The sequence below is a fragment of the Erinaceus europaeus genome, chromosome 19, assembly GCF_950295315.1.
Source record: "Erinaceus europaeus chromosome 19, mEriEur2.1, whole genome shotgun sequence".
In the NCBI taxonomy this organism is placed as follows: domain Eukaryota; kingdom Metazoa; phylum Chordata; class Mammalia; order Eulipotyphla; family Erinaceidae; genus Erinaceus; species Erinaceus europaeus.
Window position 1 is genome coordinate 24,211,387 of NC_080180.1, and position 143,258 is coordinate 24,354,644.

The 143,258-nt window shown below is 46.2% G+C and overlaps 3 protein-coding genes and 3 long non-coding RNA genes across 12 annotated transcripts in view; 2 read left to right on the top strand and 4 right to left on the bottom strand.

Annotated features, from left to right (window-relative positions):
* KLHDC8A (kelch domain containing 8A) overlaps nt 1–5,096 on the bottom strand; it is an 8,413-nt gene extending 3,317 nt beyond the window's left edge. The window contains exons 1-4 of one of the 4 annotated variants that reach the window (XM_060178704.1): nt 4,947–5,096; nt 4,063–4,621; nt 1,125–1,289; nt 745–960 (exon numbers count right to left, since the gene is read on the bottom strand). In XM_060178704.1, coding sequence (XP_060034687.1) covers nt 745–960; nt 1,125–1,289; nt 4,063–4,438 — 757 coding nt within the window. In that variant the 5' untranslated portion in view covers nt 4,439–4,621; nt 4,947–5,096. Of the gene's footprint in view, nt 1–744; nt 961–1,124; nt 1,290–4,062; nt 4,906–4,946 lie in introns of those variants that run through there. The other 3 variants (XM_060178705.1, XM_007523134.3, XM_060178706.1) reach the window with 3 other exon arrangements.
* Nucleotides 5,097–12,962: 7,866 nt separating this feature from the next.
* Nucleotides 12,963–21,108, top strand: LOC132534730 (uncharacterized). The gene is made up of 3 exons (XR_009546439.1): nt 12,963–13,144; nt 20,428–20,475; nt 21,079–21,108. It is a non-coding gene; the product is annotated as an uncharacterized LOC132534730 (long non-coding RNA).
* Nucleotides 21,109–41,131: 20,023 nt separating this feature from the next.
* LEMD1 (LEM domain containing 1) lies at nt 41,132–87,921 on the bottom strand. Its single transcript, XM_060178707.1, has 7 exons — nt 87,829–87,921; nt 86,157–86,275; nt 83,100–83,222; nt 79,286–79,356; nt 69,482–69,556; nt 42,809–42,867; nt 41,132–41,773 (listed from the first exon to the last, which is right to left on the bottom strand). Exons 2-7 carry the CDS (start codon nt 86,236–86,238, stop codon nt 41,596–41,598), a joined length of 588 nt encoding a protein of 195 aa, XP_060034690.1. The 5' UTR covers nt 86,239–86,275; nt 87,829–87,921; the 3' UTR covers nt 41,132–41,595.
* Nucleotides 68,500–71,992, top strand: LOC132534615 (uncharacterized). Its single transcript, XR_009546333.1, has 3 exons — nt 68,500–68,614; nt 69,924–70,068; nt 71,216–71,992. It is a non-coding gene; the product is annotated as an uncharacterized LOC132534615 (long non-coding RNA).
* Nucleotides 87,922–109,451: 21,530 nt separating the features above from the next.
* Nucleotides 109,452–122,847, bottom strand: BLACAT1 (BLACAT1 overlapping LEMD1 locus). Of its 4 annotated transcripts, none has more exons than XM_060178712.1 (2): nt 122,284–122,847; nt 109,452–110,523 (listed from the first exon to the last, which is right to left on the bottom strand). In XM_060178712.1, the coding sequence occupies exon 2, from the start codon at nt 110,485–110,487 to the stop codon at nt 110,386–110,388; it is 102 nt and encodes a 33-aa protein (XP_060034695.1). In that variant the 5' UTR covers nt 110,488–110,523; nt 122,284–122,847; the 3' UTR covers nt 109,452–110,385. The 4 variants fall into 4 exon arrangements, with proteins under 4 accessions (XP_060034695.1, XP_060034694.1, XP_060034693.1 ...); XM_060178711.1 differs by lacking the exon at nt 122,284–122,847 and adding an exon at nt 114,072–114,700; XM_060178710.1 differs by lacking the exon at nt 122,284–122,847 and adding an exon at nt 113,883–114,005.
* Nucleotides 122,848–142,536: 19,689 nt separating this feature from the next.
* The window catches only part of LOC132534617 (uncharacterized), a 37,510-nt gene continuing 36,788 nt past the window's right edge, over nt 142,537–143,258 (bottom strand). The window contains exons 2-3 of the long non-coding RNA XR_009546335.1: nt 142,915–143,258; nt 142,537–142,829 (exon numbers count right to left, since the gene is read on the bottom strand). The exon at nt 142,915–143,258 is cut by the window's right edge and continues 402 nt beyond it. This is a non-coding gene — a long non-coding RNA (uncharacterized LOC132534617). The remainder of the gene's footprint in view (nt 142,830–142,914) is intronic.

Below are 143,258 nucleotides of genomic sequence, written 5' to 3' on the forward strand. Positions count from 1 at the left end.
TTGTTTTGCCTGAAAGATTCCCCACCCATTCCTTTGACCTATCATCTTTCTACCTTGAGACCCGCCCTGTCTGCAGGGTAATATTAATCCCACCAGTTAAAATCATCACAACAGTTGCTAAGGAAGTTCCCAGCGTGCCTTTTTCCTTTCTCCACCCCCTTTCCTAGCCATTTCTGTTTCCAACTTGCCACTTCTAGTTTTACCCTATAAAAGTCACTTCTGTTTCTGGTTTCTCTCTCTTTCCATGTCCCAACCTGGAGGAGGGCAGGTGTGCAGATGCCGGGCATTGCGGTTTGGTGCCACGCGGCTTAACCCGCTGTGCTCACACCTGACTTTGGTGCTCCCGTATGAATAAAGAATTGTATTACCATGCCGCCATGAGTTTCTGGTCTCTCTCCCGCGATGCTAACCCAGCAAAAAAAGCCTTAGAGTGGTCAGGAGATGGCACAATGTATAAAGCATTGGACTCTCAAGCATGAGGTCCTGAGTTCAATCCCTGACAGCACATGTACCAGAGTGATATCTAGTTCTTTCTCTCTCCTCCTATCTTTCTCATTAATTAATAAATAAAATATTAAAAAAGAAAAGCCTTAGAAACAAACAAATGCCCAGAGATGGAGAATTTGATCCTAAAAGCAGCAGTGTTCAGGCCTCTGGAAGGCTCCTCCACCTGGGCTGGTGGTCCTGAAAGGGTAGATAGGATGGAAAGGATAGGAGGTCAGAGGCTTGCCCTGACCAGCTCACCCTGTTCCATGTCAAACACATCCATGGTCCGCAGGAACTTGGGCTGCCGGTAGAGGCGTCCTTGGAGGAGGCCCCCGAGACTGTACAGGCGCTCATCTAGGGTCACGAAGCTGGAGAAGGCCCGCTTGCAGGGGATGTTGGGGAACTTGGTCCAGGAGCGAGTCTCAGTGTCAAAGACCTCGAAGGCATTAACTGCATACTTGCACTGGCGTCCCCCTGGAGGTCAAAGGGGGTCGGGTAGAAGAAGTCCCCCAGGACAGAGGCTGGACACCCACCCCTCCCAAACAGATGAGGGGCTTCCTGAAGGGTGGGGTGCTGTGATCATCCCTCAGAATCCAGTACCTGGGAAAGGGGCAGGTGTGGGCAGGAGACATCCTTACCCAGCACATAGATCTTGGACCCTCGGAGGAAGGAGGTGGCAGCATATCTTGGGGTGGGCATGGGTGCCAATGACACCCACATGTCCTTGAGCATGTCGTAGTGCTGAAGGTGGTTGTGTGGATGGAGGTCCAGGCCCATGCCGCCGGCTGCATACACCCGGTAATCTAAGGTAGGAAGGCACCATGATTCAGCTCAGGACATAGCGAGGAGGGCCGTGGAGACTCAACACTAACCTTGGCTAGGCTCTGCTGAACTCCAGAAGCAAGGCCAGGCAGGTCCCCATAGATATGGCAGTGGGGCTGATGGCACTACTAAAAGTCCCTGCTAGGCTGGGGAGATTTTTGTATCTGAGACTCAAAGTGCCAGGTTCAATCCCAGTCCCAACCATAAGCCAGAGCTGAGCATTGCTCCAATCAAAAAAAAAAAAAAAAAAAAACAATTCCTGCCATTGTCAAGCTTTGGTGCCTAGCCCTTGGCAAAACCCCAAACGTGACATCTCTTGCACAATAGACTGTGGTGAAGTTAAGCCTGGACACCCCTTGCAATCTTGTGCCTGGGCAGCTGGGGTGGGGAGGGGCAGAGAGAAGGGTGGTCCAGTGGTGGTCTGCTCTCCCAGGAGCTCCTAGCCTGGAACAATCCAGGCCTAGTAGGAGCTTCTGGGAGTGAGGTCAGGCCTGCTGTCACTGGCGTACTGGCCTGCTGCTGGCTCCCTCTGCCGCTATACCATGGGGGATTGCCATACTTTCACACACTGCAGGTGCCCTGTACCACATGTGTTAGGACTCCAGTGCATGAGGGGAGTCTTGGCAGAGGGAGTTTGCTTTGGAGAAACTGCCCTGACAGGGAGCTGAGCACTGATGATGGAAGTGAGTGCTCTCCCATGCTCTCATCCTGGCACCCCCTGCCAGGTGTCAGGGACACACAAGCCCTGTTTGCCCTCTTTCCCCCAGGGACTCTTTCCTGCCTGGGACTCTGTTTCCTTGTTCCCTGCTCTCTCTGTTCTTGACTTAAATAGGCCTTTATTTCTCAATGGTGTTGTACTTCTACTGTTTTCCTTTCCAATACTACCAAAAGAAGAACACCCCATTCCCCTCCCCCTACATACACCAGCCCTAGTTCAAGGGCAGCAGATGGGGTTTGCGAAGGAGTAATTCACTTTCCCCAGGTTCTCAGCCCTGTGTCGCCTGGTATATGACAGGTCCAGGGTCTTCTCATCCACTTCATGCTATCTTGCCTGTGTTAAGTCCTTTCTCACTCATTTTCAGAGTCACCTGAATCCCAAGGATGGACAGAGAGAAATGGCTCAGTGCTTTCACCTGCCATGTCATTACACCTGTCTTAGCACAGCTGTGCCAACAGGGCTGTCTCATCACTCCTGCCTCACATACCTGTGACGAAGCACCCGTATTGCTGTACATTACTAAAAGCCTTTTTGTATCTCCTCACAGACTGTCCCTAGGAATTTGTCTATCTGCAGGACCAGCATTAGGCACAAAGTCTGTACATGGGACATCACTGCCTACTCCCCTAACTGGAGCGCCCATCCAGCATCAGAGTTAAGTGTCTAGATCTGACCATCACTTACTTGCTGTGTAACCTCAGGCACATTATTCAACCTCTCTGAGCTTCCCACCTCTGTTCTCTAAAATGAGAACAGTAGCACTTGTTTCCTCCTCAGGCTGTGAGGATCAAAGGGGCCACTAAAGATAGAGCACCTATGGCCAGGAATCAGTAAGAGCTGGGCCCTAATCTTTCAGCACGTTGTCTGAAGGTCTGAGGTCTGGGAGCTAAGGAATGCTTTCCACCTTTTTTCATCACAAGCTCACCACTGGCAATTCTACCCGCATGGGATGCAGGACTAAAATCTCTCTGGTATCTGGAGAAATCGTTTGATAGCAAGGACACGTGCCTTCCCATGCACATGGCCCAGGTCCAAGCCCCCATGCTGCATGGAAGATGCTATGGCACTGGAAGTAACTCTGGTGCTGTGGTATTCCTCCCACTCTGTCTATCTAGGGAAAAAAAATGGCCCAGAGTGATGAAATTTTACTTACACAAGGCCTTGGCTCCACAAAAACAAAAATAAAGTTTCCTTCTGGTCACCTTCACTGGTCAAAGGATCCTGAAAGTGGTGGGCAAAGTGATGGCTAGGGACAGAACACACTGCCCTGATCTGCTGCCACCTGAAAGGCAGCTGGGATGGTTTTGCAAAGGAAGCAGAATTAAGGTTGCAGCCCACTCTGACCAACTGAACCTGGGGCCTTCCCCACAGGACCCTGCAAGCTTTATTCAGCAATATGGCATTCAGTGCCCTGGCCTGTTTCAGGCTGGAATAGAAGGGATTGAGGGACTTGAAGGAAGTGATATGAAAATCACAAAACCATGAGCCCAGCACACACATGCCCTGAGAATTCAGTGATCCTGGGTGAGAGGCTGCAGGCGCTCAGCCCTAGGGAACCATGGGCTCCCAATCATGAGTGTCACTGGCAACAGGAGACAGAGGAGAGGCAGGGGGGCAAGGACAGGACCCAAAACCTCCTCAGTGTGACCTGGAGATGGTACAGGGACAGGACAGGGTGACCACTTGAGGTGACCAAGTTTGAGTCTGGAGATTACGGCATCTGTAAGACAGATTTCAGGGGGAGGGACCATTCTGTTCAATGAAGGGGCCTGCCACCATGGCCTTGGCCTCCTCCTTGACCTCCAGCCTGTCCAGCTATGGGGGGAGCCTAGTAGAGTGGTGTCCGGCCTCATAGCAATTATTAGGCACTTCACCTGCTGAGTCTGTTTCCCATCTGGAAGGTAAGGCCAGTGGCTCCAGTTTTTGAATCAACCGAAACCCACAATGTGATAGGGACCACCACTCAGTACTGGCTTTGGTCCCTTTGCTGTTCACCTACCTACCACCCCACCCCCGCCCCGCCCTGACCCACTCACCTTTGGCCGTGACAGATATGCCCATGGCGGCCTCGCGCAGCACGCTCCTCTTCTTCCACTTGCCCTCGTCGATGTTGTACATCTCCACGACCTTCAGGGGCAGCTGGCTGGCGCCCACGCCCCCGATCACCATGATCCGCTTGCCCAGCGCAGTGGCCGCCACCCCGGCCCGCGCAGTGGGCAGCGGCGGCAGCGGGGTCCACTGGTCGGCCTCGGGGGAGTAGACCTCAAAGCAGTCCATGGGGACGCCATTGTCGTCACAGCCCCCGATGGCATAGACCTGTCCCCCGCTCTCCAGCAAGGAGCAGTAGACTCGGCGGCTAGGCAGTGGCGCCAGGCGCTTCCACTGGAAGTCCTTGACGTCGGGCACCTCCATGGCCAACCGGAGGGCCCGCCGCCCGCGCCCCGGGAGCAGCAGGACGGCGCGAGCCCGGGGGTCCGCCCGCTACTCCGCGCGCGCTCTCGCCGCCGCCATCGCGCTCAGCTGCCGGGGCCCCGACGCCGGCCAGCGCGGCCCCGTCCGGCGAGACTCGGCGGCCCGCGGCGTCCTCGCCCGGCTCTGCAGGGAGGAGCGGGGCGGGTCAAGGACAGCCGGACCCGCGCCCCCCGCCCCTGCCGCGGACGGCCTCGGCCCCTCGCAACTTTACCCTCAGGACGCGCAGCCGGGGGCACCACCCCGCGGGCACAGACCCGCGTCTTTGTCCTGACCCCTCCCCGCCCGCGGATCGCGAGCCCGCCGAGCACACGGGGTGGGGGGCTCTGGGGCTGGGGGGCTCTGGGGCTGGGGTAGAGGGTCGGCGGTGGACGCCAGGAACCGCCTTGGGGCGCCAACACCTCCTCGCCCCGCCTCCCACAATCTCCCGCCCACGCCCAGCGCCACTCACCCAGCCAGGCCCGGGGAGCGCGGCGGCCGGGCGCACGCAGCAGCGCATTCCGGGGCGCCGGCGCTGGGAGCCCGCCCCAGGCGGACTGGCGGGCGGGGCGGGAGCATTGAGTCGCTGGGAGGAGGAGGCACGGCGGCTACCGCGCACCCGCCACAGGCGCTTCACCTGCGGGCCCCGCTGCCACCGGTTGGGGACGGAAGCGGGGCGCCCGGTACCTCCCGGCGGGGCGGAGAGAGCGCGCCCCCCGCAACCCGGCACCCAGAGACGCAGCCCAGACTCCGTCCTGGCCTGTCTAGGGTGGGCGGTTTATATTTGTTTGGGGTGAGGAGCGGGGTGGGGGGGGTAGAGGGGGGAGGGAGCCTGGCTAACTGGTCTACCGCCAGCGCCCAGCGTCCAGCTCCTGGCGGGCGGGCTCCGCAGGAAGCTCGGCTTGGCTGAGGTATACAATGGCTTCACCTGCCTGAAGCGCCGAGTGTCACAGCAGCCCCGCGACAGGTGCAGCAGACACACGGTGGACCCCGGCCTGCGCATGTACGCGTCACTGATACATCACTCAACACACCCTCCCCCCAGACATCCCCGGAAACAGGCAAATACCCAGATAAATACGGACACCCAATGAGACACCAACACGAACTAGCAGTTTCAATACTGCTTCGCAACACACACACACACACACACACACACACACACACACACACACACGAAGCCACGACAGTAGTCCCCAATAACAAAGGTGACCTCACGCCAGTGAACCCTCTTCTGGACCACCAGGTCTGCGAGGCTTCCCACTACCGTTGAGTTTAAAGTCTTCCAAGAAATGTACTTATTTATTTGGGGGGGGGGGGCGGGAAGCGGTGGCATACGTGGTTGACTTAACACATTACCTTGTAAAAGGACCCAGGTTCAAGCCCCCAGTTCCCACCTGCAGGGTTAAGCACGGCTGCAGGTGTCTGTCATTCTCTCTCTCTCTTTTCTCCTTCCTGCTTCCCCTCTCAATTTCTCTCTGTCCTACCAAGGAAAGAAAGAAAGAAAGAAAGAAAGAAAGAAAGAAAGAAAGAAAGAAAGAAAGAAAGAAAGAAAGAAGGAATAAGAAAAGAAAAGAAAAGAAAACTGCAGGCACCTGGGAAACAAACACACAAAACAAAAATAAGGGGTTTGGAAGTGTGTGGCACTCTGTGGTTTGAATTCTGACCTTAGAATTATTAACTGACTTTGAGCTTCAGTTTCCAAATCGAACTTTTCATTTCAAGATCAATTATATACTCATGTGTAGTTATAAAAAATAACTTTTGCTCTGTTCCTCTCAATGGCAACATCTTAGAATAATATTACAGGGATATTGATCCCTCAAACTTCAGAGTATGTTCATCTCCACAAGGAGTGTGTGTGTGTGTGTGTGTGTGTGTGTGTGTGTGTGTGTGTGTGTGTGTGTGTGTGTGTGTGTATTTTGCTGGGAAACAAATCCATGGTTTTTCAAACATGTATGAGACCACTAAGTTGATTCCCTAGTCCACTTTTCACTCTATATTTTGAGGAGGATAGAGATGCCACCACTCCACCATCCATGGTGTTCCATTTTTTTCCTTGGTGCTATTCTTGGTGCTCTTATGCCGTTCCAGGGTTCAAATTTGGGGCCTCATACACATGTTCTATGCACTGAGCCTCCACATCTGGCAGCTGCAGGGCTTTTCATGTTGTCCCTGTATGTCTGCACTGCTGCCCTACTGCCTCTTAATCCTGGCAATACTACTTAGTCACCATTTTGTCAGTTCAAGAATGGTATATAAACAGAATTGTACAATTTGAATTTTCCCTTCCCCACTCCCACGAATTCATGAAGATTCATCCAGGTCTCTGAATTGATATATTTATCAAAAGTTCATTCCCTTTTATTTATGAGTAGTATTTCACAGTATGGGTATATATTTGTAATTTTTTGTGAGATAATACTTGTAAAGTATTTAGCTTTTATTATTATTATTTTTTATTGCCCACTGGGGCTCATGACTATATGATTCCACTGCTCCTGGCAGACATTTTTTTCCCTTTTAGTTTCAGACAGTGAGATAGAGAAAGGAGACAGCACAGCACTACTCCCACACTTTATAAAATTACACTAGATGTTTTGCATAGTGCTCCTATATTGTGGCTAGGGGTTCGAACTTGGGCCCTTGAACATGGAAAATTGTGCACACTACCAGGTCTGCCATCTCCAAGCTTCTCATCTCAGGTAGATGGACCTGGTAAATTTTTTAAATTGAAGTTTCAGGTATGCATGGTTATAAACCAGCATCTGAATATACAACATCAAGTTCACCACTGAAAGTCCAGTTGTGTGTTCACCACAAGGTTGAATACTTTCATCCAGTTTACTACCTCCTCCCATCTAGTAATCCTTACCTTATGGAAAGCACTATTCATACCATTATTACTACAACTGCTGTTGACAAAACTGAGACACAAGAAGACAGAACCAACACAATTATTGGGCCCCTCACTTAGAAATGTGGGAAACAGCCATCACAGACCACAATAGGCCCATCTTGCTATCTTATCTTAAAAAGTTGATTGCTGGAGGCTGGGTGGTGGTGCACCAGGTTAAGCACACATAATGCTAAGCACAAGGACCAGCACAAGGATCCTGGTTAAAGCCCTGGCTCCACACCTGCAGGGAGGTTGTTTTACAGGCAGTGAAGCAGGTCTGCAGGTTGCTGTTTTCCTCTCCCCCTGTCTTGCCCTCTTTTCTCAATTTCTCTGTGTCCTATCTAACAACAACAATAACAGCAGCAACAACACAATGGAAAAGGTATGGCCTCCAGGAACAATGGATTCATAGTGCAGGCACCGAGCCCCAGTGATAACTCTGGAGGCAAAAAAAATAAAAAAATAAAAAATCATTGCCACATACCTGTGAGAATGTCATACATCTGAAAGGAAACAAACAATAAGTGCTGGTAAAGATGGGGGAGGTGGAGGGGACACTTCTACATGCTGATGGGAATGCAAACTATTTCAACCTCTGTGGAAGACAGTCTGGAGTTACCTTTCAACATTAGAAATGAACCTACCAAAAAAAAGACAAAAAGACAAAAGAATCTACCCTATGACCTGGCAATCCCTCTCCTAGCGATCTGCTCCAAGAAATAGAAAATACCTATCCAATGAGATCTGTGTATACTTATGGTCACAGCAGCACTATTTGTAATATCCCAAACCTGGAAGCAACCCAGATGTCCAACATCAGATGAGTAGTTAAGAAATTTGTGGTACTTATATATACAATGAAATACTTCTCAGCTATTAAAAAAAATGATGAAATCATCTTTGTCTCATTTTGGATGGATCTTGAAGGGATCATAGTAAATAAGATTAACCAGAAGGTGACTTCACTTACAAGTGAAACTTTAGAAACATGGAAGTAAAGGTAAAATATGTAATAAAACTTGGACTAGACCTGGTCTGCTGAAGGAAGGCCAAGGATGTGAGGTGAAGTTGGAGAAGGGAGTTGAGTGGGCACTGAGACCCAATTCACAGTGGTATGCAAGAACCTAAGTTGTCAATGGATTTTCAGTGCACAGACACTGACATGGAAGCATGAGAAATTGTACCCATAATCTTATAGATTATTTTCCTAATAAAACATTGAAAAAAAGTTTCGTTTATGTATTCTGTCACAATCCTAAAACAACCCAAGGAAAATTTGCTAGTAGGTGCGGGCGTCATTGTTTACAGAGGAGAACTCCAAGACTTAGAAAAACAAGGTGGCTCATTCATGTCCATGCAAAGTGAGTAGGGTGAATCTAGTTTGTGAATCCAGGCTCAGTGTTCTTCCACTTTGTCACAGTAAAGTCACAAATGAAAGGCCGCATTAGTAAGGATTCAAACTTCTCCACTTCATCTGGCTTCTGGTTTTGTGTCCAGGTACACAGAAGAATCTCAGATATTCAAAGAGTTCAAGTGGCTATCCTGTCCCCATTGCCACAGGCAGAAGAGGGGGACAGGGCTGGAAGCCCCAGAACGGGCCCCCACTCAGTCAGATGCTCAGTTTCGCAAGCACCACCCGCTTGGAAGACCTCTTGTGGGATTCAGACCGTTGGACAAGTACAAGCACAGAAGGCCTTCCAGGCCATGCCTACATGCTAGTTTTGGAAGCCCTGGCCTCCTTCCATCTCCCTCACTCATTCCCCAAGACCTCGGCTTCCCAGCTGGGTGACATCCTTTAGTCCTCTGACTGAGTGCACTTTGAAGAAGCCTGTAATTTAGCAACTGCCACTTAAGATTCCATGACCTCTGACTCTCCATTGCTCTCTGCATCAGGAAAATTGTGCTTGTGCCAACTGAAACCCTTTAAGACCATCACACCAGGTCTGCATCTATCTCTCTTTTCTCTTGAAAAACACTTGACTTTTTGCTTCAGTTATAAGGTGACCTGGGGGGTGTTGGGGTGGGAGAAGGGAGTGCTTGGGAAGCTTCCAGAGATAGAGCATTTGGTGCTGTAGTTTAGTGACTGTGATAGCCATGTTTCAGAGAACAATAAAGGGGTGCTAGTCCCAGAAAAAAATCACTCTTTGGGTTTCCCACCATCTTACTTGCACACAATAAAATGACCAGTTCTTGGGCCAGGTGGTAGCACACCCAGTAGAGCACACATGTTGCAACATACCCTGTGTTCAAGCCCCTGGTCCCTTTGGTACTCCCTTCTCACTCAATTTATCTAAATTAAGTGAATGAATTAAAAAAATTTTAAATGCCCAGTTCACTCAGTAGTGGCTGAATTTATTAGGTATTTTGCACAGACTGTTTCCTCCAGCCCCTGTGGTAGGAGACAGAGAAGCTGAGGGTAGGGGTGGGGAGGACAGTTTCTTCCCAGTAATCCTGGCAGGCTATGGATGGAGTGAATGTATGGAGTCTTTTTTAATTAGTCTTTATTTATTTATTGTTTGGCTAGAATCAGAAATTAAGAGGTGCAAGGGAGATAGAGACGGGGAGAGACAGAGAAACATCTGCAGCACTGCATCACCATTTATGAAGCTTCCCCCTGCAGGTGGGGACCAGAGACAGGGTCCTTATACATTAACATGTGTGCTTAGCCAAACGTGCCACTACCCTGCCTCTGGAGTGAATGCATGTAGTCTTAAGGGATGGGTGGTATTCCAGCTGGAGGACACATTTGGGGGGACTTGGTGGGGGGGGATTATTTAGTTATTAGATGCTGTGGCAGCTTCTTATAAATACAACTCATCTTCCTGTCAGTGAATTTTGCTGGAACACTGGGGTGCCATGCTGACTAGAGGGACATAAGGGGAGCCTTCCATCCCATGCCAGATCAACTCCTCCTTGTGATTCTTTCTACAGATGTCACATAGGCCACAGGGTAGTGGGAGAGTGTGTGGATTATGTGCCTGAATCCTGGCTCGGTCACCTCTGGCTATGAGAACTTGAATAAGTCACCTATGTCCCAAGAATCTGTTTCCTCGTGTGGAAAAGGGGTGAAAAGTCTACTAACTGGAATGTGTGGGAGGGATCAGTAGGCATTGTTCCCAGGCATTGTGTCAACTCAGCAGAGGGCAATTTTCTGTCCTCCCTTTGTGGCATTGAGTCACTGTGCACTTAGTATCTTTAGGCCAGTGGACCCCAACCACAGTGCCTGTTTCACAGGGTAGACCCCTCATCTGTGTCCAGCCACCTCTGGGCCTGCTTCCTGGACAGGGTGTTTTTCCTCCACAATCAGTGTAATCTCTGCTCCAGCCTCACTGTACTCTAATCAGAACAGCTGTGCCCTTCTGTAGATAATCACCTTCTTAGTCCTCCCCATGGCCTGGGCTGTGCTCTGGGGTGGAGAGATGATTATTCATTGGCTAGGCTGCCAGCAGACCCAGAGAGAAGCAGATTCCTCCCCTGGCATGGGGTCTCCTTAGGGCCTCCTCCTAAGATTTAGGGCTCAGGTGGGCCCCACAGAAGACAACATAACTCAGAGCCAGCAGTGGACTATAATCTGCATCTGACCATGTGGTGTTGCTTCCTTCATGGTGGTGGTCTGGGATCCTTCAAATAACTTCAGATACTAGGGCTTCCCTCCACTTGCCCACATGGACAGCCTTGATCTCTATAGAACTGATTTCTACTACCCACCGGCCCCTTCCTCTTCCAGAGTCCAGCCTGGTACCTGCATCCTGGAGGGGTTGAAATACATCAGCCCAGCAGAGCACACATTGCCATGTGCAGGGACCCAGGTTTGAGCCTCAGCTCCCCACCTGCAGGCAAGATACTTTACAAGTGGTGAAACATGTCTTCAGATGTCTCTCTTTTTGTCTCCCAGTCTATCTCCCCCCCCAATTTCACTCTGTCTTATCAAATAAAAACAATAGAAAAAAAGGAAAAAGAGGCCACCAGGAACTGTGGACTCATAGTGCTGGCATCAAGCGCCAGAGATAACCCTAGTGGCAATAAAAGGAAGGGAAGGAGACAGGAAGGAAGGAAGGAGGAAAGGAGATGGATTCTAGGGGGCTGGGTGGTGGCACATCTGTTTGAATACACATATTACTATGCACAAGGACTGGAGTTCAAACCCTTGATCCCCACCTGTGCCTGGATGTGAGGGAAGAGGGTTGGGGCTGAGGGGAGAAGTTTCATGAGCAGTAAAGCAATGCTGCAGGTATCTCTTTTGCTCTTTCCCTCTCTATCTCTCTCTTGCCTCTCAATTTCTCTCTTTCCTACCAAATAAAAGAAAAAAAAGTTGATTCCAAAAATGGGTGGCAGAGGTAGAGGGCTTTCAGGCTTGGGAGCCACACAGTTTAGAGAGGAAAGGAATGGAAAGAGGCACATTCCTCTGCCAGTTCAGGTGCAGAATAATGAGGATGTCAGGAAGGGAAGCTGCCTCTGGGCAACCTTGGCTGCTCCTGTGTCTGCTGAGGAAGTGAGAAGAGGAAATGGGACTTGTAATAAAACCTGCAGACCTGGGTTCTAAACAAGGAAGAATTTCCTGTTCACGAGGATTCAGCCCCTTAACACAGCAGCCTGGGCTCAAGCGTTGGTGTCACTCCCCTGGGAGTCTAGAAATAGGAAAGGCATGGGCAAGGTGTCATGAGACCTTGATTTTATCAAAACTGGACTGTGCATTTCTGGCAAACTGTTTCTACTCTGACATCTGGAAAAGGAGGGAAGATGAAGACACCCACTTAAGGTCTCTCTCAGTTGGGGTCTTCTCCATCACAAGGTCCACCTTAGGGAAGGAACTGTTGTTATTATTATTGCCACCCTTCTATTGTATTTTGTCAGACAGAGAAACTGAGAGGGAAGGGGAAGATAGAAAAGGAGAGAGAAAAATAGACACTTAAAGACCTGCTTTACTGCTCTTGAAGTGTCTCCCCTGCAGGAAGGGAGCAGGGCTTTGAACCAGTTCTTGGAACCTGGGTCCTTGCACATGGCCACCACCATCCCTCAAGGGAAGGAACATTTTAAACATGGTGACAAAGCAGATTCCTGGACAGACAACCCCACCTTCTTCTGCTAGTGCAAACTCACATGGCTGGGAAACTGTTGGCTCTCCTAGGCACTGCCAGTTACCTGGGACCCCATCATCAGGAGGGTCTTTATGCTGCCCCTCTCCTACTCCCTGAAGCTGCCCCTACCCTCATTTCTCACAGCTAGTCCTCATGGAGCTTGTTACTAATAAATCAACTCCTTCCTGGCACTCTCCTAGTCACGCTTCCTTTTGGGTCAACTTTTGACTTTTCTGGGGTGCCTGTTGCTCTCCACCTTCTGCCAGGCTAGTACAAACTAGCCAGAATTCAGTCCTCTCTGTAAAGCTTAAAATGTGTCCTTTTGAACCAAGTCACCAGACTGGGCTTGTCAGGGCACTGGGGCCATGGGGTGGGAGTGGAGACTGTCCTCCACCCTTGTCCTGAAGACAACAGCAGCGCTTTCCTGAGGGGGGTTGGGGGGGGGAGGGTGGTGGATGAGGTGGAGAAGACCCTGTAGGTGTACCCAATAATGGGGTGCAGGCTGGGGAAGGCCACCACAGACCACTCTAACACGGCTCTTTAAATATCCATTAATTAGTTAATATTGCCATTCCCAGAGCTAGCAGTAGCCTCTATTCTTCATAATTAAAAAGAGTTGGAGGTCTGGCAGAGCGAAGGAGGCCCTGCGTGATTTACACAGCAGCCCTGCGGCTCCAGCTGGGAAACCCGAAGGTGAGACTGGCAGATGGGTGCGGAGGCTGAGTGTGTGTTGGGGGGGGGGGCGGAGGGGGGGTTGCTGGCAAGGATGGGGGGTGCTCTGGGCTGTGACTAGAGACCTCCTAGGATCCGGGCTCTGACCCACAGCCCAGGCCCCCAGAGCTCTGCAGGCTTAGCCAGAGGCTCTTTTGCTCACCTCCTGCTGGAGTTCAGCATCCTAGCTGGAGCAAAGCTGTATTACCGGGCGCAGGTTCAGGGCTGTGCTGCTCCACCAGGAGAGAAGGGACCACTCCCTAGGGAGCCCTCCTACTTGCTCTCTGAGTAAGTAACAATCACTGGCTTCTCTTTGATTGTTGCTGCCTGCTTTTTAGGAGACGTGCCCCATGCTATTTCCTTGCCTCTGCCTAATTTTGTCTGAACCTGAGGTTCAGTGGGATCCCAGGCTCTGGCCTGTGTAGCTAGAAAGGGGGACAGGGGACCCACACACTGAAATGGCAAGAGATGCCACTCAGCAAGAGTCTCTACAGCCAGGGAGCAGGGTGGTCACCTCCCTCTGCCTCACCCTTCTTCCCAAACCTGGAGGATCCTAACAGCAGCCTTGCTTCTCACCTGTGCCTGCTCCTTCAGCCTCCCTCCTGGGAAATGGATGGGAAGGGGCAATGAGGCAGCTGTAGCTCACCTGCACTGGAAGGGGTGTCCCCTACAGTGGCAGGACCTCTACAGAGGTACCTAGTGCCTTTGCTCTGCCTCTGGCTCCCTGTATCCCGCCCCCATGCTCATGTGCACACACATCCTCATAGGCATGTGCAAGCATGCATACCCTCCTTCCCTGAGGTTCTGGAGAGGGGACAGGCAGGGGACTGGGCAAGAAGGGGGTCGGGACTGCAGTGCCCTGCTCCTGCCCACTCCTCCCACAGGGCACGGGCAATCTGCCAAGGCAGCAAGTTTGCCATCTGGAGCTGTGACCTGCGTTCTCTCTGTGCTGGGGGGTGGGGAGACTTACTGGGCTGTGCATGTGCTCAAGCATAGAAGTGAGAGCCCATGAGAGGGGAGACCCAGGCCAGACCTTGAGTGAGTTAGAGAGTGGAATGCCCTCATCAGCAGGCACCCCAGGTGAGGAGGCCCGCAGAGCTTAGAGAGGCTGCACTGCTTTCCCAGCTGAGGAGAGAGTGAGAAGCCAGGCCTTAGCCTGCCACCAGGACATGGCTGACCCTGCTTAGTGCCCAGGAGGCTCTGATCCTTTCTTGGGCATCACTGGACAAGAAGTAGAATGACACCTCTCTCTCCTTCCTGGTGATTGACATCCCAGCTGAGGCCATGGCCAGAGGTCCTATGTGTCCTTTTGTCCTTGCAGTTAAGATCTGGAAAAGGGTATTTTCTTCCACCAGTGGCATTCATATCCCTGACCACAGCCTCAGGAGTTATGTTCCAAGGCTCCTTGGAATGCCCAGGTCATAGGCAAACAGGGACCTGCTGGGACCAAATGCTGCTCTCACTCCTGCTTGCCTGACCTGTGAGCTAAGAATAGTTTTCCTCACCAGAGAAAACTATCGAAAGGAAAAGGCTTTGTGGCTGGTGACATAGCGCACTTGGATAGTGAGTGCAGTGCTATGCCATGTGCGCGACCCAGGTTTCAGCCAGGCCCCTACCTGACTGAAAGAAGTTGTGGTGTTGTGGTCTCTTTTTCTCTGTCTCTCTATCTCTATCCAAAAGAAGAAAAATAAAGTTTGTGACACGTAAAAATCACATGAAATTCACATTTTGGTGTCTAGAAATCAAGTTCTGGAGACCAGCCACACTCACTCATTTATGTGTTGTCTGTGGCCACTTTCCTGCTGTTTGGAGCAGAGTCGCTTTAAGACTGTGTGATCCATTCACCACCGGGCCATGTTTGTGTACCTCTCAACCTGCTTTGATCACCTGTTGCCTCCTCTTCTGGACATGTTGAGGTGGCACAGCAAGATCTAGAGGCAGTGGACAGCGGCTAACATTAATTTATTGAGCACTTTCTGTATACATGGCCCATTTATAGTATGTCCTTTATAACAATCCTTGGAAAGCACTAATAGCCACTTCCATTATGATAGCACAGAGGCTAGTAAAGACTAGGGGACTCGCCCACACTCATATTGCCATTTAGCAGAGGAATCTGGATTCCAACCCAGGTCTGCTTGACTGCTAAGCCCAGATTCTCTCCAGGCCACCATGACTCTAAGGTGACTGCTAGCTATCCAATGAGGACTCACCAGGAGCAGAGAAGGGGATGGAGACTGGGACTTCAGGCACCCAGCCCTCACCTGCTTCTTCAGCCTCTGAGCCTGACTTTAGGTAGGGGACAGTGGGTTACAGGCGGCAAGTCAGCAACATGGCAACAGTGATCCCTCCACCCAGTTCCACCTCCCTCCTCCTGCCTGTTGCCTCAGCAGGGCAAATGGTGCTGGCTATCTATTTTCATCACCTATTAGTTTTCCATCAGGAAGATTCCATTTGCATTTAAATAGAAAACCTCCAGCATGGCTCTGATAGAATGCTAAGGTGTTAATTACACATCCCTTCCTTTTAAAACATGAAGGCACTTTGTTTCAGCTCAGGAAAAGTGCCTTGGTTTCTTTAGCAAAGAATATTGAACTGTTCACTGCACAGCTTCCCACCAGCAGAGGGCAGAGAGGAAGTGCTTTCAGTTCTTTTAGGATTGGGGGCTGGAGGCTAGTGTGTGTTTGGGAAGCCTAAAATCAACTAAAAATGTCCAACAGCAGGAAGACTGTCAGTGGGGTGCAAATTGCTGGCATAGGGGGGACAGGGATCCCTTAGGGTACCCATTCCCTGAATTGCTTTTGAGTGTTTGGGAAAAGCTATTTGTCTTACACTCTTCCCATTCCCCAGCCTAGTGCCAGGCAGGCACTGGGGACTCCAGCAGTTGTTGAATGAATGAATGAGTCAGACAATCAGTCTGTTCTGGGGGAGATCATTCCTTCATGCACTACGATGAGTCAGGCATGCTGGAGGATTTTCATCTGAGCCTTGTGAAATGATGTATTCCCTCTCTTTCCCCTGGAGCCTACTCTAGTTCTCTTTTATCTTGAAGAACAGTACTTTGCATTTTACATACTGATTTGTAACTACGAATTCATATGCCATTGCTAACAATTACAGTAGACTATAAGATAAATCAAGCTTTATCACTCCCCTTAAAAGCAGGAAGACAGGGTCAGGAAAGTGGCACTATAGAATATACATGTGCAAAGACCTGGGTTCAAGCCCCTGGTCCCCACCTGCAGGGTGGAAGTTTCATGAGCAGTGCTGCAGATCTCAATCTCTCTCATCTCTCTCACCCTTTCTTCTCAATTCCTCTCTGTCTCTATAGAAAATAAAATAAAGTAAAATAAAAATTAATTAAAAATGGGAAGACAACCTGAGAAGTGAGGAGAGGGGCCTCAGAGTCCTCAGTCAGTTTGAACATCAGGGAAGACATGGCCCCAAATCTTGAGTCTCCCGCTTGGGGTCCCATTCACACCACCTCTCCTCAAAGTGCTGGGCTGATGACTACAATAATTACAGTATGATACCCTAAACTTGGCCCATGCCCCCCAAAGTCCAGCCTAGCCTCTCAGCCAGGCCACTGCCTGGGCTCCAGCCACATTGTTTTAAGCTGACACCAGCAGCCTTTCCTTTCCCAAGTTCACACCTTGAGACAGAGCCTGCTTGTTCTCTACTGCTCAGCCTCAGTGCCACCTCTTCTGAGAGCCTCAGACCCAAGAGCAACCTCTCCCTTGTTTCCAGGGAACTTTATCTGTAGGTGTTTACATTAAGGATGGCCTTGCATGATAACAACCATGACCGGTATTCAGAATCCTGTGCCGGGATGTTCATATGCTTTATATAGTCTGAATGTCATATAAATTTAATAATCATAAACATATAGTAATTATTTCTGATCATGAGCTGCTGGAAGTTTGGTAGGTTTCTATCATCTTGTCAAGATTGTCCATTTGCAGATGAAGAAGCTGAGACTTAAACAAGTGACATGTCTATGACCCAGAGCCAGAACAGGGTGTGAAATCCAGCTTACCAGGCCCTGAAGTCTGAATACCCAGATACTAAGCACAGGTCCCTGTACATAGCTGACATTCAGTGAGTTGAACTGAATTCAGACCTGGATCCAGAAGTTCTGGATAGTAACTGGAAGCTGGCCAGTCTGAGCCCTAGCAGTGACCTTTGAAGTTGAGCTGGATTACATACTGATGGAAGGAGCCTTGGCCTATAGGGCCAAGAGGCTGGGCTGAGGAGGCAAGGTGCTTAGAGACCTTCAGCTCCCCAGCCCCATGCTGGCCTGTATGTGCTTGGGGACACCACTGCCCATCACCCCAGAAGCATAGGCCCTGCAGAGATGGACTGAAGTAAAACTCACCTGGCCAGGGAGGAAAGAAGGAATCAAGTGTTATCAGCAGCAACAGAGGAGAGTGGGAGCTGAAGAGCCTGGGCACGGGTCATCTGGAAAGCTCTTCCTGGGAGCAGGCTGGGAACAGTGAAGGCAGGGTCCCAGGGCCCTGAGGGCTTCCCCCAGTGCTGAGAGAGACCACTGCAGTTGTCTCTGACCTAGGAATTGGGGTGCAGCAAGCCCCCATGCAAAAGGGCACACCCTGAATGTGAGAATCCTGGGGGACTCCAGAGCCCTAGGAAGCATGACCCCCATCAAGAGGACTTCAGCTGACTCACTGTGTTTTGTCACCTCTCGCTCCACAGTCTTAGCTACAGGGTCACTCTGTAAGGAGAGAGACTGAAGGGATGAGAGAGAGAGAGAGAGCGCGTGCACACACACACACACACACACACACACACACACACACACGGCCATGGAAACTAGCCAACAAAAGGATTTAGGGAGACATAGAAGAAAGAGGGAAAGGGGCTCTCGAATGCAGCACAGCACAGGTGTTTATGTAAAGGGCAAATATCCACTGAAGCCCTCACCCAACAACTGAAGCCTCTCCTGCCCTGTGGAGTTATGGGTAAAGGCAGAGGAGTGGTCTGACCATCTTGTTTCAGTTTCTCAGCTAGCCACCTCAGGAGTTTGCCTTCTAACACTCAGAGAAAGGGGCAGCACCCTCAGAGATGCCCAACCCTGGTGGCAAAGCCTGGTTTGTTTAGTTGGATCAAACTGACCCTCTGAGGCAATTTGGGCCACTTTGCTCGAAGGAGTTCATGAAAGTTTCTCAGATGAAAAGGCCATCGTTTCACTGCTTTTATTTATTTATTTTTTATATTACAGAATTACATGTCCACAGGGGTTTGAATCCATACCATTCCCACCACCAGAGTTCTGAATCTTCACTCTCCCCACTGCAATTCACCACAGTTCCCTTGAGGTTGTAGACATGGGCCAGCCATCTTATCTACAACTATCTGTCCATTTATACATAGTTGCCCCCCCTTTTTTTCTTATTCAATACTTTCTTCCTCTCCAAGGCACTCATGACATCATAACTACCTCTATAAGTCCCTCTTCTTTTCCTTCTCTCTCTCTCTGGGTGCTGATGGAGCTAAATTCAGAGTCCTCTTATCTTTATCCTATCACTTCTTCCCCACTAGGGGTATGGATCAAGGTTGTTTTTGGGGTGCAGAAGGCAGGAGTTCTGGCTTCTGTAATTGTTTCTCCGCTGAACATGGGCATTAACAGGTCAATTGATACTCCCAGCCTGTTTCTATCTCTCCCTAGTGGACCAGAGCTCTGGAGATGCAAGGGTCCAGGACACATTGGTGAGGTCATCTGTCCAGAGAAGTCGGTATGGAGTCATGGTAGCATCTGTAACTTGGTGTCTGGACTGCTTTTTTTTTAAGTATATCTTTTTCTGTCTGTGACATCAGAGCAAGACAGACTTTGGGAGTTTAAGGGGGGCAGAATGTGACTTCTTTCTGTGCCTCTGAGCTGTGATTCTAGTGGAATATCTCTTTGGAGTAAAGAAAATTTAACTTCTAATGTGTGTGTGTGTGTGTGTGTGTGTGTACTATGTATATATCATCTTTCCTTCTCTATTTTCTTTATTTTTCTTTATTTTTTTGTTGTTGTTGCTGGAGCTTCACTGCTCCAGGCTGATTTTTTTTTTTTTTCGGTTAGAAAGAGAGAGTCGAGATAGAGATAGGGACTGACAGAGAAGGGGAAGGACATCACAGCACTGAAGCTTCCTCCAGTACACTGGAGGCCAGGCTTGAGCCTGGGTTACATAGATGGCAAAGTGTGCACAAAGTGGACTGTCTTACTTTCCTTTCCTATATACAGTCTTTAGGCCATCGCTATCTCAATACAAACTAAAAGAAGGTGGCACAGTGGACAAAGTGTTAGATCTCAAGTCTGAGGTCCCAAGTTCATTCCCTGGCTCCACATATGCCAGAGTAGTGCTCTGTCTCTTTCAGTCTTCCCACTTCTCTTATAAATAAACAAATTAGAAAAACTAATAAACAGGGGCCAGGCGGTGGCACACCTGGTTAAGAGCACATATTACAGTGTACAAGGACACAGGTTCAAGCCCCTGGTCCCCACCTGCAGGGGATAGCTTCACAAGTGGTGAAGTAGGGCTGCAGGTGTCTCTCTTCCTATCTCCTCCTCCCCTCTCAATTTCTGTCTCTACTCAGTAATAAATAAAAATATTTTTTTTAAGAAAGAAAAACTAATAAACAAAGAAGAAAAGTATACATGAAAAGAAAGAAAATCAAACTAGGCAGGTGGGGCGGGCACAGCAGGTTAAGCGCCCAACCAAAAAGATATGTGTACACCTATGTTCATAGCAGCACAATTCATAATAGCTAAAACCTGGAAGCAACCCAGGTGCCCAACAGCAGATGAGTGGCTGAGAAAGCTGTTGTATATATACACAATGGAATACTATGCAGCTATTAAGAACAATGAACCCACCTTCTCTGACCCATCTTGGATGGAGCTAGAAGGAATTATGTTAAGTGAGCTAAGTCAGAAAGATAAAGATGAGTATGGGATGATCCCACTCATCAACAGAAGTTGAGAAAGAAGAACAGAAAGGGAAACTAAAAGCAGGATTTGACTAAATCTAGAGTAGGGCACCAAAGTAAAATCCCTGTGGTGAGGGGAAGGGTGGAGGCTTCCCAGGGAGACAGGGGTGGGGTTGGTGGGTGGGTGGGATGGGACACAGTCTTTTTGTGGCGGGAATGGCATTTATGTACACTCCTATTAAACTGTAGTCATATAAATCAATATTTAATTAATATGAGAGGGGAAAAATTTTAATACATAGGCTGAGTCTTTGATATGTTGACTCTCTCAAAAGCCTAGACCAGGGAGAACAGAAGCAACCGGTGGCACAGCAAGATGTTGGGTATTGTACAGCAAATCCTAACAAAGGGATTTTTCAAAGTTAACCCAATTAACAAATAATGTGATGATAACAATAACTATCCACTGTCTTCTTGAACCCTAAGATAGCAGAAACCTCACGTTTCCACTATAGAGCCTATATTTTCCCCAGTCCTGGAACTTTAGGGTGGGGCACACTTTCCTGCATGCTTCTCTCAATTCATATCAAATAATATTGCATCCGCTGATCACAATCTAATCAACACAACGAGTGCCACTTTAGTGTGCTTTACTTCAGACTGTGCCCAGAGACCTCAGGTGTGGAATGACAACCCTTCAGCTTCATTGCTCAGCTGAGACCTCTCCTTTCATAGTATTCTCTAGTTCCATTCCAGGTGGTTCACTTCCTAACAAAGTCCCAAAACCTAGATATAGACCAGGTCCCCTGAGATGGAGCATATGTTCACACGTATCCATAAACTAGGGCAAAATATATACCTGAAAGCAAAAGTACACAATAGTCTGCAGTGAGTACCCCCCCAACACTTCATCTGCACTATTCCAGCCTTTAGATCCATAACTGTTCAACACTTTGTTTGGCTTTGTATGTTAACTCTCTTTTCAGCCACCAGGTTCCAGATGCCAGCATGATGCCGACCAGACTTCCTTGGACAGGCAGCCCCACCTATGTGTCCTGGAGCTCCGCTTCCCCAGAAACCCACCCTACTAGGGAAAGAGAGAGGCAGACTGGGAGTATGGACCAACCAGTCAACGCCCATGTTCAGCAGGGAAGCAATTACAGAAGCCAGACCTTCCACCTTCTGCATCCCACAGTGACCTTGGGTCCATACTCCCAGAGAGATAGAGAATGGGAAAGCTATCAGGGGAGGGGATGAGATATAGAGATCTGGTGGTGGGAATTGTGTGGAGTTATACCCCTTCTATACAACGGTTTTGTTAATGTCTCCTTTTATAAATAAATAAATAAATAATCCCAATTTGAGCCCCTGGCTCCCCACCTGCAGGGGAGTCACTTCGCAAGTGGTGAAGCAGGTCTGCAGACATCTATCTTTTTCCCCCCTCTCTGTCTTCCCCTTCTCTCTCCATTTCTCTCTGTCCTATCCAACAACAATGACACCAATAACAACAATAATAACCACAACAATGATAAAAAAAAAAACAAGGGCAAGAAAAGGGAAAATAGCCTCCAGGAGCTGTGGATTCGTGGTGAAGGCACTGAGCCCCAGCAATAACCCTGGAGGCAAAAAAGAAAAAAAATCAAACTAGAAAAAAAATGTTTAATTCCCTGAGAAGACACTCTTGGAGTAAGAATGTAAATTGAGACCCAGTAACCCCATGTCAAGTATTTAACTGTGTGATCTTGGGCAAGTCTGTTCATCTGTAAAATGGGCCTTGGAGAGGTTCAGAGAGGAGGAGATGAGGTCATCGTTGTCCAGGGCTTAGAACAGAGTCTCTGCCCTGTAGCGTTCGCCTTTCTTATTGCTGTCTTCCTGCTTCTTCATTTCTGCATCTATAAAAGGGAACCATAGCCCCAGTGTAGGTCAGACAGATTTAATGTGAGGGTTCCTTTATGAGGTTATAAAGACAGGGTTGTGATTATCCATCTGTCAAAACCACCCACCTTTACATCTTATGGTAGGTCGTTTATACCTGATTGTTATGCAAATTTATGCAGTCAGTCAAGCAGTCATGAAGGTCTGGAACATAGGAGATGTTCTTTTTGCTCTTATTCCCTGACCCTCTCCCCAGGCAGAGAGGAAGGGAATGAGAACTCTAGAAGCAGCAGAGGAGGGCTGTGTGGGGAGGAGGTGTCTGCACATAGGCCCTATTGATTTTGTTGGTAATGAGCCTCCAGCTATGCTGATGTTTCCGGAAACTCAGACAGCAGGCTTTGAGCTGCAGAGGCAACACCTGGATGAGCGGTTGCCTTTGTTCACCAGCTCTTGCTCCCATGGCCAGTGGGCCCTATGAGCTGTCTCATCCACCATCTCTCTGCCATAGTTGTCCCTGTGAGTCCCAGGTTCTCTGCACAGCTGCCCTTCAGTCCTGAGCAGGGTGCCCTGATGACCACTGGCTGATGAACTGACACCTAATGAATACTGGCCCTAGGAGACAGCTGTCTTGTCAGAGAGGAGAGCATGAGCTGAGCACACATTGAAAATGCTGGTGAGAGGATGCTACAGCCCAATTAAGGAGGAATGTGTGAGTGTGTGAAGGGACTGGAGGGGGTTGGGAGTAGAATATAATTAAGAATCAAGTAAATCTGATCTCTGGAGACAGATTACAGGCCACTAGCAAGCAGCTCACTGAAGTGACAGATGCCTGGGTGATTGCTGGATGTGAGCCAATAGCCCTAGACCAAAGGACATCGCGCTTGTCTCTGTTTGTCCTGGGGGGCAGGGAGAGTGATGCCTACATGTAAATAGCCCATCCCCCAATGAAGGTTAATTTAAAACTCACTTTGTAGACTATCTGCTCTAAGCAAATATTTGGGGGCAGGGCTGCTGGCTTCCCTCTCTTCTTTGTCATATTAAGAGTTAAAGACCGAGGAACAGACAAATGCGGAGAAGCAGATAGGATGAAGTCATTTCAAGTCTCCAGTCCTTTCAGCATCGTTTCCCACATCTCTGCAGAGATATTCACATCTCAGAGCCAGGAGAGAGCAACGAGGATGTGTTGAGATTATGGCAACTAAGCAAGCCATCAGGGCGATGGCAGCTCTAAATTATAGTTCTGAACGTGAAAGCCTGGTGATAAGAAGGTCATGTATTCATCCCAGATTCTTTCTCTGGTGAAAATGAGCTTGGGCTTTGTCAGCTGTGGTCTAATTCTAGGTGATGAAATAAAGACAGCGTGTCCCTGTCAAAATTAGCAGGCTGGGGTCCAGGATTAAAGCAAACAAAGGCAGGCAGCCCAGAATAACCTGGCGTTTTAGGACAGAGCTAAGTCACAAGGCTGCACTTACCTGCAGGTGTCAAGACTGATTGGCCCTATTTCCTAGGGTCTATTTCCAAGGCTCTTCTCCTCCCCTTGAAATAAGTAAATAAACAAATAGCCCCACACTGAATATAAAAAGGTACTGGCCCTGAAATCCTGCCTAATTTAAGCTCTGCTCACAAAGGAGGCAGAGCACTCAGGAAGGGTGGAAATCAAGTAAGTAAATGTCAGCACAGGAGCTGGGCAGAGGCCATTAGCTAGGAGAATCTCCAATTAGCAGCCTTTGAATGAGAGCAATGAGAGAGCAGCCTGACACGTGAGGTCACTGTGGAGAAGGACAGTGTTCATGGGCATGAAGGCTCGTGGCTGCAGTCGATAGAGGATTACAGACAGATGTGCAGATGCCAGCCCAGTGACAGGGGTCCCAGCCCAGAATGCCTCTTCAAAATGCCTTTTTCCCATTCCTCCCATACCCCAGACTCTGCCTCAAGGAGCCCAGCCATTTCATGATTTATCTGGAGAGACTGTCTCTCTTTGGCTTGAACCCAGAGACCAAACGGGCAGCTCACAGCCAAGTCCAGAGTTAGTTGGAGCAGACAAAGAAGGACAGCAAAGTCCTTGGTAAACAGTGCCTGGGAGAGCATATATTCCCTCTTTCCAGCGCAGGCCTACTTAAACAAGGGAGCTTCATTGACCATAGAGTCTGGAGTTAGCACCAGTCCCAGACAACTCAGCCCAGGTTTGAACTCTAGCACCACACACAAAGCAGGTGCTATGGAATGGGGGGAGGCTCTGGTGCTGTCTTGTCTGTCTCAATCTGAAAGGCGCTATTGGGTAGTTGGAAAAGTCATGATGCATTTTTGCATAGAAAAACAAAAATACATCATGATTTTCCCAACAACCTAATAGAAAGTACCTGTCTGCCTGTTTATGAAGGAAAGAGAACCTTGTTTGCACAGAGATATTTTCATTTAATGCTACAATCATGTTATATATATATATATATATATTAACTCATGATTGCCAGTCCTGAGCACTTTTACTTTCTTTTTCATAAGTAATCATTTCTTCATCCAGAAGAGGAAAAAGATAAGTATTTCTCTTCCATTTCCTCTAAATTGGAAGCTCTCAGATTAAGCCTCTTCAAAGCCACGTATATTGGTGATTCCCATGTCCTGTCAGTTCGAGAAGTTAGGTGGGAGTGGAAATGAGGTTGAAAATGAGAACAGAGAGACATTCTGAGTTAGAACAGTTGAGTCTTATTGTTTTTATTTATCAGGCAGCTAGCAGGTACCTCCTGAGTGCCTGTGAGCTCTGGAAGTTTCCAGAGTCTACAGTGGGGGTAAGATGCAGAGTCAAGGGAAAACTGGGTATGTCTGCTTTTTGCTCCTGGGCGGTGAAGTGGAGGAAGAAAGCACAACTATCTGAGGTTACCAGTGAAGGTTTTGGGAGGGGGGATGTTTAAGCAGGGTCTTCAAAGGGCTGTGAGATCTGGACAGAGAGGAATGGAAGGTTTTCCAAGTAGGGAAAAACTAGACCCAGTATAGTGGAGAACAATCAAAAGATTTCCAGATAGGACACACTATCCTGTTAAATGTGAGCACTTCTGATCTACTTACATGAAAAAACGCTCATTGATTTGAAATTCAGATTTAACTGAGGGACGTGTATTTTTACTTACTAGATCTGATTACATTGTGTTAGGAGCAACTAGAGTCCTGGTAATATTCCAGGTACTTAAATGGGTTAGATGTAACCCATGGCAACCACTTCTGCAAAGTGAGTCTAGCCAGCCCATTTCACAGGGGAGGAAACTAAGGCTCATGGCAGTGAAGCAACTAATGATTCTGATCCAAGCAATTAACGGGTGGCAGTGACAGAATTTCACCCTGGGCTGGACCAACTCCAAAGATGCCTTGTGAGCTGTGATAGGTCAGAAGGGATAGGGGAACCAGGGACAACCCTTACTTGGGTGCAGGGCTAAGGAGCTAGGATTCTTGAAGGCAATAGGAGGGCTTACAGGTTTCTGAGCAAGGCAGTGAGAGGATTAGTGCTGTGTGTGGAAGATTCAACCGGCAGCAGACTGGGAAAGGGAAGATGACTTCAGGCCGAAGAAAACCATGCTGTTTTTACACAGTGGCTTCTGGAACACCTACAAGGTCCCAGGCAGAAAGGCAGGATGGAAAAAAAAAGGTATAGCTTCTGCCTTGGTGGAGCGTGTAGCCTGATATTAACTGGCAACTCATTTCAGCAAAGGGTAGTGAGTTTTATGGGGGAGGAACTTGCCCTACTTAGATCATCAGAATAGCTTACTGGCTGGAGAGGAGGACCTAAATTAGGGCTATGGAAATGGGAACATATGGTCTTTTGTGGGCTAGGCTTCTAGAATATTTGCAAGACATCACCAGATGAATTTTTTCTTTTCTTTTTCTTTTTTAACTTTATTTAATTTGGTAGGACAGAGAGAAATTGAGAGAGGAGAGGAGATGGAGATAGAGAGGGAAACAGGAAAAAGAGACAGCTGTAGACCTGCTTCGCAGCTTGTGAAACATCCTCCCTGCAAATGGGGATTAGGGGCTAAAACCCCAGGTCTTTGCAATTAGTAATGTGTGCACTTAACTCGGTGTACCACAATTCAACTATCCCCACCCCATAGTGATTTTATTCTTAAAGAGGAAATACATGAAGCCGGAGAAACATAGATCATTACAATCCAGCGCTAACTCCAAATTCCAGTTATTTGGGTGTGTCATGACCTCCCCACCCCCATGCCCAGGCTTCAGGTTTATTTGTGTCCATTCACACACAAAGCAGCAAAGACAAGTGGCCAGGAATGAAGATCTCAATGACCTCAACATTTCAGCTAAATGCAGAAAACTCTCAAAGGAAAACACAGGCATAATCTTTGTGACCTAGGAGTGGGCAATGTTTTCCCCTTGCTTTTTTTTTTTTTTAAAGATTTTTAAAAAACATTTATTTATTCCCTTTTGTTGCCTTTGTTTTATTGTTGTTATTATTGTTGGATAGGACAGAGAGAAATCAAGAAAGGAGGGGAAGACAGAGAAGGGGAGAGAAAGATAGACACCAGCAGACCGGCTTCACTGCCTGTGAAGCAAACCCCCTGCAGGTGGAGAGCTGGGGGCTCAAACCAGGGTCCTTATGCCTGTCCTTGCACTTTCCACCACATACGCTTAACCTGCTGTGCTACTACCTAACTCCCCCACCCCCTTGCTTTCTTGAGATATAACTGACAGGGGCCAGGTGGTGGTGCAGCTGGTTAAGTGTACACATTACAGTGTGCAGGGAAACTTCGTGAGTGGTGAAGCAGGGCTACAGGTGTCTCTTTCCCTCTTTATCTCCCCCACTTATCTCAAGTTCTCTCTGTCTCTATCCAATAATAAAGGATAAAAAATAATAAACTCCTAAAATAAATAAAGTTAAAATATTTGAAAAGATATACTTTAAAAAGATATAATCAATACAAAATATTGTATAAGTAGGGCAGGGGAAATATCATAATGGTTATGCAAACAGACTCTCATGCCTAAGGCTCCCAGGTCCCAGGTTCAATCCCCTGCACCACCATAAGCCAGAGCTATGCAGTGCACTGGTTAAAAAAAAAAGTAAATCAAACAAACAAACATTATGTAAGTTAAAGGTTTACAGTATGATGATTTGGTGCACAGATGTATTATGAAATGATTTCCATATAAGGTCTGTTAAGAACTCTGTCCCTTTATGTAATGGTGTGTGTGTGTGTGTGTGTGTGTGTGTGTGTGTGTTGATAACATTTAGGATATATTCTTAATAACTTCTTTTTTTTTAAAGATTTTATTTATTTATTAATGGGAAAGGTAGGAGGAGAGAGAAAGAATCAGACATCACTCTGGCACATGTGCTGCTGGGGATCAAACTCAGGACCTCATGCTTGAGAGTCCAAAGCTTTACCACTGCGCCACCTCCCGGACCACTCTTAACAACTTCTAAGTAGATAGTATAATATTGTTAACTATAGTCAGGCTGAGTTCTTAGGAATAAAGTCAAAAGAACAGGCAACAAGAACAAAAAGAACAAGCAACAAAAGAAAAAAATATGTGTCAGTATTTCTTTTGCTTAGTATCCCATTGTATGGGTACAGTACTCTTCTTAATTTTATTTTTAAAGGTTTATTTATCTGTTATTTTATTAAGGAAGTAGTGATTTACAAAACTGTTGTCACATAGGTATAAGCTCTCATGCTTCCATGATAGGTGTCACTGACAACTTAGGTTCTTGTACACCACTGTACACTGGGCTCCAGTGCCCACTCAACTTGCTCCCTCCATCCTCTCCCTATATCTTTGGCTTTCCTTCAACAGACCAGGTATAGTCCAAGTTTTATCCTGTGTTTTGTCTTTCACTCCTAGTTTCTGGAGTTCCACCTATAAGTGAGGTCAACTGACATTTATCTTTCTCTTTCTGGCTGATCTCACTTTTCATGATTCCTTCAAGTTCCATCCCTCATTCCACCAGGACCAGAATCATTGGTCACCAGGAATCTTGTTTTTATAGCTTCACTGAAAAGCAGTCGAATCTGGAAAACACCAGAATATATCTTACTTCCTTATGTATAGTTAACTAAGTAGATAGAATGATTGAAGAAAGTGAAGTAGGGATAGTAGAGGAGGGTGTTTAGGTCTAAGTAATAAATATATGATTTGAGAATTTATTATGCCTTCTTTAGGCCATTCTTTTGGTCTAAGTCTAATCATGGAGGGCTATTAAGCACTTTTACTTTGAGTTATATAATTTCCCCTTGCTTATAGACAAATGTACACATATACCCAATACTCTAGGTCCTAGCCTGTATCTAGTATCTATAACTTTGTTAGAGAACATGCCATCCCGGGTTATAGTGCACATGGTTGAACTCATGTGTTACAATGCATAAGGACCAAGGTTTGAGCTTCCAGTCTGTACCTGTAAGGGGGAAGCTTTGCTAGTCATGAAACTTTCTGGGTTTTAGTTCTTTATTTTATTTTTATTTTAAAAATTTATTTATTTATCTAATAGGATAGAGAGAAATTGAGAGGGGAGGTGTTTCTCTGACTCTCTTCCTCTCTATTTCCCATTCCCCCTTCGATCTCTGACTGCCTCTATCCAATAAATAAAGATTTTTTTTTTTTTGAGAAGAGAAAATGTGTCATCTGAAGTGGAACTAGGTAGTCCCTAGTTAGCAAGGATCTTACTAGATTAGAGTTGGGAGGTTGACATCTCAGACTTGGAGTGTCTGGAGACAATCTGCAGTAACAAGTCAGTAGCAGCATAATGTGGCATGGTAGGTGCCACAACTTTCTTAACCATTTATCTGTTGCTGGGAATCTGGGTTGCTTCCAGGTTTGGGCTATTGCAAATAGTGCTGCTGTGAGCCTCAGGCATGAAAGTCTCTTTGCATAACCATTATGCTATACCCCCACCCCAAACTGTCCACTTTAAATGGTTGAAATGTATGGTATGTGAATTATATTTCACTAAATGTATGTAAAAAAAGAGCAAAGACTTTAGCACCCCATGGGTGTGGGTTTATATGCCAGTTCTCCACTTGACCTTGAATTAATCAGCTTCCTGGGTTTTAGTTCCTTATTTTATTTTTAATTTTAAAGTTTATTTATCTAATAGGACAGAGAGGAACTGATAGGGGAGGGGAATATAGAGAGGGAAAGAGAGATACCTGAAGCACTGCTTCACTGCTCTTAAAATTTCCCCCATTGCAAGTGAGGACTGGAGGCTTGAACCTGGGTCCTTACACATGGTAATGTGTGCACTCAACTGGGTGTGCCACCACCCATTCTGGCTTTAGTTTTTTCTTTTTTAAAGATTTATTTTTATCTATTTATTTATTCCCTTTTGTTGCCCTTGTTGTTTTATTGTTGTAGTTATTCTTGTTGTCGTCATTGTTGGATAGGACAGAGAGAAATGGAGAGAGGAGGGGAAGACAGAGAGGGTAAGAGAAAGACAGACACCTGCAGACCTGCTTCACCGCTTGTGAAGGGACTCCCCTGCAGGTGGGGAGCTGAGGGCTCTAACCGGGGTCCTTACTCTGGTCCTTGCGCTTAGTGCCACGTGCACTTAACCCGCTGCGCTACCGCCCAATTCCCAGTTTTAGTTTTTTCATCTGTAAAGAGAGGATTACTTTAGTATCTTTCATAGAATTGCTGAGATGAAAGGAAATAATACATGTAAAGTACTTGGCACAATTCCAGGTGCATATTACGTTTTTAGCTGGTATTACTCATACTAGAAGGGTTGGATGAGTAACAAGTTTTGTGTGTGATCACAGACCCTACTAAAGTCTAGCACTTCCACTTGTACAAAGGCATTCTCTGAGAACTGTATGGAACTGGCTTTCTTTATGGAAGTTACGACTGCAATTACATAGGAAAATCCAAGATTTGATAGTATACTTCTTGATTGTTGAAACACAATCCTGAGAATTAAATAACAAAATCACATACTTGCAAGATGTCCAGTAGCACCAATAGTCAGTGCCAAGTAGTGCTCTGGTCAGAAAGCCAGAGCTAGAACCAACCGGAAGACATGCACAGATCAACTAGTGTTGATGAAAGGTTTCAGTGCCTTGTCAGGGAAAATTTGTATTAGCTTTATGTCCTGGAAGTGGAATTCCTTTTTAGGTAAATGATTGACTAAATGAGGATGTAGCCCAGAGCAACAAAGAAAAAAACCTTAAAGTATATTTATTTATTTATTTATTTATTTATTTATGCACTTGCACACTTGAGAAAGAGAGAGAGAAAACCAGAGTATCACTCTGGCACATGTGATGCCAGGAACTAAATTCGAACCTCACGTTTGAGAGTTCAATTCTCTATCCACTGAGCTGCAGCAAAGAAATATTGACTGCAATTTCTGGAGCCTTCATGTGACACTTGTTTTTCGTTCATTAAATATATGAACTGTGGAGATCAAATATTTGTATTTACACATATAAGTCATGCTGGAAAGTATAACTGCCTACAAGTGTATGAAAAAAATTAGTTCAACTGGAAGATAATTTTTTTAAAAAGTTCATAGTGGGAGTCGGCTGGTAGGGCAGTGGGTTAAGCGCACATGGTGCGAAGCACAAGGAGCGGCAGAAGGATCCTGGTTCCAGCCCCCGGCTCCCCACCTGCAGGGGAGTCGCTTCACAGGTGGTGAAGCAGGTCTGCAGGTATCTCTCTTTCTCTCCCCCTCTGTCTTCCTCTCCTCTCTCTATTTCTCTCTGTCCTATCTAACAATGACGACATCAACAACAATAATAAATACAGCTACAATAAAAAACAACCAGGGCAACAAAAGGGAAATATAAATATAAATAAATATTTAAAAAGTACATAGTAAGGAAAAGATCATCTGAAGTAGCAAATAACAGTTTTAATTTCTTTTAATCTTCCTCTCTGGTTTAAATAGAGAAAGGATTTTAGGGAGTCATGTGGTAGTGCAGCAGGTTAAGTGCACATGGCGCAAAGTGCCAGGACTGGCATAAGGATCCCAGTTTGAGCCCCTGGCTCCCCACCTGCAGGGGAATCACTTCACAGGCAGTGAAGCAGGTCTGCAGGTGTTTATCTTTCTCTCCTCCTCTCTGTCTTCCCCTCCTCTCTCCATTTCTCTCTGTCCTAACAATGACAACATCAATAACAACAATAATAACCACAACAATAAAAAACAACGAGGGCAACAAAAGGGTGTCGGGCTAGCATCACGGGAGGGAGAGATAACCCAGGAACCAAGTTCGTGGCAGTAGCAATACAAATCTTTATTCATGTGGACGCCCCAGAGTTGGCGTGTAGGCACCTGGTTAAAACCATGTGGAGGCAAAAACCGCAATGGCTGGGGTCTGCCTCCCCCTGCACGTCTGCTCCTCTCCCGGTTGGGATGCAGAAGAGAGAAGACAGAAATGAAAGTGGCTTTACAATCCCATAAGTATTGAGGAGAGGGGTGGAGAAAAATGGGAGGGGCTGGAAAGGTAGAACCTCCCTAGTAACTGTTTCAAGGGTTTTAACAGGTGGGATTAATGTTACCCTGCAGGCAGGGCAGTCTCGAAGTAGATAGATCAAAGGAATGGAATGGGTGGGGATCTTTCAGGCAAAATAATGATTATGTAAATAGGCCATAGTATCGGCAATGCAGGGTGGAGCAGGAGGAGCTGGCTTAATGCCTGACATCTTCCCCTTTCTTTTTATCTAAAGGCCATAGTATCAGGGATGCAGGGCGCTTTGTGAAGCAGGGAGTCTGATAGGACGAGGCACACCTTTGGGATTACTACTGTCTCTTCTTGCTCAAACTCTCGGTAGAGAGAGAGAGAGACTAACAGGACAGACGCACCCCTCAGGTTCAAGCCCTGCCAAGCTCAACCACATCCTCATAATTTCCCGACAAAAGGGAAAATAAATAAATAAATAAATAAATAAATAAATAAAAAAAAGAGAAAGGGTTCCAAGAGTAAAGATCAACCCCCCTCCCAAAGGGGTCTAAAACAGGTGGAGACATTGCCTGCATTAATAACTACTAATGTTGAATCTGCTATATGCAATGCACTTTACAAAGATTTTCTACTGCACTAAGTCTGGGAAGGGGAATGTATTTATTGTTATTTTTTTAAATATTTATCTATGAGAAAGAGAGGGAGAGAGAATCAGATCATCATTCTGGCACATGCAATGCCTAGGATTGAATTTGGGACCTCACGCTTGAGAGTTCAGTTCTCCACTGTGTCACCTTCCAGGCCACTAGGGGGAGCCTCTTTAACCCCCATGTTACAGATGAGAAGATATCAGTAGAAGCCTGGTTTCCTAACATCACAAGGTGGTAGATGGCAGCCCCAGTGTCTGAGCATCTGGGGTCTGAAACCATATGGCAGGTTCACCTTTGTCTATATAACTGGCTAGCTCAGCCTGGTGCTCCAATGAAGATGAATCTTTAAGTGACACGCTTTCCTTTCTTCTAGCTAAATCATTTGGAACCTTTTAAGTTTTCTTAGTGGTGTTCACCCAAGACACTTCATTTTCAACCTTGACTGTCCAGTTGCTGGGTTCTCCCCCTGAGGACACTGATAAAATGGGTCTCAGCCTTTCAGTCTTAGCTAAAATGGTTCCTAGGTAACTCTGTTGCAGGCAAGATGAGGCCAAAATGTGTTTCCCATAATGTTTGGTTCATCATGCTAATTCGACAAGGAACTGAGAGAAGAGCATGATTTCAGGTACTTTAAGCTTTTATTCAGGAAAAGTGAAAGCATATGCACAGAGAGACATATGGGGAAAACGGCAGTATGGTAATGAAGCTGGGCTCTTTTATGCGTTTTCTAAAGGCCCTACCTTAACTTCTTTTCTAAGTCGCACTTACACCTATTATCACCTCTGGATGTTCTTTGTTTTTCCTTTTTCCTCTCAGGTAAGGGAAACAAGAACCTGACTTCCTCAAGTGTTCTCCAAATTCTCTTTCCTCTCAGTGATAGGGCAAAAACAAAGATTCTTCATCACAATAGTTCCAGGCTTTGGTGGAACTGGAGTTGAGGGAGCTCTGGTCCACACCTTTTCCCAACAATTCCAACAGGATGCCAAACTGAAGACTGCTGGAAAGGGAACTCTGTGATAATGGTATGAAGCCCCAGTTTCTAAACCTGTGTCATGAAGGTATTCAGACAAAATGCTCTGATCTCCATTTAGCTGTGGCTAGACCTGAAGAAGCTGAGCCTTTAAGAAGAAATATACTGGGCCTAGACAGTGGCTTGCCTGGTACAATGCACATATCATTGTGTGCTAGGACCCATGTTCAAGCCCCAAATCCCAACCTTCTGAGGAGAAACTTCAGGAATGGTGGATCAGTGTTGCAGGACCTCATGGTCTCTCTCTCTCCTTCCTTCCCTCTTTCTTTTTCACCCTTTGTTGAAAAGAAAAAAGAAAAATGATTACTGGGAGTGATGGAGTCATGCAGGCACCAAGCCTCAGCCATAACCCTGGTGTCAAAAGGAAGAAAGAAAGGACGGAAGGAAGAAAGGAAGAAAGAATAAGTGTATTTCCCTAATTTACACACAAAGTCAGTCCAGCAGGCACTCTTGCTCTGAAGACTCCTGCTAGATGGATTAGAAGACCAAACCCAGGCTTCAGGCCAGCAATCCCAGGACCAGGCAGTTGTTTAACCAGCTAAATTGTTGTGTGAACAAAATGTACCACTGCGGCAACTCTCCCCTCACCCTGCACAGTGGCCTGGACTCTGAATCCAGCTGACCATGCAACCTAGCTCACTCTCATCTGGCTTCAGTCCCATCCTCTAAGAGCAAGAGGACAGTTCAGCTCAAAAGCAGGCCTAGAGATGCTGTGTCATTTCAGGAAACAGACGAGAAAGACATCAAAGGAGAATGACAAGCAGGGGACTAGGAGACAGACACCCACGCTGCCTTCTCCTCAGCTGTCTCTATTGTTTGCAAAACTGATAATATGAAGCCACTATGTCTGTGCAGTGATCATGGAGAAGCAGCCAAATTTTAACATTCTGAATTTCAGTTTTCATAGTTACATCAATGGAAAGACAAAATAAATAAATAAATAAATAAATCTCTTTCTGTGTGAACATATGTATTAGCACCTATTTTAATCTCAGAATTGCTCACCTGGAAACCCTGATCAGACACATATGGATTTGATTTCTGCAGCAGGGTATGAGGCCTCCATTTTCAGCCTCTGTGCTTATATTCTTTCCCCTTTTCTTTTAAAGATAGTTATTTGAATGAGAGAGATACAGATAAGAGAAGTGTGTGTGTGATGGGTGGGGAGGAGACAGAGAGAGACCAGAGCACTGCTCAGCTTGAGAAGGGGGGGAGAGGAGAGAGAGATATGGAGAGAGAGATAATGGAGAGAGAGATATGGAGAGAGAGATGGAGAGAGAGAGGCCAACCAGAGCCCTGCTCAGCTCTGATTTATGGTGGTCCTGGAGATTGAACTTGGAACTTTTGGTGCTTCAGGCATGAAAGTCTTTTTGCATAACCATATGCTGTTGCCCGAGCCCTCAGCTTGGCTTATGGTGGTGCTGGGGATTGTACCTGGGGTCTCAGAGCCTTTTGCATAACTATTATGCTACCTTCCCAGCCCCCTTCTACAAGTTTCTATCCTTATTAAAGTTATCAATACATTCCAGCTAACATTTATAGGATGCCAGCTATTTCCTTACACTGGACTGGTGCTAGAGACTGAGCTGTGGTTGACATTATCCTTGTGCCCTAGGAGGTCTCAGACTAGCTGAAAGCTGTACTTTTTTTTTAAAGTTTTTAAAATTATCTTTATTTGTTGGATAGAGACAATCAGAAATTGAGGTGGTGGCACACGTGGTTGAGTGCACATGTTAGAAATTGAGAGGGGAAGCACAGGCGGCACAAAGCACAAGGACTGGCATAAGGATCCCGGTTCGAACCCCGGCTCCCCACCTGCAGGGGAGTCGCTTCACAGGCAGTGAAGCAGGTCTGCAGGTGTCTATCTTTCTCTCCCCCCTCTGTCTTCCCCTCCTCTCTCCATTTCTCTCTGTCCTATCCAACAATGACAACAACAATAAAACAACAAGGGTAACAAAGGGAATAAATAAATAAAATAAATTTAAAGAAAAAAGAAATTGAGAGGGGAGGGGGAAATAGGGAGAGAGAAAGGGAGACACCGGCAGCACTGCTTCACCACTTGAAAAGCTTTACCCCTGCAGGTGGGAACTGGGGGCTCAAACCTGAGTCCTCGTGCATTGTAGTATGTGTGCTTAACCAGATATGCCATGACCAGGCCCTGAAAGCTGCACTTCTATGATTTATCGCAGAACAAGTCACACCAGACCTAGAGATTCAACAGCAACAATAATAGTGAATCCCATCAACTCCATCAAGTCTGCTCAAAGAGTTTCTTCAATCCAGCAGATTAGAATTCGAAAATTCAAACACAGGGACAAATTGCTCTGGCCTGATGTTCCCAGGTGGAACTGTGAGGTCATCGGGAGTAAAAACAGCACTGTAGACTTGTCATATATCCACTTTCTGGTTGTCCATGTTAGGGAGTCTTTGTTGGAAGGCTGCCTGGGCTGTGCATGCACAACCCAGAGAGTGGTGTCTTGGAGGGCAGCTCTCAGAGGAGAGGAGCACCCACCAACCCCTGACAGCCAGTCTCACAGCAGGCAGAGTGGGTACACTGGGTCAGGGCAAGAGAACTGAGCAAGGCGTGGCTTACACACTCAAGCCAATCTCAACACACTCAGTCTCAATCTCTCTGTCTCTGCCTCCCAAGCTTCTTTGTCACTGTAGCCCAACTCCAGGTAAGGTCTGGCACACAGTAGGCCCACCATTAATTTCAGCTGAAAAAGTCACAGGAGAGAAACTGTCACCATTCAAAAAAAAAAAAACAAACCTATTATCTGGTACATATTACCAGTTACTATGGGGCGTAAGGCTACCTGGAAGTGATAAGCAAAAAGTCTCAAAAAGAGACCAGAGCCAAAACAGACCTACTCAGCCAAGCAATATGCTGTTCTCCCCACTTTAGGAGAGCACAGCACAAAGAACCTTATTTTATTTTATTTTTTTACTGCCACCATGGTTATCGCTGAGGCTCGGTGCTGGCACTGTGAACCCACTCCTCCTGGCAGCCATTGTTTTCTATTTTACTGGATAGGACAGAGAGAAGTTGAGAGTGGAGGGGGAGATAGGAATAGAGAAAGATAGACACCTACAGACCTGTTCACTGTTTGTGAAGCATCCCCCCTGCAGATAGGGAGCAGGGGCTAGAATACAGGTCCTTGCAATTTGTACTATGTGTGTTTAACTGTATGTACCACTGCCCCCCCCCACCCCCCCCACAAGAACCTATGGTGGCTGCTCACAAGCAATGGGAACTAACTGGAGAAAGCTTGCTAAGGAAAGGCTGGATTTCCCTTCTCTGCTACTGACATGATCAAAGGAAGCAGCAGGCCAGCAGGTGATTAGCGCTGTGTTCCTGCATGCCTGTGAATGGCCTATTTTTGCAAGCACCATCTCACCTTTTAAATACGGCTGCTGGGAAATGCAGAACGCTGCCCGTGTTCTTTTCCCCAGGTGCACTACTTGGCTTGTAAGTGAACTGCAGTATGGGTGGCCTCTAGAATCTACACTGCCAGTTGTTAGTACTTGAATTCAGTTAACCTTCATTAACCCTGGGATCTCACTGACGGAGATGCCCCGATCCCCTGCTCTGTGCATTGATACCTCTGCCCCCCTTTCCTTGCTGTGCCTTCCTTAGCCCAACTCCCAATCCTCTGGGGCTGTGAGTGGTAAAGAGATGTCTCCACAGACTCCACCTCTTTCTGGTCTGCCCACTTGAAGGGCTGTCCATACCCCAGCTATGAAAGGACAGAGCTGTCTGACAAAGGGATTAGTAAGGGACCTTCAGGTCCCTGTGCACAACACAGCCTCACCTTCAAGAGGCTCATACTATTCCTCTGTATATTTTCAGCTTCTCATTGGCATGGGAATCTGGCAGTGGCTGTCTAGGAACTGTGGCTGGCACACCCTGGTGTCATTGCCAAGAAAGGAGAGCCCTCTTTCCTGTCTGCAGTGCAGCTAGAACAGCCTGCTCCAGGGGCTCGGGGTTGACTCATCAGACAGTGTGGTATGCAGGTTCCACACCCACACGAGAACATCCGCAGGAGCCAGCATTTGTCAGCAAGCAAAGGACGGGGCTTGGGAGGTTGGGTGGAGTGGGCAGGAATCCTGGAATGCGAGGAGCACCCAGGAAAGGTGCTGAGTCCCAAGCTGCAACACTTCCACAGGGTTTTCTGCCTGTTCTTGAATCACCTGCTTTGCCAGAACGCACCAGGAGGACGAGTGAGCCAGGAAGCCCTGACCTCACAGCCACGCTTGTCTCTGAGAAAGAACCCTCTTACCTGGTTTGTGTCTTGTTGAGCAAGCTTGTTAAGTTATCGTGGCTGATTAACTTCCCTCTTATTTTCTGCCATCCACAATTCTAAGGGGAGGGGTGATGTATGTGGGGGGAACCATTCCCAGAATCCAATCCTAAATTAGTCAGGCATGTATTTTAGTCTTGAGATAATTTCCTGCTTCGGGAAACAGCCAAGTTTAATTTTACTTCAATGATCAGCCTCTTCATGTTATTCCAATCAATCAAGATTTTCGGAGTTGGGGGTGGGTGGGGGGTGCAGGTGGTATTTGGGGAGAATAGTAACAGTCCTTAGCTTTGATTAGAAAACTTAAGAGAGAGGAATGATGCTACTAGAGAGAGGAATAATGTGGTCTAGCTCTTCTGTGTTTATGACTGCAGCAGTGAAAATAACTTGTCACTTCACTAGTGATTTGGAAGAGGTGGTAGGTAGCACAGTGCTTCTTTGAATGTGAAAGCCAGAAATAGAGTTGGTAAGAATCCCTCCCATCTGCCAGCCTGGGGTTTGGTGGAGGCTGAAGCAGCAGGTGCCTGATAGGGCAGGCCTCCTCGCCTCACAGGTAGAGAGAACACATGCCCCCCAGGAGCCAGTGCCCCTATGGGCATGTGATTGGCTGGGTTCCATCTTGCCAGCCAGCTCAGCTTTCCAACCCACTGGATACCATTTCTGGTATCACCCTGAGGTGAGTTGAGTGGTATCATTTATAGAAGTGACAGCTGGCTGAGAGAATTTACACAGCATGGGTAAACTGATGCTTTTCAATAGTAACTTGCTCATTTTAGGAACATTTTCCAGTTCCTGATGGATGGCAAAATCAAGATTATTGGTTTCATGGTTTTGATTGTCCAAGAAGGGTGAAAACTGTTGGAAAAGGAAGGAAGCTCATTCAAGACAGAGTGAAGACTTGACCATGAGGATTTGAGTAGATGTTTCCCCAACCCTAGGAGCCTCTGGACACCAACAAGAACTTGTCCCCCAAGTTCGAGGAATATTTTCTCTCACTTTCCTGAAACCCCATCCAATATCAAAGATAGACAAAGATTGTTCTTAGAACAGTATTTATCCTAAACATGGGCCCAAGTCCCTCCATGGTCTGAATCCTGTCTTGTTTTTGCCCCCCATTTTCAATACCCACCTCTTGTTGTCCTGGGCTGACTCTGAGGGACAACCTGCATGGACTTGACCTAGGACTCCTTCCGCTTCTATGCCTGATGTGGGGGTGGACCTCTGCTGTGGCCCTCGAGCCTGAGTATGCCTTCAAGTCCGTGAACATGCAGAGAGTTCAACTGACTGGAGTTGCTGGCTGGGGATGCTCACTTGAATAGTAAGACACCCTTGAGGGCTTGTGCAGGCTCTGCAAATTGCTTCCAGGATTCTGATTTATATGAACTAATTTGAAAAAGCTGAAATGTACTGAAGAGGCCTCCTAGGAGGTTTGTTAACTTTCTTCTTATTATTATTTTTAATCAGAGCACTATTCAGCTCTGGTTTATGATGGTGTGGGGGATTGAACCTGGGACTCTGGAGTCTCTTTGCATAACCATTATGCTATCTACCCCTTTTATAAAGCCTGATCTTAAGAATATGTTTGGTCGCACAGGAGGTGACTCAGTGGTAGTAGCCTAAGGTTCCAGGTTCAGTTTATGGCATTGGATGTGCTACAGAGACACTCAGGTTCTCTCTTGCTGTCTTTCATAATTGATTTATTTTTAAAGTTGCCACCAGGGTTATTATTGAGTAATTCACCATTCTCAGCGACCATTTTTTCCTTTTCTTCCCTCTTCCCCATCCCCCATATACACCTTGATAGGACAGAGAGAAATTGAGAGGGGAGGGAGAAAAGGAGAGAGACAGAGAGAAGAAGCCCTGCTTCACTGCTCCTGTAGCTAGCCCCTGCAAGTGGGGACTGGTGGCTTGAACCTACATCTTTGCACATGGTGATATATACACTCTACTGAGTGACCCACCACCTGCCCCTCCTTTTTTTCCTTTAAGAACATTTGTCCAACACAGGTTGTGCATTTCTATTCTTATCCTCAATCCTTTTTTCTGTTGTCTATCAAGTACAGAGCCTGTAGAAGCTTAAATATTTGTACTGCCAGCCTCCCTTACTGTTCAGGATGAAGTGGTAGGCCCCAAAGTTCTACTTTCAATGCTAATGCAAAGACCTGAGCTGTTGCATTCCCTTCAACAATTCAAATAAAGTAGGCTATGTCTCTGTGATTTGATTCTCTTAGCCTTTCTCTTCTACTTTCTACCTCATTGTCACATAGCAGCTGCAGTCTAACCAATGGTTATTCACTTTGAAATTTCCTTGATTATAATTTCTCCCTTGGCTGGTTTATTTGAATTAAAATCACATTATATTTGGTTATTTTTAACAATATTACATACCTTGAGCTCCAATTTTCTTTTCATGAGATAAAAATAAATCCCTACTTATTAAGCTGATCTTACGGGAGTTTTATGCTCATTGCAACCAAACTATAATGCAGGATATGATTGTTAATTAAATTTTTTCTCATTAGCAAGTATACACATTCATACTTACAGAAGTCTTTAACAACGCAGAGAAGTAGAAATAAGGAAAAGAAAATCACAGTCTCATCACTGAACTCCTATGACTGTTTTGACACATTTCCTTCAAGCATTATTTGTTTGTACAGTCGTGATAAAATAGTAGTAACAAATTTATGTCTTTTGTTTTGCGACCACTGGGGAGACAGAAGCATTTCAAGGGTGATGGAAATTTTCTAAAAATTGATTGTAGCCATGGTTGAACACTCTATGACTGTACTAAAAATCACCAAAGCATACAGTCTAAACAGGTGAATTGTATGGCATGTACATTACATCTCAGTAAAACTACTATAATTTATTTATTTATTTGTTGTCATTGTTGGGGCTTCACTACTCTAGGTCAACTTTTTCAGATAAAAAGAGAAAGAAAGAGACAGAGAGAGGAGCTTCCCCCAGTGCCATGGTACCCCCATGTGGTGTACTGGGGCTCAAATAGGTTGCATGCATGGCAAAGTAGGAGCCCTTCCAGCTATCTTGCCAGCACCTAATATTTAAAAATAACTCTTTAAAAATTTTATATGAACTCCTTACTGATATTTTAAATTATTGCTTAAACATTTATTAAGAGGCTATACTTCAACTTATTAAATTATTCCCTGTTACTAGGTACTTGGCTTACTGTTACATTTTGGCTATCATAAAAATCACTACAGTGGGTGATAGCTCCTCTGATAGAGTGCACACATTGCCATGATTCAGGACCTGGGTTCAAGACCCCTGCTACCATATGGGTGCGCCTGTAGAGGCGAAGCTTCATGAAAGCTGGAGTGGTACTGTGTTGTCTCTCCTCCTCTGCCTCTCCCTGTCTGTCTCTTAAAGGAAAATAGTGGTTTCTGGGAGCAGTGGAGTTGTGCAGGCCCTGAGCCCCAATAATAAGCCCGATGGAAAAAAAAAATTCTACAGCAAACTTCACGGTATTTTAGACCTCTCATAACTAGAATTACCTCTTCTCCAAAGTAGAAATATTATGCCAGGGTGTAACAAGCACTTATTGAGTCTCTAAATTCTTCATCACCCTATGATCTTTACACAGCTTCTATTTTCAGAAGCTGAAAGTGAGGATTCCTGTCTTCCTAAGTGACAGAGCCAGTGATGGGGGACCCAGGTGACCACCCAGCCTGCCTGACCCCAGAGGCCTGACTGCAACATCCTTCAGCAGACCTGGGCCTTTAAAAACCCTAAGTTTCAAAGATGAATACACCATCTTGTTCCAAAAAAGGTTCTCCTTTTATTACTGATAATGTTGGATATCTCTTTTTATCTTCTAAAGCAAACACTCACTTTCTTTTGCAAATTACTTCTTGTGGTGATACAGTTTGACTAGTCAACTAGTCAACACATCTAGCGGGCAATACAATTTGAAGACTGAATGAAACTTATCACCATCATTAAAATGAAAAACATAAGCATGGTCTTCCTTTGTAGAAATCTGCCAGATGCATAACGACCTTGACTGACTGCTGATTAGACTCTGATCTTCCCTCCATGGAGCTCTTGGAGGAGGTTCCTAGGTCCATCCCAGCTTCTACCTGGCTGGGCTGGGAATAGGGTGTAAGAGCAGGACAGTGAGGGAAGGCTGACTAGCTGCTTGCTGGCTCTGGCTTCAAAGGAAGCAGGAGGGCTTGGAGTAATCCTCAGATTTGCACTCACTTCTCTGTTCCTAAAGCACTTAACCTAAGAGTGGCTTTTCCACTGTTATGTAGACAAACACCACAATGATGAAGATGCCAAACACAGCAAGTTTCAAACCCACTGGAAACAGTTCTTGCTTGTCTCTGTCCATTGTGTCTTTCTCTTTGCTGATACATCTTTCTTTCCCTAGGGTGATTGACATTCTTGTAGGACACCTGTGAAAACATCAGCTCTAAGGTTGTGTATGGCTACTTGAGCAGCCCCTTAAAGAGTGTGGGTCTTGGAACCTGAGGGGACAACCATGCTAGATTTTAAGAAGCAGCCCTTTCTCATTAAAAACCTATGTTAATTTTAACAACTGGTATTGAAAGCTACTTTAGGGTTGTTGGAATGAATGCATGGAGGATATCACAACACAAGCCCTCACTTCTCTCTTCACAGGTGGAAACACCTTTCAGAGTGGAGATGTGAAGAGCTTTGAGACCAGCTTAGTTTGCATCTGAATAGGTCATAAAGACTACTTTTTGAAATTTTTTTTGAGAGCCTAAATGTCTACTTACAATTCTGCAAAATCTGCCAAAGTATTCAGAAGTTAAGGATCTTTCCAAGGCCAGCTAGCTAGCTCACTTGGATAGTGCATTGCTTTGCCACATGTGCAATTCAGGTTTAAGCCCAGCCCCTACCTATTCAAGAGTGTGAATGCTGTGCTCTTTCTCACTCTACTTCTCTGTCTCTGTTACCTAAACTAAACTAATAATGATGATGTTAAAGAAGAAAAAAATAATTAAAAAAGTAAAACCTTTCCAAGAAGGTTTTACTTGCTTATCATTAAATATTCTTTCTTGGGCTTTTATTTCAACTCCCTGCTTCTCCCCACCCCCACCCTAGTCCCCTTGCAAGACACAAATAAGAATAAATACCTCCAAAGGACTGATTAAAAAGTTGGGTTTGGGATGACTTTTGACATGCCCTCACCTCAACCTCTCTGGCTTATTTCTTTACCTCCGAAAAGGACTGGCAAACTAGAAATTATATAAGGCCCTTTTAACTTTGAAATGGTAAATATTATGAATCTTCCTCAATAGATTTTTTTGTGGACTCAAATCCTTCATCATAGTCTGAATAACATAGTCCCCCCCCCACCCCCCAAAGAATTGCAGAAAACAATAAGACAGAAGACAATGCAGGAGACAATAAGACAGAAAAACAATGCAGAAGACAGCAAGAGGCAGTGCTAAGGAAAGCATTACCGTAACCCCTGGTGACCCAGGTAGCCGAGGTCCATGGTTTTCAGTTTAGTAGTGGAAGCCTGGAGTGAACAGAAAGATAATGTCAGGAGGAGGAATTCATTGTTTCTGGTGCCTTGCATATAGCACCTTATTATTTTGGATGCTAGAAAACCCATCTGTTTGGGTTGGCCTTTGCTTAGAAGTTAGCAAAAATGAGCACGTTCCCGGACTGGTATCTCACTGGCACATGAACAGCAGGCCAACAGTGACAAAGGTCACTGGAATGGGACACCAGTCTCTTCTTAAATAGCAACTCTCTTCTGCTCCCTCACTTGTGCTTTTCTATTGCTTAGAGAGTTTCAATGTGCAAGCCATCTTTATATAAAATAAGACAATTTTGAAGACCAAATTGATGATCAGCAAGAACTAGAAAATGTAGGAAGAAAGGAAATGTTCTGGAGGGAGGGAGGAAATAGTGTGTTTCCCAAAATGTCTTTGGCGCTGTTTTTTAAATTTTTATTTCTTTATTGGGAGATTAATATTTTACAGTCAACAGTAAATACAATAGTTTGTATGTGTGTAGCATTTCCTAGCTTTCCACAAAACAATACAACCCCCACTAGGGCCACCCCGTTCCAGGACCTGAACTCTTCCCCTGAACCCAACCCCAGGGTCTTTTACTCCAGTCCAAGTTCTACTTAGTGTTTTCTCTTCTGATGCTGTTTTTCAACCTCTGCCTATGAGAGAGATCATCCCATATTAATCCTTCTCTTTCTGACTTATCTCTCTTAACATGATTCCTTCAAGCTCCATCAAGATGGGCTGAAAAAGGTGAAATCACCATTTAAAAAAATATTTATTTATTCCCTTTTGTTGCCCTTGTTTCATTGTTGTTGTTATTATTGTTGTTATTAATGTCATCATTGTTGGATAAGACAGAGAGAAATGGCGAGGAGGGGAAGACAGAGAGGGGAAGAGAAAGCTAGAACACCTGCACACCTGCTTCACCGCTTATGAAGTGACTCCCCTGCAGGTGGGGAGCCGGGGGCTCAAACCAGGGTCCTTATACTGGTCCTTGAGCTTTGTGCCACGTGCACCTAACCTGCTGAGCTACCGCCTGACTCCCTCCTTTACCTTCTGTGCTTGGCTTTTCTTGGCTGTCCGTTCTTATTTATAATTCAGCCCTTATCATTCTCAATTCTCTGAACTGACCAGGTTGGGGACCCCCAGGAATGCAAAGATGCTTTTGCTAATCACCACTTAACAAATGACATGTCCTCTAGACCACCCTACCTCATCTGGGAGGCACTAGTGTTGCTCCATATTTGAGATGATGAGCCTGAGACACAAGATGGTTAAGAAACTCACCTAAGGTCACGTAGCATTGCCAACAGAGCTCTGTGTGGGCTCTCTACTCTTCAGTTTCTAAAAGTCATTTCCCTCCAGCTGGGAGTCTTCCTTCATATTCTCATCCTCTCAGATCACTCAGCTGGTCTTTCTTCAGCACTATATCCATGTTCTGTACCTCCTTTCAGTTATTGACTGTAAGTTTCACTTATTCATTCAATAAACATCTAGAAAGTGCTGCTGAGTGCTGTGGGACATTCCAGAGGGATCACCATGCCAGCTCTGCCCTGGACAGCTCACTGCTGAGCCTGGGTAATTTGTTTATTATTCATCACAGACATCCTTCCTCCCTAATCAGACTTTCTATTGGAACTTTCAAGGCTGCTCCTATGTCTCACCAATCAAGACAAGATCTGTCACTTGTGGTCACTGGATGAGTCTCAAAACCCCCCACCCCTACCCTTGGGGGTTCAGGTTCCCTGAACATGAGAGGAGCCTCTGACTCCTGCCTGCTTCCAGGGAACTCCTCAAACAGCAGGCTGCAGACTAGGGAGTCAGTACTGAAGAAACTCCCAAACTAGTGGAGGAAGAGGGGGACTCACCTGAGGACAGAAGAGAGTGGGCCTTCAGCACAACAGAACAAGAACCAGAGGAAAGTCGAAGGAGACAGACTGTTCTAGAGTGTGATGGGGGGCAGGGGCATGGGGAGTGGGCACTAGGGCATCAGGAGAAAGAGGAGCCCTGCTCTTGCTAAGTGGGTTGTTTGGACACCTCAGCAGAATGTAAGGGTAGTAACCTTGATCATCACCTGCAGGGGGCACTGTGTCTGCAGGTGTTAGGTGGGGTGAGGTGGGGAGGGCCTGAGCTGCTACACCCTCATTTACTGCCTCCAACCCTCCACCCAGTATAGCCCGCCAATGATGGAATTGCTGTTTGTCACCTCCCTTCCTCTCCCTCCACAGTGTGGAGTGCGTTTGTCCCTGGGGACCTTGTCTATGTGTGATTTCACAGCTCCAGGAAGAGAGACCACAACACCAAGACACTCCACTAGGCCAAAGCACCCCCATGTGGTGCTGGTACTTGAAACTGAGCTGCCTTCATAACACAGCAGGTACCCTACCATGCTATCTCACCAGCCACCTCCACCCACCTTCTTAAAGAAGCTATTCTGGGCAACATTCGAGTGACAGAAGCTGTGTGTGCCCACAGGCAGCAGGCTGAGGGAGCACCATCCCAGAAGAGAAGGGAGAGGGTCTGCACACAACCTCTTCCTGCCAGAGACAAACAATGGCTCTAGAAGAAGAAGGACTTCACATTTTTTCACCAAGGTCATCAGAGTGGGCTGGGGGTAGCATGCTTACCCCAAGACATTTCAGACTATATCTGAGAATGTTGGGAAAATCTTTGCTGAGCCCTTTCTTTAAGAAATAAAAAACAACAAAACTTTAGTTACAGGACATTTTAAAGACATACAAAAGTAGACAACAGTGTAACCAATGCCTAAGCAACTTCTTTATAATTCTTTGAAATTTAAAAATAGGTGTGTTAGGGAGTCAGGCAGTAGTGGGTTAAGCACAGGTGGCCTGAAGCGCAAGGACTGACTAAAGGATCCCAGTTCGAGCCCCCGGCTCCCCATCTGCAGGGGAGTCGCTTAACAGGCAGTGAAGCAGGTCTGCAGGTGTCTGTTTGTTTTTCTCTCCCCCTCTCTGTCTTCCCCTCCTCTCTCTATTTCTCTCTGTCCTATCCAACAACATCAATAACAACAATAAGAACTTCAACAATAAAACAACAAGGGCAACAAAAGGGAATAAATAAATAAATATAAAAATATTTTTTTAAAATAGATGTGTTAGGGAGTCGGGTGGTAGGGCAGCAGGTTAAGCAAATGTGGCGTGAAGCTCAAGGACCAGAGTAAAGATCCCTGTTAGAGCCTCCAGCTCCCCACCTGCAGGGGAGTCGCTTCACAAGCGGTGAAGCAGGTCTGCAGTTGTCTCTCTTTCTCTCCCCCCATCTGTCTTCCCCTCCTATCTCCATTTCTTCTCTGTCCTATCTAACAATGACGACATCAATAACAACAACAATAATAACTACAACAATAAAAAGACAACAAGGGCAACAAAAGGGAAAATAAATAAATAAAATTTAAAAATAGATGTGTTAAATAAAGAGTTTTCAGGGGTAGAAGCCTGTTGCAAATCAAACTATAGGATTTCACAGCAATCTTTTATTCCCTCCTCATTCTTCTCTCCTACCGCTAGAGCAGTAGGCTTCTGATTTCCTTTTCTTTTATAATTTACTCCCTTTGCAGCTATTTTATTATTATTATTCCAGAGCACTGCTCAGCTCTGGCTAATGGTGGTGTGGTGGGATTGAACATAGGACTTTGAAGTCCCAGGCATGAGAGTCTGCATAACCATAATGCTATCTACCCCCACCCCTTTGCAGCTGTTTCTATTTAGAATTCTCCCCAAGTGTGCAAGAGGTAGACATTTTGATTTTCCAAAAAGGACTGATTATGGTCTATCAATATGACTGTGAAGCCACCACAGTAATCATTAAGTGGCTGTGTGGTAGCAAACACAATCATGTGCAAGGATCTGGGTTCAAGCCCTTTGTCCCCATCAGCAGGCAGAAAGCTTCACTGTCTCTCTTTCCCTATCCCTCTCCTCTCAATTTCTCCCTGTCCTATCAAATAAAAAAATGAGTGGCCCCACCCCCATAATAATTAATATAAATATTATACACCAGGGAAAGGGGTTATCAGTTAATGCTAAACACAGTAAACATAGTATAAAAGTGCTTGTACATGGTGATGACAAGTGTATACACATGCAGTTCAAAGTTCTGAGGGAAATTGAAGGAATGAAATCAGGTGGTAGTTTTGCAGTTGATCTATTTTTTCATCTTTAAAAACTTCCTTAATGCTGTTAAAGAGTATGGTTCTCAGGATAAGCACCCTTTATGACGGAACTGAAAAATATTGGTGCTCATTAAAACCATGTATTGGTGAGTGTAAATGTCTCCCCACAGGGAAATGTAATGTCTCTGCTGTCTTCTCTCCCAGTTCCCAAAGCAGAATCTACAAAGACCACTGTTTTGCAAAGCTGATATGGCGAAGGGAAGTGTGTAGCCTCTTCTGTTTCTTCACCTCCTTTGCTATGCCCAGGCCACTCAGGGCAGAAATAACATCCACTCACATGTTCTTTATTGCAGCTGTAATATTACAAACATGATAATTCCATAATATGCCTATGCAGTGAGCTCTCATACTGATAAGCTGATACACATAGAGCTTGTCCTGTGAGCCAGGCACAGCTTGAAGCACTTCTCATAAACCATAAACCCTTTTTATCTTCAGTGCTATCTTACGAGGCAAGTGTTTTCATTATTCCCCTTTTACAGACAGGGAAACTGAGGCTCACAGAGGGTAAAGGGACTGCTCATTGTTACATAGCTGGTAAGAGGGTGGAGCCAGATTTTGATCTTGGCAGAGTACCTTAGAATCCCTGCTCATAACTGCTACCTTTACTGTAGACAATAATGCCACTTTATGAGGAGATCAGAAAGGTCTCAGTTGCCTGTTTCCTTGGGCATCCAATATGCCTCCAATCACTTCATCTTTCCAGCAATTCTAGGAGGTAATCATTATAGGCAGCATTGTATAGCTGAGGAAATAGAGGCTTGCAGAGCTCTTTGCCCAGGTATATAACTAGTGAAAGGCCTAGCTATGATTTCAACCCAAGTAGTCTGACTCCATGCTTTTTGGGTTTTGCTTTTATAATATTTCTATTGGGAAAATGCATCACTGAGAATATATAAAAATGCATTCTTAAAAACTATTTTCATTAAACAAAAAATAATCATATGATTAATTTCCTGTAGTAGTAACACTAATAGCTACAAGAACTCTTCTTAAATATTTTAGATGAGTTGGCTTTTCAGTTTTTTCTTGGATGGAACCAAGGTCTTATGCATGTGTGATTTAATCACTCCAGTGTCTTTTCTTTCACTCAGAAAGAGACAGACAAAGAAAAAGAAAGCCACCACAGCACTAGAGCTTTCTGCAGTAGCACTCGAACACTGTGCAGGGGGTGGGGCACTATAAGCCTTTTTCTAGGGCCAAGTCTGGCACATATGGTTGAGCACTCATGTTACAATGTGGAAAGACCTGGGTTCAAAGCTAATACAGTATCATAACAGGGTAACAAAATAGCTGAGCTACAGAAAAAAACAGAAGGGAGAGATAATAGAATAAATGAGGCAGAAGACAGAATTAACAAGATTGAGGACAAATTAGAGAAAACTAAGAAAGAAATGATATCTCAAAAAGAGATTAAGAGATACTAAAAACAACAACAGAGACATATGGGATGACTTCAAAAGAAATAATATACACATTATAGGCCTACCAGAGGAAGAAAGAGAGGGAGGGGAAGAAAGCATTCTACAGGACATAATAGATGAGAACTAGTCTAGACAACATAAAAGACATAAAGACATAAAGTCTAGACAACATAAAAGACATAAAGGTTCAAGAAGCCCAGAGAGTCCCAAACAGAATTAACCCAGACTTCAAGACATATCATATTTAGAATAAAAAGGAATAAGGATAAAGAAAGGAACCTGAAGGCTTCAAGAGAAAAACAAAGAGTTACCTACAGAGGAAAACCCATAAAATTAGCAGCAAACTTCTCCACACAAACACTACAGGCCAGAAGAGAATGGCAAGATATCTATCGAGTGCTCAATGAGAAAGGCTTTCAACCAAGACTACTGTATCCTGCTAGACTGTCATTCAGACTAGATGGAGGCATCAAAACCTTCTCAGACAAGCAACAGTTGAAAGAATCAACTATCGCCAAGCCTGCCCTGAAAAAAGTTCTGAAGGGTCTTCTATAAACAATCAGATCACCATAAACATGCCATATATCAGAACACTCTAAAAGTCTATAATAATGGCATTAAAATATCTTCAATCTATACTATCAATAAATGTCAATGGCCTGAATTCACCCATTAAAAGGCACAGAGTAGGAAGATGGATCAGAAAACACAACTCAACAATATGTTGTCTGCAGGAATCCCACCTAACTTAATAAGATAAACACAGACTCAAAGTGAAAGGATGGACAACTACCATACAAGCCAATGGATCATCAAAAAAGGGCAGGAACAGCTATGCTCATATCTGACATGATAGACCTTAAAGTAAATAAATTTTTAAAAGATAGGGATGGATATTAATGCTCAGAGGATCAATCAATCAAGAGGGCTGAATGATTATCAACATCTATGCACCCAAGGAGAGGCCATCTAAATATATCAAACATCTACTGAAAGAGCTACAGCAATATATTAACAGCAACACAGTCATAGTAGGGGACTTCAACACCCCACTCTCTCAACTTGACAGATCATCCAGGCAGAAAATCAGTAAAGAAACAAAAGAACTAAATGAAGCATAAACTAGAACTATTGGACATTTTCAGAGTAAAAATGGTGATTTCACCGTTTCCAGCCCATCTTGGATGGAGCTTGAAGAAATTATGTTAAGTGAAATAAGTCAGAAACAGAAGGATAATATAGGATGATCTCATTCACAGAAGGATAATATAGGATGATCTCATTCACATTCGAAAAACAAGATCAGAAAAGAAAACAGTAAGCAGAACTTTGACTAGAGTTGGTGTATTGCACCAAAGTTAAAGACTCGGGTGGGTGGATGGGGGGGGGGGCGAGTTCAGGTTCTGGAACAGGATGGCAGAGGACCCAGTAGAGGTTGTACTGTTGTGTGGAAAAATGAGAAATGATATGCATGTGCAAAATATTGTATTTACTGTTGACTTTAAACATTAATCCCCCAATAAAGAAATAAAAAATAAAAAATGTAAAAGACCTGGGTTCAAGCTCCACAAGAAGTGCTGTGGGTGTTTTTCTTTTTCCATCTCTCTCTTCCCCCTTCCCTGTCGATTCCTGTCTGTATTTATCGAATAAATAAATAAATAAAATGGTTTTTTAAAGAGGACTTTTTCCAGATAGTCTAATTTGTGCTAATTCTGGCACACTTGTGTATACTATATTGAATCTGAAAGTGGGCTGTATTATATCCTGTTGTATCACAGTTAACACAAAATACTGAGCTGATTTTAAGAGGCAGAAAGAATAATCATTTTGTATTCTCATTAAATCATTACTCATAAAAAATTGATTTGCTTTTTGAAACCAGTATTTAGTCAAAAAAGAAAACTACAATTCTACTAGAATTTCCACAAGATGTATATTTTGACACTTGTAGTTATGGACACCCAAAGAAGGGGCACTGACTGAGAGCCTAGAGCTCTGTCCCCTTTCACTTCCTCTCCTAGGAATCCCTCTCACAGGAAAGTGTTACATTTCCCAACCACTCTGCATCTTTCGTGAAAAAAAAATATTTAAGAGACTTAGATGTAGAACCAGACATCTTTATAAATGACTTGGCAAACTGACAACTGGGGCCTCCCTATAGGCAGAGGGGAAAACTCTTGATTTTAAAGTTCTGTAAAATCAAATCAGTAAAAAAAAAAAAAAAATCAAATCAGTCCTAGATCTGTATACTGCCTAAATTCATTTAGTTAATAAAATATATTAAAATCATTTCAGACTCCTCATTGTTTGTACAACCTTGATTTAATAAAACTTTCATTTTAAAATCTTTTTTAACCTGATTAATGATTTTGAATTCATTAAGAGACTTTTTAAAAAACAGTCTGGGGAGTCGGGAGGTAGCGAGTCGGGTGGTAGAGTCCAGAGGTAGCGCAGCAGGTTAAGTGCACGTGGTGCAAAGTGCAAGAACCAGCCTAAGAAACCGGATTTTAGCTCCAGTTCCCACCTGCAGGGGAGTCGCTTCACAAGTGGTAAAGCCGGTCTGCAGGTATCTTTCTCTCCCCTTCTGTCTTTCCCTCCTGTCTCCATTTCTTTCTGTCCTATCCAACAATGACGACAACAATAATAACTACAACAATAAAACAACAAGTGCATCAAAGGGAATAAATAAATTGTACAAAAAGAAAAACAGTCTGGTGTGGTCGGGGAAGTGGCGCAGTGGATAACATGGCTTCTCAAGCATGAGGTCCCAAGTTCAATCCCTGGCAGCACATGTGCCAGAGTGATGTCTGGTTCTTTCTCTCTCTCCTCCTATGACTCTCATGATTAAATAAATAAATTATTTTTAAAAAATATTTTATTTATTTATTCCCTTTTGTTGCCCTTGTTGTTTTGTTGTTGTAGTTATTATTGTTACTGTTATTGATGTCGTTGTTGGATAGGACAGAGAGAAATGGAGAAAGGAGGGGAAGACAGAGAGGGGGAGAGAAAGATAGATGCCTGCAGACCTGCTTCACCTCCTATGAAGCGACTCCCCTGCAGGTGGGGAGCCGGGGGCTGGAACCGGGATCCTTAAGCAGGTCCTTGAGCTTTGCGCCACCTGCACTTAACCCGCTGTGCCCAACTCCCACAAATTCTTTTTAAAAATTTATTTATTTTCCTTTTTTGTTGCCCTTGTTGTTTTTATCATTGTCGTGGTTATTACTGTTGTTATTGTTGTTGGTGGTGGTGGATAGGACAGAGAGAAATGGAGAAAGTAGGGGAAGATAGACACGGGGAAAGATAGACACCTGCAGACCTGCCTCACCGCTTGTGAAGCAACCCCATCAAGGTGGGGAGCTGGGGGCTCAAACCAGGATCCTTCCACTGGTCTTTGAGTTGCTTACCATGTGCACTTAACCTGCTGCACTACAGCCCGACCCCCAAATAAATAAATTCTTAAAGAAAAAAACCAGTCTGCACGCCATGTAGGAGACTTATGATCATCTGCAGTCTTAATTTTTTTTACAAAATCTTCCACCAAACCATGGTCAGAATTGGAACTTCTTTAACTTGATAGAATATTTCCTCCAAGGTGCTGGGCAGTAGTGCGAAGTTCAAGGACCCGCATAAGGATCCCAGCTAGAGCCCCTGGCTCCCCACCTGCAGTGGAGTGCTTCATAAATGGTGAAGCAGGTCTGCAGATGTCTATCTTCCTCTCCCCCTCTCTGTCTCCCCCTCTTCTCTCTATTCTCTCTTCCTATCCAATAACAACAATACAGGAACAACAACAAGGGAAACAAAGGCAACAAAAATGGGAAAAATGGCCTTCTGGAGCAGTGGATTCATAGTGCAGGCACCAAGCCCCAGCCATAACCCTGGAGGCAAAAAAAAAACAAACAAACAAACAAAAAAAACTAAAATAAGGATAGAAACTAGAATAAGAATATATCATTATAACTACAAATATTTCATTGTTATAAGATCAGCATATGAAAGTAAACTGCATCTCTACATACCACCAGAATTCACTTAAAACATAATATTAAAGATTCTATTTCCAATAGCAACCAAATTTAAAAGCTTACCTAGTAATTAAACAAAGGATGTACATGACTTTTTTGTAGAGAAAACAATAAAATCTTACTGGTGCACAGTAGAGAAAGTTTCAGTACATGTGAAGATGTTCGTGAACAGGAAGACTCAACAGAGTCAAGACTCAGCTCTTTCCAAATTAATTTACAAAGTTGATAATAGTTCAGTCAAAATCAGTATGAATTTTTTTTGGTGGAACTTGAAAAGCTTATTCTCAAATTTATATAAAAGAATAAAGGGACAGGATTTTTTAAAAACTTACTTTAAAACAAGGTGGGGTGCTGTGATATTAGACATTCTGCTGTCAGCCTAGGTTAGGCAAATTGATCAGAATAGGTATCTCATTGTTTTAATCTTGGCTTCTTAATTTTTTTCTTTTCTTTCTTTCTTTCTTTTTTTTTTTTTTTTTTTTTTTACCAGAGCACTGTTCAGCTCTGGCTTATTGTGGTATGGGGGATTGAACCTGGGACTTTGGAGTCTCAGGCATGAGAATCTGTTTGTATAACCATTGTGCTATCTACCCTCCGCCTTGGCTTCTATTTTTTATGTTTCATGATGCTTCAACATTTTAGGACCTTAAGTCCTGTGCCCTGCTTCTCCCAGAGGTGGCTAGTTTCTAGAGCATAATTTTGGCCTGTGATCAAATCTTCCTTATCAAATCTTCTTCAATCCAAAATACCTTCTTAATGTAACCTTCACATGCCAAGCCAGGGTTTCCCTATCCTAAATCACCCAAGAACAGACACAAAACAACTGGGGACAGTTTTTGTCACCCCAAACCAATGAAAATGATCCAAGAGCTAATTCACTGAACCTTGCCTTCCCTTCTTGCAAAAAAAACCAAAGAAGTCAGTGCACTGCTTCCCCACATGTGGTCCTGGGCAGCACCTTGTGCCCATTCCTTATAGGAACTTTAGAATCAAATTCTCTGGGCCAGGTGGTGGCACACCTGAATGAACACACATGTTACAGTGCACAAGGACCCAGGATAAAGCCCCTGGTGCCCACTTGCAGGGAGAAAAACTTCATGAGTGGTGAAGCAAGGCTGCAGGTGTCTGTCTCTCTCCCTTTCTATCTCCCCCTTCCTTTCAATTTCTGGCTGTCTCTATCCAATAAATAAAAATTTAGGAAGTTTCTTGGAGGCGGCAATGGAGGAGCAGCAGCTGTGTTTCTCTCCTTTCCTCTCCCAGGTCAACTAGGAATACCAAAGGAGACCACCTGGGACTGCAACAAGGCAGTACTAGAATGACTTCAAGAACCCAACAAACCACTGGTGAGTGCAAACACGTGTGGCTCACGGACAGGTAGGAGCCTAAGAAGAGATTGAGCGGCTGGTAACAGTCCGGCAGTTTACCCATTGAGGCACCAACTTGTCTGTTTTACAAACAAAAAGACTGCTGAAGGGAGGAGAGGACTCCCCTAAGACTCAACAAATGCAACTGTGAGTCTCCATTGTTACTGCCCTCAGATGCTGGAGCAGCACCTGGGAGGCCCTGTGCTTCTTCTTCTTCTCGCGTTTGCCCTTCTTCTGTAGCCAGTCAACAGCGTCAGATTGAGCCTGATGTAAAGTTTCGAGACCTCCTTTGAATCTGGAGAGGTGGCAGTCGTTGACTATGTGGGTCATAGTCTGTCTGTAGCCGCAGGGGCAGTTCGGGTCGTCTCTGGCTCCCCAGCGGTGGAACATAGCGGTGCACCGGCCATGGCCTGTTCGATAGCGATTGAGGAGGGCCCAATCATAATGTGCTAGGTCAAAGCCGGGTTGGTGCTTGCAGGGGTCTGTGATGAGGCCCTGTGCTGACATCTGAGAGCAGAGAACTGACCAGGAAACTCAGGAGAAGAGCTACACCTCGGTGGCCTAGCAATGGGGCTGTGTAGTGGGAGCCTTTCCACATTGTTCTCCTGATGAGAACATGGTGAATAATTGCCTCAGAACCTACAGATTATAAATGGGAACTTGTTTAGAAACTCACAGGGTCTAGCAGTGCTGCCCATCTTGGCAGAGAAGCTGATTTGAGCCTGGAGCTTTAGATCCTTGGGATGTGAGAGTATCTTTGCAGTAACCACTGGATTATCTCTGCCACACCCTGCTTTATCTCTTGGTCAGGAGTCAGTGATTAAGCTAAGAAGCCTACTTATAGTTTAAAAGCCCCCAGGCTCCTATAGCCTACAAGAAAGAATAAAAGAGGCTTTTAAACCACTGTGCTCCAACTCAGGGATTAAAATAATATTGAAACAACTGTCAATTTGCACAACTGTGAACCCTTTAATTACCTTACTTAGCAAGTCAATCCAGGCAAGAGTGATCAGTCATTTGAAAAGTACTGAGAGAGGGACCTCGTAACATACTATATAAAATGGTTAAACCAACAAGAAGAAATATTGGAGAAATGAACGAGGACAAGAGTCCAGCTAAAAGCCCCCCAAAGGGTGAAGCACAAAATAACAAGGTCAACATCCAAACACTAGTTAAGGAAATAATCATAGGAGTGAGTAGAGTTTGAAAGAATTGTCATAAGAAATGCAGAAACAACAAATGAGACTCTGGAAGAAAATACTAATTATCTCAATGTTATTAGAGAGCTGAAAGCTGAAACAGATAAGTTAAGAACACAACTAGCTGAACAAGCTAATACAGTATCAGAACAAGGTAACAAGATAGATGAACTCCAAAAATCAGTAGAGGGGAGAGAGAATAGAATAAGTGAGGCTGAAGACAGAATTAGCAAGATTGAGGACAAATTAGAGATAACTAAAAAAGAAGTAAGAGATCTCAAAAAGAGATTAAGAGATACTGAAAACAACAACAGAGATGTATGGGATGACTTCAAAAGAAATAATATACACATTATTGGCTTACCAGAGGAAGAAAGAGAGGGAGTGGAAGAAAGCATTCTTCAGGACATAATAGCTGAGAATTTCTCTAATCTAGACAACATAAAAGACATAAAGTTTCAAGAATCCCAGAAGGTCCCAAACAGGCTTTCAACCAAGACTACTGTATCCTGCTAGACTGTCATTCAGACTAGATGGAAGCATAAAAACCTTCTCAGACAAGTAACAGTTGAAAGAATCAACTATCACCAAGCCTGACCTGAAAGAAGTTCTGAAAGGTCTCCTATGAATAGACCACCATAAGTATGCCATATATCAGAACACTCTAAAAGTCTACAAGAATGGCGTTAAAATAGTTTCCATCTTTGATATCAATAAATGTCAATGGCCTGAATCCACCCATTAAAAGGCACAGAGTAGGAAGATGGATTAGAAAACACAGCCCAACAATATGCTATCTACAGGAAACCCACTTAATTCAACAAGACAAACACAGACCCAAAGTGAAAGGATGGAAAACTATCATATAAGCCAATGGACCATCAAAAAAGGGCAGAAACAGCTATTCTCATATCTGACATGATAGACTTTAAAATCAATAAAATTAAAAAATATAGGGGTGGACACTACTTAATGCTCAGTGGATCAGTCAATCAAGAGGACTTAACAATTATTAACATCTATGCACCCAATGAGAAGCCATCTAAATACATCAAACATCTACTGAAAGAGCTACAGCAATATATTAATAGCAACACAGTCATAGTAGGGGACTTCAACACCAACTCTCTCAACTCGACATATCATCCAGGCAGAAAATCAATAAAGACATGAGGGAGCTAAATGAGGAGATAGATGAACTAGAACTATTGGACATTTTCAGAGTCATTCACCCTAAGAAACTGGAATACACATTCTGCTCAAGTCCACATGGGTCATTCTCAAGGATAGACCATATGTTAGGCCACAAAGACAGCATCAACAAATTCAAGAGCATTGAAATCATCCCAAGCATCTTCTCAGACCACAGTGGAATTAAACTAACACTTAACAATCAACAAAAGATTAGTAAGAGTACCAAAAATTGGAAGCTCAATCGTACACTACTTAACAGCTACTGGGTCAAAGAGGAAATAAAGGAAGAAATCAAAATGTTTTGAGACTTCAATGAAAATGAAGACACAAGCTATCAAAATATTTGTGACAAAGCTAAGGCAGTTCTAAGAGGGAATTTCATAGCCATACAAACACACATTAGGAAACAAGAAAAAGCAAAAATAAACAGTACATCTTAAAGACGAAGAAGAAGAAGAAGGAGGAGGAGGAGGAGGAGGCGGGGGAGGAAAGGAAGGAGAAGAAGAATGGAACCCTACAGAAACCAGAAGGACAGAAATAACTAAAGTTGGAGCAGAAATAAATAACACTGAAAATAGGAAAACCATAAAAAGATCAACAAAAGTAAATGTTGGTTCTTCCAAAGAGTGAACAAAATCGAAAACCTTTAGCCAGACTCACAAAACAAAAAAGGGAGAACACCCAAATAAATCTTATTGTAAATTAAAGAGGAGATATCACAACAGACACTGCAGAAGTTCAACATATCATGCGAGGCTTCTATGAACAACTGTATGCCACAAATCTAGAGAACCTGGAAGAAATGGACGATTTCCTAGATACCTACCAACTTCCAAAACTAAGTAAAGAGGAAGTAGATAACATGAACAGGCCCATCACAGCTAATGAAATTGAAGCAGTTATCAAAAATCTTCCCAAAAATAAAAGTCCTGGACCAGGTGGTTTTACAAATGAATTCTATGAAAACCTTCAAGGAAGACTTAATATCTCTAATTTTAAAAGTCTTCCAGAAGATTGAAGACACTGGAATACTCCCTTCCAGCTTCTATGAAGCCAACATCACTTTGATACCAAAAGCAGACAGGGAAACAACCAAAAAAGAAAACTACAGACCAATATCTCTGATGAACATAGATGCCAAAATATTGAACAAAATTCTAGCCAACAGGATATAGCAGTATATTCAAAAGATTGTTCATCATAACCAAGTGGGGTTTATCCCAGGGATGCAAGGTTGGTTTAATATATGTACATCAATCAATGTGATCCACCACATCAATAAAAGCAAGACCAAAACCCACAAGGTCATATCAATAGATGCAGAGAAAGCCTTTGACAAAATACAACATCCCTTTAGGATCAAAATGATCATTCACTATTCACTATGAAAAATGTGAATAGATGGAAAATTCCTCTAGATAGTGGAATCTATATATAGCAAACCTACAGCCAACATCATACTCAATGGTTAAAAACTGGAAGCATTTCCCCTCAGATCAGGTACTTGACAGGGCTACCCACTATCAGCATTATAGTGTTGGAAGTTCTTGCCATAGCAATCAGGCAGAAGCAAGGAATTAATGGGACACAGTTTGGAAGAGAAGAAGTCAAACTCTCTCTATTTGCAGATGACATGATAGTATACATAGAAAAAACCGAAAGAATCCAGCAAGAAGCTTTTGGAAATTATCAGGTAATACAGTAGGGTGTCAGGCTACAAAATTAACATACAAAAGTCAGTGGTATTCCTCTATGCAAACACGAAGTTAGAAGAAGATGAAATCCAGAAATCAATTCCTTTTACTATAGCAACAAAAACAATCAAATATCTAGGAGTAAACCTAACCAGAGAAGTGAAAGACTTGTATTCTGAAAATTATGAGTCACTACTCAAGGAAATTGAAAAAGACACAAAGAAGTGGAAAGATATTCCATGTTCATGGGTTGGAAGAATTATCATCATCAAAATGAATATACTACCCAGAGCCATCTACACATTTAATGTTATCCCCATTAACATCTGAAACATGTTTTTTAGAAGAATAGAACAAGTGCTACAAATGTTTATCTGGAACCAGAAAAGACCTAGAATTGCCAAAACAATCTTGAGAAGAAAGAATAGAACTGGAGGCATCATGCTCTCGGATTTCAAATTGACTTATAGGACCATTGTAATCCAAACTGCTTGCTATTGGAACATGAATAGACATACTGACAAGTGGAATAGAATTGAGAGCCCAGAAGTAAGCCCCCATACCTATGGACATCTAATCTTTGACAAAGGTGTCCAGACTATGAAATGAGGAAAGCAGAGTCTCTGCAACAAAAGGTGTTGGAAAAAATGGGTTGAAACATGCAGAAGAATGAAACTGAGCCACTATATTTCACCAAACACAAAAGTAAAATTCCAAGTGGATCAAGGACTTGGATGTTATACCAGAAACTATCAGATACTTAGAGGAAAATATTGGCAGAACTCTTTTCTGCATAAATCTTAAAGACATCTTCAATGAAATGAATCCAATTACAAAGAAGACTAAGACAAGCATAAACCTGTGGGACTACATCAAATTAAAAAGCTTCTGCACAGCAAAAGAAACTACTACCCAAACCAAGAGACCCCTCACAGAATGGGAGAAGATCTTTACATGCCATACATCAGAAAAGAGGCTAATAACCAAAATATATAAAGAGCTTGCCAAACTCAACAACAAGAAAAAAAATAACCCCATCCAAAATGGGGAGAGAACATGAACAGATATTCACCACAGAACAGATCCAAAAGGCTGAGAAACACATGAAAAAGTGCTCCAAGTCTTTGACTGTCAGAGAAATGCAAATAAAGACAACAATAAGATACCACTTCAATCCTGTGAGAATAATGTCATACATCAGAAAAGGTAGCAGCAACAAATGCTGGGGAGGTTGTGGGGGAAAGGAACCCTCCTGCACTGCTGGTGGGAATGTCAGTTGGTCCAACCCCTGTGGAGAGCAGTCTGGATAACTCTCAGAAGGCTAGAAATGGACTTACCCTATGATCCTGCAATTCCTCTCCTGGGGATATATTTTAAGGAACCCAATACACCCATCAAAAAAGATTTGTATATACCTATGTTCATAGCAGTACAATTTGTAATAGCTAAAACCTGGAAGCAACACAGGTGTCCAACAACAGATGAGTGGCTGAGCAAGTTGTGGTATATATACACAATGGAATACTACTCAGTTATTAAAAACGGTGACTTCACCGTTTTCAACCGATCTTGGATGGAGCTTGAAGAAATCATGTTAAGTGAAATAAGTCAGAAACAGAAGGATGAATGTGGGATGATATCACTCTCAGGCAGAAGTTGAAAAACAAGATCAGAAGACAAAAACACAAGTAGAACCTGAACTGGAGTTGGTGTATTGCACCAAAGTAAAAGACTCTGGGGTGGTTGGGGGGGGGGAGAGTACAGGTCAAAAAGGACCTAGTGGGGGTTGTACTGTTATGTGGGAAGCTGAGAATTATTGTGCATGTATAAATTACTGTATTTACTCTCGAATGTAAAACATTAATCCAATAAAGAAATTTTTTAAAAATCTAAAAAAACTGTGAAAGCAAATTGTCTCTATATTTGTCACCTTACCACATCCAATTAAAATAAATCCTGAACACAGTTTCCACCATGAACAGAAAAATGACAAGAGTTGACACTGATGGTCAGAATCAAAAGGATGGGCTTTTCTTTCTTTTCTTTTTTTAAAATTTCTTTATTAGTGATTTAATCATTCACAGTCAAAAGTAAAATCCAATAGTTTGTTCATGTATAACATTTCAATATAACAATACAACCCCCACTAGGTCCTCCTCTGCAGGACGGACTTTCCAAAGATGGGTTTTAGGTGGAACAAGGTGGAATGGATGCTTTTCTTCTCCCAGTTTCTTTGGTTGAGTGTTTCCTAAACCCCAGATAACACATGCACCCACATGCACACACAGCTCATATGCACATACACACGCAGTTGAGAAGTCTTACTTATGGTGAGCAAAAGGAATTACAGGATATGAATGTAATTAGCATAAAACTGGCATCAGGTTGTCCTCAAGAGCCTACGACAGACTTAAGCAAACTCTCGAGGAATTGTGCATATAAGATACTATTTAAGTAAGCGACTAGTGGGAGTTCCCTCCTTTTTCTTCCAGGAGTATCTCTGGGGTTCAGTGCAGGCACTATGAAGTCACTGCACCTGGTGGACATTTTTTCCATTTTATTGGATAAGATAGAAATTGAGAGGGAAGGGGAAGATAGATAGATAGATAGATAGATAGATAGATAGATAGATAGATAGACAGACACCTGCTTCACTGTTTGTGAAGCCTCCTCCCTTCAAGTGGGGAGCTGGGGACTCTAACCGGATGGGTTAGCGCATGGATCCTTGAGCTTAGTACTGTGTGCACTTAGATGGGTGCACCGCTGCTGGGATCCATTCCTTTCTTTCTTTCTTTCTTTCTTTCTTTCTTTCTTTCTTTCTTTCTTTCTTTCTTTCTTTTCCCTTTTGTTGCCCTTGTTTATCATTATTATTGTTGTTGTTGTTGCTGTCATTGTTGTTGGATAGAACAGAGAGAAATCGAGAGAGGAGGGGAAGACAGAGAAGGGGAGAAAAAGACACCTGCAGACCTGCTTCACCGCCTGTGAAGCGACCCCCCTTCAGGTGGGCAACCAGAGGCTCAAACCTGGATCCTTACTCGGTCCTTGCTTCGCGCCATGTGTGCTTAACCCGCTGTGCTACCGCCGGACTCCCTCTGTGTTCCTTTTTTATTTTTCTCCTCCCCACTCCCTCATGCTCACCCTTTGGCTGTTGTGGGTGCTGATTGATCTTCGCTGGGCCGATGTGTGTGATGCCACTATCCCCTGGACCTGCACGTGTTAAAGCTGAAAGCTGGCAAACTAACCTTAAAAGACTCATGACTCCTGCTACATGTCGAGCTAACCTATTCTTCTATTTTTGCATCATGGTTTTTATGTACCTAAATGTTTCTTAAATGCCAAACAAAAGCCCAGCAAAAGTTTCCTTTTTCCATAATGTCACACACAGCACACAAGCACACACAATGACAAAGGTGGGAAGAAGCATGTGGCTGAGGGACCTGGTGTCCTGAATGCCTTTGGCTTTCTTGTCATATCTGTATTCTGGATGGGGTGCTGGAGAAGTAGGAAACACCAGATGAAGGGCAACTGAAAAATTCTGTGGAAAAGCCACAGCACAGATGAAGTGGGCTGGAGGAGGCTAGCAGGACATTTCCATAGCAGCTCCCCTACTACAACCCAAGAACCCACCCCACCCCACCAAACAAGGCACATGACAAGCTGGGATTTCCACCCTTGAAATCAGGCTGTGTCCCTAAGACTATTGTAAAATGATAGTCTTAAGAGAAAAACAAAGATAAGCACAAATTTCCAAAATATTTGTGTTATACTTATGTCTGACAAAGGATTAGTGTCCAAAATATCTAAAGTGTGCCTATAGGGCAGGGAGTAAATAGCATAATGGTTACGCAAAGAGACTCATGCCTGAGGCTCCGAAGTCCCAGGTTCAACCCCTGCACCACCATAAGCCAGAGCTGAGCAGTGCTCTTATCAAAAACAAACAAACAAAAAAAGTGTGTCTATATATTAATGAGAAAAAGATTAACAATCTAATAGAAAAATATGCAAGAGACATGGATAGGTATTTCACAGAGAAGAAAAAAACACAAATGACCAATAGACTGTAGAAATATGTTCAACCATGGCCAGGAAGGTGGCACAGTGGATAAAGCTGACAGCATAACATCTATACAAAAGACTTCCATGCCTGAGACTCTGAGCTCCCAGATTCAATCCCTGGCACCATTGTAAGTCAGAGCTGATAAATAAAGCATTGAATTACCAAGCAGAATGTGTCAGGTTTGATCCCTAGCATCATGTATGCCAGATGCTCTGGTCTTCTCTACTCTCTCTCTTTTATTGATAAGTAAATAAAACTCTAAGAAAACATTAGGGGCTGGAGAAATAGCATGGTATTTATAAAAACTAGCTTTAGTGCCTACGGCACAAAAGGTTCCAGTTTCAATCCCCAGAACCACCATAAACCAGAGCTGAGTGGCGATCTAGTCTCTCTCTGTATCTTTCCCTCTGCTTCTCTCTCCCTCTCCCTTTCACTCTTTCTCTCTCTCATAAAATAAAGTATAAACAACTTATCTTTATATACAGAAATATGTTCCACCTTACAAATAAGAGAAATGCAAATTACAACAATAATTATACACATTGTTGAATTCTGAAAATACTTAGAATAACAGCTCTTAATATACTGATGCAGAGAATGTAAAATTCTGCAACTGCCTTGTAAAACAATTTAGCGTGCTCTCTTAGATTAAAGAGGTATAATATCCTTCCACTCAGCAGTTCATTCCTGGGTATATGCATTCAACCAGAGAACAAAATTATTACAGATGTACACAATGGATTATGCACCACACTGTTTGTAGTAGCATTGCTTGTATTAGAAGAACTTGGAGGCAATCCAAGTGCCTGTTAAGTGAGGAACGAATAAATATATTTTTATAATAACTCTATAGCAGTAAAAATGAATGAGCCTAGGGCACCAAGTAAAAACCCTGTGGTGAGGGGTAGACATGCAGCTTCCTGGGACAGTGGGGCGTGGGAGTGGGTGGGAGGGATGGGTCACAGTCTTTTGGTGGTGGGAATGGTGTTTATGTACACTCCTAGTGAAATGTAGTCATATAAATCACTAGTTAATTAATATGAGAGGGGGAAAGGCAAACGCTAGAAGAAGAAGAAGAAGAAGAAGAAGAAGAAGAAGGAGAAGGAGAAGGAGAAGAAGGAGAAGAAGGAGAAGAAGAAGAAGAGGGGGAAAATTAATTGTATGTCTCGAAGTTTTTCAAAACACAAACTAAATCTTTTTAATATATAGGGTGTGTAATTGATATGCAGACTCTCTCAAAAGCCTAGACCAAGTAGATCAGAAGCAACCAATAGCACAGCTATATACAAGATACTGGGTACTGTACAGCAAACCCTAACAAAAGGACTTTTCAAAGTTAACCCAATTACCAATTAATGTGATGATAACATTAACTATTGATTGTCTTTTTGAACCCTAAGACAGCAGGAACCTCACATCTCCACTATAGAGCCTCTACTTCCCCCAGTCCTGGAACCCTTGGATAGGGCCCACTTTCCCGTATGCCTCTCCCAATCCATATCAAATAATATTGCATCTGCCGATCACAACCTAACTAACGCAACAATTGCCATCTCAAAATACTTCACTTCAGACTGTGTCCAGAGACTTCATGTGTGGAATGACAATCCTTCAGCTTCATTACTCGGTCACCAGGTTCCAGATGTCATCAGGATGCCGGCCAGGCTTCCCTGGACTGAAGACCCCACCAATGTGTCCTGGAGCTCCACTTCCCCAGAGACCCACCCTACTAGGGAAAGAGAGAGGCGGACTGGGAGTATGGACCGACCAGTAATGTCCATGTTCAGCAGGGAAGCAATTACAGAAGCCAGACCTTCTACCTTCTGCAACCCACAGTGACCCTGGGTCCATGCTCCCAGAGGGATAGAGAATGGGAAAGCTATCAGGGGAGGGGGTGGGATATGGAGATTGGGTGGTGGGAATTGTGTGGAGTTGTACCCCTCCTACCCTATGGGTTTGTTAATTAATCCTTTCTTAAATAAAAAAAAAAAATTAAAAAAATGAATGAGCCAGAACTGTAAATAGTGGATGTTAACCACAACATAATGTTGAATGATACAAAAAAGTTATATAATAAAAACACTGTGATAAAATTTAATTAAAATATGTATCACCAGAGACAAAAGTTGGTCAATATGTCAAAGAAGAAAAGAATATGGTCTGGGCTGTGGCACACTTGGCTGAGTGCATATACTACCATTTGCAAAGACCCAGGTTCAAGCACCCAGTCCCCATCTGCAGGGGGCAAACTTCATGGCCCCCTCACCTCTCAATTTCTCCCTGTCCTATCAAGTATAAAAAAAATAAATCATTAAAAAAATCTTTAAAAAAATAAAGGATCTAGGGGGCTGGGCAGTAGCACAGCGGGTTAAGCTCACATGGCATGAAGCACAAGGACTGTCATAAAGATCCTGGTTCAAGCCCCTGGCTCCTCACCTGCAGGGGGCTCGCTACATGATCGGTGAAGCAGATCTGCAGGTGTCTATCTTTCTCTCTTCCTCTCTGTCTTTCCCTCCTCTCTGGATTTCTCTTTGGCCTACCCAACAACAACAACAGCAATAACAATACTAATAACAACAACAGTGATAAACAACAACAGCAACAAAAGGGGAAAAAATAAAATAAAGGATCTCAACCAAATCAATACAACCAGTACCCCCCCCCCACATTTCGCTTTGAAGTGTGTCCAGAGATGCCAAGAGTGGAATGTCAGTCAACCCTTCAGCTCTATTACTCTGGTGAGACCTTTTGTAGCTCATAGGACTCCGCAATTCTACTTTGAATGGTTCACTTCCTAACAAAGCCACAGAACCTAGATATAGACCAGGGCCCATGAGATAGAGCACATGTGCACATGTATTCATTAAGTTAGGGGAAAATATATACCATAAAGTAAAAGTGGACAGTCATAGGCAGTGACTCAATTACTGCAGCAGACAAGTAAAAAGACACTTTTTAAAAATTAAGTACCCTATGGTTTTGTTAATCCTTTCTTAAATAAAAAATAAAAAATTAAATAATTTCAATCACCAAAAAAAAATTAAGTACCATACAAATAGTCTCTACTTAGACTTAAATACCTACTTCCTATTTCACTTCCCTCAATCACTCCAAGGCTAACCTTGTCAGATAAAGTAAGTACTACAAAAGCTAGATACGAGCAAGAGACCAGCATACTTTAATGATGGCTCTTTTGGTCACTACCAGGCCACCCCATCATCTGGGGCCCTAATCAGGGAATTCTGGGATTTCTAAATAGACATGATGGGCCTAGACCTCTAACAGATCCCTCTCTCCATTGTCACTGGTCATCTCCATCAGTAATAACATAGTGGGCCCTCTTGTGGGCCTCTACAGGACCTTGCCTTCAATGTGGGTTAACAGTAGTAGGGACTGCCCCATTCCCCAAAGGGAGACTGGGTCAACATACTCTGCCACTCAAGGAAGACAGGCCCTGCAATGAATGCAGCCTATAATATTCTTAGTTATGACCACAGAATATGAGCTCATACCTACAGGGATGCAGAAGTTACACAGGCTCCTGTACTGAATATGGGCCCCAGATCAAATTGATGGGGTTTACATTTAGTATTTATATACTTTCCCCATATTTGGGAGCTATTCCCTACCCTGATCTAGCTTTCTGGTCCTATTTCCAACTCTGACACTATCTCCCCAGACAATACCTTTAGTCTACCTGTATATTTGTTGTTGGGCTCAGGCCAGGGTTGGTAAGGTTGTGGGAACCTTAGAATATACCTAGAATAGACCTACCAGCTTTTCCCAAATTGGAGACCCCAAATCTCATCTGCTATATTCTTACCTTTAGGTTCCTGATTATTAAACAATTTGTTCTGGTTTGTATCTTAATGCTTTTTCATTCACCAAGTTGCAGATACTACCATGAACTTCAACCTGACTTCCCTGGGCAGACGACCTCACCAATGTACTCAGGAACCCCAACTCTCCAGAGCCCTGTCCCACTAAGAAAAGATAGAAGCAGGCTGGGAGTATGGATCAACCTGCCAATGCCCATGTCCAGTGGGGAAGCAATTACAGAAGTCAGACCTTCCACCTTCTGCACCCCATAATGATCCTGGGTCTATACTCCCAGAGGGATAAAGAATAGGAAAGCTTCCAATGGAGAGGATGGGATATGGAACTCTGGTGATGGGAATTGTGTGGAATTGTACCCCCTCTTAGCCTATAGTCTTATTGATCATTATTAAATCAATAAAAATAAATAAATAAATAAATAAATAAATAAAGGAAAAGACTATGTAGAACATTGGTGGTAGAGTTTAACTTGAAAGAAAAAGAGAATTGATCAAGGATGTTGTATTGAGGTCTTCAACTGAAGATTTATTTTTAACCACTATGGTGGAGATCTAACTATTCACTATATGATTTTTAAAAATTTATTTTCCCTTTTGTTTCCCTTGTTTTTCATTGTTGTTGTAGTTGTTATTGTTATTGATGTTGTCATTGTTAGATAGGACAGAGAGAAATGGAGAGAGGAGGGAAAGACAGAAGGGGGAGAGAAAGACACCTGCAGACCTGCTTCATGGCTTGTGAGGCGACTCCCCTGCAGGTGGGGAGCCAGGGGCTCAAACCGGGATCCTTTCTCCAGTCCTTCCACTTCACACCACATGCACTTAACCCACAGTGCTACCACCAGACTCCCTATATGATTCTTTATGCCTTTTCTTTTCTACAGGTGAAAACACTTAGAATGAGCCACCTTGGATTGGGGAGGTAGTTCAGTGGTAGAGCACCTGCTTTGCATAGGTAGGACTCTGTGTTTAATTCACTGCACCATTTGGAAGCACCATTTTGGAAGAGAACCCCACAGTCTGAGGAGCAGTGCTCTGTCTCCCTCACTCCTTATTCATCAAGCTGGGGAACTGATGAGACCCTGGGTTCTACCTCTGACACTGCATAAAATTAACTAGACTCATATGCAAGATTCCAGTTTCCTTGGCAACACCAAAAGCATCATAGTCAGGAGTCAGTACATCTTCTCTGTCAGGCCTGATCAAGGTATTGACCTGGTCATGCCAGTGTCACAGAACCTCTTCACAATCTGATTAATTGATGCTTCCTGCCTTGACATTTGCAATGAGCACAAGTATGTTGTTCCTTCTATTTTCTTCACAGAGACTGTATGATGGCATGGCGATCAAGCTTGTATCTGCTTATACCTTCCAAGAAAAAACTGTCTTGGGCCGTTAGAAGGTGGGTGATGTGTTGATCTTTTTTTTTTTTTTTTTAAGATTTATTGTTTATTTATTATCCATTCAGTCAGAGAACAAAATTATTACAGATGTATACAATGGATTACATATCACAGTGTAGTAGCATTGCTTGTATTAGAATAACTTGGAGTCAATCCGAGTGCCTGGTAAATGAAGAACTTACTTATTTAGGAAAGAGAGAGCCAGAGCATCACTCTAGCACACGTGTTGTCAGGGATCTAACTTGGAACCTCAGCTTGAAAGTTCAATGCTTCATCCACTGCACTACCTCCCAGGCACTTGGATCTTCTCTGAGGCTGTGGGCACACATCAGAGCTGCTTTCCTGCCTCTCAAAGCCTTTGATCTGGCTTTCACTTTGGGAGGGGCAGGAGTTTCCTTTTTTTACTTAGGGTGCCATATCCGTGAACTAGATTTTGTACTTCTTAGCATCAAGCATGTTATAATAAAATATCAAAAAATATATGTTTAGAGGGCTCTGAATTCCAGTTCCATCAGGACCCAAAGAGAGAGAAGAGGGAAAAAAAGGAGGGGATGACCATAGAAAAAAATGAGCAAATATAGATTTAAATAGTAGTCAACCCATGTCTATGATCTTGGGAGAACTAATGTAGTTTCCAGTAGGGGCACAGAACTCTGGTGGTGGGAAAGGTGTGGAATTATACTACTGTTATCTTATAATTTTGTAAATCAATACTAATCACTAATAAAAAATAAAAAGTCGGGGCCAGGCAGTGGTGCACCTGGTAGAACACACGTTACCATGCGCAAGAACCTGAGTTTAAGCCCAGTCCCCACCTGCAGGGGGGAAGTGGTGAAGCTGCAGGTGTCTCTCTGTCTCTTCCCCTCTCAGTTTCTCTCTGTCTCCATCTAATAATAAAAAATAATAAAAATAAAAAGTCAGATTTGAGGTTGGTTTTGTTTGTTTGTTTTTTCTGTCCACTGAGGAAAACTCATGGCACCCCATTCTGACTGTGCTGATACCTGTGCTGTAGTGTTGATGTGAGAATGGGTGTGTCGCCACAACATGACTTGTCTGGACTCACATTGCAAAACAGTCACCAGAAAGCAAACATTTAAACAGATAGATGGAGTCCTTCTGTGATGCCATAAAAAGAGACACTGGAGGGAGCTATTTCACTGCTCAGGTGCTCAGCTGGCCTTTACCTTTGACAATTTCATAGAGGAAAAGGCAGCTGAATGGGAAGCAGGAGACAGGAGTTCCATTTCCATATTTTCTTATAATTCTCTGTGTGGTCTTCATAGGTCGTCTTCCCTTCTCTGCCTGTTTCCTCATGTAAGATGAAACAGAGCCTTCTTCAAGAAGTCTTCCAGTAGGAAATCTCATGATCTGTAAGTAGTCTTTCCTCCCGACTGGGTTATCACAGGAGCTTTGTACCAGCACAATGGATCCAGCTCTCTCTCTCCCACACCCCATGTCTCCTTTTTTTTTTTTCCTTTGACAGAAACAGAGAGAATTTGAGAACAAAAAGGAAGGTGGGGCGGGGGGGGGGGGGGGAAGTAGCACAGCTTCACCACTCATAAAGCTTCCCTATGGCAGGTATGGACCAGGCACTTGAACTCATGTCCTTGCACATAGTAACATATGTGCTCAATTGTATGTTCCACTGTCCAGCCCCTAATAAGTAGCTATTAAATCATGCCAGTCCTCAAGAGTTGTGATAAAAAGTGCTAGAAAGTCATAAAGCCCTGATAAGTCACAAGAGATTGAAAGAATTCCAGCACTGTCACATGGGAATCTATTCTTAGATTGAATACCTGTATTTGTCCCCTTAATACAAACTACACATTGGCTTAAGTCAGTATGGATCATATATATATATATATATATATATATATATTTTTTTTTTTTTTAACCAAAGCACTGCTCAGCTCTGGTTTATGCTTGTGTGGAGAATTGAACCTAGGACTTTGGAGCCTAGCAAGAATCTCTTTGTATAGTCATTATGCTATCTACACCCACGCTGGATTATATTCTTAGATGAGAGAGAAAGGAGAGCTGAGTTCTCTGATTGAATTAACTTTTTTTCCCCCATAGAGAGAGAACACCGCTGCTCATGATTCAGTGTCACAAAAATAAATGTTTGGGGCTTGGGATGTAACTTTGAATGCATGAAGTCTTAAATTCCATCCCATGAAGTCTTAAATTCCAGCATGTAAAAGAAAAAAAAAAAGAGAGAGAGTAAAATAAAGATTTACCTTTGTTACTATCTTACAATCAAAGTTTGGTTTCACTGTGTCTTCCTGCTGCTCTTGTATTTCAAAAACCGGATTCTGGTACACAGAAAGAATCAACATGTAATCAATAAGGCACATTTGTTATTAAGCATGTTTCAGCATATTTACCAGAAGGTCAGTATTTCTACAAGGAGCATTTAAATTATATCCCTTGTGAAGATGGCATTTAGCCTCCATTAGCACATGTCAAAGGTAAGAAGAAAGGGTTTATTAAATAGTTAGAGAGTATATAATTTACTCTTCACTTTGACCCAACTGGAATATACAACTGCTACTGGGAACAAGGATGTTTTCCAATTAATTAGCTATTATAAAGATGTTTAACATCAGGTCCCCTTAAACTTTTGCATGACACACAAACTATACATTCATTCCTTTGAAACATCAAGCCTTCTGATTGCAGCTTTTGGGGTGTTCCCAGAAAGTGCTACTTATAAGGCTACAAAGTATCTTCATGGCAACAGTGAAGAGACAAGAGGGTAGAAATCCTATTAAAGTTTTGGCACAAAGACATTGAAATAAACCTAAGAAGTGAAAGCACAAAAGAGGTATGAGGCATCCCCCTCCCATCCCCTTCCATGAGATGCCAGTGCATGCACCCCACACTGGATGCAGAGCAGAGTGAATGTGGATGCCATGTCAGCTTGCCTGGAGGCTAGTGGAATGTTGGGGTGCTGGTGGTTGAAAAGTTGCTCGTGAGGTGATAGCCTAGAGGCTTTGGGGTCTTATGTGTCCAAAGAAAAAGAGAGAGGGAGGAGAGGACCACATGAGGGTGCTGGTATCAGTGGTTGAAGAGAGAACCACATGGTATGCTATGAAGAGAAAGACATGGCCATGATGACTGGAAGGTTGGTGGCTCTGAGAAAACTGAGCAGAAATGTATATACACTAATGATAACGGGAGTGAGGTTCTCACTGTCAGAGAAGTAACATGCAGAAAGGACAAGAGTAAAATTCTGGGGGCAGATGGAAATCAAGATGAGCCCATGGTTTTACAATTTATAAAGAGATGGTTGCAGGTGAATATGAGTAGCCACATGGCCCACAGGCATTTATTTCCTACCTCTGCCCACTGAGGAGGCCTAGAAGCATGGCTCCTCCAGAGTAGGCCAGATGGACTCTAAATCCTACTCTGCAGCAGAAAGGATCTAGGTCACTGAGGCAGTAGGGTACAAAACAGGAAAAAAAAACTAATAATAAAATAAAAAACAAAAATAATAATAAAACAAAAAATCTTGCTCAGAACAGAAAACACTAAGCAGAACTTGGACTGAAGTTGGTATATTGCACCAAAGTAAAAGATTCTGGGGTCGGGGTGGAGAGAGTTCAGGTCCTCGAACAGGATGGCAGAGGAGCTTATGGGGGTTGGATTATTAAATGGAAAACTGAGAAATGTTATGCATGTACAAACTATTGTATTTACTGTTGACTGTAAAACATTAATCCCCCAATAAAGAAAAAAAAATCTTGTACCAGAAAGTAAGAAAACGCTCAGGAAGTGGTGAGAATATACTGTAAGGATACAGTCTTCATACTGGAAGGACTCCCGTTGTTCCAAATCTGGGACAAATAAAGACACCACCAATTAGATTAAAAAGAATAAAAAGAGCCCATGATAATATGAGTGATGAATGAATGAATGAATGAATAGGAGAGAGGGAATGTCTCCCTTACACTTGGATGTCTACTAATTAGTGCAGAAGAGAAACCTCAGTGGGTCGTCTTCATGATGTATGCTGACACAGACCATCATCCTTGGGGACTGGAACTAACAGATGAGACTGAAGGAAGAACAGCATGTTGGCACCATTTCTGAATATTTCTCCACTGAGGATTTGTAAGACACAAAGGGAGGAAATGATTACCCATGGTGGAACAGGGACAGCGGTGTGCAAGGCCCTGAGAAGAGCACAGCCTCATTTCTGAAGAACTCCTGCTCCAGGCACATGGCCTCTACTAGCCTTCAGACGGAAAAGCCCTCAGATGGAGAAGCCCTGCAGATCTAAAGTGAGATCCACATAGATTAGACAAAACCCTGTACTCTTTCATCAACAACTTGAGTAATGGCCACAGAATGAGGCACTGGAGCTCCAGACTGGAAAGATTGAAGAGACCTGACAACTAAAAGCCTCCTATATTGAACGTTGACCAGCAGCACAAAGTCATTACTGTGATAGTTGGTGAAACGGGAATCTGACTATTGGCTAGTGTGGCACTGCATCAATGTGAATTGCCTTATTTGACACTTACATAGTCATTATGTAGAAGTGTCCTTGCAAGTGGTAAGGAGTGAAAAACATGCTGAAGAGCTGAAGTGCTTCCTATCTACAGTGTGCTCTCAAATAGATCAGAAAAGCAGTGGGAAAGGATGTGTACACACACACACACCTATCTGCTTCAGATATGGCTAAAGATGGCATGGATACTCTAGGTGAGAGGATTTCTTTGTATAATTGTTGAAACTTTCTGCAAATGTGAAATCATTACAAAATGATTTTTAGGGGAGTCGGGCAGTAGCGCAGCAGATTATGCACACATGGCACAAAGCACAAGGACCAGCATAAGGATCCCGGTTCGAGGCCCCAACTCTCCACCTGCAGGGGAGTCACTTCACAAGTGGTGAAGCAGGTCTGCAGGTGTCTTGTCTTTCTCTTCCCCTCTCTGTCTTCCCCTCCTCTCTCCATTTCTCTCTGTCCTATCCAACAACATAAATAACAACAACATTAATAACTACAACAATAATAAAAACAAGGGCAACAAAAGGGAAAATATACAAAAAAATTTAAAAAAAAGATTTTTAGTGAAGTAATGTTATCATATACTAGAGAGTGTCACATGGTGGGAAGGAAAGAGGAGAGAGCCAGAGTACCACTCTGGCACATGTGGTCCTGGAGAAGGACTCAGGAGCTTCAAGCATTCATGTCTGATACTCTGCCAGTTGACCTATTCTCCCATCCAGACAAAATATTTTTATTAATGTCTAAAGAGGCAAAGGAAGGTTTGAAGCACAAGATTAAAAGAAGTCCATGAGGCTGTGGAGATGGCTTGAAGGGTGGAATGTAGGCCTTCCAAGTGTAAGGCCCCGAGTTAGGCCTTGCACCACATGAGAGCACCAAGAGCAAAGAAAGGGAGAACTCACTGGATGTTGGAGTAGGGCTTTGGTGTCTTTCTCCCCCTGTATCTCTTTCTCATGAAAATATAGATTGAAAGGTGGGCCAAGGAAGTGGATCAGCACGCACAGAGCCCTGGGTTCCTAGGCACTACATATAAGAAAGGAAATTGGGGGTCAGGCTCAGTAGGTTAAGTGCATGGAATTGCCTGTGCCAAAGTGATGCTTATGTTTTTTTTTTCTTTTATATTAAATAATTTTTTTTTTAAAAAAAGAAAGAAAATAAAAGGAATCCAGGGCAACAGAGCACTTACAATATTCAATGATCCTATTTGTATATCTAGTTATATAAATCTATCTGTAGCTATGTTGATAAGTTACATTCTATAGCATTTAAAAGTTCAAGACCAATGGAAGACTATTCAGCTTCTAGTTCACTGTTTTTCCTAAATATGTTGCTACATATAATTTTTTTTCTTTTTTCTTAATTTTTAAAACATTTTTATGTTTATTTATTTATTCCCTTTTGTTGCTCTTGTTATTTTTTATTGTTGTAGTAATTGTTGTTGTTGATGCCGTCATTGTTGGATAGGACAGAGAAAAATGGAGAGAGGAGGGGGAGACAGAGAGGGGGAGAGAAAGATAGACACCTGCAGACCTGCTTCACCGCTTGTGAAGTGACTCCCCTGCAGGTGGGGAGCCAGGGCTCGAACCAGGATCCTTACACCAGTCCTTGCGCTTTAGCGCCACGTGCACTTAACCTGATGCGCCACCGCCTGACCCCCTCCTTTTTTTTTTCTTTCTATTTTATTTGATAAGAAAGAGAAATTGAGATAGGAGAGAGGGAAGGAGGGAGGGAGAAAGATAAGACACTTGCAGACATGCTTCACCACTTGTGAAGTGTCTTACCTGCAGGTGGGGAGAGGGGGCTGGAACCCAGGTCCTTACACATGGTAATGTGTGCATTCAGTCAGATGCACTGCCCAAGCCCTCCAAATATGTTGCTTTGTATTACAAATAATGCCATTACGTAATAGTGGTAAAAATAATGCTTTTTATTTGTACCTACCGTGTTTTTTATAAAGATTTTAAAATATATATTTACTTATTTATTGGACAGATACAGAGAGAAATTGAGAGGGAAGGGGAGATAGGTGGAGAGGGTCTTGAACCTGAGCCTTGCATATTGCAACACGTACTCAGCCTCTGTACTTACATTGCTCTTATTATGTGCCAGCGCTACTTGCTTACATACATCTTTCTTTTCTTTTTGGGCTGTCAGGTTTATCACTTTGTGATTCTACAACTCTCAGTGGATATTCATTTTTTCCTTTCAACTTTAAACACAGAAAGATGAGTAGAGAAAGAGAGAGACCAGCAGAGGGGAGTCACCACAGCACTGCTCCATTGTTGGTGGAGCTCCCATAGGTGCTGTAAGTGGTGCTTCTATGTGATGCCAGGGACTCGTCCAGGTCCTTAAGCAAGGTGAAGTGTGCTGTACCAAGTAAGCTTTCTCTTGACCTATTTTACCTATTCTTTTCATTTTACATATTTTAATGCAATCATAATATAATATTGTGTAAGGTGAGACTATTATTAAGTTTATTTCTACATAAGGAAACTAAGTTAGAGAGGGGTTGAGTGTCACTTCCAAGTTCATGAGAGAGATGGGATTTGGATCCAGGCAGCTGGCCCTAGAGTTCATATTTTTATACATCTGATCTTTGTTTCTAGAGCTCACTAAAAAAAGATTGATTATTCACTAATGAGAGAAAAGAGGAGGAGAAAGAACCAGATCAATACTTTAGCCCTTTCAATACCAGGGATCAAACTCAGGACCTCATGCTTGAGAGTCTAATGCTTTATTCACTGAGACACTTCCTGGGTCACCAGAACTCATTTTTAAATCTCTTCAGGATATATGATCTGTGCTCCTCCCACACCTATTTTCTTCATTGGCAAGAAGCCCTGGATTGATGATCTGCATTGGATAAATAGTTGCTGCCTCACAACTAAGCGCAGGGGTGAGGGAGGGAGTGGCTCTGTCTCTGGTTAGCCATCAGTGCACTGTCCCCTCAGCATTGCCTCTCAAGACATTAAAGTACATTTTCAAGATAAAACAGATGGCATGGGGTAGGATGTCAGAGAAAGAGGAAACACCAGGGACTCAGACACTTTCCAGGGCAGTCAGAGGGGACCAAGTAACCACCCTGCCACTTCCCCTGTTGGCAGTGAGTTAAATGCAAAGGATTCAAAGATATGTTTTGTTTGTTTGTTTGTTTGTTTTTCCTGCTCAGTGTTTTACAACCCAATGAAAAGCACTCAGGCAGAGGGTGGAAGAGGGACGGCTGAAATGGCAGATGCCTAGGCTGAACCCTAAAGAACCTGCAAAATGGAATATGGGGGATGGTGAGAAGGTGAGAAGATAGAGCTGCAGGCTGGGGAAGGGTCTTGGTTGGAAAGGACACATTGCACCCCCTCCTAGGGCTAGTGCCCTTTGGCTGTTGGGTGCTGCAGCCTCCTTCTAACCCCCACCCGCTCATGTGCACGTGCAAACACACCAGTCTTTGAACAGCCCTGCCTCATCCCTGTTATTCCAGCCACCCTCTTATTTAGGGTCCCCTTTCCCTTCTCTAAAAAGCATCCTGCTTAGGATGAAAAAGTCTGTGGTCATCTTACTCAAACCCCACTTCACTTACCCTGACATTGTAAACTATTCTGTCTCCTTGGCACCCCCAAATCATCTTTCTCCCTACATCTGTAGAAAGGGACCTAATTCCACATTCTGCCAGTGGCAGAGTGAGCCATGCCTAGAGTCTTGTCTGATGAGAAAAGTCTCCAATTAAGAGAAAGAAAGCTGACTATCCGAGTGGTATTCATATCCAAATCATATAGGCTGCAGGATTCAATAAAATAAGCACAGTGGTAAACAAAAAAACAAACAAACAAACAAAAAAAGGCTGGGGGGGATTGGAGATGGACATAATCCAAATCTCAAAGTGGTTTTTATTCCACTAGAAGCCTACCAAATTGAGAGGAAAATATGTGTGCATTTTGGTGTTTCAGAGGTCTTTAGAGGGCCGTTAGCTACAGACCACTGCTCTTCAGTAATTAAAGACTATATGGTTACTGAGTCTTGGTAAACACACTTCTACCACCTTTACATGGAGACTTAAATGCTTATTTGTGTGCACTTTCAGAATCAAAGCTGAATAGATGTCTTCAGGCCCTTCTGAGAATCAAAATGACTTACATAAATCTTACAGATCTAAACACTGTATGCCACCACAAAACTTCTTAGTTCTATTGCCCATTCAAAGCATTGACATAGTTTTATCTCAGGGTTGCATAAAGCAAAGTACTGGCCCCGTCTGGTGTATCTGAAATACTCAGCTTTCTTTTTCTCCTGCTAATGTCGTTGCAGGAACTATAGAAAAAGACTTTCTGGGGAGATGAAATGTAATGAATGGAAAGGATTTTTCTAATGAGCCATTAGAGATTTTTCATGATCCTTTAGAAAATTTGACAAGATTCAGATTTGCTTACAAGTTTGAATTGTGTTTAAATGGGAAACCAAAGCTCCAAGATGCCGTGAGAATGTTTGCTTGGAGCTTCTTTTCATTTGGTTAAGTTCAGAGTGCAGTCCTAATGCTAGCTGGCTTTTACAGGCTAACCTGCTCACTACTGGAGCCATCAGGCAGGAGTGATAAGGTGAGCTCTGGAGTCCTACTGTGTGCCAGGTTCTGTTACAACTACCAAAATGTGGGATGAGTTTTTAAAAGACATACAGGAAGGTTCTCAGAGACATGCCTTAAATAATGATAGAATTTTTAACAGGAAGAAAACTGGGGTGTGGGTGGAATGAATGAGAAGGATTCTGGGTATAAAGAACAGTTTGGGAAGGCCTGGGACTTAGAGGATAGAGCATAAGCTTTAACCATGCCTGAGGCCCTGGATTTGATCTCAGAACCACACAGAAGTAACAACAGAGCTCCCTGAATGATAGAATAGTGCTGGTGTTTCCCTCTCTTCCCTTCTCTCGTGCTGAAAAATGTAGACCAAAAACTGGAACCGGATGCTTGCTCAAAGGTATTGCATATGCCCAAGGCTCTAATTTCATCTACTGCACAGCATTAAAAAAAAAAGTTGTCTCAAAATCAGGTAGGAAGGAAGAGTGACAGATATCAAGGCAAAGTAAGCACTGATGAGGTTACAGAAGACATTAAAGTCTCTTTATAATGTCTAGCAAGTTTGCATTTTGTTTTGAAACTCCCAGCAGGAGGCTGGGCATCAGTGCACTTGGCTGAGTGCACACATTACAGTATACAAGTTCAAGCTCCTGGTCCCCACCTGGTGGGGGGGATCTTTAGGAGCAGTGAGGCAGTGCTACAGGTGTCTCTCTTTCTTTATTCCTCTCTATTTCCCCTCACCTCTCTCAATTTCTGTATATCCAAAACAAACAAACAAACAAACAATAAGAAAGTCCCTGAAAGAATGAATGACACAATTAAATCTCTGCTAGCAGATCTGAACTGTAATTGAGAATGGTTAGAAGTCGAGACTGATTAGGAGGATGTTATAATTGTCCAGATTAAACTCACACACACGCACTCATGCATGAACGCGCACTAGGATGACAGCAAGGGTGCCCAGAGAAAAAAAAGAAGGAATAGATTTTTAAAACTCATAACTAGGGAGTTGGGCGGTAGCACAGCAGGTTAAGCGCAGGTGGCGCTAAGCGCAAGGACCAGCATAAGGATCCTGGTTCAAGCCCCGGCTCCCCATCTCAGGGGAGTCACTTCACAAGCAGTGAAGCAGGTCTGCAGGTGTCTGTCTTTCTCTCCCCCTCTCTGTCTTCCCTTCCTCTCTCCATTTCTTTCTGTCCTATCCAACAACAACAACAACATCAATAATAACTACAACAATAAAACAAGGGCAACAAAAGGAAATAAAGAAAAAAGAAAAAAAATTTTTAAAAAAAGCACTCATAACTCAGATCTACAGGATTTAGCAACTGCTACTATTCAATATATGTGAGAACTCCAAGGTAACTCTGAGTCTGAGAGAGGCTATGAGTGCAGATTTGGAGTTGAGAGAAAATAAGTTGGCTCATCCTGACTGTGGGGAGCTAGGGAGGAATTGTGGGGAAAGCACAGGTCAGTCTGTGTAATCTATGCCACACTGCTAAATATAAAAAACCATGTGCTGGGTGCAGGAAAAGCTGAAAGCACAAGAGAGAAAAGGAAGTACTTTACAGAAAGCAGATAAGCCTGCAGGGCAAAGTCTCAGAGAGAGGTTTTGTGTGGAGTGAATTATCACCAGAGATGGCGAATGAACAAAAACTCAAGGGAAATGACACAGGGAGTAAGAGAAAGGGGGTGAGACTGAGATCTCTACCCCAGGAACAGTTAAAAGCTAAAATGCAGAGGCAGGACAGAAATGGTCAGAGGGGTAGAGCAAAGTAGTCTAGAAAGCACAGTGACTGAGAGACAGGTCTTGATAAAGGGGGTCAGAGGTCAGAAGGTTGAGCAGTTACTGGAGCTCATGTGTGAATCTGACCTGCCTCTCTGCTCATGCTCAGCCTGTGTAAGAGGTCTTTCAGGGGACATCCCCAGAGTCACACAATCAACAAGTAGATGGGCAGGATACATCAGGAAGTCTCAGTTATTAAAAAAAAAAAAAGTAGACGGGCAGAGCCTCTAAATCAGCCAGGGCGCCTCCTAAACCTGTCACTTGGCCATGTGCTGAGGTAGTGTCTGCCTCAGCAAGGGAAGGGACAGGGACTCCCACTTTGTGCTCATGGCAAGCCTAGCACAGTGATTCATGCCCCATGTGACAGCAGGCTTTGGTACCTGATGGGGTGTGGAGAGCAGGTGGCAGCTATTCCAAACAGATCAGGAGCACCCTGTTCCTCTGAGTCCTGAGCTAACTGAGAAATCATACTTAAAAATTTTAAAATTATTTTTATTTGTTTATTGGATAGAGACATCCAGAAATTGAGGAGAGAAATGGGAGATAGAGAGGGAAGGAAACAGAGAGACACCTGCAGCCCTGCTTTACCACTTGGGAAGCTTTCCCCCTGCAGGTGGAGACCAGGGGCTCAACCTTACAGTCTTTGTGCACTGTAACATGTGTGCTCAATCAAATGTGTCACCACCTGCCCCCATTTTTTAATTGCCACCAGGGTTATTGCTGGGGCTTGGTGCTGGCATTATGAATCCACTCCTGGCAGCCATTTTCCCTTCCCCCCCATTTTATTTGATAGGACAAATATAGATTGAAAGGGAGAGGGGAGACAGAGAGGACATGAGAAAACAAGACACCTGCAGACTTGCTTCATCACTTGCAAAGCCTCTTCCCTGCAGCTGGGAAACAGGATCTCAAACCTTGTGCATGGTAACATGTGTACTGAGCTGCGTGCACCACTGCCCAGTGCCCCATACTGAGAAATCATTTCACACAACTGATACCTATGCTAAAGGAAGTATCCTTAAACTAGGATGCTTCTATAACAGAATGTAGTGACCAACAATTTCCTTAGTATATACAAATAGGGCTATTCCTTATGAATATTATAAAAGTATTCATCGCCAAAACTTTTTTGTGTCCTTTGTTTAATATATTATGAAAATGTTCACCATCAAAACTGTACATACTCTTTTGAGTTCCTTGACTTTTTCTTTTGAGAGTATGATGTTTCCTTTCAGAATTATTGTGGCATTAACTTCTGGATCATGGGAAACAAAAGAAAAACAGATCATGAGAAGGCTGGAGCCAGCAAAGGAATAAACACCAGACTGAGGTGGGGAGATGCCCTCAGTAACACTGCAGAGTTGTGGGAAGGGAAGAAAGCCCACTTTACCCCCCTTGAGAGAGAAAGAACATTTCCACACAGCAGTGGCCTTTAAGAAAACCCCCTCCCTCAGCATTGGAAAGGATTTTTTTTTATTATTTCTTTATTGGGGAATTAGGAGAGGATCTTATTAGAGCAGCTGCCATATTTGTCTGCCTCACAGAGAAGTACACTATTGGGCCACTGTTCACTGGGCAACTGGTTCCCCTCTCAGTATGGCCCCTTCTGTCCTGTTATATTCATCCCTGAGGACAGAAGAATTTTCTTCTTCTGGATCCAGAAAATCTCCTGGGAAGATGGAGGCCAGCATGTGCATAAGGCTTTCAAATCAGAGCAGAAGAGGTTGTTGGGAATCAGCCCTGGGCTGTAGCCTAAAAAGTTAGCATCTTGATCATCTTGGAGGGCTAAGCAGCACTTTTAGCAGAGGGGACTTGAAATGAGCTCTTGGCTGGTAAGATAGCTCACCTGGACAGTGTGCTGCTTTTCCATGGACACAGCCCAAGTTCAAGCCTGGTTCCCACTGTTCTGAAGGAACCCATGGTGCTATAGTGTCCTTCTATCTTTCTGTTTCTTTCTTTAATTAGATCACTGTTTAGTTCTAGCTTATGGTGGTGCTCCAGGGGTACTAGAGCCTTAGGTCTGAAGGTCTTCTCATAACCATTATGCTAGATGCTACTTCCCTGACCCTTGTCTCTCTCTTTTTATCTGAAAAAGTTGGCTTGAAGCACTGAAGTTCCAGTCATGACCTCCCTCCTACCTCCCTCCCACCCCCACCCCCCAAAAAAAAGTGCTTTTAAATTAAAAATATTTGAGAAGTTTAGAAGGAGGTTAGTTCTTTGAAGGCTGATCCCTGCTGGGGAGATAGTATAATAGCAAAAGACTCTCACATTTGAGGTGCTCAGGTCCCAGGTTCAATCACCAGTGACCTTATAAGGCAGTACTATGCTCTTTTTCTCTTTCAGCTCTTTCTCATTAAAATAAAGATATATATCCCCAATCCACTGAATGGAGAAAACAATGAGTGGGAGTGAGAGCACTGTAACCCACTCACTGGAGAATGTGCATCACAAACTTGGAACTGGCCCACCCACTGCCCCCCCCAAGACAGCTCCAACTCCAGTCCAGGACAGGGTGCTCCTGTGAAATGTTCACTCCCCACAGAACCCCAGAACTTTTACTTCAGCTCTTCCATTCTAACGTGAGTCTCCTCCAACAGGCAAATTTGAATGGATGTCTGATTTGGACCTGCCTGGGGAAGCAGTCATCACTGGCTACTGACATTGCAGAACTGTATTAAGGGGTAGGTCTGAACCCCAGATTCTACCTATTGTCTGGCTGACTGTGGTTGGTCTAAAACAATTGCAAAGCTTATAGGTTGAAGGATTAGTGTTTTTCCTAGCTCAGGCACACATGTGCCTCTGGGAAGGGCTGGGATAGGGTCAGGGTGGCATGGCTTGAGACCACAGTGTTTGGTTTGCAGCTTTCTCCCCCTTTTTGTTGCCCTTATTTTTAATTATTGTTGTTGTTAAATAGGACAGAGAGAAATGGAGAGGGGAGGGGAAGACAGAGGGGGAGAGAAAGATAGACACCTGCAGACCTGCTTCACAGCTTATGAAGCGACTCCCCTGCAGGTGGGGAGCTTGGGGCTCGAACCGGGATCCTTACGCCTGTCCTTGGGCTCTGCGCTGAGTGCGCTTAACCCATTGCGCTACCGCCCGACTCCCGGATTTGCAGGTTTGACTGCAGTCCTGGACAGTCATGAGTCATAAGTACAAACCTTTCTCTCTGGAACCTTCCAGCCTGGTATGGCATTTCATCAGAGACTTAGTCTCTTCAAGTATTTTCAAGGATAGGAAATAGGCTATTCCACTTCTGGAGCCAGACTCTGAACACACCCTACATCTAGGACAAACAGGTCCGGGGTAGACACCAAGGCACCTCCATGCTACCTGCTCTGCTCAGGAGGCAGTGGGGCCCTTCTCCATGCCTTGCTCCCTTCTCCAATGAGACCAGCTATGTGAGACACTTGGGAGAATCTCTCAGCAATACTCTACCCCCAATAGCAGGCACTACAGGGGACTTTTCCGGAGATTCCAAGGAATTTATTAGTTAAATTAATAATTTGAACTCTAAGAAATGGTCTTCTGGAGGGTATATCAAGTAAAGCCGGGGAGATGGGATGATGGCCATGCAAAAAAAAAGCTTTCATGCCTGAGGTTCTGAGTTCCCAGGTTCAATCCCTAGCAGAGCTGAGTAGTGCTCTACTCTTTCTCTTTTTTTCTCTCATTAAAAGTAAAATTAAATGCTTTTTAATTATTTCTATTTATTTGTTGGATAGAGAAAGGCAGAAATTGAGAGGGAAAGGGGTGCTAGAGAAGGAGGACCTGCAATGTAACATTGCTTCACCATTTGCAAAGCTTTTCCTCTGCAGGTGGGGGCCAGGGGCTTGAATGTGGGTCCTTGTATATTTTTTTCTTTATGGGGGGGGGCTAATGGTCTATAGTCAACAGTAAAATACAGTAGTTTGTACATGAGTAATATTTCTCAGTTTTCCACATAACAATTCAACCCCTTCTAGTTCCTCCTCTGCCACCATGTTCCAGGGTCCTTGCATATAGCAGCATGTATGCTCAACCAGCTGTGCCACCACTAGCCCCTAATATATATGTTCATTCTCACAATAGTCATTGTGAGAAAAGTATAGGGTGTGAGAAATGTAGAGGGAACATAATTATGTGAGCCAGGCTTAGGTTCAAATCTCAGCTCTTTCACTTTCATTTGAAAACCAGATACTGAATTCTCACTACATGCCTGGTCCTATTTTTAAGAGCTGGACATAAAATGGTGACGAAGACAGATGGGCCTGCTCTCTATATGACAGTTCTAATGAATTTTGGTCTTCTGGGGGCTCTTCCTAGCTGTTATGACCTTGGCTGGGTCAATTGGTCTGTGTTTTGGCAAAGTGTTCAGACTGTTAAACGAAAATAATGCATGTTAAGCCAGAAACACATAGGAGGTCTCCTGTAAATAGAACTTCCTGCTATTTACTGGGACTCATAGTGGAGTCCTAATAAATAATTATTGAATGATAGCATCTTGGAATGCCTTGTGGGAATCTTTAAGGACACCTGCTAAGGGCCCAAGGCTCCTCTGCAGCAAACAGTACCCCTGGGGCTAAGACTCAGGACCCCAGAGACCACCATGCTTTACCCTCCTGGTGCCTGGGAGAGATCTGCTGTGGTGGGTTCCTATTAAGCTGGGAAAGCAGAGGACACAGGAGGCGTTCAGGAAAATAAAGTCAAGTTCATTTCTCTTAAGAGGTTTGAAATCGTTTAGACAATGGAATCCAGAATTTATCTGTAGAAATTTCTGGTTTTAAACATCAAACATATATTTGTCTCTATTTTGGCTGACTGGTTACTTAGTAAGAGGACATGCAAACTGGCCGCCCTATGGCCACTTCCCCTCTAATGGGGTCACTGGCATGGCAACAGACACGAAGGTTCCAGACTCTGTACAAACAGGCTATCTTGCTATTTCCCAGAACACTCTTCAGGCCATGTAAGGCCACCACCACCTTGCTGGACAAGGTCGAGCAGTAGGGCCCTGGGTAGTACCTTCACTGTCATCACAAGTCTCCACTGCATCCTGCTTCCAGGTTCTGCTCGTCACAAGTGGAGCACAGCTAGCAGACACCAGCAGCTGCACTAACTTTTTTTCATATACTTTTCTGGTGGAAGCTGAGGAAGAACATGGAGAACAGATTAAATTGTGTTTTTTAAAAAATTAAGTATCATATTATATTTTTTGAAAGCTTAATATTTCACTTTATATATAATGACACTTTAGTAACTTTAGATAAGGGGCCAACCTATTCTTTTCTTTTATTTATTTACTGGGTAGAGACAGAGAGAAATTAAGAGGGAAGAGGGGAGAGAGAAGAAGAGAGAAAGAAACACACCTACAACACTGCTTCACTGCCTGCAAAACTTCCCCCTTGCAGGTGGGAACCCAGAGCTTGAACTTGGGTATTTGAGCATGGTAACATGTTTGCTCAACCAAGTGCACCTCCACCTGGCCCCTCATTTTATGTTTAATGAGAAACAGAGAGAGAGAGAGGGACTAGAGCACAGCTCTGCTCTGACACATGTAGCACCAGGGATCAAAATCAGAACCTCAGGCATGCAAGTCCAGTGCTCTACCAGTAAAGCTATTTCCAGGCCACCAGATTAAATTGTTGTCTGTGTATATGATCTTACTGGCTTCAGGGAATTTCACATTTCTGGTCCTTAGTCATGTACCTTACTGAAGTTAATTATGGTTTTTAAAATTAGGTGGGGGGGGGGGGAGGGTATGAGACTGGCTTACTCAGTAGAATGCACATGTTATCATCCATACTCAAGAACCTGATTTCAAGGCCTGGGAAGCCACAGTAGAGTGCTTACAGGGGCGTCACTAAATTTTTTTAAAGTTACATTCTCTTTTTTTTAGTTTATTTTTTAACATTTGTTTATTATTGGATAGAGACAGCCAGAAATTGAGAGGAGAGGGAAAGATAGGAAGAAGGACAGAGACACACAAAGTCCTGCTTTATCACTCACAAAGCTTTCCCTCCTGCAGGTGGGGACTGGGGGCTTGAACCCAGGTCCTTGCTCATTGTAACACATGCACTCAACCAGGTACACCACCATCTGGACCATAAATTTTAAAATATAAAATAAATTAGATTAAGTGAACTATGTAGCTATTCAGCTAACTCCTTCCCTTGCAAAGTCTCTGTGGATGAGTCCGTCATTGGAGACATCAGAGAGTAAGATGGATTGGGGCAGGGGAAGCACCTGCCATACATGGTGGGAGCATCATGGCACTTAGGAAGCTTCATGGATGGTGGAGAGGTGCTGTGGTGTCTCTATCTCTCTCGTCTCAATGAAATTGGCCTGGGAATGGTGGTATTGTGTCTGAGTGAGGTTCTCTCATTTAAAAAATAGGGTGATCAAGAGCTAGCACACTTGGTAGAGTGTGCACCTTAACAAGCTCAAGAGCCTGGGTTAATGTCCCAGTACCACATGGGAGTACCAAACCTGATAGGCACTGTGGTGTCTGCCTCCACTTTTCTCTCTGTCTGTCTCTGTCTCTTCTTCTCTGTCTTGAACTTAAACAGGAAAATGAGAGGCAGGGTGGTAGTGCACCCAACTGAGTACAGACATTACTGTGCACAAAGCCCTGGGTTCAAGCCTCAGTCCCAATCTGTGTCATGAGTGGTGAAGCAGTTCTTCAGGTATCTTTCTCTCCCCCTCTCTGGATCCCCTCTCAATTTTTCTCTGACCTCTCAAAAGGAAGAAAAGAAGGAAGGAACGATATAGACCATGGGGCCAGGTGCACCCGGTAGAGCACATATGTTACCATATACAAGGACTCAGGTTCAAGTTCTCAGTCCCCACTTGTAAGAGGGAGGCTTTATAAGCTACCGAACAGTGCTTAGATGTTTCTCTGTCCTCTGTCTATCTCTTCCGCTCTTTATCTTTTTCTCTATCAGAAATTTTAAAATAAATTGTTTTAAAAAATAGAAATAGTCCTAGGAGTCGGGCAGTAGCACAGCGGGTTAAGTGCAGGTGGCCAAAGTGCAGGGACCGGAATAAGGATCCCAGTTCGAGCCCCCAGCTAGCTCCCCACCTGCAGGGGAGTCACTTCACAAGTGGTGAAGCAGGTCTTCAGGTGTCTTTCTTTTTTTTTAAACTTCCTTTTTTTTAAATTTAATATTTATTTATTTCCTTTGTTGCCCTTGTTGTAGTTATTGGTGTCGTTGTTGTTGGATAGGACAGAGAAAAATGGAGGGGGGAAAGACAGAGAAGGGGAGAGAAAGATAGACACCTGCAGACCTGCTTCACCGCCTGTGAAGCGACTCCCCTTTAGGTGGGGAGCTGGGGGCTCAAACCAAAGGATCCTTACACAGGTCCTTGCGCTTAGAGCCACGTGCGCTTAACCCGCTGCGCTACCGCCTGACTCCAGAACAACAATAACTACAACAATAAAAAACAAGGGCAGCAAAAGTGAACAAATAAATAAATATTAAAAAATAGAAATAGGGTAGTCAGGCGGTAGCCCAGTGGGTTAAGCGCATGTGGTGCGAAGCACAAAAACCAGCATAAGGATCCTGATTCAAGCCCCAACTCCCCACCTGTAGGGGAGTCGCTTCACAGGCAGTGAAGCAGGTCGCTGGTGTCTATCTTTCTCTCCCCCTCTCTGTCTTCCCCTTCTCTCTCCATTTCTCTCTCTTATCTAACGATGACAACATCAACAACAACAACAATAACTACAACAGCAATAAAAAACAAGGGCAACAAAAGGGAAAATTAAAAAAAAAAGAAAAGAAACTCCATGTAGACAGGGTTAACATAGGTGCACAGGGTGACAAAATCAAGTCACTGGTCTTTCCATGATGAAAAATATAATAATAATCATTTGTCTCTGGCACCACACTTGCTAATCCATGAAAAAGACCTGGCTGCATTTCTCACCTCTTCCCTCATTAAGCCTTTCTGTTTTTTCTTTTTCTTATTTATACTTTTATGGCTTTCATTACATGTACCCCATCTACTGTAAACATCTGTAAGCCCATGGAAGCAGTTTGTCTGAAGTAGATAACTGGCCTATAGTCTTTGCTCTATACATACGTAGTATGGGGCCCGGTGAAAAGCCAAGTCTATCGAGTTCATACTGCAGTTCTGAGTCACTCAAACATTTTACATCCACCATGGTGAGAGAAGCCTGGACGCTGTTCTGATAGTGGAACCTTTGAAGTAGTAAAACAGTAAGTGTGTTATAAGGCATGACCACTCTGAGTCAATGTTTATGACCCAGTCTTGCCAGACCTGGAGGCACACAGGCAATGAAGCAAAAATCACTGTTTTCTGTTCTTTTCTACCATCAACCTCCTCCCTGCTTAGTCTTTTCAATACAAAGCTTCTGATGATGTGTCACTTTCCCTGTGTCCTTGGGGTTCATTTATTTCTAACTTTCTGTTCCAACTAATATGAGAAAATCTTCTGCACAAAATGAGCAAATGAGTAGACATTTCCATTACTGCTCAGGAACTCTGAGTAAGGCTCGGGCTCTGAAAAGATAAGAAATTAATTAAATGTGAAAGAGCTGAGAGTGATCTTTTTTTCTCTCTGCTTTTCTTCTAAGCACACCAGAGAGTGAGACACATCCGGTTACTGCAAGTGGCTGTGCTTTCCACACATGTAAGTTCTCTCTGGAGCTATCAAGACGGTTGTTTTTAATTAACTGCCAAAAGACTTGGTAATTGCTGAATTGGCATTTGGGGGAAAAAATAAGCTATTCATTCTCTATCCTTCTCACATCAATTCCTATAGATTAACACCCGTCTTGACATGGTGTTCCAAACCTGTAATCTCAGGTTCAATCTGCTGTCTCTCTGTGCTCCCTTTCTCCCCTCCCAAACTAGCCTGTCCATCTACTTGACTAAATCCCAAAGTAGACAGGCCCATTTGTCAAACTTTGTACCAGAGATTTTTATTTTGGGAGTTTATTCATTGTGCTTGTTTCCTATCATGTGTCCAGATTTTTTAATAAAGCAGAGAGAACAAAAGCAGGACAATTACTACAGGAAGATCCAGACCCATTTTAAGTAATGATTTTGCCTTTATTGGTGATCAGTCACTGTCCAATTAGAAAGAACATTGCATACAAGTTTTTTTAAAAAGTGAATTGTCATGTATAGGAGGGCTGAATAGACTTATATTCTGTCACACAGGTGTTTAATAAATCTAAGCCCTCCCCCCAGATTTTTTTTCCCCTGGTTAAGAAGGGACTTCCATGCATGATTTCACTGCTTCTGGGCCACTTTTTCAATCAGCTAGACAGACAGAGTAAAGGAGAGACACCACAGCACCTGAGCTTCCTCAAGTGCCATAGGATATCCCATGTGGTGCTGGGACTTAAATCTGAGCTATGTGCACATGGCAGGGTACACACTCCACACATGAGTCATCTCTGGTCCATAGATTACCTTCTTTTCCACCCATTTGGGAAGCTGAATAAACACTTCTAGGCCACTAGTAAACAACCTAACATTAGGAAGTATAGGGCAATTCACTTCAGCACTCTTCTTATACTGTTTTTTTTTCTCCTAGAAGTTAGCTTAGGCAGATCCTGTGACATTTGTTCCTAGAACAGCTGTCTGTTGCTTCACCACCTTCCCAAAAATAACCTCCAAAAGAGCCCTCATCAATTTCAAGTGACACTAGACAATTGCCTAGAGGGAACACACATATGGAAGACGAATATCCAAATGGAGCCCAATGGCATGATTAATGTACTTACCCTTTGCATGGTTGTCTACAGTCTATGCATTTGGGTTAGTTACTAAAGCAGGAAGAGTTTCACCCTGGGGTGTCCACCAGCAACCAACCCCTTTTGCCTGCAAGATATTATGCTAATCACAATACTGACATGTGTGACATCAGTATCCCCCATAGCAACAGACTGGTGTGAAAGGCAGATGAGTCATTTAACCTAAATTCAGAGAGAAGGAAGGACTAGTCCACTCCATAGGCAGACTGCTATAAAATATCAAGAGATGCAGAGGCGGTATCAGTATATACAGGACACAAATATACCCAATTGCCACCACATCAGATGCTGCCAAGTGACAGAGAGATAAAAGAGAAATCAAACAACCTCAAATGCCCAGGCCATCATCAAAAGAACCGCAGGAGTAAATGGGTATTATGACCTTCCACTCCAGGGAAAATGAGGAAGTGGAAGAGACCCATCTTCACTTGTTCAGGAATTGCTCGCTTAACTAAGAATTGGAGTACAGTAACACTGAAAATTTGTAATGGTGTTTGACCTTCTCAAAGCATTTTCTGTTCATCTCATGTCACTCTGCATAATCCTGCAAGCTAGCCTGGAGAGATAGTATCACCTACATGGCCAAAGGCTAGGTTTTGCTGGTGTTGCTGTTTTATTTAGTTTAAGAGGGAGAAACTGCTAGAAAGAGTGCCAATTTTATACAAACAAGTAAGCATGGCAAAAATGCAGCTTTGGGAAAACATAATGCCTTCATTAAGTGCCAGGAATGGGAGCAAGTCATCTGGGAGAGGCTGAGGGGGCAGTAGAGGTCACTTCCTGGACTCAGATTCCTGGTTGTGTGCTCTATCAAATGGATAATGCCATTTTGGATTAATTTCTAGCTTCACCTGGTTCTGCCCCAGTCCCCACCTTCAACACTGCAGTAGAGGTGCAGTGGCTCCTACCTCACACATAGACTGGTACAAAGATTCCGTCAGCTAGAATGCATACAAAGTGTTTAGCACACAGTAGGCCCTTTATCCACATTTCTTGTTACTTCAATTATGCCCAAAACCTAGCCTTGGAAAGCTTCCACAGCCATTCTCTTCCTCCCTTGCCCAAGGGCTCTTATAATTTCAGTCCTCCCCTGATTCTGCGGGAAATGAACCTTTTGGGGAGGTGGGATGGGTGTGTGGTGTGATCGCAGGCTGTGTGTCTGGGGCTGCAACTCCTCGACTTCTGAATAGAGCATCAGTTTCCAAACAGGCAAAGCAAACACTTGCCAACATCCAAACACTAGATTCCCCCCACAAAGACTTGGAAAATTGACACATTTGTTTCCATCAAAGCAAATAAATGATAGGCTTGGCTTATTAGGATGCACAAGTGTTTTGTTTATGTTTCGCAGAATTGCTTTCAACAAACATAGCAGCCAGCAGGTGGAATGGCTTCCATTTGAGCAGTCTTGGACTGAAATAGACATTTCTGCAATATTTTCCTGGTTAATTTTTTGGAGTTTAAAATAAACTAGGTGACAAAGAAGGGTGACAAAGAAGACAAAGAAGGGCATCGAATGGTTTCAGCCAACATCTATGGACCAACTTCCCTGTCAGGGACAAACTAGTCTGTTGAAGTTGTTCTCTGGAAGATTCTTTTTTGTTGTCTCTCCAAATCCAATCTTTTATTTTTTATTTTTCCCCTTATTGGGGGATTAACGTTTTACATTCGACAGTAAATACAATAGTTTGTACATGCAAAACATTTCTCAGCTTTCCACATAACAATACAACTAGGTCCTTTGTCATCCTTTTCCTCTCTGGAAGATTCAACCAGCAGACCCATGGTGTCCTCTCTCTCTCTCTCTCTCTCTCTCTCTCTCTCTCTCTCTCTCTCCCTTCCTCAATATTATTCTGTTTAAGGATTGCTCTACTCCACGGGGGGGGGGGGGGTGTCAGGCGGTAGCACAGTGGGTTAAGCACACATAGTGTCAAGCACAAGGACTGGCGTAATGATCCCGGTTCGAGCCCCAGCTCCCCACCTGCGGGGGAGTCGCTTCACAGGCGGTGAAGCAGATCTGCAGGCATCTTTCTCTCTCCCTCTCTGTCTTCCCCTCCTCTCTCCATTTCTCTCTGTCCTATCCAACAACAATAACAATAACAACAACAAAAAAAGCAGTAAGGGCAACAAAAGGGAAAAAAGAAAAAGAAAAGAAAAAAAAGAATTGCTCTACTCCTGAATATCCTGAAATATTTGGGTGTGTTTGTTTGCTTATAACACCAATTTCCTTTGGATTTATCTGTAAAGTCCTAGTCTTATGTTTGATCCTGTTGTTCCCTCCATGGTTGCAAAGATATTTTGCTCCACTTCTTGAGGGAAGCAAGTTTTAATTCCCAATTGACTAGGTATTCATCATGATAAGGTATCTAAACCCTGAGAGCTTCCTTCTTTCATTAAAATGTAGATCCAGTTTCGGTTCCATTACCACCCCATGCAGTTATTAAATGAAAATAACGGAAATAGTGAAAGCCAGCTGTCACTTCAGTCTCAGGTTTGACGGGGCACAATTTCCTCTGCCCCAGTTTAATCTGCTGGTTATTTACTAACCCCATCCTTTGGAAGAATGCACAATTTAAATGTAAATGCAATTTACATAGGGGAGCAGATAGTAGATTTGCAGATTCAATTGCCAATAACCATTTGCAAAGGGGGGAATCAGCGAAAGCAAAGATGAGCAGCTGTCAGGCTGAAGTCAGCATCACTTGCCGTTCTCAGACATCTTTGCTCCTGAAACCACCTGCCTCTGAGCCCCAGCTCTGCAAGCAAGACAAAGTGGAAGACATATTCCCAGATTTTTTTTTCTTTTTCCCAGAGCACTGTTCAGCTCTGGTTTAAAGTGGTGCAGGGAATTGAACCTGGGACTTTGGGGCCTTAGGCATGGAAGTTTTTTATATAACTACCATGCTTTCTCTCTCACTGCTTCCTAGATATTTCAATCTGCATTTAGAAGGGAATTTTGGCTTCATTGAGCTGATTTAGATGGCATTATTATTTTTAATTTTAATAGTTTTATTAGATAGGACAGATAGAAATTGAGGGAAGAAGAAGGTAGAGAGGGAGAGAGAAAGGGAGACACTTGCATACCTGATTCATGACTCATAAAGCACCCCCCACCCCCATAGGTGGGGATCAGAGGATCAAACCCAGGTCTTTGAAGCATAATAATGTGTGTACTTAACCAGGTGTGCCACTGCCTAGTCCCTGGTATCATTATTGAAATGATAAACTGGACAATTTTTTTCAACAGGTATTTATTTGATCATCCCCTATAGAAAAAGGGTAACTAAAGTTAATATCACACTCAATTTATAATGGAAAGCAAAAAGTTTTCATTTTTATTTTAAAAGTTCTATGGGCCAGTGGGGGAAGGGAGGGAGTAAGTCTCTCAAATTATTTCCCACGGAGACTGGGCAACAGAGGTCAATTACTCTGTCACTGTAACAGTAGTCCAGAGAAGGCTTGATTCAGATGTAGGCCAGTGCAGGGAAGAGCAGTAGAGGAAAGCATGTGACTGGGGAATGAATTCCTTGTTGGACCAGCCAGGTCAGGATATCTGATTGGTAGCTCCCTCTTGACTTCACTCACATAGATAGCACCTCATCTAAATTTTTAAAAAATTTTTATATTTATTTTATCCCTTTTGTTGTCCTTGTTTTATTGTTGTGGTTATTATTGATGTCATTGTTGTTGGATAGGACAGAGAGAAATGGAGAGAGGAGGGGAAGACAGAGAGGGGAAGAGAAAGATACACACCTGCAGACCTGCTTCACTGACTGTGGAGTGACTCCCCTGCGGGTGGGGAACTGGGACCTCAAACCAGGAACCTTACACCGGTCCTTGCGCTTTGCACCACCTGTGCTTAACCTGTTGCGCTACCGCCTGACTCCCAGCACCTCGTCTAAATGTTGATCAGTCAGGAGCCCACCCAAATTAGGAGCTATCAGGAGTTTGGTTTATAGCCATGAGACTTAAAACATGATTCTGGACTTGTCTTCTCCACCCTTGATGATCCACAGCCCTGGGAGAGGACAACAGTGCAGACAGCCCATAACTCTCTTCCATTTGGCTTTGAGATTAATTAACATCATTTAGAGCAATTTTGCCATCCTAATTAATCTTGCTTAGGCTAATATTAAAATTAACTAATATTCTCAGAGTCCATGACAGCTGGGAAGGGGAGGGTACAGCAGGGAGAAGCCTAGACCACATTAACATTCCACTTGGCATATCTGCAGAGGCCAGGGCTGGAGCTGGCTCTGGGAGAAGCAGACCCTAGGGGGTTCAGTTACTGAGCACCTACTGTGCACTGAGCACCCCACTAAGACAGTGATATGGCAGCAAAACCAGTGTCTATTCTCCAGGAGCTCCTGCTTAATGGGGGCAAGCAACGGAGTAGTAAATGGATCATTACACTGGAAGTAGGAAGGGCTCTGGCAGGCATGAGTGAGGTTAATGGAGAAGGGGGAAAAAAGCACATTGACTTGAAGGGGAGGGAGAAAGCCACTCAATTGCCATTTATAAAGACAATAGCAGATATGCTTTTAATAAAAAGAGCCCATACAGCTTCTTCTTTCTGTCACCCATATGAGTAAATTCTCCTTATGTGAAGTTGTAGTCTTCCTTAGTGCCTTCTAGACTCTGATGCTTTAGCCCCAAAATTCCCATCTAGCTGCCTGTGGAGGTTTGAGGGCACAGAGTAGCCCCTTTCTGGAGCAGAAGACAATGCCACCCCCCACACCCCCACCTACTCAACATACCAGACTCCTGGGAAAAGCAACTCTAGAAAAAGCTTCTCAGTGCAACACAAAGCTAAGAAGTTTCCCAGCTGGAGAGACAGCACAATGGTTATGCAAAAAAGACTTTCATGTCTGAAGCTCTGAGGTCCCAGGTTCAATCCCCTGCACCACCATAACCCAGTGCTAAGCAGTACCCTGGTAAAACAAAAACAAAACAAAGTGACTAAGTTACCAATGATCTTGCTTGCTGTGCTGCTTCTTAAAACCAAAATAGGCCTTAGGGGCTGACAGGTGGCTCACCCCACAGAGCACACCAAGTACCATACTCAAGGACCCAGGTTTGAACCCAGGGCAACTGCATGGGAGGACCAGCAGGGAGCAAGCTGCCCCAGTGGTGGAGCAGTGCTGTAATGTCTCTTCTCTTTCTGTCTCTCATTCTTTATATTGAGAGAAGGAAATATGTCCACCAAAAGTGGTGGAGTTTTGTAGGCACTAAGCCTCAGCAAAAGCCTGGTTGCAAAGAAAAAGGGGGTGATTACTTCTGTTAAGAAGATACTTCTGTTAAGAAGAGAAACCAGCACCCCATCAGCTGGGGTCCTAATTGGGGAGTCCTGAGATTCCCAAACAGACATGATGGGCTTAGACCTCAAATAAACCCCTCTCTCCATTGTTACAGGTCATCTCTATCAGGAACAACAAAAAAGACCCCTTTGTGGGCCCCCCCATAGGACCTTGCCCTCAACTTGGATCAACAAGGGTAGACAATGTTTCATCCTCTGAAGGGAGGCTGGACAACATACTCTATGCTACATCTGAGGAAGATGGGTCAATATTGGGGCAGCTTGGAATGTTCCTACTCATGACCACAGAATGTGAGCTCAGATCTACAGGGATGCAGAAGTCACATAGGCTCCTAAGCTGAATATGGGCCCCAGACCAAATCAAATCAATGGAGTTTACAGTCAACAATATTTATACCCCTTCTCTAAACTAGGAGCTACTCTCTTCCCTGATCCAGCTTTCTGTTCCTTTCCCTCTCAATTTCTGTCTCTATCTAATAAATAAAAATAATTTTAAAAAATTTTAAAGAAGATAAACCAAACCACAGCATAAGAGACGATGCAGTGGATAAAGTGTTGAACTCTCAAGAATGAGGTCCTGAGTTTGATTCCTAGCATTGCATATGCCACAGCAATACTCTGGTTCTCTCTCTCCCTCATTAAAATGAACACATTTTTTTAAATTGCATTAAAAATGAAAAGATAACCAAATCTTAGATGTTGACAAATTCTGACTCAGAATTTCTGGCATTCTGTCCCTACAGAATTGCTGTACAGAAACCACAGGCAAGACATTCTGGAGAATCCACAAACACTAGAAAGAAATATGGGTTTTATTCTCAAAGGGATTACACATTCTAGATGGAGAAATTAATAAAAATCTCACAAGGGAAAAATTAAGAAGTGGAAGTTCACAGTCAAATGCCAACAAAGGGGTCAGACATGTATTACAAAGGAAAAGCCACCACTGGCTAGCTCAGGGAAGGGGAACTGAGGGAGAGGGAGTTAGAGAAGCTTCATGGAGGAGGTGGAACTCTGAGTGTAGCCTAAAGAACAGGTAAGGACTGTCAAGGCAGAAAGCTAGAGAAGGGGCATTCTAAGGCAGGACACATGATGAACTTGGGATAGAAATAAGGAGACCAGCCTAGCTTCAGCCAAGGATTTGCTTTAGAGACTTGGATGGATTCTGGATACAGGTGAGCCCTGGGGTTTCCTGTTAAGGTGGAGCCTCCCCACTCCTATCTCCCAGCATCCACCAGGATCTTCCCATTCTTGGGTGCTGTGCTGTGGTAGACAAGTTTCCCTAGAGACCTCTGACTAGGGTACTTAGTGATGACAGCAGGGATATCAAGAAGAGCCTCTGAGATGGGAGTCAGGCTTTCGTGCAGTGGGTTAAGCACAGATGGTGTAAAGCGCAAGGACCGGCTTAAGGATCTTGATTCCGAGCCCCAGCTCCCCACCTGCAGGGAGTCACTTCACAGGTAGTGAAGCAGGTCTTCAAGTGTCTATCTTTCTCTCCCCCTCTCTGTCTTCCCTTTCTCCATTTCTCTCTGTCCTATCCAACAACAACAACGTCAATAGCAACAATAATAACTATAACAATAAAAAACAAGGGCAACAAAAGGAAATAAATATTTTTTTAAATCTTAAAAAAAAAAAAAAAAGGAGAACATCTTAGGTGTCCAGGCAGTGAAGAATCTGGTTGAGCACACATATAACCTTGTGAAAGTACCCAGGTTCAAGCCCCCATTTCCTACCTGTAGGTGAGACACTGTAGGGAGTGATGAAGTAGGTCTGCAAGGGTCTATCTTTCCCTCCCTATCTCCCACTACCTTCTCAATTTCTCTCTGCCCTGTTGAATGAAGTAGAAAAAAAAAAAAAAAGGAAAAGTGGCTACCTGGAGTGGTGGGTTTGTAGCACCAGTAATACCAAATAATACCAAGTCCCAGCAATAAACCTGGTAGCAATAATACATATGAGGATCTGACATTTCAGGGCAAGATGCACTACAGGATAGAACCAACAGCAGGAAGAGCAGCACAGGGGGCCTCAGCCCTGGTCTCCCCATGAAATAACAGTGACCACAGGAGGCTTGAGACCACCAGCATTTCCACCAGGAGCTCAGGACCATGGGAAGTGGAGAGGTCAGTTGTACAAGCTCAGGGCCAGGCCTAGGCTTTGCTTGTGTTCTGGACATGCCACCCATGGCCCTGTCACCCTAAGCCCTGGCTTTCACACCTACAACATGAAAGTAAAATAACAATGAAACAGTGAACTTAATGAAGTAGATTTGTAATGATGCAAAGCTAAACAATGTCCACTGAAGTGCCACCTCAGTGGTGTTACTGGGGGTGATGCGTTCATCCTGAAGTTATTGATGCAGCTTGAGTGCTTAAAACACTTTTTAGTAGATGCCTGCAGTGCAGCCCATTACCGTGCAGTGGCTCTAAGGTCCCATCCCAAGTCTTGGTGGGGAAAGGACACAGCTGTGAAGAGACATGTCCCTGTCTCACCGAGCTTCCCCTGTGAACTCATGGATCTGGTTCTCATACAAAAACCTGTTGAAGTTCTACTCTAGGGAGAGAGAGAGAGAGAGAGAGAGAGAGAGGACACTTATGGTAATGAGCTTACCTCACAGTGAGACACTTGTTCAGCAGAAGGAATAACTTGCTGAGGGAGCACCAGAATCTAATAAGAGCCTAGTCAAACCCAGATGGAAAAGGCCTGGAGAGATATTCATTCCTGTCCTTAAAAGCCAGAAGAGTTGGCTTTTTTTTTTTTTTAACAGTGTTAAAGCATTGAATTCTCATAAGGTCCTGAGTTCAGTCTCATCATTGCCTGTGCCAAAGTGATGCTCTGGTTCTCTTTCCCTCTCTCCCCCTCTTTTTCTCAAATAAGTAAACTGTAAACAAGACAAACAAAGGAATAAGAGGTAAATTATTAGGCCTTCAATAAAAAGCTGAACTAGCAAGGGTTTGAACACAACCACAAGAAAACAAAAATCAAAACAGGAGCTGGGCGGTAGCGCAGTGGGTTAAGCACAGGTGGTGCAAAGCGCAAGGACTGGTGTAAGGATCCCAGTTTGAGCCCCTGAATCCCCACCAGCAGGGGAGTCGCTTCACAAGCGGTGAAGCAGGTTTGCAGGTATCTATCTTTCTCTCCCCCTCTCTGTCTTCCCCTCCTCTCTCCATTTCTCTCTGTCCTATCCAACAACGACATCAGTAACAACAACAATAATAACTACAACAAAGGCAACAAAAGGGAATAAATAAACAAAAAAAAATCAAAACAGAAGCAAAAGATAACTAAGCAGGAGGTAGAGTGGAGCACAGAAGCCTGAGGGAGGCAGAGGCCCAGGCCTGTCTGTGCTCTAGCTGCACCTGAGGAGGATTTGGGGGCCAACCCAAAAATCTAGTTGATTCTGCACTTATCAAAGGAGAACAAAGGGCTGTTGCAAAGATTCTGTTCCCAGTACCAAGATGAAGTATAGAGGTCTCCAGGGTGTGCAAAGCAAGAGGGTGAATGTGAAAGCCAGGCTGGAAGACTGGCAAAGGCCAGTCAGCAAAGGATCTGGGAAAAGGTGCTCTCAGACTTCATTCTGAGGACAGTGGAAGCCACTGGAAGCTTTCTGGTATTTGTTTGTTTCCATAATTATTTTTATAACTTTGATTTTTAGTAGAGGAAGAAAGGCAGGGATAGAGAATAAAGGAGACCACAGCAATGAAACTTCCTTCAATGCAGTGAGGGCTAGGCTTAAACCTGGGTCATACACATGGCAAAGTAGTGCATGATCCAAGAGAGCTATTTCACCAGTCCCTCCATAACTTTAATGCCCAATTTATTTTGAACAAGCGGAAGTAAATTATAAGCAAGTGAAAGGAACTGATAACAAAACCCACGCATATCATTTACTCTGCTTCAACAGCTGTCAACATTTTGCTCATCACTAAAGGATTTCTGAGCAAGGGAGTGACAAGGGAGTGAAAGGCATCTTTCTCACGTTTGAGAAAGATGCCTTTAGCTATGAAGGGGATGCCAGCAACGGTGGTACTGGATTGAGCACAGTGATACCACTAGATTGCAGCAAACCACTCACTCATTCCTGCATGCAATAAGTCTTTCCTGAGTCCTGCCATGTGCCTGGCACTGCTCTGTGCTATGGACATGAAGGCAAATGAAGCAGACGGGATTCCTCCCCTCCTAGTGAGGGTATCCTGGGAGAAGAAAGCAGGCAAACAAGAAAATGAAGCAAATAAGAACATCTCAATGTGAAGAGACAAATTGATATGATGAAGAACTTGGAAGGGCTGGAAGAGGTGGGCTTGTGTTTCTAGAACAGCCAAGAATGTCAGAGTGGCTGGAGCAGTGGGAACAAGGGCCCAGAGGCATGAGATGAGAGAGGCCAGGCCAGAAGAAACAGTGGCTTGGACTCAGGTGGAGAAAGAGAGGAGATCTGAGGAGACTCAGAAAGGACAACTACCACAATATGGTGAAGGACTGAATTCAGGGCAGAGAGTTGATAGTGTTGGAGATGACTGGCTGGAACTGGCTGAGTTCTGGCTGGACTATCCAGGCAGGCTAAGGTGCCCATTGCTGAGACAGGGCAGAAAGGTCATGGGCAAAACCTAGCCCCTGGGCGGCTCCCATGGAGCTTCTGACCCAGATAGTGAGTGTCCTGGGGTGATTCCAGGGGATCACCGCCAGCATCCCTTATACCTCCAAAGCTGGCACAGTACCCCACCTCCACTTCCAACTACACAGAGAACATGAACTGACACTTTTGGGTCTGATTTAACTTATTCAGGCAGTGCAGAAGACAGAGACAAGCTCAGCATTGAAAGGGAGAATGGGAGCACCAAGTTCTATCTGGGGAATATGGCAGCTGTGACTATGGTGATGTTTTTATCATGATAATGGGGGGCGGGGGGGGGGGAAGAAGGGCTCTGGAACCTCACCAGTATCTCTAACCATTTAGGGCCTTGCTTGCCTCTGAACCCTCTTGTCTCAGGTGTCTGCAAATGCTGAGATTGAAAGGATTTTGTTGGAGGCCTGGCTAGAGAAAACCTGAAATTAAAACACTGTGATACACCCTTGTCCTGTGATTGTGCAGGTTGATAGAAGGGGCATAAAAGGTGGGATGTGACAATTGCTGAAGGGTAGGGGTAGGGAGAAACCCTAAAAAGCAATCTAGACAGGAGACCTGAGTGGCTAGGGAAGGTTTCTGCTTCTAGAAAGGGTCCTCCTCTCTCCTTTACCTGCTTGTTAGCTACATTCTGTCCTTGCTGCACTGGCCCAAGAAGGGCATTTTTTTTAACTGTCTGTTTTTTTTTTCCCTTAGGGAAGTAGGGGACAGGCATTTGGGGTAACTGTCTGAGAATGCATCCTGGATAGCAAGAGGCTGCTGCTCTTACACTTGTCCCCCCATCATCTGTCACCCAGTGAGGGTGCTGGCAGCCAGGCTTGGGCTGCCTAATGAAGACAGAGAGATGGTTCCGGCTGTGCCCAGGTGCTGCATTCCCATTAGCGGAGGTGACATTCCGAAATGTTGCTCATTACCAAGCAGACACTGGATGGCACTGGGACACATATTGATAGCAAGCAGGGCCAGCCAGCATCTGCTTCAGGTCCCACTGCCCCCAGAGAACCTGGGTGGGAACTGGCAGGCAGCAAACCAAGGCATCTCACTTTGGGGAAGGAAATGAATTCTTGTCATTTCTGACAGCCAAGGGCTCAGTCTCTTTGCCTGCAGCTTGCAAACCTCGGGTCCTTTGCTTCAGGCTCACCTCACCTTGTCCTTCTGTGAGGACTAATGGTATATGAGGGAAGAGGGGTAGGGGACACTGCTCCTTAAAATTAGTTCAATGTTTCATTCTACCGTGCCACTTCCTCCCTGGCCACCATTAGGTGCCCTCCCCTAACTCCCATACCAGCTTAAGATCTGGAAGGGTCATATATCTGTCTTTCTCCTGCTGTTATATTCTTTCATTGCCACTAGGGTTATTGTTGGGGCTTGGTGCCTGCACACCGAATTCACAACCACTGTTTTTTCTTTTTTTTCTTTTTGTAGGATAGAGAGAAATTGAGAGGGTATGGGGTGTGTATGGGAGATGGTGCTGTGGATAAAGTGTTGGACTCTCAATCATTAGGTCTCAAGTTCAATATACAGAAACACATGTACCAAAGCGATGCTCTGGTTCTCTTCCTCTCTCTCATTAATACATAAAACCTGGGGGCCGGGCAGTGCAGCTGGGTTAATGCACATGGAACAAAGCTCAAGGACTGGCATAAGGATCCCGGTTAGAGCCCTTGGCTTCCCACCGGCGCGGGGGGGGGGGGGGGGGGGGGGTCACTTCACTAGCGGTGAAGCAGGTCTGCAGGTGTCTTTCCCCTTCTCTGTCTTCCCTTCTTCTCTTGATTTCTCTTTGTCCTATCCAACAGCAATACAACAATAACAAGAGCAACAAAATACATAAAATCTTAAAAGAGAGAGAGAGAGAGATTTTTAGAATAAAAAAAAGGAGGGTGGAGAGATAGGGAAAAGAGACACCTGCAGCACATAGTAACATGTGCTCTCAACCGGGTGTGCCAGCACTCGGCCGCCGGAACTGGCCATCTCTGCTTGTGTCATTCCCAATTACAGCTATGGAAGGGCGCCTATGAAGATGGACTTCCATACTGGGGGAGGTGGGGGGCGGTGGAGGTTGAGAGACAACCAGAGCCCAGTGTTCTCCTTACTGGGGAACAGGCCAGATCCGCTTGGGCTGGCAAGTGAAGGCCAGCCAGGAAAGCAGCTCAGGCTGGAGGCGAGGCGCAAGGTGGCTACAGGCAGAGCCAGACTGCCAACGCCCCAGTGGCACCCACTCGGTGGGTCCCCTTCCCTAGGCCCCAGCGCTTTGCGCGTGCGCACTGGTCTTGGAGCCAGCCGCCCTCACTGCGCCGCAGGGTGCCCCCGCCCCCGCCCCGCTCGCTTTTGAAGCCCGCGGCAGACGGAGCTCGACTTAAAAATAACTATTTTGACAGTTCAGATGTAAATATGTGAGCGACGCGTGGGGTTGTTTTTCCTTCTCACTCCTCCTCGCCCCTCGCTCCTTGCCCCAGCCCCGCTCTGCCGGGCTGAGACGATGGCACAGCGCCGCCTGCAGGCTGCTCCGCCCAGTGCGGCAGCTGGAAAGGGCTCGAGGGCGCCTCCCGGAGCTACCCTGCAGGAGTCTGGATGGCTCGCACCCACACCCCTGCGTTTAGGGGCGCGCACATCGCCGCGGGATTTCCCCAGAAAGGGGGAGCCAGCAGGGAAGCAGGGAGCTAATTTAACCCTCTGAAAGGTCCAGACTCCTCTCCTTTATTATTTGTTTCTTTAGCACTAGACTTATCATTGGGGCCCAGTGCACAACGAACCACCGCTCGTGGTGGCCATCTTTCTTTTTTGCATAGAAACAGAGAAATTAAGGGGAGAAGACAAAAATTGAGGAGACTGAATTGTCTAGGTTGCCCTGCTTAGTGAAGAGAATTAAGGCCAGGACCTTGGTGTGCTCTCCAAGGGCGGGCAGGGAGGTGGGGAGCATGCAGAAATTCTGCAAGTAAGGAAACCAAGTCATATATCTGTCTGGCTGCTACCAGGCATCTCAGCTGGGGAATGCAGTTGTCACCTCACCAGCCAAGGTGACTTTCTTTGCCCCATACACCCAGGCACTGCACTAGGAACACAACAGAGTGTCATACAATGTTCTGGATCTACTGGTTGTCTCTTTGGAAGAAAGACCAGAGGACAAGGCTATTGGAGAGAGAAAGAAAGGGAAAGGGGGAGAGGGGAAGGAAGAGGTTTGAAGAGTGACCGAGCTGAAGACTGTATACTGTGACCAACAAAATAGTTTACTTGGACAGTGAGGCTTAACTCCAGGTAATAGTGGTGACTCAGACATGAAAAGTCTTTTGCATAACCACTAGGCTATGTCCCCACTCCTACTCCCTTTCTTTTGTTTAAGAATTTGTTTTATTGTTTGTTAATGAGAGAGAGGAAGAAGAAGGGGGAAAGGGAAGGGGGAGGAGAAAACCAGAACAAGACTTTGTTATAGGTAGGAATTAAACGCAGGATTCCATACTTAAGACTCCAAAGCTTCATACACTGCCACCTCTCTGGCTGTCTGTCCCTTCCCCTTTCTTTACCCCTTCCCACCACCAGGTGCCCTCCTCCCCACTGGGGTTCTCATGTCCTCCCCCTCCCCCTCATAACCACTCCAGGAGGGAATCTGATCTAGTTATTCAGAGGTGCCATCAGGCTCAACCTGACGCTGTTGACTGGCTACGGAAGAAGGGCAAACGCTAGAAGAAGAAGAGGTGCCATGGGGCTAATGCCTGAGAATCATCCAGTGCCCTCCTCCTTTCTGGCTCCCAAGACCTAGGGGTTCAAAGCCTAAAGCAAAAGTGAAGGAGCATTAAGGAGACCTGTGAGACTCAGAGAGGAAAGCCTTTCTCCTAGGAGCAATGCGTCCAGTGAGACTGAAGAGGCTCAGTGCACCTGCTGGTGAGTTCACCATACAAGAGCTGTAGGCGGCTGTCTGCAGATGCTGCAGAGAGGAGACAGGTCTGTGGGACTTGCGCTCTTGACCTTCTCCCCTGCCCATCCTTCCAAACTCAGCTCAGAGTCCATTTAATCTGTGACACATTCCCTGAGAAGCTCCTCTGTCTTCACGCATGGCTTCCTCAGGCCCCTGAGGCCTCAGAGCTTGTTGCTTGTGCTCTGAGGCATCTTGTGCCCTTTAAGCCTTTGTATACTGCTTTTTATTAAACTGTGAGCTACTCCAGGGCTGGGACAATGCCAGATTTCCCTGTTTCTCCTGCATCACCTCCCATGGGGCTTCAAGGAGCAGATTTGCTACTGATCAGATGGGGGACAGGGTGCTCCCTGCAGAAGGGCCAGGCAGGCCTACCAGGTGACAGATGAAGACTGAAAGGGGTGGTCACTGAGCTTCCCTGATCCTGTTGATAGCCATTTGTGGAGTGTTTGTGGCAGGGTGCATGGTGCAGAGGCTAAGCCAGGAGGATCAACTGTACTGAACTCTGTTTTGGAGGGGGTACAGCTCCTTCATCCTGCCCCAAACTAGTCCCTGCCTTATTGGAGGATGGCTTTGTTGAGGTGAGTCCTGCATGAAGTGACTGCTTTGCCTCTTGTTTAGGTGTTTATTTGGAATCTTTGTCTTCTAATCTAAGTGAAGTTATGAAACAATTCTTTCTAAATGTAGCTTTGACAAGTGATTCACATACCATGTACTGTTTTTGTTTTCTACTAGAGCACTGTTTAACTCTGGTTATGGCGGTGTGGGGAATTGAACCTGGGACTTTGGAGCCTCAGGCATGATAGTCTTTTTGCAGGCCCATTATGCTATCTTTCCTGCTGCTCTACTAACTGCTCTTAATGCAACACTATTTTAATTTTTTTTAATTTTATTTATTATTGGATATAAATAAAGAGAAATTGAGAGGGGTAGGGGAGACAGAGAGGGAGAGAGAGATGGCTGCAGCTGTACTTACTTCATCACTCATGAAGCCTTCCCTCTGCAGGTGGAGACCAGGGGCTTGAACCCAGGTCCTTGCACATTGTAATGTGTGCACTTAACCAGATGCAGCACCTCCCAGCCCCTAAATTTTTATTTTATGTATTTATTTGTTTTCTTATTTTTGAGAAGGGAGGGGGAGATAGGGAGAGAGGCAGAGGCAACCTGCAGCCTTGCTTCACCACTTGTGAAGATTTCTCTTTGCAGGTGGGGACCAGAGGCTTAAGCCTAGGTCCTTATATACTGTAATGTGTGCTCTTAACCAGGTGTACCACCGCCTGGCCCAGACACTGTTTTGTAGTGTTGTACCTTACAAGCCTGAAAACTTCCATTTAGTCTGCCAATAGTTTTGAGAAGCCCAACGAAAGTTATTTATTCTTTATACAAAGAAAAACACGTGTGGCAGGGAAAATAGCTCAGCTGGTAGAGCTTGAGGTTCCTGGTTTGATACCTGGCACTGCATGTGCTGGAGTGGTGCTCTGGCTTCTCTTTGTGTGTCACATGTGAAACTATTTCATATATAGTATAAAAAAGTAAACTTTGAAAAAATGAATTACTGGGAATCGGGTGGTAGCGCAGCAGGTTAAGCACAAGGACTGGCGTAAGGATCCTGGTTTGAGCCCCTGGCTCCCCAGCTGTAGGGGAGTTGCTTCGAAACTGGTGAAGCAGGTCTGCAGGTTTCTCCTTCTCTCCCCCTTTTTTGTCTCCCTCTCCTCCATTTCTCTCTGTCCTATCCAACAACAGTGACATCTACAACAACAATAACTACAACAATAAAACAAGGGCAACAAAAGGGAATAAATAAATGAAAAAAACTTTAAAAAGAATGAATTACTAGTACAATGGCTAAAATATTGGGCTCTCAAGCATGAGAGTTTGATTCCCAGCATTGTTTCTTGGAATTACAAAGTTCTGGTTCTCTCGCTCATTAATAAATAAGTAGATAGGGATGGGGAGATAGCATAATGGTTATGCAAAAAGCCTTTCATGTTTGTGGCATCAAAGATCCCAGGTTCAACCTCTAGCACCATCATAAACTAGAGCTGAGCAGTGCTCCAGTAAACACACACACATACACACACACTTAGCAGTCCATGTAACCACAGTGTAGTTTTCCATCACCTTCCCCATTCCCACCTCAGTCAGGATTATCCCAGGATTTCTCTGAAGGAGAGCCCCCTTCTTTATACACAGCACAAGGAAGGTTCACAGCTCCAGGGGCTCGACGTGCCCTCCTAGGCTCCAGCCCCCACTTACCATTCAGGCTTCTGACTTTCCCCCAATCCAAACCCACCCCTGGCAGCAGAGGTTCATTTCTGTTACTGCAGTGTATCACAGAGTGAAGCAAGCATGTATGCACCCACCCTGACAACATAATTCATTTACTGCAAAGGGATACAATAAAGTCTGTTTATTATAGCAATTAACAGCAGCATTTGCCAGCATGCTTTTCAGCGGCAACCAGAGAAGTGCTTACTCCAGCTGTATAGACTCAGGAAACCAAGCCAAAACGAAGCCAATTAGCAGCTTCACAGAGAAGTCCCAGCCACCCATCCAGAAGTCAGTTTTGGTGGCTTAAATCCTGCACTACCTTTGGGTCATGGTCTTAAGGATGCCTGTGGCATCCCCCTACCACACCAGCTGCTGGGTTCAGATCTCACATGAGAGCACACAGGTGGGGACCTTAGCACCACTGACACTCATGGGTACCTTGCCACCTGGTGGGGAAAGGGAGAGGAATGGAGACAGGATAGGTGTACAAAGACAGAAAGAGCTCTAAGAAATCCCTTCATTACACCTGACCTTAAGCACATTGTCAAATTCAAGATCACAAGGCCTTGAAGAGAAACCCAGCTTTCTGGGAGGCAGGGAGGCAGAAGAGATGAGAGAAACTTAAGTTTTCATGCCCAAAGCAATGCAAGCACGTTTTGAGCATAAACACTAGACAAAGACCTGAGCCCACTTGGCCCAGGTCTCTGGGGAGGAGGATCAGAGGAAGGCAAGTACCTGCTAAGCTCCCCCAGTGATATGCAGTGTCTGGCTGCTTGTTAACTAAACCTCACTCTCCATGGCCTTTCAAAAGGCCGAAGGTTGGCATGAAGCTGCAGAACATTCTGCCAAGTCAGGGCTGGCTTTCCCAAAGACGGCAGCAGCCTGTGCCCAGCCATGTGGGAAGGTCCATCGCCAGCAATTCTTTTCTCTGCAGCAGCCAATTTGGGGACACCAGGGAGCTGTGGTCTCCTGCGAAGTATGAAACCTTGAGCCGAGGCCAGTGGGAAAACTGGAGGATCCCAAGAGCAGGGCCACTGTCAAACAGGCCCCTGGTTAAGGGTGGCCCTGTGGGTTCCCTCTCCTCCATTACACTTTCCCTTCTCAGGTGCCTCTGGGAGAAGGTGCTGCCTGGAAGGATGAGGGTGAAGCCAGCCCGGCCTCTTGGAAACAGAGAAAGTCAGTGCTTTGAGCATCATGAGCACTGGGATAAAAATAGCCACATTGCCATGGCAACAGAGGCTGGGAGCATCCTGAGGATCTCATTTGGGTCCTGCCATCTCCCCTTCCAGCCTTCCTCCTGCCTCTCCTCTCAGGTGGAGCACAGGACTGAGCTGAGGGAGGAAGGAATGGAGCTGGGCAGCCACCTACCAGAAAGCCCCAGGGACTCAGAACCCGGGAGTTGCGACCAGGACCTGAACAGCCCAGCCCTCGGCTGCCTCTTGTTCTGACCCTGCAAGGATTTAGAGAGGAGTTCATGCAGGACTGGCCTCTGCAGCCAGACACAAGGCACTGAGTCAAAGGCTGTGACCTGTGGAGGGAGGAATCATTCTGACAAGCCAGACACCCTGCTTTAGTATATAGTGACAGCATCAGGACACTTGTTTGCATGGGGAACAGGGTGACACCAGTGACAGCCATCCATGTCAGAGGTATGGAGCATTCATTCTTTGGGATTCTGGTTCTTGGTTCTCATGATGTTGACAGTCTCATCCTCTGCTGGACATAGAAGCCACCTCCATAGTGGACACCAGGCTTTTCTGACCAGCCTGCATGAAGCCCACTACATACAGCAACCTGAGATCCTCTTCTCTGCCGAAGGCCCATCTTCTGGGCTGCAAACCAAGTGTCTGTCTCTAGGTCAAGTCCCATTTGTGACAACAGGCCCTGCAGAGTGAACTTCTAGGAGGGAGGGAGAGGGGCTACATGTTGAAGCTCCAGGAAATGGCTCTCCAGTTATCAGCCCATCCCTCCAACAGCACTCACCACTGGGCTGAATGCATAGTTCCCAGAAGAGTAAACACATGGCACTTTCCCTTGTAGAAGTTGGGGTTCTAAAGCGGAGTGGGTTCATTAACTTGGAGCTGGGTTCAGGCAGCAAAGGTATGAGCTCCATAACTGAGGCAGGGGGACACCTGCAAGAGGGGTGTGTGTGTGTGTGTGTGTGTGTGTGTGTGTGTGTGCACGCACAGTGGCTGGAGCACTGGTTCCCAGGTTCAAGCCCCAGCATCACATATGCAAGAGTGATGCTTTGGTTCTTTCCCCATATGAATAGACTTTTATTTCTAAAAGACTTAAATATTAGGAAAAGAGGCAGAGTAACAAAAACTATGATGACCTGGGCAGGGCATGAAGTTGGAATCCAGACCAAAGGACTTAGTCCTCTTGGCCCTAGCTAGGTATAGGAGGAGGGGGAAGGAAGCAGAGCTGCAGAGAATGCTGGGGGTAGGCCTCAGGGGTTTTAGTGGAAGCTCAGGGGGTCATCTCACTGCTCCACTGTTTCTTAAGCCTAGCTTATCACATCTGCCCCTGCCTGTACCCATGCATCAAGCTGGTACAGAATACCTTTCTTGATTCTCTAGCCCTGAACTCCATTGAGGCTCAACTTCCCAGTACCACCAGGCCCTTGAGACACTGGTGCATGCAGAAATAGAAATATTAGCATAAAGTTACAGAGTCATCAGAACCTAAGTGTGGCTAGAATCCAGGAACATGGGTCCCAGCTCAGTGCTCTTCACCCCACAGGCAACCTCAGGCATAGTTCAGGAACTTAGATTATTGCTTTAATTAAAAAAAAAAAAAGGGAGTCGGACAGTAGTGCAGCGGGTTAAGTGCACCTGGCACGAAGTGCAAGGACCAGCATAAGGATCCTGGTTTGAGTCCCTGGCTCCCCACCTGCATGGGAGTCATTTCACAGATGGTGAAGCAGGTCTAAGGTGCCTGTCTTTCTCTCCCCCTCTCTGTCTTCCTTTCTCCATTTCTCTCTGTCCTATCCAAAAATGATGACATCATAACAACAATAATAGTACAACAACAATAAAATAAGGGCAACAAAAGGGTCTGTTCTTGACCCAGTCACCTGTTGGTCTAGAGAGAGAGAATAATGGTTATGCAAAAGGCTTTCATGCTTGAGGCTTTTAGTTCCCAGGTTCAATCCCCAACACCAACATGAACCAAAGCTGAGCAGTGCTCTGGTCTTAAGATAATAAATAAATGAGGGTCGGGTGGTAGCACATAAGATAATACATAAATGGGGGTCGGGTGGTAGCACAGCAGGTTAAGAGCACATGGCGCAAAGCACAAGGACTGGCTTAAGGATCTCGGTTTGAGCCCCTGGCTCCCCACCTGCAGGGGGGTTGCTTCACAAGCAATGAAGCAGGTCTGCAGGTGTCTTTCTCTCCCCATCTCTGTCTTTCCCATCTCTCTCGATTTCTCTCTATCCTATCCAACAACGACGACATCAATAACAACAATAACTACAACAATAAAACAAGGGTAACGAAAGGGAATAAATAAATATATAAAAAAAACAATAATGACAACAAGGATAAACAACAAGGGCAACAAAAATGACCTTCAGGAGCAGTGGATTCAGAGTGCAGGCACCAAGTCTCAGCGATAACCCTGGAGGCAAAAAAAAATTTTTTTTAAAAGAAAAAAGAAAATAAGTAAACACTCCCTGTATATTTCTATTGGCCTAAGTGCTACATTCATAAAAACGTTTCCCTGGGAGTGGAGAAGGAAGTGACATTCTTTTTTCTTCTTCTTCTTCTCCTTTTTGTTGCCCTTGTTTATCGTCGTTGTTATTGCTGTTGTTGTTGTTGGATAGGACAGAGAGAAATGGAGGGAGGAAAGGAAGACAGAGAGGGGGAGAAAAATACACCTGCAGACCTGCTTCACCACTTGTGAAGCGACTCCCCTGCAGGTGGGGAGCCGGGGCTTGAACCGGGATCTTTACATAGGTCCTTGCCCTTCGTGTCATGTGCGCTTAACCTGCTGTGCCACTGCCCAGCTCCCAGAAGTAACATTCTAATATGAATGACCTGAGACAAGAAACCCCTGAGTTCTCCTGGGTCAGAATTCCAGACAGCCTTCCATGGACATGAGCTGGCCAAGGCCTCCTGATCTTCTACAAGGATTCTGGGTCATGCATTTGGTGATGTCTATCCCCTCCTCATAATCAACTCATGCACCCCCCAAACTCAGGGTCCTCACCTGCAGGTGTGGGCTGGGTTCCAAGCCAAGCTGTCAAAGTGTGAGTCTCAGAGCAACAAAGAGAGCTAGACATTCCTATCCCCACCTCCAACACCTCCCCAGAGAGACTAGAGGAGGAAAAGAAGCTGGACTAGACATAGGACAGAGCTCCGTAGGCTGAAGTCTGACCTTTCCCTGAGAAGGACACGAGGAATAGTGGAATGGGGGTGTGTCTGCCTCCAAGCTACTCTCCCCCTACCACTGACCCTGTACACCGGGGCCACCAGCTAGGTCTCCACTCACAAAGGCCTTGACCTTGTCACCTCTCCCAAGTTCCCACTGTAGGGGATCAAGATATCCAGTGTTCCTTTGGAGCCAGGGGAGTTCTCCCCAGGGACAAAGCTCTCCCTTGAATGGGCTCCCCGCCAGCCCCCTGCAGCTGAAACCCCTGCAGAGCACTCTGCTCTGTTTCTGACCTTTCCTCCGGGTGATCCCTGTGGTCAGGACTTAACATCCTACACCTCCAAGTCTTTGGGATATGATTTCATCCTCTGCCACAGGAGTGACTTCTCAGAATAGCAGCCTCCCCAGTCACCCACTGCTAGGGATCTACATACAGCTCCCAGCCTCCCCATCAAAGTACCCTTGAAAGCTCCTGCCCATCTCTTTGGCTCATCCATGGCCTCTGCCATCCAAGAGGCTGACTAAATGGGGAGTGTTTCTTCTCCCTTGTGGGCAGGGCCTTCACTGCTGTCTCCTTGAGGGAAGGACTTCTACTGACAACTCTTTGGATCAAAAAGAAAGAACAGATTGCAGAAGTTTGAGGGCAAAGCAGAGGGTGGTGGGGTGCTGGGAAATTGTGCCGCACACAACGACAGTGGGGGTGAGGACAAAAGCAGTCATCTGTATCTCACAGTCAGCCTGCGTCTCCCCAGACCTCCCAGCAGCCCAGAAGTGCCCCTGGAACAGGGTAAGGGAAGGCTCCCAGGCAGGAACATGCCCTTGCTGCCCCCAGATTCTGTGCAAACCCGTTTAGACAGCCTCCTACACTGCCACTCCCAAGTGGCCAGACAGGTCATGTTATAGGAGTCCAGCCCCTCTGCTGTCCTGTTTGGGGTCTGTTCTTGACCCAGTCACCTGTCAGAAAGGCTACTGTGTCCCTGGACATGTGCTAGATGGCACTGGGGCTTGTTCCTGAGGTCTCGAAACTTTACATCAGGCTCAACCTGACGCTGTTGACTGGCTACGGAAGAAGGGCAAACGCTAGAAGAAGAAGAAGAAGTAGGAGGCGGACTTGCTAAAGGAAGACTCATCTGAAGTGTGTTGACCACTGGCATCATTGTGTGCCCGACCCTTCAGCTCAAGCACAACCACAAAGGCTCAGTGATACCATATGGGAGTAGAGAAAGGAGGTGACTCTGCATTTGCTTCCTACCTCTTGGAAATTGGCTAGGGGTGGGCAGAGACAGAGCTCAGGAAGGTCGATGGCGGTGTGCCCCATCAATCAAGAGGAAACTTCTGGAGGGACCTCTTCCCGAGTACTCCCTAAAGGCACTGCATGCAAGCATTTCCCCCACTATGGGTCTGAGAAGAGAAGAGGCAGGAGGGTGAGTTGAGGAGTCCAGGGCAGAAAGGGAGGACATGGCTTAGTCCTGGAAACAGGCCCCTCAGTGACCCTGGAAGGCAGTCCCTGAGGAAGGAAACAGGCTTCCACCTCTGCGCTGCTGCCAGAGGCCTGGTGGAAGGGTCAAGAGCCAGTTACTTTTTGAGAAGGGAGGAGGGGTGAAGGGGAGGACATAGAGCAGACACCCCCCCCCAACAGCTGAGGGTAGCTGTTGGGCCTCCCTCAGTGTCCCCACTCAGGTCCATCATCCCCCTCAGGCCTAGGTCCACCATCTCCCACAGTCTCAAATTCCCTAGAGACCCCAATCTGGCACATCTAGTTGCAAGGCCTCCCCAGGATCCCCAGACAGCAGTTCTAGCCCAAGGCAGCACATCCCTCAGGGCAGGGAAGAAGTCTTATTCCTGAGCCCCATCTCTGGAAGGCAAAATCAGTTCCCAGCTGCCCATGGGGTTGGGGACTTCTGTCCAGGAAGGACCAGAAGCCAAAGGGCAGGCAGGTTGGGTGAGAGGCCCTCAGAGTCAGGCTGAGCAGAGGGCAGAATGGAGACTCCCAGCCAGAAGGGGGCGCCCATGGGCCTGGAGAAGCCCAGGCTCTGCTCACACGGCAGTTTCCCGCTCTCTGTGAACTTCCTCCTTCTTCCTCTTCATCTTGCAGAAGCCATGGAGGCCACAGAAGCAGGCAAAGGTGAATTGGGGCATGCCCTAGGCCAGGCTGGAGGGCCACTCACTGGAGACCTGCAGGAAGACAGAGGGGGAGACAGGCAGGAGAAAGAAGCTAGCTGGGGTTACATCCTGCATCCTGGGGACTCCTGTGGGAGAATGCTAGTCAGGGGAGACCTGGGGGAGGTGGCCTGCCACCACACCACCCTACCCACCTCTTTGATATTTGTGCTTACTGGTCTCCTGGAGCCTGGGTGACCCCAGAGAAAGGAAGACAAGGACCCACTGCCACCACCATTGTTACCTTCTCACTGCACACCTACACTGGAGACAGGATCAGGCCGGCCCAGGAACTCTGGCTTATGTCCACCTACTCCTCTGAGCAACAGGCTCTTAATCTACAGGGTGGCTTCCTGACCTCTGCCTGGGCCCAGCCCCAAATGGTCAAGTTCCCATAAGGAAACCCATAGGGAAACCCATAGGGAAAAATGCACTTTTCTCAGCTGCTCAGGGTGACTTGAACCCATGCCCTCCTGAGGTAGAGAACAGACAGTGAAGCACTTGTAACTAGTTCAGTTTCACTGAGCAGCTTCACTGGGGAAGGGGCCAGGAGGCAGGTCTGTAAGAGTGACTGATGGCTTGGTTCTCCCCTGCTGCAATAACAGCCCTGTGCTGTTATTGCTGATGTGACAGGGCTGGGGAAGTAACTTCTGGGGCTGTGACAACAGTTCACTGGGAAGGGTATATGACATGCTTTGCCATGCACAAGGTCCAGGTTTGAATCCTGGCAACATGAAAGCTTTGGAGTGTGGTATGTGTCCATCTCTCTGAAGGAAAAAGCCACTGGACCAGTGAAAGCAGGCTTGTGTGAAACACTGGCTCTACACAACCCGAGAGCATCTCTTTCCCCACTTTCTTGGGTCTCTGCAGGTTCCTCAGGCTCACTTCTCTGCCCTTCATTTGCCCTAGTCTGCCTTGGCAGGAGTGAATATGCCTGCATGCCATCACAGGTTGAGGAGCTGGGCACCTGGCAGGGAGGCTGGGCCTGTATCTGGGAATCTGGTTTGAACCTCTTCTCTCTCCTGGAAGAGCACCAGGAACAGCACCCCCAGCTGTGGAGGATGGTGAGGACTCTGAAAGAGGGTCTAGACTAAAACAGCTGGAGGCCATCCCTGCCTATGCCCTCTCCAACCGCTCATTCTCCTGAGCTCCACTGCTGGGCACAGCTGCCCAGTGGTTCCACTGAGGGGACCCCCACATGGCCCAGGTGGTGGCTCTCTGGATGGCTCCATGAGGCTGGCTGATCCTACACCTTCCACCAAACATGCAGAGCAGAGGCCCAGCTGTCAGGTATAGTGCCCACAGAGGAGCTGGGTAGCAGGATTCTCCCCTCTTGCACCACCCTCCAGGTGTCTGGTTAATGACTATAATTAATAGATGCACTGCATTCACAGTGGCCAGCTGGGTAGGCAGGAGGCCTGAGTCAGCACAGGGAAACAGACTGGTTATTCAATCATCCACTTTCCAACCGTCCACACACCCACTCTCCTGAAGTATAAATAGAGAGCAGGGAGCACGTTCCAGGATATATATAGACAAAGATGAGACACATCTACTATATTTCTAGATCTGTCTGCTGCAGGAGCTATCTCTGGATCTCTCCCATGACAAACCTAGAGAGAGATGAGGATCTAAACTGGGGCTGAGGTGGCCCGGACTCTACTCTGGGCTCTGACTCTACTCTGGGCTCTGACGCCAGCACACTGTGTCACCCTGCACCACTAACTGCACCTCTCTGAGCTACCATCATTTGATATAGCTGTTCTAGGAGGTTGATCAAGGGTTGCTATTTAGACCTCACACCTAAGGGGTTGGGAGGGAGTCCTAACTTGATAGGGAAGGAGGGAAGAGCAGGTAGGTGTCCAGAGGAAAGCAGACTTTCTCTGCTGGGATGTAAGTAAAGGGCACCATCAACTAAGTTGGTCAAAGGAAGAAATAATTATCTGCAAATACAAACAGGCTGAAGTGGGGAAGGAAGTCATCAGTAAAACACGCTGGCTCTGAACCCCACTCCCACCTGCACCCCAGGGTCTCTGGTGCCATCTTCCCTCCAGTCTCTGTCTTTCTTTCAAACAGCAAAGATGCCCACACCCAGTGTCTTTGGGAGACAGCCAGTTGTTTTGCTCACTAAAGAAAGTTTGGGGCAGGGAACAAAGTCCTGCACAGCAAAGGTCCCTAAGAACTGGAGGAGGGGCAGGGGTAACTACCTCCCTGGGGCTCCTGTGTCCTATCTCTAAGGGGAGAGAGCAGAGGAAGGAGATCCAAGGAGATCTCTGCTCCAAAGCTTGCCCTTTCCTGCCACTTCTCTGCCAGGGCCAAGCAGGTACTTGTGCCAGGGACACAAAACAATAATTTGGAAGCTGAGAGCACCCCTAGACCATCCTGCTGGAGTTCCTCCCATTCTCAGAATCCTTCAGCTGCACAATCAGGGCCAGATCTCTTCTGCTCCACCCCCCAGCAGGGGTCTGACTCCCCTGCCTCCCACACACACACATGCTTGGCAGAGTGCTCACAAGTGAACATTCTTGTTATGTCTACTTGAGCAGAAAGGGATCTGGGGGTCCAAGTGGACTGAGTATGCAAGTTTCAAGGGAGCCAGTGGGCCAGCCCCGGGTGGGGGAAGGCATTGCCCACCCACTTGCTCCCTCCCATCCTCAGGCTTTCCCCTCCTTCCAACTCCTCAGTGACCCAGGAATGGAACAGCCAGAAATGCAAAACAGGAAGGAGTGGAGGTAGATGCTGGGCCAAGTCCTGCTACCCCACAGTTGGCTGCCTCAAAGCAAACCGCAAGCTGCTGGCTCTGCTCCTCTCCCCACCCTCTTCTCTGCACAGCCCATCTTGGGTCAGAGATGGCCTAGAGTTCAGGAGCAGAGACCATCCTCTGCCTTGACCAGCTCTGTGGGAGCCACACAGCAGAGCTGCCGACTCACAGAGCATCACCCCAGCTCACGTCCACGCTAACCACTTCCCACACCCCCCATGATCCCCCCTCTGCCCCACACATCCTGGGTCCTCCACCTGAATACGTGGAAAGACCGAGCAAGAAGGGGGACAGGAAGGCTAGAAAGAAACTAAGAGCTGGAGAAAGCCTCCAGGCTTGTAGACCCCAAACTCCTAGATGTTCCCAAGTTTGGCAAAGTTCTCCATTCAAAGCAGGGGACACACCAGGAATGCTCTCACAAGAAAACACCCCTCTCACTCCCAAAGAAGTAAGAGTGGCTTCCAGCCAGGGACTCCCACCCCCATAGTGGCCCAGGTAAAGGGCAATAGAAGTGACCCAGTGAGGAGGGGCATAAGCAACAAAGCTCAGCATCCCTTCCCCATGTCCCCATCCCCCGCCTCAGTAATTAAAATATGAATTCACCTTCCCTCACCGAGCCATTCAGCATCACGGGGAAGCAGCTGCGGCTTAGGAGACCGGATTTGGGGGATTAGCTTGGGCGGTGGAGCAGACACACCAGGAAGGAGAATTCAAAGGAAGGGGGTGCACTGAGTTTTCTCTCCCCATCTCCGCCCTCTCCCTCCCATGTCCTCCCAGCCACTCTCCCCACCCCCCAGTTTACCAGCTCTAGGTTTCTGGGAAGTGTAGTCTTCCAGGCGAGGCTGACAAACAGGCAGGCAGGGGGTGGGCGGGGGCACAGACTACACATCCCAGGACTTCTTCCCACCATTGGCAGATGCAGAACTGGGCACAGGCCTCCAGTCTGGGAGAAACCCAAGGTTGTCCCTGGAGATTAACTCTTTCGGGGTGAGCTGGAGACACAGCCCCAGTTTTTATTCGCTGAGCACCCCAGGATCAGAGGCCAAGGTCCACTCTGCCCTGATGGATATGCTTAAACCAGCTTGCATCTTTGCTCACCTATGGGGGAAGAGGGAGATGCCCCCCCTGTACCCCACAGCTTTCAAGACTACAAGGGCTGTTAAGAATTTACAGGTGGTTCAGATCCCAGCCCTTAGTGGCCACAGGGAGCTGGGTGTATTTCTGAGCCTTTCCTCGTGCCTCAGATTCCCCCAAAGTCAAAATGCTCTAGCAGCATTCTTTCCATAAAGCTGTTTCTGGGATTAAGTAAGATAGTACCAGGGCCAGTGAGACAGCTAATCAGGTAGGGTGGTTGCATTGGTATTGAGGGAAAGGATGTAGATGGAGGGTACCACCCAGAAAAATGGGAGTGGTAACAGGTGTGGCTTAGAAAGATGGAGGGCGGGAGTCGGGCTGTAGCGCACCGGGTTAAGCGCAGGTGGCACAAAGCACAAGGACCAGCATAAGGATCCCGGTTCGAACCCCGGCTCCCCACCTGCAGGGGAGTCGCTTCACAGGCGGTGAAGCAGGTCTGCAGGTGTCTATCTTTCTCTCCCCCTTTCTGTCTTCCCCTCCTCTCTCCGTTTCTCTCTGTCCTATCCAACAACGACGACGACAACAACAATAATAACTACAACAATAAAACAACAAGGGCAACAAAAGGGAATACATAAATAAAATAAAATATTTTAAAAAAAAAGAAAGGTGGAGGGGTTTGGGTGTTAAAAGCTAGATCTGTGGGAGTTGGGAGGTAGCACAGCAGGTTAAGCACACAGAGCAAAAGGACAGGTATAAGGCTCTCCATTTCTCTCTGTCCTAACAATGATGACATCAATAACAACAATAATAATTACAACAACAATGAAAATCAATAACAAGGGCAACAAAATGGAAAATAAATAAATAAGTTAAAAAGAAGCTAGATCTGTGAGCTTCTTGCTCTCTTTTCCTGTTCAGATCATGAAAGTAGTAACTCCATCTCTCTCCCTTGACCCCCTCTCTCTCTCCCTCCCTCCCTCCCTCTTCTCTCTCTCTCATGTTCTAACGTGAATATTCTCAATTTTTCTGAATAAAATTTTAAATTCCTGAAAATCATGCTCTCTCCTCAAGTTTTTGAGATAATGTGTGACAAACTTTTTAAATGCTGGGGAAGCAAACATCAGCCCCTCCTTTCCCCCGCAACACTGGAACAGTAGTAGTAATGTGCCTTCTGTTTCTTCTCTGCCTCTCAGTGGCCCATCTGAGCCAGACACAGGGCTGGGAGGGAGGAGAGCACGTTTCCTCTACTGCACCAGCCAGACTGCTGCCTTATTCCATCTGCTGGAGTCTCCCAGGAGGGCTGGGATGGAGGCAGGCAGATTGGGGTGGGGTTGGTGGGGGTAGAGGGACAGGCATGGGATGTCAGGGGAGAGAGAACAGGAAGAGCAGGTGCCACTCAGACCTGAGAAGCAGCAGCTAAGCACCTGGATGGGGTGGCAGGCCAAGAGCTGGGGGTCTTGGTGGGTGGCTGCCTTCCTACCTTCACTCTGATGGACCTCCTTACTCCCCGCCCCCTCCCCAATGCTAGCCCGGGCTGCCCCAAATCAGCCACAGAGAAGTCCAAGGTCTTCATGACACAGAAGATGTCAGATGTGCTGGAGGCACAGCGCAAAGGCCCAGCAGGAAGGAGCCCACTCTGAGACTTCAGCGCACCCCAAATATCTCATTCTCCTGGCCTCTGCCCAGAGAGGGAAAATGACTTGGCCAAGCTCTTGAGGGCCATCCCCAAATGGGGGCTACTAGAACCCCTGCATGACCCACCCTGGAGAAGATCAGCTCCCCTTCTGGTGCCCCCTGGTCCTGGGGGAGGCGCAAGCCCCTCACTGTAGCCCATGGCTTTTCGCCCTACATGAGTTCAGAGCAGCAATCACATAGGAATGAAAAGCCATAGGCCACAGCAGAGCAGAGGGGTCCAGCGGTGGAATCTCTAAAGGATGTGGGGAGCTGGGGGGAATGGGGGTCTGGGGAATTCTTCCTCCCTCCCTTCCCTTTACCTCACCCTCCCACAAGCTTTCCCTTGAGGCAATGGACCCCCCAGGTTACACTCAGTCCCACCCCCCACCACCTGCACAGGGGCCCCCAGAGGCTTGAAAGCCCTCCCAGTAATGAGTTTCCCATTGTAGCTTTCAAAGACCCCCAGACAAAGAGGCTCACTCCGGGGTTCTGAGAGGTGGCTTCCTGACCATAAAGGACCTCCTCCAATTCCCTTAATGAGCTGCTAGCCCCCTACCCAGGGGGCTTGGTGACCCCTCCCCAGAGAAGAGAAGCAGGCTGGGCCTTTTCAGTGCACTTCAGCTTATAAACTCCTTATAAACTTAACTCTTTCTCTTCCAGCCACAAGAAAGGATCTGGCTAAAGGAGAGAGCCTGCCTTTCCTGAAAGGGGTGAACAAATTTCTTGTGCAACCAAAAGGTTGGGGGTGGTCCACTCATTCCAACTGTCCCCATTCTAGCATGGCTTACAGGGAACTGGAGGCTGTCTTCAGATAGTCAGAGGCAGCAAAAAAAAGGGTCTGAGCTTGAGTTCCCCACCAGCTGAGAGCACTGGACTGAGAGTACCACTCACCCACTCTGTAGTGAGGCTTGAGAGGTATACTTCCCTCAGTGGTTACCCAGGCATCTCCAGAACTAGGGTGAGTGGAGGGAAGTGGGTCTCAATAGCCTGCCAAAAAGGACTCCAAGCACAAGACACATTCCCTCTTCCCACACATCCAGGGAAGGCCAGGGATTCAGACCCACTAACCTGGCTGGCCTTGAAGTCTTTCAGGGCCCTCCATCCAGCAAGTTGGTGCCAGGCCTTAGGCCCAGATCAAGGCTCTGCCACAACACCACACACTACACACATACCAGGTCCTAAACCTGGACCTCCTCCCACTGAAATTTGGGTCACCAGCTGCAAACCCAGAAACCTTCCTCCCCTTTCTCTCTTTGAGCCCCCAGACCTGTAGAAAACCATGAGCAGAATTTGGGTCTCCTCCCAAAGAACACAGGGATTGGGGGCTGGGGTCCAAGCAGCTGCCTCTCTGCCCTCTCAGTCTCCCTCCCAAGTCCCTCAGGCCATTTCCTGCCAGCAAGGTGGAGGGCTCTTCCCACTCACCCCCCAGACGCTCCTGCTGTAGCCAGGTCTGAGCCCAAGTCTACTTGACTCTGGGTGAAGACCTGAGTGCCCCGCCCCCAGCCCGGGGGTAGGGGGTGGGGGGGCAGGTATTCCTTCCCCCTGACTCAGCCTAGTAACAAAAGTCTCATTGAGCCTTGGGCTGTCTGGTCGGTGAAGCACAAACCTCTTGTATCTACTCGCTTTTGATCTTGCTGGGTCGGAAGCTGCCACATTACTCATGTCCCCTGCTGAGCTATTGGGGTGGAGGGGTGGTGGTGGGCCCCTTCTTCCCTACAACCCCCTTCAACTTTCTTAGGGTTTGGTTTTTGGCAGGAGACTTGAGGCGGATCCCCTCTCCTGAGGCTCCTCTCCTGTGGGGAACCCCCTCCCATCTCCAAAACCCTGGCTCCACTCTCCCCTCCCCCCCTCTCCCCACTTTCTCTGCCCTGACCTTGCCTGTCATTCATTTCTGAGATTGTCACCCCAGCTCAAGTCTGGCTTTGCTTACCACCCCCTCGTGACTCATCCTGGTCCGCCCACCCAAGGCCCAAGTGAGTGCCAGAAAGGACCAATCTCTCCCCAAGGTGAGGGACACAAAGGCAGGTGTGTGTGTGTGTGTGTGTGTGTGTGTGTGTGTGTGTGTGTGTGTGTCCAGCTGCTCTCAGTGGCCTGAGCAGACCTCCCTGGAATGTGAGGGGAGGGTGGTGGACTCACCTCCCCCTGCTCCCTTCAAGCCTGACTTCCCCTGAATGGACGGAAGCTCAGTGAGGACCCTCAAACCATCCCTATCTTTTTTTTTTGTGGCCACTCCCACCCAACCTTCCATAGCTGGGGGTGGGAGGAGGGGTATAAGAGGGGGGCAGGCTGCTCAGGAACTGTATATAAAGGTCAGTGTCCCCCAGGGTTGGCCACTCCAGGGGGAGAAATAGTGCCTTCCCACTGGGGTCTGAACTCTCCCCAGAAATATGCAGATGCTGGGAATTCCTTTGACAGCGACTCCAGAGTGGCCTGCCTGCCCCCAAGGCTCATGCCTCCACTCCCTGGTTTTCACCCTCCCTGGCCCTCAGGTACCCCCTCCCATTCAACTGATCCCAGGACACTTGTGACAGAGGCCCCATTCTTCCCCTGTAGGCTCACATTGTCCCTCATGACTCCACACATTCTTGAGCCTCTAATGAGAAGCTGAGAAGCCACCTGCCTGTTGGGCTCTGTTGTCTGAATAGCCTAGGCCCCGCCTGGAGCAGAAGCAGGGTTGGGAGCAGAAGCAGGGTTGGGAGGCAGGGGGCATCCAGAGGGATGGTGAGGGACAAAACAGAGAAGACAGAACAGAGAGGAAAGGCGGTGACAGCAAATAGAAACAAGAGAAATCAGAGGAGAAAAGAGAAAACAGGGAAAAGCTAACACTCAAGTGAGTGAAGACCCTGTGTCTTACACTGGACTAGGCACCTGTTAATCACAATTATTCAATAACATAACCACTTATTATCCCCCTTCAGTAAGGAGAAAACAGAGGCTTATAGAAGTGGGATAGGCATTTTGCTCTTAGGAGAAAGCTGGGGGGAAAAGGAGAGAGCCCAAAAGAGCCCTGACTAGGAGGAGAATGGGAGTCTGAGATGCAGAATGCACAGAGGAAGAAGAGGCAGGGTGAGATGGGAGAGTGTGGGAGGCAGCTAGAAGCCAGAATCCACTAAGGGAGCCAGGAGCACCCCCCCCACCCCCCACCCCCACGCAGGTCTGTTTGTGCTACAGCTACAGCACAGACATTCTCAGGTAGGTACTGGGCTCAGCCTGAGAAAGAACTGAGGGAGAAAAGGAAGCCAGTGATACTGCCGTCAGATATGAACAAAGCACATGAGCAAAGCACAGGAGTCACAACCACTCCACACACACACTGGCAGACTCATAGCAGGTGCCTATTAAATGGGATGCCGATGCTTAGAAAGACGTCAGATCAAACCTAAGTTCCCAACAACTGCATGAGCCTACAGTGGAGCTGACTTCTCTGCTCAGCACTGTTCACAGGTGCATGTACCATTTGGGGGAGCTAGGGCCCCAGCTGGCCTCTTTGCCTAGGTGGTAGGCAGCTGGGACACTGGGAAGATATTGAATAGGTGGCATTTGCTCTCATACAAACTCTGGTCTGCAGGGGTCTAAACTAGAGGCAGGCCTATTATTCTAAGGATGCTGACTGAGTAGCAAAGGTATGTATCATATGGATGGAAGGACAAATGAAGAGACAGGTGGATGGATGGGTCCATGAGTAATGAATGAGGTTTGGAAATAAGGGCAAGAGAGCTACTAGGTTGTCCCATACACCAGCCTGTATACCATATGTGTATGTGCTGGGAACATGTGTTGGAAGATCCCTCATGTCTCTACTCTTGGGAGGATGATCTCTAAAGGTCTCTGCAGGTGAGGGTGGGGAACAACTGCTTGCATCAGGCTCCAGCCCCAAGGGGTGGAAAAGCTCCAGAGGTAGCACAGGGATTTGATTCTGCTGTCTCCACCTCAATGTTTGAGGGCTCTAGATGGAATTGGGATGGGTCTGTGGGTACAGTCCCTGGTCCAGCACAGACCCCAGAGGAGACTCACTCTAGAAGAACTGGGCAAACTCCCCTACACTGTGCTGCAGACCTGAACCAGACAATTTGTGAACTTGTTACCAAGAATGGAGTGACTCCATCCATCCATCCATCCATCCATCCACATACCTATGCCAACATCCTTTATTTTGAGGTCAATGGGCAGTCAGATCCTCAGTGTTCCTTTGTCCTAGCTCCACCACAGCACAATCAGCTTGGGTTCCTCTGTCAACTGCCTGGGACCCAGCCCCATTTCGGGTGCTACTTCATTAACAAGAGCAGAGAGGTCAAGCATGAATTTTCTTCTTCCCAGGAGGTTTCTCGAGCTGTCTCAGGAAGGAGCCTCAGTTCTGAGCCTTCCCAGACAAACAGGGGGGCTTCCAGCCTGGCAGGATCTTGGGGGCTCTCAGGAAAGAGAGACAAGGAGAGACGTGCTTGAGCACCTCAGGCAGTCAGGACACAGAGAGATCAAAGGCGGATGCTGGAGGAAGCCCTACAACCTTGGATTTCCAGTACCTGTATCAGATCTCTACTGAGCTTCAGGGTTGGACAGAGGGAGGGAGAAGCAGAATCCAGCTTTCCCCAAATAGAACCCTCCAGTTTTGCCTCTCAGGGCAGTTAAGCTGTCAAAGGAAAAGGCAATAAGGGGGTCAATAGCAAGCCCACAAGCATTTCAACCCAGCAAGTCACAAGCAGCATCAGAATGTTTTAACCTTCTACACAGGGGTTATCTTTACCTACATACAAGGCTCTGGACACAGACAATGGCACAGGCACTATTCTGGGCACCTGAAGAAGCCTCCAATGGGCACAACCACCCAGCAGATAGTTGTGTGGGAAGGCAGGTGCTGGGCTAGGGAGATAGCATAATAGTTATGCAAAAAGATTTTTGTATTTGAGGCTCAAAAGTCTCAGGTTCAACTCCCAACACCACTATAAGCCAGAGCTGAGCAGTGCTCTGGGAAACAAAACAATCATGGTGTAATTGTGACAGCGTCTAAAGAGAGCAATGCTGCCGCCAGACCTAACCCCCCCCCCCACACACACACACCAAGGGGCTGTCACACTGCCTCATTCCAGTTTAACTGAGCTCAGTTCTCCCTGTGTGAGCTCTACCCTCCTCATGCCTTGAGGAGAGCAGCCCAGGCTGTGTGTGTGTGTGTGTGTCTTTCTCTTTCTCCTAACTGTAACAGGTCTCCCGTGTAGTGATAGGCAGCAGAAAGACAAGACACTAAAACTGTGCCCAGCCTGAGCCTTATCTATGTCCTCCTGGAGGGTGTGAACAGTTTTCAAGCCACCAAAACTGCCCTGGAGGACTAACTACAGGCCAGTGTCTTCCCCACCCTTACCTATTAAAAATTTTCTGAAGCAGGGATTTCTATATCAGCTTCAAAAGAGGGGGAACTTCCCCACACACAAACCCCAAAGTTAACCCATCTCAAGATTTAAGTTGAACCATGCTCTTCACCCCTAGGTGAAGGTTCACTGACAACAAGCAGGAAGGAGCTGAAGCCTCTGGGAAGACAGTTTGTAAAAAGGGTTGAGAGAGGAGGCTGGCAAGAGTGCTACCTGCGGGAGGCGGCAGATTGTAACTCAGGAAAGGAGGGCTCTCCCCGCCGCCCCTCACTCCAGCCCAAACAGGGGCTGGCGTCTCCCTGCTCCCCCATACCCCCCAGCCACGAACCCTTTCTTAAGAAATGCTGCCGGTAGCCTCCTCCCCACCCACCCTCGCAGGTCTCAGCTCCAGCCCCAGGGCCGAGAGGTGTGGTGCTTTGCCCCAGGAAATGGATTCTTCCAGCCTCCCGAGCTGAGGTCCCCAGAGAACCCTGACTCTGGGGAACCAAGCGACTCTCCGTTTCCCTTCTTGACGCCAAGCAAATGCACAGGTGTCACACAACCCGAATGCCGGGGCGGGACGGCAGGGGCAGGCGCCCAAGGTGTTCCCCTAGCCAAGAGAGCGAGGTTGGGGAGTCGGGGTCTGGCTCACTCATTCACACCCCCTGGAATCCCACCAGCTGCAGAAACCTTTAAAAGGAACAAAGGCATTGAGGGGCGGGGTCGGGGGCGCCCCTGCGGCTACCAGTGCCAAGGTGGACCCAGCCTGCAGCATTCAGGTGAGTGCGCTCCAGGCCCTCTACCCCGCGTCGCCCTGGTTCCCACTCCCCCGCGCCCCCGCGAAGAAGCGAGTCCTCCCCCCTACCCCTCGCCGAAGACTCCCAGCCTCGCGGCACTTTCTGCCTGTTTGTGTTCAGTACTCACAGTTCGGGTGTTAAACCAGCTCCTCTCTTGCACTCACTTCCTTTGTCTCTCTCTTCCCCTCTCCGATCTCTCTCTCTCTCTCTCTCTCTCTTTCCTCGTCGGATTCTCTGCTGTTTCTTCCAGCGGAGACCAATAAATTATTCTTCTCAATGTGCCCGCACGGGGCGCGTACTCGGTCGCGGCACCAATGGACACGCAAATCTTCGGGTCCCCTTTCCTCCGCTGGGGGCTGCAGGAGTTCATGGGGGCGCCTCCCTAGCGCAGTGCATATTTGCATGAAGGCAGGAAACCGCAGGCGACGCGCTCAACTTCAGGGACCGCCAGTCGGCAGCCTCGCTCTCTCTGTCCCCCACACCCCCCAGCACAGCCCTGAGAGCCACCGCCTGAACCCCGCGCCCTCCGTGGGCTCCGATCTGGGGGCCGCGTAGACGCGTCCACACCTCCCGCGGAGCCAGCCCGGAGTGCGCCCCCTGCAGCCGGGGCAGACACCCCCGCCCGGCCTCTGCGCAAACCGCGGGCTCAGCGCTCCGGAAGCTGAGGACCGCGGATCCGCACCTGCCCGCACGCCCAGCTCCGCGCCGCCCCGCTCGCCCCGCCGATCCCACACGCGCGCGCCCAGCGCCCGCACACATCGCGCAGACACTCCCGCGCGCGCCCGCGCTCTCGGGTTGTAACAAAGGAAGCGGGGCCAGCGCCACCGTACTTTTCTCTCTCTTCGCCTCTCCCGGGCGCCCCCACCCCGGCCCGGCCAGCCCCCCACGCCCTCTCCGACGGCGGCGGGCAGCTTTCGGGAGCAGCGAGTCCCAGCAGCAACTTCGCGCCCAGCTAGCAGGAGACAAAAGCTGCGGCGCCCTAGCTGCGCGACCAAGGTGTGCTCGGCGCTTGCGGGGTGAGCGCGCCCCGAGCCCGCGGGCCGCGAGGGGGAGCCCCCAGGCCGCGCCGGGATTCGAGGACGCTCGAGCGGCTCGCCGCTCATTGGGCTGCGGCCCAGGACGCCGTCGCGGCGCGGGGCTGGAAGCTGGCCCCGCTCTTTGCATTCACCGCACAGCGCCTCCTTTTGCCGCGTGGGGGCCGGGGCTCCAGACGCCTCGGTCACAGCCGCCCTGCCCCGCCTCCCAGCCCGCCCCGCCCCAACCCCCTTCCGGGTTCTGGCGGGTTGGTGGGCTGGTGGATTGGGGACCCGGAGACAGAGAAGCCAGAGATCTGGGGGGGAGGGCGAGGTCTGAGAGGTCCGCCCCCCTTCACTCTCCCAAAATGAGAAAGGGGGACGGGGTGTGTGCAGGTAGAGTGGGCCACGTCAGTCAGAGAGCTCCTCGTGAGGGATCATTGCCCCGGCACAGCGGCGGTGACAAAGAGGAGCTGGCACCAAGGTGCTCCGCGCTCTCCTCTCCAGGCCAGGCTCGCATTTCCTAGCCTCCCGGGGCCGCCAGGAAGACAGCGCTCTACCTGCAGGCAAAGGAAGCGCGTGGGATTCAAAGCCGCTCCCAGAAGGAGCAGCTAGCAGACAAGCTATGTGCAGGACCACCCCGGGGCGCGCCGCGGGCTGGGCAGCAGCAATACAAAGGGAAGAGATTCTGTTGAGATCAACACGGGGTGGGGGTGGGGCGGCGAGGATCATAAAGCTGTAAGGAAGGTGTCATTCCCACTTAGAGGCAGGCTTTAAGCCCAGAGGGAGGAGTGACTCACTGAGGCCATTCATGCAACAGATGATTTAGCAGGCTCTCAGCACCAGGTTCATGCTAGGCACTGGGGGCGTGTAGGTGAACTGGAGGGCTCGGTGCCCACTTCCCTGGAGCGGACAGTCTGGTGGACAAGATGGTTACCGACTGGTGTCATATGAGCTAATCAGGAGGAGGGGGGGGGCAGTAACCAGGTCCTGTCTGCTCTGAGGAGGCCAGAGAGGGGATGAATCCTGAGTGGAAGTCTCATAGGTGAAAAGGAAGAGATGAGGATGGGATGAACAGAGTTCTGGGTGGAAGGGACTTATGGAAAGACCCTTCAGCTGCTGACAACTGGATTTAGAAGACAAGCAAAACACACTGAGCAAGACCTAGCAGGAAGGCGAAGATTCTGGCTCCTCAAGGCAGACTTCTCCAGGCCCTGATGTCCAGAAAGGAACTTGCTCATGTGCTGCTATCTCTAATGCTAGGCCAACCTCACACACCGGCTCCACTTTAATTCTTTTTTTTTTTTTTTTTTTTGCCTCCAGTGTTATTGCTGGGGCTTGGTGCCAGCACTACAAATCTATAGCTCCTAGCAGCCATTTTTTTCCATTTTATTGGCTAGGACAGAGAGGAATTAAGAGAAGAGGAAAAGATAGAGATGGAGAGAGAAAGACACCTGCAGACCTGCTTCACCACTTCCAAAGCAAACCTCCTGCAGGTGGGGAGCCAGGGGAACAAACCCAGATCCTTGTATGGGTCTTTATGCTTAGTATTATGTATGTTTAATTCTTGTCACCAACTTGCCACTGGACCAACTTTATACCTGCTAACAACATCCCCAAAATATATGCATAGATGGGGATGGCTTGTTGGGACTTAACACTTCCCAGGTGTTCCACCACTCTGTTTGGCTTATCACTCAGTGACCTGGGCCTTTGTGAGGAAATTGTCGAGGGAACTGACCCAGACTCCCTTGTGTACTTTCTGGGCACTTCTGCATTTGCTAGTTCTAGAATCTCACCACAGCCTTGTGAGTTAAGTTTATTGCCAGTCAACAGATGAGAAACTAACATTAAAGAAGAGTGAGAGAATGGTCTGCCATGGACAATTCTGTGGACAAGCCATCTGTGGCTCCTCTTATTCTACTATTGGGTATATGCAGCTTCCTGGGCTCCTGGTTGAGCTGCAGGATGGTAGGGGCTGAGTGGTCCCCTGACTCTAGGACAGCCTTCAGCACCGAGGACAGGGCCTTGTCCTCCCAGGCTGTCAGAGACTGCAGATCTGACACCTACTACAACAAGAATTCTGCAGGGTTTGGATGTACACATAATCGAAACTGGAATTACTGCTGTTATGACCATGCACAGGGCACTCTACTCAGCTTTCCAGAGCCACGGTTCCCTCATTCTCAGTGGGATTCACACGACACACCCAAGAAGGCTGCTATGAAGATGAAGTGAAATTCTTTTTTTTTAATATTTTATTTATTTACTAATGAGAAAGATAGGAGGAGAGAGAGGCATCACTGTGGTACATGTACTGCTGAGGATTGAACTCGGGACCTCATGCTTGACAGTCCATTCCTTTATCCACTGTGTCATCTCCCAGACCACAATGAAGTGAAATTCTATGTGTGAGGAAAATCTCTGGGGAAATTCATGAGGCACTGGTAGTAACTGACACTGTTGGGGAGGGGGTCTGAGTGGTGGGGGCACGAGAAGAGAGACACTCACTTTCCACAGTCCACCCTCTTACAGCTGTGACATCATGCTACACATCTGTATGGCCTCTTCAAGATGAATGTGAATGAGCTAATACAGGGAGCGACATGACAGTAGACTTGGCTTCCCCGCTTCACCCTTAGCTGAGTTGGTGGTTTGGAATCATAGCCCCCTTTAGAAAATGACTAAGGTGAAGGTGGCAAACCTGCTGAGGAAGTCTCCCCCCAGAAATTTCCTGATTCAAACCCTCTGTTGAGGGGAACTGCCTCCCAGAAGGCTCATGATCCATGGCCCAAGAAAGCTGGAGATGGCATGAGGAGGGAAGGCAATGGGTGTAGGTTCTCCTCTGTCCGTGGAGAAGTGGGCAGGACAGACAGACACCTAGACCTGCCTTTAGAGTGCTACTGGCCTAGGATTTGGGGAGTAAGTTGTCTGCACCCCCGCCCCCACCCCCAAAACTGAGAGCTACAGGGGCTAACTAAAGAGGGAAGGGGACTTTCTCAGGCTACTCTCCAGTTATATGATCCTGAGACAACACAGCATGGCCATTCATCAGTCACCACAAACAAACACATGAAGACCAGCCCAGGTCACCTCAGACACTTGGGCATACCACCAGTGGAAACTTTAGAGGCTGCTAAACAAACAAAACACTCTGGACTCACATGTCCTGCCATCTGGGGAGGGACTGAGACCAGAAGGAAATGGGTTATGGGAGAATCTGGGAAGGAAAAGGTAAGGAGAGGTCAACTTCAATGAAATAATTGTGTGGGGGGTGGGGGGCAGAGTCAGAAAGGCTAGAAAAAGAGGCATCTTGGTCTGAATATGAGCTCAGAGTTATAATCAATCTGGGTACATGATTCTAACTGAGTCACATCAGTGCCAGAGATCCATGTGGGGGACAGGTAGGCTTTCTGGAAGTGGTGATTTCATCTCCAATGTAAGAGGTTGCTAACATTAAATGATATGGCAATGCATTAAAAAGAAAAGAGGCATGAAAAGAACTATGAATAGAAATCTTGGGCTGGGAAGATAACATGAAAGCAAAAAGCTTTCATGCCTGAGGCTCCAAGGTCCCAGGTTCAGTTCCCAGCACCACCATAAGCCAGAGCCGAGCAGTGCTCTGATCTTTCTTTTTGTGTCTTTCTCTCTCATTAAAATAAAATAAGATTTAAAAAAAAAGAATTCTGCAGAGGGCACAGCTGAGGGGAAGAGAAAATGAAAGCCAATAATGCATCTGTCAGTCTAAGGAGAGGACATGGTTGTTCCTTTCCCCCTGCTCTGAGTTTCCAAGGGAGAGTCTGGAATGTGGGCCCCCAGGTCACCTCCTGACCCCCACCATTGCCCTTTGTTCTAATCCAGGCAGAACACACCCACGTGGCAACCCTGTTCTGTCCTGGACACAGGCTGACCTTCAGAAGAGACAAGTACAAGCCAGCCTTTCCACAGTGATTGACACAGGGCCTGGGATATGGGTGTCCCTCTCAGAAAACTGAGTATCTGCTGTGTGTCATGCACTGGGCTCTGGGCTGCTACTCCTCCCTCAGTCACCAGAGCATCAAATAAATGCAGATGAATGGTGATGTGTCTGCCTGGCATAGCACTACATACCTCAGGGAGACAAGGGCTCATTTCCTCCCTCCTTGAGTTCAGCAGAGTCCTCATGTATGCCAGCTAAGTGCCCTGGGCTGTATGTCACAGTAACTGTCCTCCCTCCTTCCCCATAACAGGTTGGGGTCCTGCCACACCTCATCTCACAAGTCCTAGCCCATAATCCCATAAACATGAACCTCCAAATGAGTCTGCTTAGCTGCTAGTTGAGTCGTTTTCCACCTCTCCCACTGCTCCCCACACCTTTCCACAGAATTGGCCCTCACCAGTGCACTTCCATCTCGCAACCTTCCCTGGAATCCCCTACATTGACTTGCTCTGCTGGCATCTGTTGCCACCACAATATGTCACCTCCCCAGTAGTCCTGCTGATTGGCCAGCGTGAGGGGGAAAGAAACAGTGCCGGCACACCCTAGAGAGGGCATGCTTCCCTAAGTGTTTCCACCTGCAGGGGGGGAAGCTTCATCAGCAATGGAGCAGTGCTACACGTGTCTCTCTGACTCACTCCCTCTCTCTTACTTCTATCAGAAAGAAGAAGGAGGAAAAGAAGAAGGAGAAGAAGTGGAAGAAAAATAAAAAGAAGGAGGAGGAGAAGGACGAGGAAATGACCACCAGTAACCGTGAAGCTGTATAAACATTGAGCCCAAGCAATAAGCCTGGTGGCAATAGATAAACAAACAAACCAGAAGGGCCTTGCTTCCTCCAAACCCTCTTTGTCTATTCCAGCTCTGGTCATTCCCCAGGCCCTCCCCTAGTTTATAAAAATATCTCTTCTACCTCTGCCTCCATCTCACACTCCATCCTCACACTCCATCTTCTATCTGTCTCTGTGTCTCCATTGTGTGTGTGTGTGTGTGTGTGTGTGTGTGTGTGTGTAAGTTATCCTCTTACAAGGGACACAAGCTATGTTTAGTTAGGGCCACCCTAATGCATTTTAGGGGCAAAGACTATTTCCAAATAAAGTCACATTCACAGGTGCTAGGAATAAAATGTCAACTCATCTTTTGGGGGATATTAATTAATCCATAATAGAGGCCATAGATACCAACTCTAGTTCAAACTGAATATACCCCAAATGGATTGGTGGGGAGGGGGCTGCAGAACTACATGATTTCATCACTCCTGACTTTTTCATTTAAAGAGAGATACCATAGTACCAGAGCTTCCTCCAGCGCCATCACAACAACCACATGGTGCTGGGCCTTGAACCTGGGCCCATGCACATGGCAGGCACATGTCCTGTCCAGTCAGCTTTCTCTTAGGCTCTAAAATGAAATTCTTGGTTTCCTGACCTCTTGTTCCCACCTTCTTTCTCCCTCCATCTCACTCAGCAGAACTATCAGTTCTGTTCAAAGACTGAGGGACTGTCCTCGACTTTTCTCTTTGTCCCTACCTCTGCATCTCAACTATTTGCAAGCTCCATTGCCCTAATTTAAGCCCTGTACCCCATCTGCCCTGCTCCCCTTGAGTTCAGAAGTCTCTCCTCTTTTTCCGGACCACCATACTAGTATCCTAACTCATCTCCCCATTCCTGACATGCTTCCCATCCCTGTCAGCCTACTTCCCATCTAAAATTTTGCTAGAGGAATTGTTTTAGAACAGAAATAAGATCACATGCCTCCCACTGCTTAAACCCTTTCAAAGACTTCTTACTGGAATTAGAATAACCCCCAAGCTTCTTAGCTTACAAGGCTTTCTGTGATCTGACCCTATTCTGCCATTTCCTACAACTCTTCCACTGCACTCGCCTCCTCTCCGGCTGCACATGCTTCCTCCTGTCTACTCCTCCAGCCTTCGGGCTTCGTACTTGCTGTTCCTGTAGTCTGGAACATTCTCCCCCCACCCTCTAAACTGACATCAATCACTTCTGCTCTCATTCCAACCAGACATGGTGGTTTCTGCATTTGCTTCCCTGACTCTTCTGCAGGAGTCGCAAGGGCACATTTGATCAGCCTCTGCTACAGCTGGATTTCAGCACTTAGAGCAGAGCCAATGCATTGTAGGTGCTGCAGAATATTCATCAAGTAAGTGAACTTCCTACTATGTCCTCCGAGTCTGAGGATTCAGCAAGGGGGTCAAGACAGAATCCGTTGGGCTAGGGAGATAGCATAGTAGTAGTGTAAACAACTTTCCTGCCTGAAGCTCTGAGGTCCCAGCACCACCATAGGCCAGGGCTGAGCAGTGCTCTGATCTCTCTGTATATCTTTCTCTCTGTTATATCTTTAAATGAATGAATAAATAAGTAAATAAATAAATAAAAGATAAAGTCTGTTCCTTCTCTGAGACTTGGGTCGGTGACCTTCCTGAACACCTGAGTGCCTGCGCAGAGAAGCCCACTCCAGCTCAGCTGCTCACAGGAACTATCCCTGAGGCAGGGACACGCCCTCTCAGAGCCACAAACTTCTTTCCTAATGCTCTTCTATCTCCCTTGCTCAGTCAGTGACCTTGTTTCTGTGTCACAGTGACAGCTGAGCTCCTGTCCCTCCTCCTCCCTCCTTCACTATCTGCCTACTCTTCTAGAAAAGATGTGGGGAGGGGTATGGGCGGTGAGTGGTGCTTCACCTATGCACAAGGACCCAGGCTCAAGCCCCCAGCCCCCAACTGCAGGGGGAAGCATCACAAGCAGTGGCACAGTGCCGCAGGTGTCCTTTCTTCTTTTCCTCCCTCTCTCTCTGCATCTCACTCTATAAAAAAAAAAAGAGAAAAAATGAAACAGATGACTACTGAGAATAGTACAGTCATACAGGAATTGAGCCCCAGTAATAATTCTGATGGAAATAAATAAATAAATATAAATAAGTGGATTCTATGGAAAGGAAGTGGGCTTTGCATTCCAAGCAGAAGATGTGAGTACCAACCCTCTGTCTGTAAATAACCTTGGACAACTGACTTAACCTGAGTCTCAGCTTCCTCATCTGTAAAATGGTTAGGGCAGCACCTAGCTCACTGCGTTACCCTGAAAACTGGCTGGATTTCCTGTGTCTTTTCATGGGTACCACAACAGATTCCCCTGCCCCTCTCCCTCCACCACTCCACAAGACAAGTGTCACCATTCCTGCTTGTTTCAGGTGAAAAAGCTGAAATCAGGTCCACTCACTGATTTTCATGGCTATTGGTGAATTTACCCAGTCAGGTCTCAAAATAAACCACAGATCTCAGATTCCAGGCCCAGGGTTTCCTGCACTATTGGAAAAAGCAAACATAAAGATAGTCTAGGGGCCAGGTGGTGGCGCACCTGGTTGGGCACACATGTCACAGTGCACAAGGACCCAGGTTCGAGCCCCTGGTCCCCACCTGCAGGGGGAAAGCTTCACAAGTGGTGGAGCAGGGCTGCAGGTGTCTGTCTGTCTGTCTCTCCTCTATCCCTCCTTCCTTCTCGATTTCTGACTGCTATACCCAATAAATAAATAAAGGTAACAAAAAATATAAAAAGATAGTCTAGTGACTTTTTAATGAAGCCCAATTAATTTAATTAAAAAATTGTCTTTTAGCCAGTCAATTTGTTCTCTCTGCATCTCTCCTCTCTCTCTCTCTCAGATTCTTTATCCTAGGGAATGATTGTTACATTTTTTTTCTCATTTGGAAAGAGAGGTGGCCACACAGCACCTATCTCTACTGTCACAGAACCTTCTGGAACACCCTTCTCAGGCACTCTCCCTACTTACTGACCAGGGCCCAACCCAGCATTTCTGCATGAGCAGGGAGTAAAGAGGTGTAGTATGTTGGAAGGAGACTAAGGAATTGACATGAAGCTCGTTGCATAACTATTAACCATGATTTGTACAAATTAACAGGGATTGAAGCCCTGGAGATGGCACAGTGAATAAAGCACTGGATTCTCAAATATATGGCTTTGAGTTTGATCTTGGCATTATATATACCAGAATAATGCTTTGGTTCCTTTCTCCACCCCCAACCCCATCAATCAATCAATCAGATTTCGGTGGAGAAAAAGAGTGAATAAGATTTTAGAGAAATTGGATCCCACCCAGCCACTCACAGTGATTAGTGTTCTGACCTAGTGGCAGCATTTTCAGAAAAGGAGCCCCCTCTCCCATCTACCCCTTGTCCTCCCTCTTTGCCAGGCCCCTTCAAGAACAGTCTCTACCTTTTTTCTCTTATTAGTTCCCAGCATGCCCCAGGGGGAAAGTTTGGGTTTAAATGAGGAGCATAAAAATGTGGTCAGCATATTGGCCCTGGAATTTTATTTTCTTTTTTTCCATAGAACCAATCCCCAGAGGAGACCACTGGGCCAAGTGTACTGAAGCCCCGTCTCGTCTCCGTTTGCTCATAACTCTGGGGCCTTGGATGGCTCCCCAAGGATCCTACAGGACAGTGGAAAGCCTTAAATCAGGCAAACTGGAAGCTCCCAGATTCAAGCCCAGAGAAAGCACCTGAGTGGGAGAGGAGGTGACAGTGGGTACTGGATACCTAGTGGTTCTAGGAGGAGAGGAAACAGGGGAGGAATGGCAGGAGGCACTGTCCAGCAAAGGGACTACTCTGAACCACATTGAAGACCTTTTTTTTTTCTTGGAAATCCTGGCTTCTGCTTTGCAGATGAGGTCAGGTGAGCTAATAGATGTCAGGGCAAGGAAGCAGGATAGGGGCTGTGGGGGAGAGTGCCAAAGAGACATTTATTTACTGGCCAGTTAATATCATTTCTATCCCTCCTCATCACAAGGAAGATAGCTCCCATCATCTCTATTTCACAGAGAAAAGAGCCCTGAGGCACCAGGGCTAAAGTAATTCCTGAGGTCACAGAGCCCAGGGCTCAGGCTGGGGTTCGAACCCCAGCAGTCAGGTCAGAACTGCTTGGCTGAGTCTCTTTGTTTGTCTCTATCTCTCTATCTGGATGAGAAAGCTGGCCCAGGAGTGGTGAAATCATATATACACACAAAACCCCTGTTCCACCAAAAGATGTATAAGGGACTTAGGACTAATAGCAGTAATTTAAGGGCTTCACCTGACAGGAAGCTCAAGCCAGGTCACCAGGGAGGCTGGTGAAGCTTTCAGAAACCCACCACAGAGCTGCACCCACAGCAAGGCAGTCTTGAAGTAGGGGGGTGAAGTCACCAGGAGCCACAGGCTGGGCTAAGCTGCAGTGAGAAGGGCAACCAAGGAAGGCACTCACAGGGGAAGGAATTAGGGGATCTTGTGACATATACAAGTTTTCTTATCTGTAAAAGGTGATTACTATTGGGCTGTTGGAAAAGTCATGTTTTTTTTTTATGTTTTTCTATGCCAAATTTCATCATGAATTTTCCAAGAACACAATAGTATAGTTGGTGTAAAGACTGAATGAGATGGCTGGGGAAATAGCATAATGGTTATGCAATAGACTTTAATGCTCCAAGTTCCCAGGTTCCATCGCCAATACCATCATAAGCCAGTGCTGAGCAGTGATCTGATGTTTCTCTCTGGGTCTTTCTCTGTGTATCTCTCACATTAAAAAAAAAAAGAAGAAGAAGACAGGTGGGGGGCAGACAATAGTGCAGTGGGTTAAGTGCACATGACACTAAGTGTAAGGATCCCGGTTCAAGCCCCTGGCTCCCCACCTGCAGGAGGGCCGCTTCACAAGCAGTGAAGCAGGTCTGCAGGTATCTATCTTTATCTCCCCTTCTCTGTTTTCCCCTCCTCTCTCGATTTCTCTCTGTTTTATCCAATAACAACAACAAGGGCAACAAAAATGGGGAAACTGGCCTCCAGGAGCAATGGATTTCTAGTGCAGGCACCGAGCCCCAGCAATAACCCTGGAGGCAAAAATTAAATAAATAAATAAAATATTTTTAAAAGATGAGGGTGGGAAGGTGTGGTAGGGGAACAGGCAGTAGTGCTCTGGTTAAGTGCATATAGTGCAAAGCTTAAGTACCTGGCGCAAGGATCCTGGCTCCAGTCCTTGGCTCCCCACCTGCAGGTGGTCACTTCACAAGTGATGAAGCAGGTCTGCAGATGTCTATCTTTCTCTCCTCCTCTCTGTCTCCCCCCCCAATTTATCTCTGTCCTATCCAACAACAGCAGCAGCAACAACAACAATAATAACAGCAACAACTATGGAAAAAAAAAAAAGATGGCCGCCAGGAGCAGTGGACTGGTAGTGCAGGCACTGAGCCCCAGCAATAACCCTGGAGGCAAAAAAAAGAAAAAGAAGAGAAAGAGAAAAAAGAAAGAAAGAGGAAAGAGAGAGAGAAAGAAAGAAAAAAGACTGGGAGTCGGGTGGTAGCACAACAGGTTAGTTAAGCGCAGGTGGCGCAAAGCACAAGGACCTGCAGGGGGATCCTGGTTCAAGCCTCCGGGTCCCCACCTGAAGGGGAGTCACTTCACAAGCGGTGAAGCAGGTCTGCAGGTGTCTGTCTTTCTCTCCCCCTCTCTGTCTTCCCCTCCTCTCTCCATTTCACTCTGTCCTATCCAACAACAACGACATCAATAGTAACTACAACAATAAAACAACAAGGGTAAGAAAAGGGAATAAATAAATATTTTTAAAAAAGAAAAAGAAAAAGACTGAATGAGGCAATATATGTGATACATGAATTTAGGAGCTGTTACTGAGTGCTGAGCTCCTCAGACATGGGGAGCCATCAGACCCACTAGGAGCAGGAGGACAGAGACAGGGGCCCCATGTCACCAGTCTATTCAGAGCTACTGTCACTGCATCTGAGGAGTAGGTAGAACACCCAGAGACCCTGCATCTTGTTCCTTACCTTCTGGCGTCAGTCTATTCTCCTTGGCCAGTCTTCCTGGTCACCAGTGGAGAGAGGAGAGCCAGAGAGATAAATCAGCATGTCAGAGAATAGGATTTGCAAACCAGAGACTCCAGGTGGCTCAGGCTCAATGCCAGGCACCACCTTATTCCAGAACTGAAGAGTGGTTTTTTTTAAATGTCTACATGCATCTTTCATAAAAATAAATAAATTTTCCTACACCTATGGACATCTAATTTTTTATAAAGGGGCCCAAAATATTAAATAGAAGAAGGAAGCTCTCTTCAACAAATGGTGCTGGGAAAGCTGGGTTAAAACATGCAGAAGAATAAAACTGAACTACTTTATCCCACCAGAAACAAAAGTCAACTCCAAATGGATCAAAGACCTGGATGTTAGACCAGAAACTATCAAATACTTAGAGAAAAACAACGGTGGGACACTTTTCCACCTAAACCTCAAGGACATCTTTGATGGTACAAATCCAATTTCAAGAAAGATTAAAACAGAAACAAATCAATTGGACTACATCAAATTGAAAAGCTCTGCACAGCAAAAGAAACCATCACCCAAACAAAGAGACCATTCTCACAGAATGGGAGAAGATCTTCACATGCCATACATCAGACAAGAGACTAATAACCAAACTTAGCAACAAAAAAACAAATGACCCCATGCAAAAATTGGCAGAGGATATGAACAGAATATCCACTACAGAAGAGATCCAAAAGTCTAACAAACACAGGAAAAATTGCTCCAGGTCACTGATCATCAGAGAAATGCAAATAAAGACAACATTGAGATACCACCTCACTTCTGTGAGAATGGCATACATCAAAAAGCACAGTAGCAACAAATACTGGAGAGGTTGTGGGGACAAAGGAACCCTTCTGTACTGCTGGTGGGAATGTAAGTTGGTCCAACCTCTGTGGAGAGCAGTCTGGAGAACTCTCACAAGGCTAGACATGGACCTTCCATATGACTTAGTAATTCCTCTCCTAGGGATATACCCCAAGGACTCCATAACACCCAACCAAAAAGATATATGTACACCTATGTTCATAGCAGCACAATTTGTAATAGCTAAAAACTGGAAGCAAATCAGGTACCCAACAACATATGAATGGCTGAGAAAGCTGTGGTACATATACGTTATAGAATACTATGCAGCTAATAAGAACAATGAACCCACTTTCTCTGACCCATCTTGGATGGAGCTAGAAGGAATTATGTTAAGTGAGCTGTCAGAAAGACAAAGACAAGTATGGTATGATCCCACTCATAAACAGAGGTTGAGAGAGAAGAACAGAAAGGGAAACTCAAAGCAGGATCTGACTGAGTTTGGAGCAGGGCACCAAAATAAAAATCTCCAGGTGGAGGGTGAGGGTGGATGCTCAGCTTCACTTGGTGGTGATGGGGGAAATGGGACGGAACGTAGTCTTTTGGTGGTGGGAATGGTGTTTATGGACACTCCTATTAACTTGTAGTCATATAAATCACTATTTAATTAATATGAGAAGGGAAAATTGATTGAATGTCTCAAACTTTTTATGCACAGACTGTGCATAGGCTGTGTCTTTGAAGTGTTGACTCTCCTAAAAGCTTAGACCAGGAGCACAGAGGCAACCAGTGGCATATATATATATATATATTTTTTTTTTTTTTCAAAGGACAAATTACAGTTTGGTTGTGTATGATACAGCAAATGCTAACAATGGGATTTTCTTTTTTTTTTTTTCTTTCTTTTTTTTTTAAATTTATTTAAGAAAGGAGACATTAACAAAACCATTGGATAGGAGGGGTACAACTCCACACAATTCCCACCACCCAGTCTCCATATCTCATCCCCTCCCCTGATAGCTTTCCCATTCTTTATCCCTCTGGGAGTATGGACCCAGGGTCATTGTGGGTTGCAGAAGGTGGAAGGTCTGGCTTCTGTAATTGCTTCCCCGCTTCTGAATTGCTTCCCCCACTTCCATACTCCCAATCTGCCTCTCTCTTTCCCTAGTAGGGTGGGGCTCTGGGGTTGCAGAGCTCCAGGACACATTGGTGGGGTCATCAGTCCAGGAAAGTCTGGTAGGCATCATGCTGACATCTGGAACCTGGTGGTTGAAAAGAGAGTTAACATACAAAACCAAACAAATTGTTCAACAATCATGGACCTAAAGACTGGAATAGTGCAGATGAAGTGTTGGGGGGGGGGGGGAGTACTCTCTGCAGACTTTTGTGTACTTCTGCTTTCAGGTATATATTTTTCCCTGGTTTATGGACACGTGTGAATATATGCTCTATCTCAAGAGACCTGGTCTATATCTAGGTTTAGGGACTTTATTGGGGAGTGGAACACCTGGAATGGAATTAGAGAATACTATGAAAGGAACGGTCTCACCCAAGTGATGAAGCTGAAGGGTTGTCATTCCACACCTGAAGTCTCTGGACACAGTCTGAAGTAAAGAATGCTGGGGTGGCACTCATTGAGTTGATTAGGTTGCAATCGGCAGATGCAATATTATTTTATATGAATTGAGAGAAGCATGCAGGAAAGTGGGCCCCACCCTAAGGTTCCAGGACTGGAGGAAATACAGGCTCTAGGAAATGTGAGGTTCCTGCTGTCTTAGGTTTAAGAAGAGAATGGATAGTTATTGTTATCATCACATTATTTGGTAATTGGGTTAAGTTTGAAAAGTCCCTTTGTTAGGGTTTGCTGTATAATACCCAGCATCTTGCTGTAACACCATTTGCTTCTGTTCTCCCTGGTCTAGGCTTTTGAGAGACTCAACATATCAAAGACTCAGCCTATGTATTAAAAAGACTCAGTCTGTGTTTTAAAAAGTTCTAGACATATGATCAATTTTTCCCCTCTCATATTAATTGAATAGTGGTTTATATGACTACACCTTAATAGGAGTGCACATAAACACCATTCCCACCACCAAAAGACTGTGTCCCATCCCACTCACCCACACACACACAAACCACCAGGTGTGTGTCCACCCTCCCCCTCACCATAGGGTTTTTACTTTGTTGCCCTACTCACAATGGTATTTTCATAATCAACCCAATTGCCAAATAATTTGATTGTAGAAATAACTATTTCTTAAACCCTAAGACAGTAAGAACCTCCTGCTTCCCCTATGAAGCCCAAATTTCCTGGAACCTCTAGGGTGAGGTTCCCTTTGCTGCATGCTTCTCTCAATTCATACCAACTGATACTGCTTCTGCTGATCCCAATCTATTCAATGCAATGAGTACCACTTCAGACTGTGTCCAGAGACATCAGGCGTGGAATGTCAACCCTTCAGCATTATTACTTGGGTGAGACCTTTCCTTTCTCATAGGACTCTTTAATTCCATTTTGGGTGGTGTACTTCCTAAGAAAGCCTCAAAACCTAGATATAGACCAGGTCCCATGATATAAAGCAGATGTCCACATGTATCCATAAATTAGGGCAAAATATATACCTGAAAGCAAAAGTACACAATAGTTTGCACTGAGTCAATAAATGAAGCAAGCAAGTAGAAAGTCATAAAAAAGACACCATAAAATAACTAATAAAATAGTTTCTACTTAGACCTGGATACCCTCCTCACCAACTTCCTATTACACTTCCCTCACACCAAAACTAACCTTATCAAAGTAAGCACTACAAAAACTGAATAAGGGCAAGAGACTGGCATACTTTAATGATGACTCTTTAGTCACTATCAGGCCACCCCACCAGCTGGGGCCCTAGTCGGGGAGTCCTGGGATCCTGGGACTCCCACACAGACATGATGAACCTAGACTTCAAATAGATCCCTCTCTCCATTATCACTGGTCATCTCCAACAGGAACAACATAATGGACCCCTTTGGGGGCCTCTATAGGACTTTGCCCTCAATGTGGATCAACAATGGTAGAGAATGTTCCATCCTCCGAAGGGGGGTTGGATAACATATTCTATCTACCACCTGAAGAAATGGGTCCTGAAGTTCGTGCAACTCAGAATGTTCCTACTCATGACCACAGAATGCAAGTTCGGACCTACAGGAATGTAGAGGTTACTTAGGCTCCTACGCTGAATATGGGTTCCAGATCAACTCAGTGGGGATTACAGTCAACAATATTTATATACTTTTCCCATATTTGGGAGCTACTCTCTTCCCTGATGCAGCTTTCTAGCCCTTTTTTCCAGCCATGAATTATCTTCCCAGACAATAACTTGGGTCCACCTGCATATCAGATGTCAGGCTCAGGCAAAAACTAATAAAGTCATGGGCCCTTTGGAATATACCTAAAATAGAACTACTAGATATTTCCAAAACAGAGACCCCAAATATTCCAGCCTTTAGGTTCATGATTAGTCAACAATTTGTTTGGTTTTGTATGTTAACTCTTTTTCAGCCACCAGGTTTCAGATGCTACCATGATGCCAACTGGACTTCCCTGGGCAGATGACCCCACCAATGTGTCCTGGAACCCCACTTCCCCGAAGTCCTGCCCCTCTAGGGAAAGAGAGAGACAGGCTGGGAGTCTGGATCGACCTGTCAATGCCCATGTTCAGCAGGGAAGCAATTACAGAAGGCAGACCTTCCACCTTCTGCACCCCATAATGACCCTGGGTCCATACTCCCAGAGGGATAAAGAATAGGAAAGCTGTCAGGGGAGGGGTTGAGATACAGAGTTCTGGTGGTGAGAATTGTACCCCTCTTATCCTATGGTCTTGTCAGTGTTTCCATTTTTTTTTATTTCTTTATTGGAGAATTAATGTTTCACATTCGACAGTAAATACAATAGTTTGTACATGCATAACATTTCCCAGTTTTCCATGTAACAATACAACCCGGTCAGTGTTTCCATTTTATAAATAAATCTAAAAGATGGAGGGAGAAGTCTAGGTTGCAGTGTGAGCTCCTTGCCTGGCAGCAGACTGCAGACAGAGATGTAGGAGATGAGAGGACCAATAGGAACCCAGTGACAGCCTGGCTTTAAATGCACCTGCTGCTCCATTGCTTTCAGCCTCCCCACTCTGCCCTCACCCTCATTCTCTGCCACATTATTTTTTCCTGCCACCTGGGTTATTGCCCTCTCTCTCTCTCTCTCTCTCTCTCTCTCTCTCTCTCTCTCTCTCTTTCTCTCTCTCTCTCTCTCTCTGGATAGAGAACATGAGAAAATGGGAGGGAAGGAGGAAAGGGGGAGAGAAATGAAGAGACACCTGTAGCACTGCTTTACCACTCATGAAGCCTCCCCTCTCCCTCCCCTCCCCACCCCACTCCTGCAGGTCTGGGCCAGGGGATTGAACCCTGATCCCTGATTTACCCAGTGACTCACCACTACCACTACCCAGTGCTCTACCCAGGTACTCACCACTCAGCCCTATTTTCTTTTATTTTTAAGACTGACTGCTTTATTTTTATGGAGAAAGAGAGAGACCAGAACACTGCTCAGCTCTGGTATAGATGACTATAGGGATCGAACCTGGGATCTCTGCAATTTCTGGGATGCAAGTTGGTGCTCTAACATATTGAGTCATCCCCCCCCCCCACATACTCTCTCTTTCCTCCTCCCCTGTTTACTTACAGGGAGCAGGGAGCAGAGACAATGATGCCATCCTGCCTCTGGCTACTCTCCTGAGCCCCGGGTGAACTCCAGGCTTCTACACTGGCAGAAGTGAGCATACAGTAGGTCTTCAGTGACTGAGGATAAAAACACAAGTAGAGCCTGAACTGGAGCTGGTGTATTGCAGCTGAGGGGAGAGTCAGGGGGAGAGTGGGGGGAGAATGGGGGGAGAGTTGGGGGAGAGTGGGGGGGAGAGTGGGGGGAGAGTGGGGGTGAGAGTGGGGGGTGAGAGTGGGGGGAGAGTTGGGGGGAGAGTGGGGGGTGAGAGTGGGGGGAGAGTTGGGGGGAGAGTGGGGGGGAGAGTGGGGGGAGAGTGGGGGTGAGAGTGGGGGGAGAGTGGGGGGAGAGTGGGGGGAGAGTGGGGGTGAGAGTGGGGGGGAGAGTGGGGTGAGAGTGGGGGTGAGAGTGGGGGTGAGAGTGGGGGGAGAGTGGGGGTGAGAGTGGGGGGGATAGTGGGGGGGGAGAGTTGGGGGGATAGTGGGGGGGGAGAGTTGGGGGGAGAGTGGGGGGGGAGAGTTGGGGGAGAGTGGGGGTGAGAGTGGGGGGGGAGAGTTGGGGGGAGAGTGGGGGGAGAGTGGGGGGAGAGTTGGGGGGAGAGTGGGGGAGAGTGGCGAGAGAGTGGGGGGAGAGTGGGGGTGAGAGTGGGGGTGAGAGTGGGGGTGAGAGTGGGGGTGAGAGTTGGGGGAGAATGGGGGGAGAGTGGGGGGAGAGTGGGGTGAGAGTGGGGGGAGAGTGGGGGGGGAGAGTGGGGGTGAAAGTGGGGGTGAGAGTGGGGGGAGAATGGGGGGAGAGTGGGGGGAGAGTGGGGTGAGAGTGGGGGTGAGAGTGGGGGTGAGAGTGGGGTGAGAATGGGGGGAGAGTTGGGGGGAGAGTGGGGAGAGAGTGGGGAGAGAGTGGGGGGAGAGTGGGGGGGGAGAGTGGGGGTGAGAGTGGGGGGAGAGTGGGGGGAGAGTGGGGGTGAGAGTGGGGGTGAGAGTGGGGGTGAGAGTGGGGGTGAGAGTGGGGGGGAGAGTGGGGGGGAGAGTGGGGGGAGAGTGGGGGGAGAGTGGGGGGAGAGTGGGGTGAGAGTGGGGGGGAGAGTGGGGGGAGAGTGGGGGGAGAGTGGGGTGAGAGTGGGGGGGAGAGTGGGGTGAGAGTGGGGGGAGAGTGGGGGGGAGAGTGGGGGGCAGAGTGGGGGTGAGAGTGGGGGAGAGTGGGGAGAGAGTGGGGGTGAGAGTGGGGGGAGAATGGGGGGAGAGTTGGGGGGAGAGTGGGGGGAGAGTGGGGGGGAGAGTGGGGGGAGAGTGGGGGAGAGTGGGGGGAGAGTGGGGGAGAGTGGGGGGAGAGTGGGGGAGAATGAGGGGAGAGTGGGGGGAGAGTGGGGGGGAGAGTGGGGGGAGAGTGGGGGGAGAATGAGGGGAGAGTGGGGGGAGAGTGGGGGGAGAATGAGGGGAGAGTGGGGGGGAGAGTACAGGTCCTGGAAAAGGATGACAGAGGACCTAGTTGCATTGTTATGTGGAAAACTGAGAAATGTTATGTATGTATTGTATTTACTGTTGAATGTAAAACATTAATTCCCCAATAAAGAAATTAAAATAACAACAACAACAACAACAAAAAACCGGAATGTTATTAAGGCAGGAGTCTGCAGCCCAGGCTGCCTCACCTGGGTTCACCCTTTACCTCAGTGGTTTGTCAGTTTTTCTGAGCATAGGATTCTTTGGGGAGCTTGTCAAAATGCAGATTCCTAGTCCCCACCCCAGACCTACTGAAATAGTCCAAGCATACAAGGCATCCTAACAAGAGATTTCTTGGGTAGAAAAACCATTTGTCATGGTCTGGGAGGAGAAGCAGTAGATAAAAGCATTGGACTTAAAAGTATGGGGTCCTGAGTTCAATCCCCAGCAGCACATATACCAGACTGATGCTCTGGTTCTCTTTTCTTTCTAATAAATAAATACAATACTAAAAAGAAAAGAAAAGCCAGCAGATGACAATCTAGGCAGGTGGTCTGGGTGGGGATACTGAGAAACAGTGCTCTGGTTGGGGACCCCTCTCTGCATTCCTTCTACATACCTGTCCTTTTGGAGAGAGCACAGTGGGCTCAGAGAGCTCCCCAGTCCTGCTGAGAAAGAAGAAACCACAGCAGGATTCTCATGAGGGTCATGGCTGCGCTGGAGTTCAGAGGGCTGGCTCAGTAAGGGACAGCTCTCAGAAGGGGACAAGGATAGAGCATGGCTAGGACAGCCATGCGGCAGCTTCCCTGCAGTTAAGGCGTGCACTCTGGTGGAGTCGCTCAATTAGCCGAGCTCATGAATTTTGCATGAGAGCTGACTGTCATTCACCTCCAGCCATGGCCCTCAGCCCCCAGGCACACAGCCCCAGCACTGGCCCCTCTCAGTGACAGCAAACGTATGCAGCATTTGTCTGTGGCTTCTCCATCAGAAAGGTTCCATGAGTGCATCACTCTTGGTGCTTCACAGAGATATTCACAGACTCTGCCCAGCAAGCCACATACACCTTGGAAAACTGTCAGGAGCATAATCCTTCCACGAACCACCAAGGAAATAAAGGAACTGCCCATTGCTGTACAAACACAGACAGCATGTGTGCAGATTTCAAAGATTTTCAGTTTGAAAAATAATGTGTGTTAATGTTGGTGAAATGGTACAAATGGCAGAGGACACAACAGCCTACATCCGTCTGCCTGGTTTGGGCCTATGCAGCTTTGTATTGAACGTTTATCCCAAATCCAATAGCAGATGGGAAGAGGACTAAGAGAAATGAGGCAACTCTCAGGGGATGAAGCTGCAGGACCTCAGCTTCTCTCTCTCTCCCCCCCTTTTCCCTTCCTTCCTTTCTTCTTTTATTTCCTCCTTCTCCTCATTCTTCTCTTTCTCCCCCTCTCTCTTCCCCTTCCTTCTTCTTTTTTTTTTGCTATTTATTTACTCCATTTTGTTGCCCTTGTGTTATTGTTGTAGTTATTATTGTTGTTGGATAGGACAGAGAGAAATGGAGAGAGGAGGGGAAGACAGAGAGGGGGAGAGAAAGACAGACACCTGCAGACCTGCTTCACTGCCTGTGAAGCGACTCCACTGCAGGTGGGGAGCCGGGGCTTGAACCAGGATCCTTCCAACGGTTCTTGCGCTTTGCGCTTAACACATGCGCTTAACCCACTGCGCTACCGCCAGACTCCCTCCCCATCCTTCTTATCTTCCTCCCTCCTCCTCTCCTTTTTCTGTCTTCCTCCTCTGTTTCTCCTTCTTCTCCTTCTTTTCTTCCTTGGAGAATCAAGGCATCACTCTGACACATGTGGTACCAGAATTTGAACTAGGGACCTCATACATGAGAGCTTACCATGCCAACTCCTGAGTCACTCAGCTCATTTTTCTTGTGCTCTGAAAGGTCTCCAGGGTGGGTTGGGGATTACATGTTATAGCTCCATTTTACAGGTGCATCTACAAGACTTAAGACATGAGGCCACAAAGGGAAGGAGAGGTGTGGGACCTGATGCCAGAACCTCTACATTAAAGCTCAGTGTCTAAGCTACCCAGATGTCCACCAACTTCTGGATAAACAAATGTAGAGTAACCATGCCATGGTAGCTCTTCAACCAGAAAAATGCATGAATAATACCAGACACAACAACTGCACATCCTCTGACTCTGTTTACATGAAGTGTCCATACACGTAGCCCTATA

Coding starts and splice junctions, on each gene's coding strand:
- LEMD1 (XM_060178707.1), bottom strand. CDS start 86,238: ATGGTGGATGTAAAATGTTTGAGTGACTCAGAACTGCAGTATGAACTC. Junction 69,557..79,285: donor AAGTCAAGGAACTCAAAAGA/GTATGTACAGTT, acceptor TCTGTGTACCAG/AATCCGGTTTTTGAAATACA. Junction 42,868..69,481: donor ATTGTAAGATAGTAACAAAG/GTAAATCTTTAT, acceptor TGTTCACTCCAG/GCTTCCACTACTAAACTGAA.
- BLACAT1 (XM_060178712.1), bottom strand. CDS start 110,487: ATGCCCCAATTCACCTTTGCCTGCTTCTGTGGCCTCCATGGCTTCTGC.